Below are 144,179 nucleotides of genomic sequence, written 5' to 3' on the forward strand. Positions count from 1 at the left end.
GAAGCAGGGCTGCGTCACACACATGCACCCGCTGACATCCGCCATTGTTTTCTCTGTGGCTGATATATGAACGGAAATAGTAATGGATAAACACTGCAATTACCCTGGCATGGTGTCTGCCTTCCCTCTTAATGAACGCCAACTTCCGTGGTCTGTGCTCTATCCATCATACCTCCATGGTACATTCACAGCCCCCCCAGCTGCCACCTCGCATTATGTCAGATACCTTACATTAATACACAGGACAAACAACAAATCTATGTGTCTGTGACTGGCTACTCGGCTCACCCTTTAAACTGCCTTTGTTCTTCTTTCCTATTAGATGCTTATCATCTGTGTCTAGAAATCTCATTCTGTTCGTAATAATATGGGAATAGCTTTGTCGGCTCTCTATGACGCATCAGAAACTAACAATATTTTACTAATTCCATAATATTTATTTGAAGCCATGTGAGCTATTGTTTAGACTGGGGTTATGTTTTTTTCTGATGTCATTTCTTTTTCTTACGATAGCATTTGTAAATCAGCATAAATGGAGAGGTGCATATGAATTGTACATATAGAGTGGAATTGCTCAGATAATAATGCTTGCAGAGATTTCTCCTGCTTCCTTCAAGGCTGCTCTGACATACACCATATGCTGTGCATTTACATTTCAAAGTCAATCTTAACATCATGAAAGGTGCCTTGTGTGACATATAGACTGTTTATGTTGTGAGTGCTGTGCCCCATATTACTCACATTTCTCAAAGTGGCTGGCTCTCAAGTGATCTCAACTCACTCTTGCTTTGAAACTATGCTAAACAGCCTGAGGCATGTGAGACAGGGGGTGACTTCAGGAGAAGTGGGTCATGCTAAGGCCATGGGTCTGCTCTCAATTTCACATGCGTTCATTACTGAGACTTTTGACATATTCTTACAGAATCTCCCCCATGCCTCTAGCTCATCTGCCTCTGTAGATTACCGTGAGTTTTATCATGACTGGAAATGCACCAGGGAAATAAAGCGTCATGACTGGTGTTTGACAGCACTGTGAGGGCGCTGTAGAGGAGGCTCTCCTCCCTTTCCCTTATCGTTCCCATCTCATTTCCTGCCAGTGCTCAGATAGGCAGGTGTGATACAGCACGCTGCCTATGTCAAACCTCTGCAGCTGCTTTATTGCACATTCCTGTTGTATTTCCATGCAATTACACCAAGCGTGATGATTTGATGGTCTGATACTAGCATGAGCTTGATGCAATGGAGGAACACTTTTAAGAGAAGCAGTCCCTTTAGAAATACATTTGCAGGTCGTGATGAAAGTTCTGACAGAGAAATCTACCACATGAGAATATGTCTCTATCTGCATCCAAGGTACACAGACATAAATGATCTACTTCTAATTTCTAATGTTTAAATTTAGTAAAAGTGTCTGGTTTGCTGAGTGGTTAAATTTAGCATTGGCTAAGTTTGTGCAGTGTTCATGGGAACTGAAAGAGTGCCAGGCTTTATACATTATGATAATTGAAGAGTTCAGTTATTTACTTAACTGAGAAATTACAGAAAGTTTCCTATGTCACAAATTAGATTGCACCATCCCTTGTTGGTTTGGTAGCTTGCTCCCAGAAGTTTGGCAGAGAATCTTCCATGAATAGCAATAATTAATTAAAGGAGTGCTGATGAAAAGTTTATCCATGATACAACATGGCTTTCTTTGGTGTTTTTTTGTGGTCTTGAAGTAGAGAATTACAGGAACCAAGGTTGAAGCTTGTGCAATTTGGGAAACATATGGAAATCTGAATCAGACCTTTGTTATCTTGAGTTGGTAAAATATCCTCAGACCCCTACCTTTTTATAACTGTTGTAAAATCAGAGATAAGCTTCCAATCAATAGCTATTAAACTGGACAGTTTTCCTCTGCATATGGCAGATGTAAGGTCATGCACGCCTGGACCTTATTAAATGTGATTCTAAATAGAGAGCAGAAACAGAGAGAAAGAGAGAGAGAGGGAGGGAGGGAGAGAGAGAGTGGCTGGCTTCTAGGCCATTGGCACTGGAGGAAAGTGGAACCATATGCACTTCAAGTCAGTCCCAAACAAATACGGCCACTTCCCACTCTGTCATCCAAGCAGACAGAGTCCAACCATTTGGTGTAGACACTCTTTCCAGACAGAGGTCGAACGCCTCAATGCATTTGCTATTGACAATACTTTAAAGAAAAGTGATGGATATGAGTTTTGGAGAGAACAGTGGACTTGGTCGTTCTGTTTACACTGGAATTCTATTTTGACTTCTTTAAAAGACAATTCTGGCTTTACTACACACAGATCTAGACAATTTTGCATCTGCTAAGCATGTGTTTTGTCCAGTGTTGCAGTAACTCTGAGGATGTGAGAAACAAACAGTTTACTTTCCCAGCCAAGATCCCAGTTCAGCATTTGAGTGGGGCCGTTAAGTCTGTAAATCCAAAAGCAGGCGATTGTTTAGAAAGTTAATCCACCAGCGCCTGACAATCAAAAAGAAGGAAATGATCAAATTACCAGCAGCCACTCAGCACAGCTCCCTTGGAGGAGGAATTGAAAACAATTAAACGTTAGGGAAATAAAGAAAGAGCAATAAAACCCCTCTTTTAATATCCTCCATGCACATTTATTTGTTTTCAAAACTAAGAAAAGAGCAGGGATGGGAAGTAGTGTATGAATTACTCAAATAAGTGAGCCTACATACTCTTTCTTCTGGTCAGTCTGCTGGTGTTGTCCCTGTGGCCTCTTTCTGCAGACCCTTTAATGATCATTCTACTGGTAAAGTAGGATTCAGCTCAATAGTTTTAATTAAAATAATCAAAGATTTTTCCTGATAACTCAGTTATCAGATTAGCAGGGATACTGTTGGATCTCTGTGTTGAGCTGCTAGCGAACAATGAGGGGTGAAAGCAAAGGGGTGAGAACACTCTGCTGTGAAAACCGTTCACATTTCTACACAAAGACAGCTGTGTTGAGATATAAAGGATGCTGCAGCTGCAGCTTTCTTGATAAAAAATGAAATAAAATTTAAGCATTTAAGCAAGAACACTTTTATAAATATTGACTTGCTTCTCACGTTAAGACAAAAATCTAGTTTTGTTGCAGTTTTGATTTACAAAACTTCAAGAAAAATCTGTTTCAACATCCACTGAAATACATTCCATGAATGTTACTGAAGAAGAAAAAATGTGTAGTTTAACTGAGGGACTTCGAAAACTTCCATCTTTTTGCATTTTATGGCTGCTGTTAAAAGAGGTTAAACTAAAAACCCTCTAGAGCTGTTTGACCACAACAAACACCCTAAAGCTACCTCCCTTTAGATTCCAACTGCTTTCTTATTAGCCAATATAGGAATTTTTGTGAGAATTTGATTATGCAGCTCTATCTACATTGCTCAGCAAAGCATTTGGGTGGAAAATAGCTGCATTCCACATCCCAAACCCCATCAACAGAAATCAAAATTGGAGAAAGGTGAGCTCTGGTGCTGACTGGAGTGAACATTTTGGGTAGAGCAATAACTACATGAGAAGCATCACCATTAGTGAGCCTCAGCACACGATGATAACTAGCACTCTATTTGATTGATTGCGTGCTATCACTTATGACACTTAGTCTGCCTCCCATTCCAGCTGCCATCAACTCATCGTGTTCTGTGCTTGAAATCTGAGGTGAGTTGACATCAGCCAATAGTGGGCCTCCGGAAACAGCATTTAATAGAACGTGACGGATTTGGAGAGGCTTGTCAGAGGATTTACGTTGTGCCCTCTCTCTTCCCCTCTGAAATAAATATTTCACATTGGCTGCTGAAGTGAGCCCTGCTCCTGTTTGCTCACCACTCTGCCCTGTCACCGTGGCTGGCTGCTATGAGGAATTTATCCAAATGTGTTCTTTTAACTTATACTGTAGTACTCCTCACCTCATGTTCTTTTTCTGAAAGTCTTTGCTGAAGATTAAATGTCAAAGTACAAAGAAAACCCATCTGTGGGTGACTTGATTAGGTGACAAAGTGAGAGCACAATAAAACAAATGCTGTCAGCAATGCTGAAACTGTAATCAATTTTTCCCTAACCTAAGAAGTGTGTTGGGCTCTAATTAGAAATGCAGGATGTGGTACAAGGACTGGAAAACACTATTAGCTTAAGGTGATGCTGTTTGGATCGTAGTGGTGTTCTTAATGCATATTGCAATAAAGAGGTGACGGATGATATTGTCACGTCTTTCTGGGAAGGCAATAGAGGTGGAAATGAGGAGGGGAGTTTTCTATGAGGATCACTCACAGGTGACCCCCAGTTGGAGGAGAAGATTCAAAACACTTGCAGGATGAAAAGAGCATTTAACAGAGATTAATTAGACTGGCTTTGTATTGCCCACCCTCCCCCGTATAATGCACTGTAGTGTCTGTTTTGCTTCTTGTAGAAAATCCCTAAGCTCCTGTGGCTTCCTGTGTCAGATTCAGACTCTCTTGCCTGATTAAGTGCAGCAGATAAACAGATGAGAGGTCATTTTTCCCTTCACCTGCAGTTTTTGGTTTTCACCTTGTAATCAGTTCAGGTGGGCACATAGCTGAGAGGACAGATGAATGCTAAACGTTAGCCCAGCACTCCCCAACCAACACTATCATTCTTATGTTAGCTATCAGCTTTATATTGTTCCAGAATAAGTAATAATAAGCCAAATAAACCAGAGTGGGTGGGGAGCTAGTGATATGCTGCTTGTGAATGGGGGGGGGGACACTTTGAGCAGGCTCTTTTAGGTGAACACTGGGAACTGACACATGTTGAAGAATTTTTTTATGGCAAATCAAATAGATCCTATGACATTGTTGCTTAAAGTAAGAGTTAGCAGACTACATTGCTGCTTGTTATGATGACATCATGTAGTGTTTTGGGAATGCAGTGCTACATGATGTACAATAAACAGTCATAGCCTTGAAAATGTAGACTATTTGAGGGGATACCAAATAATAAACACCAGCTTTCCTTTACTAAGTATGCAGCTAAGTATGCGTATATATGGTGTATATATGGTGAAAAGAGATTTCCTAGACATTTTAGCTTCTGTAACAAACAGCATGTAGGCTAATATTATGTTATTTTGTTATTCAGGAGGTAGGAGTAATTGTTTAACAATTTAAATTATAAATAGACAAAAATGAACAAAATCAAAGGTAATAATATTGATATCTTTGGTTGAGTTTAAAAAAACTGGCAGTGCTAGTGAATGAAGAGTCGTTTGGGAGCCTAAAGAGTTGGCTCTTATTGGTGAACTAAGGCAATTAATATGCCTCACTAAAAGAGATGGAATGCCTGTCACTAGTATTCAAGTAATTGGTAGTTGGCAGCTGGTAATTTCAAATTATTTCCAAAATGAAACAACATGAAAAATGAAGAAACAAGATTTTGTCCCAACAGCAATGATATAATTCCTAAGTTGCTATAAGGGAATGCAATTCAGCATTGCATCATGTGCATCATTCACTGTCTGTGTGAGTGTGCTTTGGTTAGAGTTACCATTTAGCTAACCAGTAGCACTGTGGAGAAGATTGAATTGAATGAGAGTGTCAGGTAAGCTAACATTCACTGATGCTGTAAAGTCTCAGTGAAGATGTCAATCAGTGTTTTGATCAGTGATTTGCTGTGTGGAAAGGTTAGGCATATTTTATCTGCAAAAATCTGCAAAAATAATAGCAAACCAGTTGAATTGTGTCCACTCGCCAAAACACAATCCAACCAAAATCGCCTCATTTGGTGAAAATCCACCGAATCTGGCAACAGTGAGATTTGTGGACTAGGGAGTTACTAGTATGTTTGGAAAGTTTAACATTGTTCACATGCTACATTTATTAAAACAAACAAGAGGCAAATTTGGTGTTGGAATTTAATGTTCTAGGACCACAGTTCTCCAGGAGTAGGTTTGGACAGCCCTGAAGCAGACATAGCACACAGTATAGCACACCAACCAAACGTTTTTTGTTTGTTGGCATTTTTTGAAGAATGGTGGGTCAGTCTGCTCTTGGCTTAATACAAGGCAGCAGAGCCTCTTTTTGCAAGAAAGGATTTTGCTGTTGGCATTGTCATCTCTTATTATTATCCTCTCCATACATGTGGAAAATGCAGTAATTTATATGCTTTCCTACTCTGAGCTTTTGACACTGAATCAGTTATCTTGCCACTGTGCTGCCATCTCTTGTCATAATGATGGATCTTTTTGCTTATTTTTTCTCGTTTCATCTTCCCTAGACCGCCGTAAATGATATCTGAAATGATGTTCTAGATGCTAATTATTCATAATGTAACGGGCCTTAGCATAGTGACACTAAAGAGCTGTAACTTAAACTTAACTTTAAACACTCCATGTGGGGTGGAGAGCATGTTTTACTGTCTCTGACCTATTCCTATTCTTGTCTGAAATGAGCTAAGCTGAATGAGAGCGGCAGTGACATGCAGTCCCTATGGTAACCAGGTATAAATGACTTCATTATGCAAATGTATTTATTTCAAACAGGCTCCACTTTTGTGGTTGTCTAGATGACAAGAGACTGTTTTGAAATGATATATGAGGCAATGGTAGAGAGAGAGAGAGAAAGAGAGATGCTGAGATACACATTTATCCTTCATTAGGTCAGGTCAGGTCACATACGTTTCAGACTCTGGGGCCCCTTTTGGCATCACAAACTTTTTTGTTTTATTTGACAGCTTATAACTAAATACTCTGTCTCTCTTTGACTGGAGGTATGAATGTCTGTCAGACTCCATTATATTTTTCTTCTTCCTTCTCGCTTGTAATTCTCCTCTGTAATCACCCCCCTACAACCCCCACTATGTGGTCCAGCAGTACTATTTTAAGACTGAGGTGGAGGACAGTGCACTTTTCTTAATACTGAAATGGGCCCAGACACCAGTTTTATCTCATCACTGTTGCTTTGACAGCTAGCAGACAGAACTACAATTCCCAGGGCTCTCTGCTAAGCATCAGTGTGAGATAAACACTACTGACTATGCACACACAGACATACTCCCTTTCTTTCTCACAGATAAACACACCCATACATACAGTACTATGCAAAAGTCAGAGACCATCCATACTTCTGATAAGATTAGATAGAAGATAAACCACTTGCAAAAGGAAAGGAAAGTCAAGGGAAAGTAAGTGAAAAACTGGAGTTCAAAAAATGATTTAAATATATAGATAAAATTGGGCTCCTAGTAACCATGTAAGACCTGGTAGACCACCAAAACTGTCACTATCAGATAAACAGTACCTATAACTTTAATCTTTCAGAGAGAGGAGAAAATTGATCTCCCCACTTGCTTCAGATCTGAAAAATCTACAGGGGTTGCTGTCCATCTTTCCACTGTGAGAAGACAACACTATGAGTCTGAAAGGATGTGTAGCTGTCAAAAAGAACATTTGTAAATCAAACAAAGAAGCTGCTGGTCTTCTCAAAACAATGGATTGTCCCATTTTCGGGATCGCCCCAAAGTCTTGACCTTAACATCACTGAAGGTGTTTTGAATTACTTGGATTGTGAGAAGCAGAAAATGCAGCCAGTTGGGGGTGGGAATCTCTAGGCACCTCACGATTCGATTCGATTACGATTCAGAGGGCTGCGATGCGATTCTAAAACGATTATCGATGCATCTCGATTTCTATCTTCCTACTGTCTGAGGACTTGGTCGTTTTAAAGCAAAGTATTTGTAATGATCCATAATGGAAATGCATTGTGGATCATTACAAATACCTAATATCTAAAATATCTTTTATTAATAAATCAAATGGAAGTGATGTGGCAAGTGAACTAGAAGGCTCTCATTCAGAGATGCTGCTGCCACTCATCTGCGATAAAATGCGCTGTTACCCTGAAATAAGATCCAGTGGTAATGGGTGGGTGAGGGGGGCAGCATAGCGCGAAAGCCCTGGTTCTCAACGACTGAGAACAGACAGCAGACAGCAGGTCACATAGCACCGAAGTCTGGCCTCGCCAGTAGCGAACGAAGAAACAGAGATTAAGACGAACATTTGGAGGACTTATTCGCATTTATAAGCAGCGTGGTTGGTTAAATCTGCAACGAGAGACTGTCTTTCTCTAAAAAGTTGCGAAAATGAACTCGCTTTTCTTTCGTCTTTTCCTGTTCCACCTTAAATGGTGCCTCAGTTACATTCGGCACCTAAGGCAGAATTTAAGGTGGAACGGGAAAATTAGAACGAGAAGCTGGAGAATAAAAAGCGACTTCAGCCTCGTAAAACAGCCGGACGCTGAGACATTTTACAAGAAACTCTTCTAGTTTTGAAGAAAAGTTTTCTGGCGGAGATGGGAGGAAAGTGGCTACAGTTAAAGCTTAAAGCAGAGCGAAGTAAATCTGCGCTCTCGTTTATATTGTTTAGCCTATACTAGGACATTATCACATACTGAGACATACTGGACATTAAATGTTGTGGCTCCCAAGGTGGTTTGATTTTTGTTAAAAAGACAAAATGGCTCTTCTGAACATTTGTGTTCATTGACTCCTGATCTAACCTGGCTTTAAAGCAGAGGGAGCCGGTCGGATTTCTCGATCATCCATGTGTGTTTTTGTTATGTGCCGCCACAGACTGTCCGGGCGCTGCACTTACCCACTTCCAGTTCCACCTTAAGCGTTCCGTCAACATTACATTATTAATTAAATATTTAGAAAATCGATTTTTGACATTTATGAATCGATTCAGAATCGTTCACGTCCGCATCGCGATGCATCTAAGAATCGAGTTTTTCCCGCACCCCTAGCAGCCAGCTTATAACACTGAATTTTGGAGGTGTGGAAAAATATCCCTGCATAGTTTCTTTGAAAAACTGAAAGCAAGTCTCCTGAAAGGAATAGAAGATGTAACAAAGAAAAATGGTGGAAACACTAAATACTGAACAGTTTGGTATTATATTGTATTGAGACTTCTGTGTATTTCTGGTTAAATTTATGTCTACTGCTATTTGACTGTTGCTGAAGAAAATAATAACGTATGCTGAAAAAAGAATAACTGTCACTCAATGCCCATTTTGACTGGAAATTAAATAGCTGACTAAATAAAATGACTTTTGAACAGTACTGCACATACTCATTTTCTCTCACACTCATTCACTATGCAGCCATGCATCGAAACTCTAATCAAATAAACCAAATGTCCTTCTATTGTAAGGTTTAAATGTTCGGTGCTAAGCTTCTAAGACAAACTGCAAAAAAGTGCAAAATCTTAGGGAGTCCTTCTTATTTGAATAGAGGATGTGGGGATTTTCCAGATGCAAATTCAACTCTGCTCCTCTTAAACTCATGCTGTAGCCTGGGAGCAGGCTTAATCTGTGTTTAGAAAACCAGACCAATAATATTTGAACAGCACAACAAAAGACTTTATGAGCTGAAGTAGTTGGAAGGCTTGCAACATTTCTCTGTTGATTCTCAAAGGAATCAGAGAGCATTAGCCACCTGTTAGTGATCCACTCTCACTCCCCTATGGGCCAAAGCATCCTTCTCTCTCTTTCTCTCTCTCTCTCTCTCTCTCTCATCCTCCTCTCTCTCTCTCTCTCTCTCTCTCTCTCTCTCTCTCTCTCTCTCTCTCTCTGTCTTGCTCTGTCTTTCTCAGCTCCAGCTCTGGAAATGAGCTCATGTTTGGCCTTTAGCGCAGCACTGGGCGCTACTCTCTTCTCTGACAGCCATGCACATCTGGCAAGAAATAAAACCTCCTCTATCTCTCTCACAGGAAAACCAACGGGGTTTTATACAGTACTGTATCAGTTTAAATGAGATACCGTGTAAAGCCTTTTCACTCCTCACTCTTTTTGCTCTTTATGACCTGCTGTGGTGCTTTATGACTCATTCAGCATTTCTGCAGCCGCTCTACTTTAACGTTCGGCTGCTCTGTCTCCATGTCCCTTGTTCTTTCCAAGCCCTTCTATCCTCAGTTCCCCTAGCCTGCCTGTCCTCATGCTCATAGTCCTATTATCTTAACTCTCAGCCAGGCCTGGTTACAAAGCATGCATTGCACCCTCACTGCGATGTTTGCACCCTCAGTTTAGCTTTGGGGAACACACATTTGAGCAGCTTATGTAACTTGTGCAGATTAGTGCAGAGAATATTGAGAGATGCAGGATGGCTCTGATAGGGTAGTATGAGGACTGCAATTAGCCTGTGCAGCACATGCCAAGTTATGCCTCTATTACTGCGAACAGAATATATTGTGCTGCAGTCTGGTGATGAGTTCTAATGTAGAATGTTTGGATATTCAAATAATTATAAAAGTTATGAATTTTGATATGCAAAAAAGCTTCTCTCTGACATCATACGTTCTCATTTTGAAAAATGAAATCTATGCTCCACCAGAAGGCAGTATAGAACCTGTGTGTTATATTTTGGTTAAAAATTCTCATCTATATATTTCAAAGAAGGAAACATAGATATAGTACTGCAACTGGCTAAAGATTCTCAGGCACCAAGTAACAAATAGTACAAAGCGTAGTTATAGCACATAGGAAGTATCCCAGAAAAGCACTGATGAACAAGAATCTCATGTTGATTTTCCACTGTACTCATATTGATTGAATGGAATAAAACTTTCAACTTCATTTAGTGAATTGATCACAGAATCTCATGGTATCAGCTAACTCTTCACAAATGTGCAGTTTTCAAGCTAAAAGGCACAAGGTGAAATAAGTTATCTGACTTGGCTTGTAATGTTAGCTGAAACGAAAACTGACAATTCACATCTTCTGAGACTTTAGACTGAAGACTTTCTCTGTGTAAATCTCATGCCATGTCACCTATGATGGATTTGTGGTCTGTGTTTACTATAGTACTGTAGTATAGTGAGATGCTGAGTGCTGTCACTGTCTCCGGTGTCATACGCTTAATGCGTTCAGTGTGTGGTAGCCTGTGGTCTTAATAGTCCTGTAATATTTTTTTGCTTTGTGGGAGGCTATTATGCAATCGTTTTGTGAATACTGTCTTATAAAAATTCAAATACCAAATTTGACTGAGCCCTACTTCAGTTAGCATTGTCTAAAATAGGCTAAACTATCATGCAGTAGATGTTATCCCCCCATTTGTTTCTAATGCACCCTCAACCTCAGATGCTCTGTCCTCCCTCTCTACAGCACCACAGGTGTTTCCATCTAGAACAGAAAAGATCTTCACGTGTTATGGCTTTGTGCAGTTAATGTTGAGCTGCTAAATTGAGGAGAAAATGTCAACAGAGAGCTCCAACTCTATCTGCTTGCCTGTTGTCTTTGAGATGTCTACCAGCTTTATTTTGCCCATCAATCCATCTGCCATTGGGCACTGCTAGATTGAACAGACAATGGTGGGGGGGTAAGTGCATGTCTCCACTTAGGGGTTTGTTCCACTACATTACGCCGCTCCTTAAGAGATGCATGTGTGAGAGCGGGGCATTTATCAAAAGAGGAAGAAGTGAAATGAAATGCACAATGGTGTGTACTATGCCTCATGCTGCGCCCCATCCATTGCTGTCTCCCTCTCAGCACTCTTACGCACTCTGTTCAACTGTGGAACACAACAGTGAGTTCATGGAGATGGACAAGTGCGTACACTGAGGACGTTTGCATTGTGCTACATGGTGCATAATATAGTACCTTGATTATAAGAACATGTCATTGACATGTGAGGCTAATATCAAAATGCTGTACCTCTCCTGAGCTTTAATGACTCAGTGAGTAATTACTGACTCTCTGACACACACCAGATTGCCTTTTAATTAAACAGATGACTCAGCGAGCGCGCTCTGTCATTTGCGCATCACAAAAACACGTATGTTTGTCACATGTAGTGACTCAAGACAAGACGCCCACATGACCCTCGCTACCATCTCATTACAATGCATCACCAGCCGGATCAAATGAAAGTGTTTCTCTATCTCTTATGTTTAAGTGTTAGTGGCGATCCGCTGCTTGGGTTTCACCCTGAAGGTCAGCAGATATGAGATGAATAATTCCCAGCTGTTGAGCAGCCCTGATTCTTCCCTTCCTCTACGCTTGGTAATGCAAACAGATGGACAGACAGAGACATGAGCGGCCCTTCTGCGTTCCAGGGGTCTGCTTCATCATGTGGGCGGGCAGTGGGCAGCAGGCGGGTGAGAGCGCACTTCAGGGCCCAATGGCCTATGAAATGTGTGGCAGCTGGCGTTTGTGCTACGGAATCGCAGACGCGCCGTGCAACGTGCCCACAACCAAAACCAATTCTTCTGGAACCATGTCGACATAATAGGATACATCTGGTCCTGTTTTCTCACTGTCTTCGGCTCTGGCTCTTCTGACAAGATGGAGCTCGTCCAAACCAGATGGGCCAGTCAGGAAAGGTGAAGAAGGGAAAAAAAAACATAAATGGAAGACTGACTGATACCACTGACACAAAATAGAACACTGAGAAATATGATGGAGTGAAGAGAGAGAAAATATGAAAGTACCCTTAAAGTCATAAATGAAAACACACACAACAAAAATCTATGTTGAATAATAAATTCTTAAATATTTTTATGTATTATTGTTATGCCCAAGAGACTAAGCTGAATACAGTCATGTGAAGAAGTAAGTACACCTCATCAAAAGTTTAGACTTTTTCAGTATATTTGGACACACAGATATCTGGTCTTCATTTGAACAAGATTGATAGATAAAGGTGATATAATTTAACAACTGACTACAAATGAACTAAAAACATTTTTGTCATCCTTTATATAATTGAAATAAACAGAAATGCAGTTTTCTCATGTGGAAAAACTAAGTATACCCTGGTGCACCCGATCAGGGGCTAATAGTTAAAGAACACTGTTAAAGACTATCTTCAAGGAAAATGTCTTACTTAAAGATTCAGTATACAATTTCAATCCAATACATTTTTTGTTAAATTCAGCAAATATCTCCTCACGGTCTGTTAGCTAGCCGTTCTGTGTGTGCACCGGAAAAAATCCAGTGTTCACACACAGCCCTGACTCTGTAATTGGGAAATAATGTTGGGCCGAGACACACAACACTGTTCCAACAAATCAGCAACAGTGGGAGTTTGTGCTGGTGTACAGGACAGAGGGAAGGGGAGGGACTATGTGGTGAACTCCACGCATTGTCATGAAGGAGAGATGGCCGAGAAACAGCCAAAGAGGAGAACATCTGAAGAACCAAGAAAGAAGTTTATAGACCAGGCAAAGGTGTTTCAGCAGTGGAGAGATCTCCAAGAATTGACGGTGAGGTATTTCAATGGTGGAGACACCTCCAAAAGTTGACAAGGCTGAAGTTAGCTTCCTGTTTGCAATTTCCTCTATAGTTTTCTCAGTGCAGCATCAGTGAGCTGGAATTGGTGGTGGATTAGACTTCTCGCTAAATGAATGTTAGCTTCTGGTGCTAACAAGGATATAAATTAAAGGTATCTTAAGCTAACATCTTCACACACACAACAATACAGTTTTACTTGTTCTGAGTTTAGTCTTTATTCTCTACTTTTTGCATCAGTGAGGTTTCAGTGAGCCAGAATGAGCCTGTGTGGTTGAGTGTGCACCTGGAGCAGTGGGGTGCAAGTGCCTTGCCTACGAGCACAATGAGGAATACCCAGCCAGTCCTGATATTTGAAACTTCCAGTTGCTGTGGAATGTGAGGGCTGAGGCATAAGAGGGAGAAGCAACAAGTTCTCCTACGCCCTCTCAGCTCGAATACTTGTGCTACTCTTAACCTAACGCTGGTTCTCATTGGCAGTGCAGGCTCATGCCGCTTCCCACGGCTCTCTGAGGTGCCTGGCACATCTTTCTATTAGCCTGTTTTAGTATATTGGATGGTGATAGGCTCTAGCTCATTCATGACATACAAAACTAAGCTTCTACGTAGTGCCCTAATGTGTCTAATTCAGCAACATTCACCAATTTTTTTTATAAAACCCACTCAAGAACCTTCTGACATTTAGCAGTGTTTTCTTATTTGGGATTTGTTCCTAGATAAAAATAGAATCTATACATGCTCAAGAACACAAAGGTGTGAAAATTCTGTGGTTTAAGAACATCATGAATTTGACGTAGACTTTTTCTTAGGACCTTTCTCAAGGATATCAAAGATATTGGTGAGCGAGGCCCTGTGTTTTCAGTGGGAAAATTGTAAACTCTGCAAGTAACACATTTGACACAAATATCAGTCTCTGTAACCATAATAAGCCTTCCAAGAGAAGTAAACCATTAAAAACACATTTCTGAGTGAAGGGGGTCCTTCAAATAACCATCTAATTTAGTGAGGAAATCGTCACGCTTGCCAGACATGAACACACAGCTGTGTCGTGGATTGTATCAAGTGCTGACCACGAATCTTAAGGTCACATGAATCTGTCACTTTCCTCACAAAAGTCATCCTACATGCATCAGCTTTGGTCATTTTAATATTTAGCTGTGACTGAGTTATTCAGGCGATGAATAACTTTATTCCCGGGAGGCGTACATTCTTTGCCCTCTCAACGGTCTGATCTGTTAATCTCTGCATCCCTTCAGCACCTTCTCATATGAAACCATTACAGTCATAATGGAGTCCATTCATGGGGAAATCAGGACATAACTCAGGCTTGTTCAAACTCTGCCTGCTGAGTTCTCTCTCTCCCCCACATCAATCACCCCTACAGTGATGAAACACACCCCCCACCCTTTTGCCTTACAACTCCCTTTAAGAAAGCCAGCAGAAAAGATAAACCAGCTCCAGAGACATCTTTGTTACATGTCTGAATGATTTATTTGTTGCTAAAACATCTGAAAGCATCCACTATGAAAGTTATCGTACTGTGGATGTTGCAGATAGCATTTAAACTTTACCCCCTGCTGTTGTGCTTTGATTACCAGTGCGTTGCCTTATATTTTGCTTGTGTTGTTGCTATGGCAATCAGTCAAACATAACTTCACTAATACAGTCCCATGCAAAACCTGCGAGGCATGATTGCAGTATGGCGTTCTGTAGTGGTTCTATTATTGTCATTCAAATTTAATGCAGAAAATGCACTGCTGTAATGTTTTTGGTTCACAGTGTGTGCCTCTTTGAAACTGTAGAACAGTTTGATATTGTTTTAAATTTCACAAAATGCAATTTTCTCTAATACAAATTGTATTTTGTCTCAACTTTGGGATGTATTTCATTGTTGTTAATTGCTCTGAATTTTGGAACTTAATTGAACTAATTTTTAAATGTGTATAGAAGCAGTCATATTTACAAATAGCACTCTTGAGGTTGTTAATCATTTTGATAGTAATTTTGTATTTCTAGCCTACTGACTGCACTGTCAGAGACACCTCATTTGTGTGCTGAGTCACTGCACAAACTTGTTTATTCAGTTTTCATTTTGGTTTGTTTTGAGCTTGTTCCACTGTGATATTGTAATGTAGTCATTGTATACTTCGTTCAGATGGAGGTGTATACAGTCATTTTCTAATTCCACTGTGTGATTTTCTTTTCCTTCTCAGGCTGTACATTTGTCTGCTCAGGATTCTCCAGGCTAGCATTAATGTCCATTACGCCAATTTCCCCAGCCTGACTCATCTTTCCCAGATGGTCCTAGGTTCCGACCTTCTCTCTCTGCCTTTTTCTCTCTCTCTCTCTATTGTCACCCTCCGAACCAGGGTGACCTTCAAAGCTGGCAGCAACAATGCACGCCCTCCCATTCCGTTAGCTCAGCAAAACGCTGAGGGACCACAAAAAGAAAAACAGAATCATCTCCTTTGGAAAATATTATTGGTCCTGTGCTGAAGTGTACACATGGTCTGCCCCTGTTGCCGTGCACACAAACACAGATGAGTTTTTGCTGTCTCGCTGGCCCGCCAGCCGCACTCACTGGAGACTGGCCTCTCCTGTGACCGGCTGCTGAATTATAACATCTTTCCCTGCACGCCTGGGTGAGACGGGAGCGGCAGGGAGTGGCACAGGGCTTGGCTCAGGAGCTCTGACATCGGGTGACTGCATAAACAGTATAAAGGGCCGTGCGGGGGAGTTCTGAAGTGATGCTGCCGAAGGACTGGAGCTGTGTGGAAAGCGAGCATATGGAAGAGGGGAGCACTGGGGAAGTTACTCATGAAGTTGATTGAGTTTGAGTCATTAAAGAATTATAATCGTAGAGCTCAGGGGGAAAATTGATGCTGACGTGGCTGGCCTGCAGAGATGAACGCAAATGCAATCACCGTCTGTCTTCCTCCCATTTGTCATCATTGTGTATTTAACACTCCCCATTCCTGTCAGTGCTTTTGTCAGGTTCATAAGGTTTTATTGACCTATTGATAATGTGCTGCACCATCATTCTTTCATGGTCAGAGTGCTAGTACACATCAAATATTCGACATGGTTTGCTGTGAGATTTGAGATTAGTTACAACAGTTACAACACAAAGATGTATTTGTTATCTTGGCAAAGAATTAAAACTAGCAGCAACTGTTTTGGCCATAGACAGTTTATCAACAGAAAAGTATAGCTTCCTAATGTTAAATGAATGAGTTATCTAGGTACATATTGTAGCTGTTGGAACACAATGTTTGTCTATTTTTGTCCTTGAACTGGAGTACTCTTGCTCTTGCACATTTTAATGCTTTCTCAGCTCTAGCACACCCACTTCCACTCAGGAGCAGCTTGTTCATTAGCTTTAAGTTAAAAAATTACTTCATTTTTTTGGTATCAAGCAATCTGACTAGTTTTATTTAGCTCCAATAAATACTCTGAAAAGCAAAATTGTTTTAGACCATAGTTTAGACAAACAATATTTTACATCAGTTCAAACCTCAAGACCATTTTTATAGTGTAGTAAAAACGGGCTTGTCGAGAGCAGGAAAACACTAAAGTGTGCAGTGTGGTGGTTACTACATTAATGGTTGGCCACTATTTGTGTTTCTTCACCATAAATTCCACAGGATTCCACACAAAGTTCCTTTGGGAATATGTACTGATGAAAAGTGTGTGGGGGGGGGCTGCAAACTCACCACATTCCATGTTCCTACCACGTTGGTAGGAAACAGTCTGTCGTCAGAAGCTCAGTGTGTGTCCCATGAAAGTCCAGCACATGGACGGTATGTGTGTGTCTGTGGCATTTCTGTGTCCAGACACTATGAGGACGTCCCAGAGCATGAACCAAACACTGAGTCAGTGCATTAATGTCATCACAAATTTATCTACTAATGGCCTGGGGCATCCATGGAGATGTATTCATGCACAGAGTATGGCACGTTGTGTGATGAGCCAGGGCTATGTGCCCATGTCCTGATGGAATGGCTGCTTCAGAAGGAAGTGTCTTGAGGATCTCTCTCTATGGCTAACTGCTTCATTCCTCTATAATATGCTCTTTCATCACAGGTCATCCCCAGCACTAGTCAGAGCTCTCATTATCATGACAAATGTACAGTAGGAGGTGAAAAACATTCTCCAGCCTGTTGATAACTCTCCATCTGTTTGTGGATGAGTGTGTACTAGTGGGTGTTCACAGCCTGCCCCTTCTACTGAGTACCTGTTTAAAAAAATAAATCCTGTCCCATTTGCAATTTAAATTCCCATCGCTGGGACTTAAAGCTAATTACCTTGCAGCACACTGACGAGGAAAAACCAGCGAGCCAAGATCAGAACGGGAAGAGTGATTTCCTCTATTTGCATCAGCGTCTCAGGGGAAGCAATTTATGCTTTCTATACTAGCAACAAGTGTCAATTAAAATGAGTGAGCATAATTGTCATACAGTAACTGTAGATTCTGAGACAAGTGCTAGCTTTAAACTCTGCACTGAGAGAAGCTTGATATTTTCAACAGAGCTCAGTGGGCCAAAGAAATGAGGACAACAATGTAGGTTTCATCATCTTACTCTGTAAAGTTTCTTTGAAGATGTACAAGAAAATTTGTTTAAAGATGTACCAGAAAAAAAGTCTCAATTTCAACATGTCAAATGTATTGTTATACTATAACTTATTAAATCTCTTATGTTCTTTTAAACTTATATATTGTTTTGTCTTTTTGGCCCTGAGCCCAATTTTAGGCACCCCTGCTCTAGTGCAAAATTGTCAGCAAAATGGAGAACATTATTTATTTGAGGCCTGGCTAATGTTATAGGCAGATTATTATAAGATCAAGCTAAAAGGTTCACAAGGATATTTAAACAGATAATAATATCTTTAATCTATCTAATATCTTTCACCTTCATACATGTGTATTCTTTCAGGTGTGAGTTGTAGAAAACTTGTATAATTCTTTTTAAAAGAGAAAAGAGCAACTTAAGGGACAGATTTAACAGATATCAAAGAGCAACTAGCCAACTAGTTAGACAAGATAGCTAGTAAACAATGATGATGACTGTCAGAATGCCCTGTAAGTTTGTCTGTTTCTTATTAATGTAATTGAATGTTTTGCTACATATTATACTATATCCTAGTATAATATTGTTAACTATATACTTTAGTAAACAATAACAAAGAAAGTCTTTATTGGTTAACGAGACTTAGTGGTTAACTAAGCCACATACCTTGACACAGACATACGTCTTCCCCACTGTTTAATCCAGATGCTACACCACCTCCTCTTGTGTCTTCGGTTTAAGGAAAGGAGTAAAATTTCACTGCCCCCTCCAAACTTTGAGATCAGGGATCTAATTTACAAAATAAACAAAATATTGCAACATGAAAGCTCTCAAAGCTTGTCAGAGGTGCCTGGGCCCAGAGTCAGTTGCTAAGCTCTGACTGGACAATCAGCATTCATGGATGAGATTATGCAAAGGCTTAGTTCTGTCAAAAATGTTGAGGCTGAGAGATAAATGATGTGCTACAGAATCCTGCATAACATGACAAACATGACAAAAGAACTTGCTTTATGCTGGAATGTTCCTTTAAACATTCTCACAATGTCACAGTGGAGTGCTTTCAAAGATTACTTGAGTGCTTCAGAATGGAAAGACACAAACATCCTTGTTATTTTGTCAAGTACAATAACCTTTAAGGGGATTTTTGACAGATCTAGTCCCAACTAGACCCAGTTCACCAAATGAAGTTTAGCATTTTTAAAAACCTAAATCAGTAATTCTAAAATCAAACGCTGCACTGAACAAAGACCTGCTAAACAGACAACTTTCTAATTTATTCCATCAATTAATCATGAGATGCTGAGTGATTCCTGACGTATCAGAAGCTCAGACAAGCTGACAAATCTCATCACTCCTACACGAACATGAGCACAAATGTGTTAGTTCTTTCTGCAGTCAACAGAGCCAGGATGGTGCTTCTGAGGAGTATTACAGTATACAAAAAGGAAATACTTGTTCGTTCACCATCATTAATGGTTAGGGTTTATCGTTGTGAATGTGAATCTTTATCTTGAGTAAGGTGGTTGATAAAAATGCCCTGTGAATGTGGCGAGAATGTTAAGGTGCCAGAGGAGAGGGAGCTGCTGACACTCTTCTGATTCATCATCTCGCTTCCTGGAATTTGCAATTAGTGAGTTTCCGATTAACGAGCCGACTAGGAATCATTTCTGCATAAAGTTCGGCTGATGAACAAGCCTGCAGAGACCTAAGCCAATCAGAGTATAACTCATTGGTGGCCTATAAACGTTAAGTCCCGGCCCGTGTGGCTTGATTATGTTATTCCTGATTTCCGTGAGGACATAGATTGTGTCTGTCACATCTAATGAAGGATTCCTGCTAACTACTTCATTTGCAGATCATTTAGAATGCAAGAAGAAAACAAAATGAAAGATGAGTTTCTGAGAGTAGTCATGCAGGAATAATCATCTCACAGCTGACTGAATTATGTAAAATCACCCCCTCCCCCACTCACATCTCACATACACATCCTCAGTTGTCCTCTTTTGACTTAAGTCTCCAAATCACCCCCACACCATAACCTCATTTACCCTTTTTTGCTTATCCCTACTGATCCCCTTGCTTTTGAAGTACAGAGTGAAGACTACCGCCGTAAGAGCTGAGCTGAAATGACTTTCCTCTGTCCATGATTTGTCATGCTTGAGAGTCATAGGGTAATTTATCTTAAGAGGCAAAAGACTTGATCATTTTATAAGCAAAATAACACTGTGTCATTTCTCTTAATACACATTACTGTGTAGTTTGGGTCAACCTTGGGATGTTTTTCATTGTTGATAATTGCTCCAAATTTAGTGGAGCCTAATTAGACCTTTTCTTCCCTAAAGGAAGATATTTATATGCATATTAATTCATTTATTTGGTTATATTCCATTAACTTATAAATTCACCTCTTAATCCTGACTGCCACTACTGTAAGAGACTTTGATGACATTCCCTTTTAAGCAGTTCTTTAGCCCTGTTAAAAAATGTGGCCACTGCACTTATCAAGTCATTTAAAAATACTTTACAGTTACAGCATTTCAACCATTTTTTTCTTTTTCTGTAATATTTGAAGAATTTTTTTTTCTAAATTGCTTCATAATTAAATCATTAATATGATAACAAAGTCATTCAGAATGATTTGATGTGAATGTGCCATTTAAGAGACACTTACAGAGTCAGATTTGTTTATAACGGTGGTGATTTTGCATTTTTAGGTATACTAATTTAGTATTATCACCATTACAAATAAAAACACAATATACATGTGTACATTAAGTAGTGGCTTTGGATAGCAAATAAAATGTCATTATTAGTGTTGTAGACATGGCGACCCCTGGTTCCACCACCACTGTAAAGAAAATTGAGACTGTAAGTTTCTCTACAATGTACTATTTCTCATCAAACCACTCTGAATAACGAAGTTAAGAATGTTACCATACAAACCACAGTGTTTGGTTTATGCATATTTAGTCTCCTCTCACACTTCACCCCACACCTCCTTCTTTACTCTCCTACTGCAGTCTTTTCAGGGGAGCTGGGGCATGACACAGTTCGTGCTTAACCTTCCCTCACTCAAGCAGTGCTCATTTACTTCCCATTAACAGCCTCAGCACCATCATCCACTCGCAAATGTTATGATTACAGTATGATCATCATCTCCAGCCAAAACCAGTAATGGCTGAGATTTAGTCCTTATTTCTTCTGGTGTGAACAAATCAGAAATGATTTAACCTACTGAGCCTGAATGTCAGCCCAGTCTGACTGGAAATACGAACAGCATGTATCAGGTCTGCAGGACGTTTTTGCATTTCACTGACCAGGCACTGTATCAATTAGCCGGATAATGATCTATTCAAATTTCTAATTACTTTCCCCCACTAATAGCACAGTAGTTGAACGTAGCCTCTACTCTGCTGGAAACACAATTGAATGAGCCAATAATTTCTTGTGCTTGGGTGGTAGGGTAATCTATCTCAAGAGGTAAAATGTGCCATGTACCAAAAAACACCAAGTGTATTATGTCTGTACCTTAATATTTAATCAACAGTACATGCATTGAATATGAGTCCATGTGACTTCTTGGGGCTTGAATTTTATAAAGTCGTGCTATGGCCCATGCACCTTTTAAACCTGAATAAACCTGTATGAGGCCTAAAACTCTGTTAAGAGACTTTGGTGACTTCTCATTTAATCAGGTTTCTTAACATCCTTGCTGATGCCCACTAAACTTGTCATGTCAAATATTTAAGGGCCCAAATCATGGCGAACAGAATTTTCCTCACTTTTTGGGATACAAGAGCTACATGTAGTTATTAACATTAAAACATACCACTCGTGCCACAGTCCTTACGGTCCATATAGAAATTAAGCTGCAAAAACCCATTTTAAATTCATAGTTTTTGTGATGTAACAGAAATCAGTGCATTTTTATTTGTCTGCCTGTTCTGCCTGCAGCAGTTTAACCTGCCTTTCAAGGAGTGTTTCAGCCTGGACAGTGTTTTAAAAGAAACACAAAGCTGTACAAGACAGCTGTACAGGACAGGCCATACAAGACATGTACATATATCATTCTTAAAGATACAGTAACAAAAACAGCCAGTTTTGTTCAAAGGGATACAAATAGGCTGGAAAACAGTCATGTAAAAATTCATTTTGACTGCTTTTTTGTGCTTAAAACCACAAAAATGTTATAAGCAGAGCTCGTGGAAAAGAGTAAACAAAAGCATGTAAGGTATGGGCCCTTTAAACATAAAATAACCACTTTACTACAGAAATATGGTACTTAATATGGTAATTAATACTTTTTTGCAGCTTGTCCTCACCATACAGTGAATTTTTTATTCTTCTTTCTCAATTGATTTAGTCTAATTCTATTTTTTTTGCATTTAGTCTAATACTTAACATGTACCTTAACATATCTTTTCAATACAAGAAGGCTGACACACTGTTTATCTCAGTTTATGTATCGTATAGCAGGAATCTCTCTCTCTCTTTCTCTCTCCATATCACCATAGCTCTCCATGACTCTCCATCCATTTGTTCCCTTTCCCTCAAAATTCTTTTTCTCCACTATTTTAATTACAATTTTGACATTCAGATTCTCCCAAGGCCACATTTCTGAGTCCGCCTGCTCAACTCTAATTGTAAGAATAATTGTAGCTCCAGATAATCTTGGTTTCTGCTTTAACCCTGACTGCTCTTGGTGGATTTCACATACTGCAATAATTGCTAGTTAAGTAAGTGCAGTTTTTTCAACATAATTTTTTTGTGCAAACTGCCTTTCCCACTTCAGTTGAAATTGAGATTATTGTTGACCCTATAGTCTAAGGGCAGAACGCTTACAGAAGCTGGTGTGTTGTGCTGAGGTATATAGTGCACAGAACTGTGCATTGTTAAGTACTGAGTATTTATTTATTACATATTTGATTTTAATTTTGTTTGAATGTAAATAGATGGCACCTGAGTGTGCGTCTCGTTATATTATATCATATTATATTATATTATATTAGTGTGAAGTAAGAAGTAATGTAATGAGTAATGAGTGACTTGGCACACAGTAAATGAGCTGGGTAGAAATACAGCTCTAACTCATTTCAATGACTTATGAAGTATGTTGCTAGTAATTGGAATGGCTGTTTTATAACAGCTTTGCATCTATAAGAAGCATCTCACAAGTTGCCTTTTTCTGTGTAAGGGACATTTACCGCTTCTGCTATCCACAGCCTTGGACTACATAGTAAAACCTGAATGAGCTGAACGAGCTCTCCAGCTGCGACGGGCAGACTGAACCCTAGAAAACGCTCTGAACTCTGGATGAACTCTCGCTGTTGCCCGGAGCCAGACTGTGGCGAATTCCTGCCTTACAGTCGTGAATCGTCCCATTTAAACTTCCTGTCTACCGTACCATAATGAAGCTGGGCCTAATGGGCAAGAACTTCACTGAGTGGAATATAGTATGACAATCACAGTTCACAACATTAGACACTCTCATGCAGCCTACAGCACCTGCAGCACTCGAGGCTGTGTGTTAGGTCTTCTGACCAATCAGAAAGCTGTCCATGAAAGCTGACCATCACCTGATTGATGTTCAGTCTTAAAGAAAACAGAAACGTAAGGCAGAAATCAGCTGAAATCTGCCTCAGGCAATTCTCAGTCTCAGCTGGAGATGAGGGTGTTCAGCCTGTATAATATACATACACATCAGTACGTTTTCACTGCTTCTGAATAGGGCTGAACAATTCGGAGAAGATATATTTAAATTTTTATGACCAACATTGTGATTGTGATTAAATGCAGTTATTTTCTATATATCAAGCTGCAGGCTTTTTTTCTGCCAAGAAGACCAGTGGACCCATTTTTTTTAGACCTGATGTTTGAACACTGAATGCAGTGTGACAGACTGCCAGTTCTGCATTATTAGGTTAAATTTCCCTACTTAAAACCTTTAAGACAATGTTGAATATTGCAAGATAACCTTAAAATTGCAGCTTTTGCCATTTAGAAATTGCACTCTTTCAAATTGCAGTTCAGATATAAAACCGAATAATCGTTCATCCCTACTTCTGAGGTCCATCTAGCGATTGGATAAAAAATACTCAGCAGAATTTGTGTTAGGGGTGTTTTTCCAGCTGTCACAACAAATTGCAGTAAATAGGCCATTGTAAACAAACAAAGTTGGATTTTCAAAGCCCAAAATGAGTCATAGGCATTATTTACGCTGTCAACACTACTTTTTGAAAGTGCACTCTTTTTAAAAGCTAATGTATACGGCATGAAATGGCTAGTGTAAGCAGCACAGCATAGAAATAGATCTGAAATAGATTTGAATGTATTTCTCCAAAAATTGACTAAGAATTTCACAGGATAATTTGACTACTTTGCAGTTAAAAAATCCATAGTGCCAGCCTTAAAAGCTTGTCAGCTGTAGCAATAGTAACCAAGGTAGGTGGGGTTTAGCAACAAGCCCTTTGAGCATGGTTTATTTAGCTAAGCAATAAGAACACAATGTTTTAGACTCTGAGAAAAATAGAGAAAAAATATACAACCTAAATCCAAAGAAACAATGCCAGAGAGCAATTTTAAAAGGCAATATAACAATTCTGCTGGTAAATGCCACTTCACGCACTGGCCCTCATCCTTGTCCACAGCACTTTTTTTAAAACAAAGTAATACCCAGGACAAGTTTATGTAAACTAAGAACAAAGTAAGAAAAATTTGTTCCTGAGAAAGGTTCTAAGAAGTCAGATCCATGCTGTGTTCTTAAACCACAGAATTGTTCTCACTTTCTGCTCTTGTGTGTGTGGATTCTGTTCTTACCTTAGAACAAACCCCATATAAGAAAAAAAAATTGTTAGATGTCAGAATCTTGGATTTTAAGAAGATTTTTCCTCTAAGAACGATTGATGAATGAGGCCCAAAGTTGTTTGTTTTGAAAATGTTTGGAGTGTGATCATTGTGCTATCAGGGTGTAGCTCGTTTATTAGGTACATCCCGCACCTTTACACAAATTGTACATTCCAACCAGTGATGTATTACATACTACCTAGACTACAGTGCCTGGTATAAAGCAGGCAGACCAGTATTTCTGACATAAGTCAGCGCTTAGTTCAGCACTAGAACACTGGAATGGGCAAAACCAGTGACTTTACTGACTTTGAACATGCATGATAGTTGGCACTTGGTGTGTTGTAGCATCTCCCAAACTACAGTTGTCCTGGGCTTTTAACGCACAACTGTTTTAAGCGTTTACTGAGAATGATGTAGAAGGGCGAAGAGGAGAAAATCCTGTGAATGAAAACAGCTTGCATATCAGAGGGGTCAAAGGGGAATGGTGAGAATGGTGCAAGCGAACAAATGGGCCATAACCAGGAAAATAACATCTGAGTTCAACACTAATGTGTAGAATGTCAACTAAAAATACCATGTATTAGATTTTGTCTCAAATTGGCTAAAGTAGCTGAAGACTATGTCAGGTGGCGGTTTTGCTCTCAAAGAACAAGAAAGCACGACTCGAACGGTCACATGAGCATTAAAACTGGACTGTTGAGGAGTGGAAAGAAGTCGCCTGGTCTGACGTATCCATGTGTCCACAGTCATTAGTGCCCCTGATACCTAGAACTTCGTTGACCCCTCATCCCTTCATGGCTCCACTTGTCCCTGAATATTTCCAGCAACATCACAGTGAGTTTTTATTACTTCAGCAGCCTGCACATTCCCCAGATCTCAACTCTGTGGAGCATCTTTGGGATGAGGTGGAAAGAAAGCAACTATGCAACACAGGGTTATCTGCATGGTACAACATTCCTGCACAATGCATTGATGATCTTAAAAATCCATTCCCAATTCCAATTGTTCTGAAAGCCTCCTAGACAGGTTTACCTATTAAATTAACAACTCAGTGTAGGTCAGATCATGTTGATGAAGGCAGTGTGCCAAAATGCACCTGTACATTTTTCTGTGCTCTTATTAAATTCTCAGTAAATTATACATGTGCTGTCCAACTTTCTGGAGGATGAATATACCAGTTGTATTGGTCATAGCTTGATAATCCATGGAGTAGCTGCAGCTCTGGGCTTCGATGAGATGATGGCGAGATGGAGAAGGAAATGATAGCAGAGTTAGAGAGATGAGTGCTCTCAGTATAAAATTGTCATATGCTCTGGGTCAGTGCCTGAATCTGGTAGCACACAATTTCAAGGAGTAGCAAAATGAGTGGGTTTCTTTTGGAGGATAGAATAATGAAAGAAAGGAAAACATGTTTAGAAGAATGTAATCTATATGGAATATAGCCAAGAGCTTGGGGTCAACACATCAATCTTTCTCTGAAGTTTGTTGGTTGTAGCTCAAAACCTCAATTAATAGTGAATCCAGTGGGTTTACATGGGATGATGGAGAGATGTGCTTTGGGTCAGCTGTAAAATCTTTTCTACCAGGTTTGGCTGTAGCTTGACAGTTCAATTTGACATCAATTGGTTTCTGTGAGAGGATGAAAGGATGAAAAAGACACGATAAAAAACTAATGGGTGTATATTCCTTACTGCATTGATGGTTTTAACCTGTAAACTATAGGAGCAATGTGGCACTGGAAAATGATTAAAGACTATGGAATGCAAAGAGAAGAGAAAAGATAGAATGAATGGATAAAGGTATGTAAAGAAGACGAATACTTCATATCAGTACTGAGAACCTCCAGAGCTAGTTTGGTTGAGCTATCTTGAAAGATGTCAAAATACAGTGCTGTGATTAAGTATTTGCCCCCTTCCAGATTTTCTCTGTTATTGCATATTTGTCACAGTGAATGCTTTTAGATCTTGCAATAAAATTTTATATTAGAGAAAGAGGACTTAATCAAATGAAAAACACGTTTAAAATTATTTTTTCATTTGTTTAGAATTCTTATGAAGACTGTATGTTCATCGTCCATGAAGCTGAAGCTGAAACATAATTATGTTTTACAGGAAGGCAATGATCCAAAACAGGAAAGCAAATCTGCCTCTGAATGACTGCAAAGAAACAAAATGAATGTTTTGAGTAACCTGGTCAAAGTCCTGACTTGAACCCAAAAGATATGTTGTGGCAGGATCTCAAACACACAGTTTATGCTTAAAAACCTACAGTGTATCTGAATTAAAGCAGTTCTGCAAAGGAGAGTGGGCTCAAATAGGAAATGTTGGTTAATATTTATTTTAAGGAGGAAGTTACTTTTTCCTTAAGGTGGTTCACATGTTGGATAACTTTTCTCCTTAAATAAATGAAAAAAATAACTGAAAGAAATATGTTTTGCCTTTGATAAGGTTCTCTTTGTCTGATCTAAAATCATTTACTGAGGCAAATATGCAATAAAAGGGAAAATCAGGAAGGGGCAAATAATTTGTCACAGCACTGTAGTTTGAATGCTCCATGTAAATCTCTGTACAGATAAAAGGGTGAAAAATGTGAATCAGCTTTCTTTCAAAAAAGAACAAGCAACATGAAAGGACTCAGGACAACGGCTGTTGGAAAGAGTTGGCTTTGGCAAGCTAGCTTAATAACAGGAAACTTCTACAATTGAACATTTAGGGCAAGACGCACTGCAGCTTTAATGTTTCAAGACTGTCATTTGTAAATTGCACTCTTTAACTGTGTGTTTTGGCTTAGGAAATATCATTTTGTTTTAATAGCTCTCTCCAAATGGCCCTCCAATGCTAAATTAGAACACGTTGAGCAGGCTGATCCCACTCACTCATAAACAAAAAGAAATGCTGATTTGACTGTTTTTAGTTGTTTTCTATTCATTGTGCCAAGAGATTGTAGCCCTTTGTCAAAATGCACTGTTGAAACAGCTTTATTATCTGACACTCACAAAGGAAAATACGTTTTATTTGTGCCTTGGAATCAGCTCAGGGAAGATCCAGTATGTTGGTGTGAAAGATGTATTTGCCATGCAGTGTGTCATTTGAAGCTAAAACATTGACCTTTTATTTGCTTATCATTAGAAGTTTAGGTCAGATGTAAAAACTTACTGTCCTGTAGCTTTTTACATATAGGCTCATATTCTTAACCCTGGTTCATAGTCCTACAAGACATGACTGATGTGGCAGTTGCATTCTCACAGAGGAGATGAGTATGTGTAGGTCAGAGCTATAATTAAGGCCACAGTCTCTAAGAGACAAACGCACTGTAATGTGATCCCCAAATTCTACATTTAGGACTTTTGTTTTTCTTTCTACGGGAAGCGCTGAAGATGCAGCAGTCGATCTCCAGTGCTGTTCTTATTAGTCTCGTTTTCCTCATTCCCTTCTAAGTGCTGCGCCTGTGTCCTCAGCTCCTCTTCCTTCGTGGCGGGTTTAATTAAGCAGAAATTATTTAATTACCCAGGGGAACAGGCAGGATGGAATGTGATGTGTAAAACAGAAGGTTGAGGAAAAATTCCATTAAGTGGATCACAAGCTGTGTTCTCCAGCAATGACTTACCTAAGACCAGAAGAATACTCTGAAACCTTCAGTCGTCCTCGCTGTTGTGAAATATTCAAAGTGACTTTACCTTGTTTCTCTCCTTCTGTTCACTCTTAGACATAAAGGCTCCTAAATGGTTACTGGTTTGGAAGTACACTACCATTCACAAGTTTGGAATCACTTATTTTATGCAATGATAACAAACTTCAGAAGGTATTATGAGATATTTTGTACAGTATGTCAAGTTTTCTTGGGAACAGCAAGACATGACATTATTGAATTATAAATAATATACTGTAATTATCTATTTACAGTAATTCCTTGATAAGTCATCTGCCTCGAGATTTGATCACTACTTTTCAATTATGAGCCATTCTGGGTGTTAATTTTATTATCTTTATCTCAATGTTATACAACTTTCTCAGTCATTTTAGAATAATATACAGTTCTGTTCATAATTCTGGACACATCTAAAATGTTTTTTACAGCTTTTTACATATTAGTTGAAACCTATGAAGTAAAGTAGTATCATCATAATAGAATCATTTTATACATGCAGAGTGAATAAAAGAGGTTTTATATTCTTGAAAAATGTGATTCCAGTCTTTTTAATGGTGACTCCAAACTTTAGAACCATAGTGTACAGTTCTAGGAAAAACTTTTAATTGGCATGCATACATCTTTTATATCATATGGAGGTTCTTTAAAAAGGTTCTTAACACAACACAAATTGAACTTCTGGTTCTTCTTTAAAGAACGATCTTTTGAAAGGTCGTTCAGGAATCAAAGACAATTCTTCTGTAGCATCACTTTCAAGAACTCTTGTAGGCATCTTTATTTTTAAGACTGTAATATTGTGGTCCTGACTCTGGGCTAATTTTGAGTCAGCAGATGGCAAAGTGAAGTACACCTCTTTGTCACTTTCACTATACATCTGAAGGGCTCTGTCCGCTTTTGGTTGATAACCAAAGTGAAAAAAGGCCAAAAGCAGAAAAAAATAAAAATGATTCTAAATATATTCTCATGTAAAGGTACAAATGTAACATAAATCATGATCATAGGTAATTTCATTTCATGTTTGGACTAATTGAAGGGTCTCAAAACACATTTCCAACCACTTTTAAGAATCATATATGTTGCTGGGAGTGGGCTTTACACATAAAGGAATATTAATGCTATATTTTGATTAATACCATATTTATAAGAGAAATAAAATAATGTGTTTTCCATTGTAATTCTGCAGTTTTTCTTTTCAAAGTCTCGTCATATCCAAAAAAGTAACAAATGGATATGCAACATTTTAGAATTAATGATGTTGGGTATGTTTCATAGTGATTGTGGAGCTGTATCATTGGTTGCTTTATACTAGAAGGCCAGAGCCTTGAAGGATATAGAGAAGGGTGTGGATGCTGGGAAGAATAAGGTCGATATGGGGTCAGGGTGTGGTGCAAAAATATCTGCTATAGCAGTAAAACAGGAGGAAAACATGGAAATTAACAGAAAGTTAGGTAGGACTCTCAGGTGTGGGTTTTCTTCCAAGTTTTGGTTATTTGTCTGACTGAAAGACTGCTTAAAACGTTAGATTGACAGCATTCCCTGGACTGCTGTATTTTATTTTCCGCTGCTGAACTTAAGGCCATATTGTCAAGACTGCTTGTAACTGATCACTGATAATAGTTTTACCATTACCTCCAGTTATTTACTGTTAGCATGAGCAGAGCATTACACACAACCACAGTTGAATCTGGAAGTGGTGCATAACTGTGAACGTAATTTCTCCAAGTCAACACAATGGCATGTTACATTTCTGCATGTACTGAGCCTTCACAAATAGGACCTGTAGACATATATTGTGATGAGTGAGACTGTTGAGTGGATGTAAGCTCAGCCATGAGGACAGTAAGTAAGGCACAGTGGGGTGTGTGACAAGAGTGAGCTCCACTGTGGAATCAATACAGTGATTAATGGAGCTAATTTCCCCCTGCAGTTAGAATCATTCCGCCAAGCCTCTGCTGCTTCACTTCCTTTCGCTTCTTTATGGACGCAATCTGCTGTGTAGTACTGAGCCGTACCTGCACTAAACATATTTAAGCATAAACATATGGGACAGTGTGCTTGACCAAAGGGAACAGGGAAAACTGAGTGCAGAATTCATTACTGGGCGTTGAGATGTATATTTATGTGCAATGCACTGTGAGGCAGCAACACTGGCTGGAAAGCTGGAAAGCCCCCTCTCCTGAGTGACTTGTCCATAAAATTAAACCCACAAGAGAAAAAATATGGGGAAAACAGATGATACGAAGAAATTAACAAAAGAAGAATGATGGTACATGCATGTGAACACGATTCAAGGATTCATGAAAAATATGTTGAAATGTGTTTATTGATCAACAAAATGGATCCTGAAAAGATACAGCACAAAGAAAGTGATGCCAAGGACAGAATGAAAAATGGTAAAAAAAGATTTTCCCCTTCATTTTCATAACAGTCGTGTATGTAAAAATTAAGATGTATGCATATTAAAACAACTATAGATAATGAACATGAGAATGAACATGAAGAACATCATGACAAATGAGCTGGAGAAAAGGGCTGGTTTTGAAAAAAAAAATGACATTGATGATGTGGATGATATTTTAACACAGAGTAACAGGTATCTCCAGTAAGATAGCCTGATCATTTCTGCCTCCATTAACATGAATCATTGTCCTGCTCAAAACATAGAGCTTGTTGAAGATAAATGACCCTTTAAATCTTTAACAAATAAAGATATCTGCTAGCTGTGAGCCATTAGACATTGGACCAATGCACAGTAAGGATTAGTGCTAAATGAAAGCGCATTATTCCTGCTCAGGCCACAATCACTCAAGTGTACATCCATACTGGATTAAAGAAGAGAACAGCACCATAGGATTACTTTGCCAGTGTAGGTGAAGTTAGCACCAATTCTTCTTTCCTCTCATGGACCAGAAACAAGCCTGCCCCACCTCTTAAAGCTTATTAACCTTGCTGGTCACATGAAAGGCAAAACAGTAATATGTCAAAGGCCTAAGACTGAGACCTTGATAGGCCTCAAATTGAGAAACCAATAGGTCATTTACCAATACTGTATTGCCACAGCCACTGTAGCCAGTGTAAATATAGACTGAAATCAGTGCCACTGTAAAATCACTTGGCCTTGGTTTTTTTGGGATTAAGCTGAAATAGCCTTTTTGTCCATAGTGGTCAGTGGCAGTCAGAGCAAGCATGTCTGTCTCTGTTTACATTTTTAATGCTCTGATTCTTATCAAATTTTAAATATAACTTCATGACATACAATACCATTAAGAGACTGAGCTTCTGGTCTTGGCATTTCCCACATAAACATGACGGCAGCTTTCTCTGAATCTGATGTTGATTTTTTTGTCTACCAAGATTCTGGGAAATACTGAGCTGTACTCATGCATATGCGTGCGCACACACAAAGAGAGACAGAGTGAGAGAGAAAAGAAAATAGAAAGAACCAACCAAAGGCAGAAATAATCTGAGCAAGAATGAAACAGCAAGAGCAAAAAGCAAAGCAAGGCTTAAGAAAGACACATTGCATTTTGCTCTATGTGAAAAAAGTGTATAAATATTCAGCAAAAAGTATAAAGACATTTATGCCATACTAATCATTTTTTTATTTCTGTCAGGACTGATCCATCGTCCCATTCGGAGTCTTACATGTACTTGGAGATGTCTCGTTTGCTCTCAAAAGAATAAAAAAATAATAATAATATAATAATAATAAAATAACATGACAGACACGCATTCAAACAATGCTTGCCAAACAGCAATGACATATCTTCACTGGTTTCTGTCAACTAAAATGAACTGAAAATGAAAATATCTCTTGATCAGTATTGGCCAAGAAAAGAATGCTAAATGACAGCTCAGCTCACTTGAGTACCACTTGTACCTTGAGGTTGAGATCATTTATTTTTTGTTCTGTTTTGTACCAGAAAAAAAGAAAACATAAAAAATGCAAGCAAGGTACTGTATGTTCAAGAAATTGAGAAGAAGTCCCTCTAATGCAATAGGCTGAGCCCCCAGTTCAAGTTGCATGCCGCAAGGCGCTGTAAAGAGTTCTGCTTCCATTCAGAAAATCTTACTTCAAATCCTAACATCACAACCTAGGCATTTGTTTTCGTTTGTTCCTTTTCTTTGTCCCCTGCTGTCACAGTTAGAGGACACATGAATGCTTGTACACCCTTGCACATAAGCACTGTCCTGAGATGTTGCTCTCATGGATCCTGGGTTGAAGCCCCTGTGCAGCGTGTGCCAAGGCTCTGGGAATTTTAACCCTCCCCTCCCCCCAAGACAAAAACAAAAAACAAGGCAGTCCAGAAGAGATGACACACTGTGCTGACCACGAGCCAGCAGAGTTCCTTTCGGACAGGAGCACCAAAGCTCCCAGCTGGGTTGCAGGGCAGGTAAACATGAACAAACAAGTGAACGATGTTCTAAAGCACTATAGCACTTCCTTTAACATTGCATTCCTACACTGATAGACCGATAAAGCGCATCGGATAGCCGCAGTAACGCATTAGCTCATGTAGTGGCTTGAACCTTTTCTCTCTCTCCTACTGATATATTTCTCTGTAAGTGCAGACTGACCACTTGCCCCTGCTCCAGCAGCTTGGCAGACCTGTGCAGAGGCCTCTGGCCAACTTGGTTAACCATGGCCTTTCAATCACAGGTAGGACAAAACAAGCAAAGCAACGGATGCCAACCACTGGCTTGCTGACAAACAAATAAAGCAAAACTAAAAAAACAAAACAAAACAAACAAAAAAAACAATAAGAATAACACAATCTATAATTAAGGCTGTTAAAAATATTGCAGAATATTTTGGCCCCTGTTTCTGAGACAGACTGCCACAACAGTCAAGAGTTCCCCACTTCTTATCACTACAGCAGATTAAGAGCAGGGAGTAAAAGAAAAGAAAGGAAAGCGATAACAACAAAAAAATTACATTTAAAAAAAACAAAAAAATCCTCTTTGGAGAGAAAGAAGTCTTTATTTGGTTTGGGCTGTCTTCTTCAGGACTGCTTAAAGGGAATTGTAAATACCTCGGTTCAAGAAAATAAGTGGACCGAAGTCGAACAGAAAGGCTAAAAGATTAGGTAAACTCTGAAGATGTTAACTCGTTGAATTCCAGCAACTTTAAGATGGGCTTGTTTCTTTTTTGTTTTCTCTCGTTTGAGCGTGCAGTTGGGAGTAAAACCTAAAGATATAGCAATCAGCTTTTTTCCACTTAGAACAGTTAAGACCTGATTTGACGCAGAATGACGCAGCGCACCGTAGAAGGTGTCTGGTCTAGAACCCTCTCTAGTCTTAGAGCGGGCGCACTGAGCCAATTGGAGAGGAGCTAGGAGTAAGAAATAATGCACCCTTCCTCTCCTGGAGGGGGAGATCTAGGCAAAGGCCCTCTCTGCTCCCCACAGAGCCGGAGTGAGACAGAGTGAGGTCAGGGCCGCAAGTCCGCAGGTTTTAAGGTGGGCTGTACCACCGCGGCGTCTGCCGGGAGGTGAGAGTTAAAGGGGCAGGGCTCTGATTCACACCCACTCCTGCATGGAGCGTTTGCAGTACAGTATGTGGCGTGGCGTGCCCTTCCTCTTGAACTGAAAGACGGTGTAGACCAGCACCAGCAGACACAGCGCCAGGATGCAGGGGATGACGATGGCGATGGCTTTGACCGTGCTGGCCTCGTTGTCCAGCTTGATGACAATGTCCACGTCCTCCGTGGGGAGGCGGTCGGGGTCGATGGGCATCAGGTCACAGCCCATGAAGTCCTTCAGAATAGAGCGAGGGTAGCCCGGCTCCACCCGCAGTCTCTGGTTGTTGAACTTCCAGTATTCTTTATCTTTGTAGAAGTATGTGAAACCTGCAAAACATGCAGACGCATTATTTTTAGGTCATGCCATCTCCAAGTGCATCCTTGATGGATGATTTGGTAACCACAAACAATTCAGTTCAAGACATATCTGCAAACAGTGCGACAATGTTTTGGTTTCTCTTTTGCTGTCTGGATAGCTTTACCCCACTGGCCTACATTCCCTGCATTGTTGTGTGTAGAGAAACGAGAGCACTTCTCCAGCTCCCTTGTGGATAAGACTAATGTAAACTGGTGACATCCTCAGCAGGACAATCTGGCTGAACTCTTCCTTTTTCTACACCTGCATTATTCATGCATGTTCTCCAGGAAAAAGTGAGGCAAACCAGAGGAAGGCACTCGCATGGCCAAGAAGCCGGAGCCGCCAGAGTCCTTCAACTTTGAGGTGGCAGTGGAGTGTGTGAGAGGGGTTCTAAATCACTGGAGCAGTGGAGTAGCTTACGGTGAGAGAGTCCTGAAAGATTCATCCTGGGAAAGTGTGCTTTGGCTCTCAGTTCAACTGTGAATGAGATTCAGGTGGAGAATGAGTAACTGTGGAAGAGTTTGTGCCTGTGCGACATAACGCAGTTGGCAGAGATGGGCACTGCATTTGATCTAAAATGACAGCAAGGGCTGGACGGCAACAGATTATGCAGCAGGGCTGAACAATATGGTTAAAAAAAGTTATATCTCAATATTTTTCAGTGTTTTGACAGTGAACAATATATAGTTTGTTGCATTTTTGAAATGGCTTAATCGCTTTTATAAAATGCATTGAGATATGCAAAACTGGATGTCATCAAACTGTTGCCAAGTAGATTCAAAAGATTTACTGCAATAAGAACAAAATAAAATAACTACTAACTCACTAACTCCACCCTCTCTCTCAGTATGTTAGCATTTTTAGAAGTCAGTCTTCGTCAAAGTGGTTGGCAAATACAGGATGAGGACTCCTTCCTATAGGTGTGGCACTCCTGCCTGGACAGGGAAATCAAACCCCACTCTCAGGTGTTATTCAGTATGCTATCCAACTTCTTGACATGTACTGTAATTGCTTGAATTTTGCATTTTTCATAATGAGGCTTAACACGCTCATGCTTGTGTGACAAAGATATGAAATATTACAACCTGTAAAATGTGCATAAAGATTACAGAAACAAGCACAATGTTACCTAATCTTGTATCTGCAAACAGGACATCATGAATACATTTTAAATATGCAATGCATGCAACCCTAGTACCCAACACTTCATCCATGCCACACTGACTCTCTAACTCCCACATTACTTGTATGGCTGATGAGAAAAGCTCCTATCACTATCATTCCTTTATTGGGTAGCAATAATGACTGATAACTGGGGTCAATTTTCTGTGCACCGTAGCATCCGGGAGATGCGCAGGGGCAGCGGCTGAATAAAAGCTGGCTATTGCTTTCCAAATGATTTCCCTGGAATATCGATCCACCCTTCACGCTTTGATGAGTGCTGGAGCCCATGTGCAGATCTGGCAGGCAGAGATGGGGACAGATGGCACACATGTGGCATTCCAACTGCACACCTCAAGTGATAAGCTATGCCAAAGTGAATGAACTGCCTTTGCCAATGAAATGTGCTCTACCCACTCTTGACAGCCAATGAGGATAGATCTCAAAGCTGACTGACAAGCCTCTCCTGTGGCTCCTTTAAGCTGTCCAGTTGGACAGCATGAAAATAGGATGCTGTGATGCAGGCTCTACACCGTGCTGAGCACCATCTGAAGGCTAAGCAGAAGCTATGGAGGACTTTTGGCTACACTATAGGGAAATATATTTAGCAGTAATTAGTTAAGGGAACAGACTGTACCATTGGCTTTGTCTACGAAAGGCACCCTGAGGAGAAGGTGGGACACCCTTCCACACTGTGATGGACTTTGGGTAGCCGGGATCCATGGTCCTCATATCCTCATTGTATCTCCAATACCTGCATGGAAACAATTAATGTACAGAAACTCAACTTTATTGGCATTCCAACCATATACAAGTATATCATTGCTGTCAAATCAAAACCTGAATATTTTATGTTTGTGAACATTTCATAAAAAATCGTATGTCAGAAATGGTCCAAAATGACCTGGAATAAAATCTCAATTCATTACCATAGATTAAAATTATGAGCATTTTTCCTTTCTATTGTAAAGTTAAGATTTATGACGTTTTGTTACATATTTATAAGGGGTAAAGGTTTCTTCTTCCAGAGATAATAAACAAACAATGCACTTTACACAAATTCTGCATATATTACAAAATACAAAAAAAGTAACTAATAAGACCATTTACTGACAACTTTGAAAATATGGCCATAATATCATTGCAGTGATCTTACAGAAACACCAGATAAAAACAAACACATACTGACCTGTCCCCTTTGAAAAAGTAGGTCTTGGCTACATCCTCCCACCAGACGGCGGTCTCGATACTCTGTGCTGGCATGCCGTTGCCAAACATGGAAATGTCCTTTGGGTAGCCAGGCTGGAGCATGGTGTCCTTGAACACCCAGAACTGCTTCCCTGCAGAAGTCAAAGGCACAGCCTCAGGGGAACTTTCATCCAACTGCTAGCACTGTATGCAATCCCGCAAGCACATTTGCTTGGGCAAATAAAAGTGCTTGCAATTCAGCACAACTTACTGCAATGAGCTCCCATTAAACATTTGCTATCAATTGTCTGCTGCTTCTTTTGATTTAAAGTTCCGTGGCTCCTTGAGCTGATCCACCCTTGCACACATATATTGTTTTCGAATCAATGTTCACTGTAATGGCATATTTTGTCATGCCATTATAGGAAAATCCATGATTTTCTTTTATGGTCAGAGGAAGCAGTGAAGCACAGCTTTCCTCAAACTGCGGACACCCTGGCTGGCACTGTCATTATTGATATAAAATCTCTAATATTTACATTATATTGTGATAAACGTCTGTTTCGATAGAACAAACATTCAATTTCACACCTCAGACTGCCCTGTTTGCTTTTAATTATGCCGAATGGGGCCTCAGTTGGCTCATTTGACAGAGCCCTGTGGTTCCAACCCATTAAAATGTTCACTTTTAAATGTCAGCATATCTGAAAGCCCTGCCAGAGAGGTGGTCCCTTAGCAGAGACCTCTATTACTGTAAAAGAATTAAAGTTACTGATGCAGATTTCTTTACAAAAAGGAACGTTTTTTCTTGCCCCACTGGTAAGATACAGGCCACAGTGGTGACCCGCAGGCATGAGGAGGGAGCAGTACTGCTGTACAAGTGTATTTTGCGAGTGCTGCAGATTGGTTAGAGGAGTGAGCGGAGGGCAGAGGAGGACAGGGTCTACCCATCATTTCCCTTGAGACAGGAAATGCCTGTCATTTCACCTGGGTCTTTCTCATGCCCCTCTCAGCAGGGTCAGCTCCACTCTGCCAAGAAGCCCTGGCAACCAGACAGAGGCCAATCAGGTCAGTGGAGCTGGGGGCCCCTTAAGCAGCATGTGTGGGTATGTGTTTGTGCCTACAGTATTCAGGGATATTAAAGGATATGACAGCGCAATTATACTTTAGGAATTATACTTTAGGTCAGGAATTATCCGCTGTCCCAAATCCACTGTGTTTTTAGCTTTCTTAGAATTCTTTGAAAAGACACCCACTGTGAGCTGATAATCTCTTGTTAGCTGCTAGTTTCCAACAATGTATTTTACAAAAAATTCAATGGTCTTTATTTAATCTGGGCAAAGTGCCTAAATCAACCTCTTTCCTCCACTTCCACATGGACCACACATACAGCAATGTATACATTCAGTGAAAAAACTGCACAAAATTAGTGTATACACACAGATTAGATTGTTAGGACGTATTAGGATGTGGGGTCAAACGTATGTCACATATGTATATATGTAACTAACAATACACTCTCAGAAAAAAGGTATTAAACTATCACAGGAGCAATACCCCTATTGTCACTTAAGTATACTTTAGTCAAGGAACATAATTATACTATAATCCATTACAATTGCACTTTTTAAGTTGTATTGACTCCAAACACCCTGTTTTAACTCCAGGCCTTTTAATTTATTGTTCTGTTTTGAAACATTAGGCTATAAAAAGATATTAATATATACCTTTACCCTTGGAAAAAAACTTATTTAAGGTGCACAAGTGGACCTTAAAGCCACTGTTTTATCATTGAGGGTACATTTACCTCATTTACATCTTGGCAAAAGAAAAATGTGCCAGCACAGTACCATTTTTTTCAGATACTGTAAATAAGACTTTTTGAGCCTGACTGTAAAGTTAACCACTGTAATGCCACCAGTTACGGTAACGGTAACAGTGACTGAAGTGTTTTGAGTTTGTAATGCTCTAAAAATGTTAACAGTAAACTGTAAATGAAATTGTAGGTATCTCAACTTCATATGAAAATATTTATATTGGCAGTGTTATTGATCACATTCTGGTGATCACACCAGAATCATTTGCTACACCTGTGAAAGATGATGTCTGCATTGGAGTTCTACAAGAGGAAGTAAAATATGTTATAGTATAATATGGCCACGGCTACCATGTTTGGTACATATAATCTTTAAAGAGTCTATTATTAATATTTTAATAAGATTGTACTGTCACATTTGTATCATCCTCACAGGAGATGTAAACATGTGGGTGGAATAACATAGTGGCTCACATTTATTGTTGATAATCTTATCAATTATTTTCTTTTACTATATCAGTATGCTGCCTCATTTTTTCCGTGTACTGTTGATGGATTCAATTATTTACATTTCTTATGTAGTTGGATCTAATTGATTAATTAAATAAAAATATTTTTCCAAACCTTTTCCAAAAACAGTTTCTGAAAAGGCTTTTCAGTTTAGCAAGTTAAACATTAGTTTAATCAGGACCATTCTAACATTACCCCTGTTTTTCTCTGGATTGTCTGCAGTGTCAGGACTTTTTTGTATTGAAAATATACAAAGCCAAGCATGCGCACACACACTTTCTTCAGCACAACTGTATGGTCTAAACAGTGGTCAAATTTGAAAATTTAATGAATGAGCATACAAATGACACCACAAAAATTACTGAAGTAAAGCAAACTAAATATGCAGTACAGATCACCCTGAACTCTCAGCCTTAGCAAAAATCACTCAAACAGGTTCAGCTAGCTTGTTATTAAGAAGAGACTGACAGAGCTGCTGAATAAAGCTGAGAATATTGTGTTGAGACGACAGAAGAGAGATGAGCCTGCCTCTAACTTTTGGTGCATCATTTGCACTCATCCAGAAGCTGAGATCAAAACGGTGCAGCTACACATGCAATGTAGGAGCTATGCATATTTGCACATTCAAATGAGGGGACTCATTATTTGTCAGTTTGGGCATGTGGGCATGTGCGTATGTGTGTGTGTAGAACGCAGCTGTAAAAACACACAGCGAGTAGATGACAGGATGTCTGAGACTCCTGCTCTTGAGATGAAAGGAGCTCATTAAGAGAAACTCATCAGCAGTAATGGCAAATCGCAAACCAAATGAGATCATTCTGCCTGGCTCTGCTCCTCTACCCCCTCCACACACCCCCCACTGACTGATACAGGAGCTGCTTGCAGTCTGCCACTGGCAGGGGACTGCAATAAATTGGAGTATGTGGGCAGGAAAGAAATAAATAAAAATATTACGATGGAAGACAGAAAAAGAAAAAGGATTCTCTAAGCTCTTGGAACACTAGGGACCATTAGTCTGTTTTTCGAGGAACTGAACCGTGAAGTGAAAAAAAAAATATAATAAAAACAACCGTGTGTGTATGTGCTATTTGTAATCATTATCTCAACAGACCCTGTTTCCTAGTGCCTTAGTTTCTCTTTCGTCCTCCCCCATCACTTTTTTCCTCTGTCTCTCTATGCTTCTCTTCATTGTTCCCTCTCTCTCTCTCTCTCTCTCTCTCTCTCTTTCTCTCTCTCTCTCTCTGTGGACTGCATGAATAAGAGAAGAGCCCTATATATTCATGTCTGATAGTCTGTACAACAGATGAATAATGTAAGGTGTTTATTTGCTGTTTCTTTTTGCGACTACATAGCAAACGGTTACACCTGCGTAATGTTTTTAAAGTACACATCAAGGATGGTGCACAGATAACATAAAGATTTGAAGACCTGTGCACTCTTCAGAGAAAATAAGACACACTGAAAGCTATGCAGAGTAGTTTGAGCCATGCATTTCATTAAGTCTATGTATGCACATAGATAATAAAAAGGATGTACAGTATACTGCACAATATCAGAAAAGGGAGGTAAGGAAGCCAGTGATTAACTTGCCATGCTTTTTATTCACTATGGCAGAGAAATAAAGTAAGGTGTTTTATATGCTGCTTCCTTTGGCATGTAAAAATAATGACTGGATTCACCTGCTTACTGTTTTTAAAGCTGAGATCAAGGACAAACGCACGGTAAACATAAAGATTAAAGACCTGTACGCTCTGCAGGGAAAACAAGACACAGTAAAAGATAGGCAGAGTATTTTTGTGCCATGAAATTGCATACACACACACACACACACACACACACACACACACGAGCACATACATACACACACCAAATGAGAGCTTTTACTGTCACAGATTTGGAGCCAAATTGCTTCAGTTACAGTCATTCAAATACTCTATAGATAAGCCCCTTTGCTTTAATTCTGCTCCTGTAAGGCACTGCAGTTTCAGCAGCACTTGTTTCAGTGGGAATAAGGTTACAGCTCATCATAATGCAAGTCTCTTCCCACTACTGCTAGGCTGATTACTGCTTTTAACCCACACATCAACACAATACAATGATTTACTCCTTTAAACTTGTCTGAGTGGTTGCTATTCTTACCTTTAAAGAAGACAAACTTGCCCTCGCTGTTCTCATAGACAGCATCTATCTTGGGCGGCAGACCCCTCCAGAACACACTGATAAGCATGGGATAGCCTGGCATCACTGCATTGTCTCTAACCCTCCAAAACCAGTGGTCCTGAAAGAGAGAAACAGGAGTACACGTTAAGTGGGACATTATATCATGTAGGACATTTCACTATCAACATGTTTCAGCAGTTTCAATGAATTTACTTCAATGGTTTTGATGGACTGTTCTGATGTTTGCTAAAAAGTGTCCCACTTAGGCCTGGGTGATGAAACAATAACAATAATGGTCTAAATCAAACATTTTTCAATATCAGTTATGCATATCTGAGTTATTTTGATAAAGTGATCACATTATTCTGTTACTCAAACTGGTATTAGCAGAAAAGGTGTAAATTTTGAAACTGACCTAAAATTGAGCAGTGTGACATGCACACATATAATTATGGATAAAGTAGCCAGAAAGTAGCTTGAAAATCAAGATCATGCTTTTTTTATTTTCTTAAGAGTTTAAAATACTATCCAGACTTAAAATTGAGCATGAAAACATGCATACAGACAACTGCTGATAATTATCAACATTATCAACAACATTATCAACAAAAACGGACTGCTATCAGATTTTTTGTCATATTGCCTAGCCATAGTACCACTTTAGTGGAATTCAGCCTACATATCACAATAGAGGCACAGAAACTGTCAGGAGAAACATTTCTAGTGTTTCTGACGTTCATTAAACGGATGCTGCAGAACTACAACTCCCATGAGGCTGTGCAGCTCAGTGCTCCTCTGCAAGGCCCCAGACCATCTCATTAACACTCTGGACCGCCGTGTAGAGCCAGGGCGATGTAAACTCTCCCAGTGGCTGCTGGGTTCCCTCCCCCTGGAGTTTCATCCAGTCTGACCTCATTAGAGCTGAGCTGCTCTCTCTCAGATGAGTGGGCAGCACACGTGACGTTTTATTATCTCTTCCATTACAGGATGGGAGGAAGAAACCTAACACACGTCACTCCACATGAAGACGCCTGGATGAAGTGAAACCTGGATGATATGTGATGATGGGCTGTTTTCAAAATAGGGACATCTATGGCCTCCTGTTTGTGAAGATTATCAAATGTGACAATTTTGAGACCATACTGTCAATATTCATTGGTATGCTATGTCTGGCAAGTTGGTATCCTAGCAACCAGTGCCACGTGGTTGCCAAATACAAAGCATATGGTGTCACGCTGTATAGTTTACATTACATTAAATGTTAATGGTGTTGAATGAGGCCTGGGTTGGCACTATTACTGAACTGCGGGTCGGTTTCGCAGCTGTGAAGCTTACAGGTAATTGACAAAGGGCTATCAGGTTGGCGCTTAACAGTAGCGCAAACTGTTCTCTCTGTCACATACACTCATGTACTCAATTTCACTTGAAATTTACTGAACAATTTGCTTGAAGGGCTTCAGCAGGCAGCCAAATGCCTTTCATTAAGTCCAGTGAATTTATGTCTGTGGGGAAAAATGCTTAAACATCATGTATACTGCACAAGACCAGAAAAAAGGGATGTAAAGAAATGATTAACTTGCCATGTTTTTTCTGTTGGTTTTTATGATATTCAGTTGGTTCAACACTTAATTGTAATTATCCAACAAAAAAAAAAACTATAAAACAACGAGGCTCAAATGAACATGTACACTGTGGCATGGTTTAATTACACCCCGCAGCAGTGAACGGTCAAAAAGTTTCTTTAAGTTGTGCTGTGTCATCATGGCTTTCGGTAATATAAAGATAATAGATTTGAGCCGAGAGGACGGGCACTGAGCTGGAGAAGCCATTATAGCTCATATACACACCGCACCCTTGAAACAGAGTGACACACCACAGCCAAGGCCCAGAAATCCAGAGCATACTGCAGTAAAGCTCACTTTAGAGTCCAAAAATCAGAGCTGATCTGAATACCACTGAAGTAGAGAGAGAGAGAGCCAGACAGAGATAACGAGAGACATAGAAAGAAAAAGAAAGAGGACAAGGGAGGTAAGGGAAAAAAAAGACAATGATACAGAGCAAAACAAAAAAAAAGAAAAAAGAGAGGGAGAGACAAACAAAGAGAGAATGAGTGAGCGACAGAGACAGAGGGATATAAAAAGAAAGAAGAAAAGAAAAAAATCAAGAGAGAGTGAAAGAGGGTTAGAGATAGAGTGAGAACAGAAAACAGAGGCAGAGAGAGACAGACAAAAGAGAAGGAGTGAAAAAGAGACTGAGACAGGAAGAGAGACAGCGTGAAAGACAGAAAGAGAATGAGAGTGAGAAAGGGGGATATAGAGAGAAATAAGGAGAGAGAGATAAAAAAGTTTTAACAATACAGAGTTGTTAGAGAGAGAGAGAGCACTTCTATGTAGTAACAGTAATCCCACACCCATCGGCACACTCACTGAACTCTGTTAACTATTCTGCTTGCACGCATGTACACAAAAAACTCTCGGCGAGCTGTGTCCTCTGGAGCAGCTGTGTGAGCATGAGCCCCTCGCGGCCCCCACCGACTCCCACAAGCACTGATTGATTTCAATTGTTCAGCATTTTCTCTCATATGACAAGGCACTGTAATTGAAAACAGATCAAACTGTGAAATCAGAGCCATTTTATTCCTTTCCCCTCTGTAAAAAGAAAATGCAGTGCCTCATTCCCCTCCCTGTGAGCACTGAGCCAGACTGTGATGAGGACAAATTCAACTGGCACTCAGTAATCAGGCACCCACTGTAACAACACTAACCTTTTCACAAAGGGAAAATGGCCTTTTCTGGAGACACAACACATTACAAAACATTTCATTATGCCTTTGTTTAGAGCTCCGTGGCTGTACTTCCCCAACCTGCGCCTCTGAGACGTGGCCTACAGTCTCGGAGCCAAGGAGGAGCTGAGATCCAGCGTGTGTTTACTGAATGAGGTGTAATGGAAGGCCAGATACGATACTTATGAGTGTTTCTCACAGCGTTTTACACCTCAGAGACAGAGAGAGAGAGAACGAGAGATACACTGCTCGCAAATAGTTTATGGACACCTAACTTTTCAACTTAGACTTTTTATTTAATAACTGCAAACTGATAAAAACGTATGCTTGTTTATTTATATCAAAACTAAAGCAACAACTGACAAAAGCACTATACTGGAAATCAGACTCATGCACAGACTTTTTGGGGGGCAGGGGCTCAAGGGGGGAAAATGGGCAGCAAATTGCAACCACTCTCATGCAAGTACAGTTAAGTCAGTTAAGTCAGTGTTAAGTCTTAAGTTTTTCCAATGCAGACTAAAATGCAGCTATAAAGCTATATTGCCCAAGCAGAGCTTTGAACCTCAAAGTATCTCCAACATACGAAGCGTTATCCACTACGCTATTTAGGTTGCTGCCCTATTAAGAGCTCTACAGAACGTCACAAAAATTCCTGTTTTTTATGGTAAGTAGGTTATTAGCACCCCTTACTGTCATTTGTTTGGTTGTTGTTCAAAATAAACACTTTGTTCAATAAATTAAATGTCAGATTAAAAGTGCTTTATTGACAGAATTTCCTGCGCTGTTTATGATAGACGCATCCGTGATAGGTCAGTTACTGAGGTGAAACCTCAATGGATGCCAATACTGCACCAGTGGAATCACTGAAACCCGATGCAGCTTGTGGAACCCAAGCTGACCTACTAGCTCAAGGCTGAGCTGAGCCTTGCTAAAACAGATCTTGAAGACTGACCATACAAAACAGTTATTCTATGCAGACATTACATACAGACAGGTTACTTGTACAGTCTGAAGACAAGGCGGCAGGGGTTAAAGACCCGCTGGGGTCTATCTGTGCACGTTTCTGTTGGGAATAATGCTGTACTCCATCCGCAGTCATGAGCACTCAAATCTTTTAGGTGTCTGAAACACTTTTTTAAGGAGAAATTGTCAATTGTGATGTTAACCTGCTCTTCATACCAGGGAAGATACTTTGAAGCTGAATGTTACAAATAAACCTACGGCTATCTTAATGTTAGTACTACTTCACTGAAAGGAAACAGTGAGAATCAAACATTACCCTGAGGATTTCAAAAGAAGACAAGGTGTCTACAAAATGATGGGCACTGGATTGTACATACAGAGAGAAACAGACAGAAAGAGCCTGAGGCAGGGCTGGAGGTGTGCTCCAGCTTCATTTATTCCTGTTCATACTGGCATGTCACTCATAAAACATGTTCACCTCTGACCTTTGGCGTGAAGCTCATGGCAGATTGCTTCAACCTGACTGCAGATTAATGTTCAGGCAGCAGAAGCAGTGGGAAGCACAGAGTCTCAATCTGAGGCCAGGTTAAAGTCAGAGCAGCTGAAGCCAAGGCCAGGTTACTGTGTGTGCCCAGCTCAGTCTGGGCTAATCTCGGCCTGCGATTAGCCTCAGCTGAGCGGAGGAGTGCGGCCGGAGAGACACAAGGATGAAGAGGAGAGATGAAAGGAGCCAGGCGACGTGTGGTGCCGGCTAGGCCGGGGAGATCCCTGTGGGGAGATAAGCCTCGCTTTCCAGCTCTCTATTTCACAGTCTAAAGAGCAGGTGGACTGTGCGCTGCAGAGTGGGCGCATGAAGATCCGTCAGTAGCTCAGAACACAACCACATCAAACACCACATTGCAGTACAGTGACACACACTCGCTTCTGCACTTCAAACACACGCTTGCGAGGAGAGTGCAGGACTAGGAGAGAAGAAACTGTCGACTTCTCAAGCAAGTTAGAGGAAAAGTGGAAGACTTTCTGGTGGAAGCAGTGGCCAAATCAAACTCAGTGGATTTTAGGTTATTTTAAATGGATAGTTTGACAAAATGTACAGTTTTTTTCAGATGTAGATAATCAGTGAAGACATGTTTGGTACTTAAAGTTTGCTACTTTATTTATGTACTGGAGATCTGAGGCTAATGTAGCTAACAAGTTTTAGAGCTTGAAATATGTCTGAAACCACCGGGACCAGACTGCTCACAACGTGCTTCCCACAACAGATTTTACTCTGCATTTTCCTTGCTTTAATTTTTCCTTCCACTTTATTTTTCCTCTCTACTTTCACTGCCTTTAAACAGATTTTAATCTGGCACAACAGAGTTGTTGACAATTTAGCACCAAGGTCCACATAAGGCCCATGGGTGAGAAATAAAACAGCAAACTGATTCAGGAGAATACAGTTGAGTTATATATATATATATATATATATATATATATATATATATATATATATATATATATATATATGCACACACACAATATATTGTGTGCTATATAAAGAAACAGAGTTTTAGCATTAAACACGTTAACAGGCTAACATCTTGCTATATTAGTATTGCACGGTGTAAGAAGCTTATCCAGAATAAAAAAAAGTATTGGGATGCTCTTTGAAACTGTTGCCCTATTTTTGTCTGGAACAACATACCTCAAGAAAAAAGCTTGCTAGCGTTTGCTCATTTGGTGCTTATGTCATAACTGCTGTGAATAATGGATCATAAAATTGTTTGAGGGAATAGAATTCGGAGATTTCAAGCTTTCTAACACTATTTTGCATCGCTGTATTGTATTTACTGTATCACATAATATTATTTGTATTATTTTTTATTTTTTTTATCCAGCTATTACTGTCACTACTACACAGTAATCTACCCAGGGCAAGATTGAAAAAGAGAAAACAAACAGACTCTTCAAATGAAACACTAGAATTATCAGGTTTTATTTAGCACTTAGGGTGTTGATGGACCAGTTCAGACAGTTTTGGAAAATTTTTTCTTTAGCTTTGGTCAGTTTTGGAGGTTTCCAGTTTCCAGGCTCCAGTTTGAGGTCAGGTTTGGACAGGGTCGGGTCAGACTGGGCTTGAGCAGTAAGTTCTCAAGCTGTATTAGAGTCTGACCAAAATTTCTGGCCTCATTAAAACTCTAACAAGTGATGGAAGCTTATATCCCATCAATTAGCATCATGCACGCATAAATGATCACATCCTTGCCTCAAACCACATTAAGTTGTGTCACACTGTTATCAACGAGATTGGACAAATGTAGGTTGCATAGCTAAAAAATGGTCTTTGTGAAGCCTGATTTTTTTTTTCACTCTTGTGTCCATTTCTATTTGGGGTAATGAATAACTGCACATTTTGGATGAATGGACAAAAATACAGTTAAAAAGTTTGGCCTACATATATAGGGGCTGAACACTGTATGAGAGTAGCATGTAAATCAGTTGCCACAGATTTTCCTTTACAAGCCAGCTGGAGGAAAATAGCCCTCCACTCAAAAGCTGTCTACCACATTCAGGAAGGAAACAGCTTTCTATGGCCATCTGAATCAGGCACTGAGGAGACGCTGTCTCCGTGCCCCAGAGCAAGGGACTTGTGTGTGGGTGTGTGTTCACGAAGCAGCAACTCTGTGCATGGTAATCATGTAAGCCAGATGAATGCTGCTCCTCTCTGAAGCCTGTAGGATCTCTACCTCTTGGCTGGCGATCATGAGGATCATAAATCTGTAGCTCGCTGGCCTGCTGCACTGCTCCTTTTGAGCGCTCCCAGAGCCGCTGCACTGCTTAATCCGCTGTGCGGCCCGCTGGCTCCCAGAAGAAACCCACAGCATGCCTGAGTGACCTAAACTCACCCCTACGCCTCTACTGCTGCTGCGTGACCACAGCATCAGGTGTACAGGAGCCAGACAAAGAACTTAACCCTTACATGTATGAGCGTCCTGCCAACCAGAACAATCATAGGGTTGCTAGTGACCCAGAACTTATATCTAACACAACTAGACAAAACTGACAATAACAAAACAACAATTATATGGTCATACTTTATTTTGAGAGTCCCTTATAAGGTTATTTACAGATGCTTAAATTGTTAATTGATGTTGATTATTGACAGAGTTAGGTTTAGGATTAGGTTAGGTCTTGGGTAGTTAAAGTATGGTTTAGATTAGGGGTTAGATTTAATAGAATCCATTACATTCAACTTAATATTCGAATGCATTTAATGGTTCTTTAGTTGAATGTTAGATGCGTCATCTACAAAGCATCTACACTGAACTCTCAAAATAAAGTGTTACTGATTATGGTTAAACATTTTTATTTCATATTATTTTTTATACAAAAATATTTTGGCACTGAAAAAACTGGACAAGGAGGTGGTGGGGGTGGGTGGGTTGAGGGCATGGTCCACTAGTGACCCAAGGTATACATTAAACGCAGGGGTTGTTCTTTACATTGTGTGAACATTTCATGATGATTAGACCAATAGAAATGCTCCAAAATATTAAAAAATAACAAAATGCATTTTTAAATTGTTATTTTGTTATTGCCAGTAAAATGCTTTCACAGTTTTATCTGTCGATCAATAGGGGTCTAAGTTCCAGGTCACTCTGAGGTGATATATAAACGGTTGGTGAAACATTTGTGGATTTAATGATTAGTCATGTATTGTCTGTTTTGAAGCACATTTTCTATAAGCCATTAAGAATGCTTTTAATTAAAGAGCTCCATTTGTGTTCCCATACATCTGAGTAGTCATGTCTCAGCAGTAATGTATGAAGGGTGAGTGTAGAGAAGATTCTTTAGCTTGTGATGTTTGTAGACTTGGATGTTCAGAAAGGCCACAGCTACAACCGCCTCACCCTCTAGTGCTGGGGAACAGAGGGAGATGACAGAGAGCTACAAGTCTTTCAACAATTCTCCATCACTCATCCATCACACGCTAGGCATCTCTGAAGAAAGCCTCAAGAGGAAGAGCGCACATCTTTAATTAACGTTCCAGAACTTTATTCCACAGCAAACCAATTAATTTTTCTTCTGTAGGAGAAGGAGAAGAGATGCAGCACTTTTTCAGCTTACAGTATGGCACACAAACTGGGTTTGTGTAACACTGAATAAAGTCCCCTTTATCTCTCTCTTTTTCTCTTTCTCTCTCTCCCTCCCTCTCTTGGCAATTTTGGCCCCACTTGCCTCTGTAGCTGGGTTTCTACTGTTTGTTAGTGTGTGTGATTGATACTTTAGCATGGGGTGGGATTGATTCTTAGGTGTGATGAAATAGCAAGAGGCAGTCTGTTCTGTCCTGCTGCTCTCGTAATGTAATCCTCCACACTTCAGCTCGCTGAGTTTGTACTGCTGAAGTCCAGCTTAATGAGCTGAGTCAATTACCACCACTGCTGGATCTTAATATGCACAACATAACGCGCAGCCAAAGGAGACTAAAATCAAACAGAGGGCCTGTTAGCTCACACATATAAATGAGCATGGAGGATGCTTAAATGCATACAATTTGACCAAAATGTGGGACAAGTATTTAAGCACTTGATGATGATCAGTTTACATCATTTGCTTCCAGGTGAAGGAAGTAAGGAATGCACTGCAACTCTAAATATCAAAAATGTCCTTTGTTTGATCTCTTAACTCAGGGGTCAGCAACCCAAATGTTAAGAGCCATCTTCTCCTTACAACAAAAATCAAACCACCTTGGGAGCCACAACATTTATGTCCATTTTAACATCTTGGCTGTAAATATGCCTCAGTATGTACTAATGTCCTAGTATAGGATAAAAAATATAAGTAAAAACACAGACTTACTTTGCTCTGATTTAATCTTTAACTCAGCTATAGCCACTTTTCTCACATCTCTGGCAGGAAACTTTTCCATTTTCCATCCAAATGTAGAACAGTTTCTTGTAAAATGTCTCTCAATGTTCGACTTTTTATGAGGCTGAAGTCAGCTTCTCATTCGCCAGCTTTTTGTTCGAATTTTCCCGTTTCACCTTAAATGGTGCGTGGGCACCAGAATGTAACTGCAGGACCATTAAAGGTGGAATTCAAACAATTTGAACGAGAAACTGACTTAATCTTCGTGACATTTTAGTTTGTTTGACAGTTTCTCGTTGCAGATTAAACGTATCAGGAAACCAGCTGGAGTGCTTATAAATGCAAACAAGTCCATTTGCCTCTAAATTGTCCATGTTTGTCTGAAATCTTTCTTTTTGCCCTTTCGTTAGCTACTAGCTAGCTAGGCGAGACTGTTGCTATGTGACCATCAGTCTGCACGCCAACCTTCAGGGTGAATTAGCAGTTATACATTAACTCCAGCATTTACAACCATTTAGTTCGGATGATCAACAGGGCTTTATGTTACTACAAAGGAGGATTATTTTATTTGTATCTGAAAATCAATTTCTGCTGTGGAGCCGCAACAGGGCAGTAAAAGAGCTGCATGCAGCTCTTGCCGAGCCCTGTCCTAAGTGGATTAGCTTGAGCCACAGGCCTAAGTGTAAAGACAAGAACTGAGATCAAACCTCCCCTATCACATGTCCTAGCAGCTGAATAAACATAAAAATGAAGGAACGGACCAAAGCAGCAAGGAGACACCATGAAATCTACAAGCAGCTATGAAAGATGACCTCTAGTCCAACTCTCATGGACCATGCATCACACGTTTTTGAACTGAAGACTTAGCTGGAGTGGACTCAGCAGGGCCTGTCAGGCTGTGGAGCCGAGAAAGGGAAAGCCCATCCATCTCTTAGCCCCACAGGCTCCCACAAGCACGTACATTTCCTGGCTTTCTCTTTCAGGCTGTCTTGAAATCTCATGATCTGTAGCAGCCCAGAGCTGCCGGTGGGGGGAAAACACATATCTGCATAGATATACAGGCCAGCTTCACTGTCCGAAGTTTTGCTTTTCTTGTGCTTTTAGCCCACAGTACTAAAGAGAGAGGGGGCAAGACACCACCAATCATGATCAATTCCTTGACTGGAGTTCCCTGCTTCTGGATCCAGGAGCACAGACTGAGTTTTTAACAAGAAAAACACTCTTCAAATGAAACAAATCAATGCGCCAATGTTTAGCTGCTCACAAAAAAGTACTTTCTTTTTTCTCCTGCCCCAAATTAACAAGTGAATTCAGACTTTGTATAACCCTTATGATTTTAAGAGAACACAGGATATCTTTGTGTGGCTTGAAAGATTTTTATAGGTGGCCAGGGCACTGTGCTCTGACATGGCAGCTTCACAGGAAGCTTCACAGGAAGCTTGAGAATGGCTCTAGGACTGCTCTCTATTCAGAGATTCACTGGAGGGAATGCATGCCATGGTTTATGCCAAAAGCACTAGTTGTCTCATCCGAACATAAGATGATGCTGATTCAAGGCTAATTGAAATAAATCATAGCCAGAGGCTAAACAGATCATTAGTTTGTTAGTTGGGGTTTAAAGAAACTTCACTGGATCAAGAAGAAGCCCCTCCCTTTACAGGTCACTGGCCTTCAACTCAACAGGAGGAAATACAGCACATGGAACACATGCAAAGCACACTGCTCTCACACACAGAGCTATAACATTACCTGAACTGTGCTGTTTCCTATAAGGAAATGTCTGTGTATACTGTGTGCCATTCTGTTACAGCTAGAGGGGTTTGTAATGTAGGGCACAGCGAGGCCCTGAAAAAGGGGAAAACCTTAGTGGAACTGTGGCTCCATACAGTAATGGGGACGCTGACTGGATTAACGGTCACTAGTTATTTAAAGCATCTATATCATGTAAAACTGAGTATTCCCAGCTTTATTAAAATAAAAGAGTTCAATGAAGTTTCAAAACACACTGTTCACCTCCCAGTACACATGGTCCTTATATGGAAATTAAGATGCAAAAGCAACTCTTTTTTTAATGATTTTTTTTTTTTTTTTGTGATGTCACGAAAACCAACACAGTTGCAAATTTTCTTCTATTCAGCCTGTAACAGTTCAGCCCAGGCTACTTTTTGAATGAGGCACAATAGACAGCATCTAATCAGAGCAAAGGTATTTTACATACAGTCGTACGCAAAAGTATGGGCACCCCTGATCAAATTACATTTTATTGATTTTCTAAGCAAAAAATTGTCCTTATAGAGAACACACTTCTGCACATTTGTAATGCACATGCAGTTACTGGAAAAAATAAAACATTGAATGTACTCTGTGCTAAGGTTATCGCCCGTTTTATATTTACATTTTTCTAATATGTTAAACTCAGCAAAGACACAGCAGTTGTGTACTATAATTTGCCAAACGTTGTTCAAACATTTGAATATGACTGTATCAGTCTTAAAGACAGAGTAACAAAACCAGCGTTTTTGATTCTAAGGAATAAAGAAATTCCAAAATAGTTAAGTCAAAAATTAAATATGACTGGTTTTAGTACATAAACCCACATAAACGTTATAAATGAACCAAGACAAATATAGGATATAGGACAGTTTCTAGTACACTGTGTGGTAGACCAGCATTCGCCTCAGATAAAATATTTATTGTTCTTACCTTGAACACAAACATCTCTCGTCGTAGGATGGCAAGTGTGTTGAAGTCTCCATCGCAGATGTTGGGTTTGGCGTTTGGATGTGTGGGCTTGTCCCCTGTGGGTATGCGTGGGGGCCGTGTCTGACGATCATGTTTGCGGGGGTCTGAAGGGGGGTGTGAGCGTGGAGGGGGCGCTGTCGGTAAAGGCTTTGTAGGCTGAGGAAGCTTGTCTGGTGGCCCTGAAACCAAGAGAGATACAAATATTGTCAAACAAAGGAACATTTCCAAATACCTTTCGTCCTTTTCCTCAAACCTAAACAGGAAACTGAATTTTAGATGCCAGGGCTCTGGCCATGCTCATAATCAAAACAGCTTGTTTTAGAATAAACCAAGACCAGAGATTTAACAAAACATACTATTATCATTACAGCATGAATTACAGAGTCCAGTGTACACAGCCCCAGTGTACTTGTCTGTGCAGTTACTACACAATAGCATTGCTTTTAGCTGGGCCAGTCAAACTAAAAGGAGATTTAATGAGAGTTTTGTAATTATGAACTAGCCTAATACTTGACTGTGTGTTTAAAGGCCCGATGGACGAATACTTTAACTTCAAATAGGGGGGGTTTGGGGTTGCATCATGTTTCCAGTTTTACTTAAAATTAATGACTTTTTGGAGAATCGAATGAGTGTGACAGTCCAAAAGGCCATTAGAGGTAATGCTTTTGTAAGGGGAGAGATGGGTAAGTGAATGAAAGCGTGACCCCAGCAGTGGTGCCCTGGAGGCAGGCTCAGACGATTAGAGGGATAGTTACTCCTCTAGTTATCCCAGCCCGGTCCTTTGGCCTGATCAGCCATGGGGAAGAGGGAGATTTCGTTCATTGACTGAATTAAATCTCCTGAAATAGAGCGTGGATTAGAGGGGAGAGAGCTCAGTCTGCCATTATGTAATGGCAAAGAGGGGGCAGAGAAAAAGAGAGAGAGAGAAACAGAGAAGACACCATTAGAGAGCACTGGTATAGTTGGTGGGTGGGAGACACACACATTGGATTTGGCTGCAGGCCGCAACACTTTGGTATGATCACACTTCCATGCCATGCTGCCATAGACACACACATGACATTACAACAAACAGAGTTTAGCAGACAGTTTAGAATGATAGTCACTGCTGCACCCTCCTGTATATTCTCTTACAGCTGAGGGATCAGGTATTATCCCGCTTTGATACTGCTGGGCAATATCGATCAAATTCAGTGTTACAGTATTTTCCAAATGCAACACCGTATCATGGTATTAGATCATATTTAAGTTTACAATAACAAGCTAATCAACTCATGTTTCCTCTGTGCTGGTACTTTATGTTAAAAGAATGTCTTACGAACCATTGCAGGGGACCATAAACAGTATTGTAAACATTAACCAGACAGAAATCGTATTTCTAGAAGGATAACATGCTGTTTATTTAGTTTTAAAAGTATTTTTAAGTTGTTTTAAATGTTCTACAGCGACAATCAAATGACACAGGCCTTTATGATACCTTTATGATAACTGATGCTTGTTGGAATAAGTTTTATACATGTTCAGATAGGCTCATGTCAGTTGTCTTAAAAGGCTTATGTAGGTATCGAAAGGCTCACATAGCCTTACGAATGCTACCCTACAGTAAAGTGTTACCAACTTCTGTTATCCATTAATACCATATCTGTTTTGTTGTTTAATAACAGTACCGGTATTTTGTTGTAGGGTGAAACATCGGCCAGCACTACTTTTCTGTCAACATGGTTTGAAATGTTTGTGTGTGCGTGTGAGTGTGTTTATGTGTGTCTCTGTTGGGCTCAGGGTTTGTGGGCATTCTCTCACACCCTGCTCTCCTGTGTCAGACCTCATCCTGTCTGAATGAGTTGTGACGCTCTCCACAGAAGAAAAACAGGGAAGGAAGTGGGAGAGGAGGAACAGAGAGAGAGGAGTGAGGGGCAGGTCTGAGGATGTGAACATCTGCCCAAGGAGCCCTGCCCTGACCTGGCCTCAGAGTGAGAGAGAGGATGGGTGGAGGGGTAGAGGAGAAAGAAAAGCAGGGGATGAGGGCAGGGGAGGGGAGGAAACATTGATGCTTTGCTCTGATAAAGTTTTATAAATGAAAGAACAGAGTGTCTTTTGGATGTGCTGACCATTACTTTCTTTGTCATTTATAAGTATGTGAGTTATGGCCAGAAAAACAACTACTGGACATAATTTACATAAGACAAAGTCTGCTACTCATTCCAGCTTTAAAAATAAACATATTAGTACAAAACTGTCCCAGTGCGTGTAGTAAGGCCTATCTATCATTCTATTTTCATTTTAACCCTCCTATGTTCCCATTACAAAGGCTTTACAGCATATCTTTCATGACAATGAAGGCTTATTCTAATATGCATTATCTGTCATAAAGGCTGTTTTTGTCAACTCTGATGTTAAGTTAACAGGTGACGTTAGGTGAGAAAATGCTGCCTTTTGTTCAACTCGCCTGATGGGGCAAGATGTGTCATATATATCTATTTGTCATGATATTAATGCTATATTATGACAAATGACCCCTTTTAAAATTTTATGTTCGTTATCATGAAAAGCTTATGTAGGTGTCATGTAGCCTTATGAACACTGACCAACAGTAATGTTACCAACCATCCTTTACATGTCTGCCATGTTGACATAGAAACACAGCACAAACTCAAACCCACTGATACAAACCCATCAAAGCAAACTCAATGTAAAGTACAATTAATTATGTATGTAATTAATTCTGTAATTGTGTAATCACATAAATAATTACGTCTTACGTTAATTGAATATGTGGCAAAACAACAATAATAACTCTAGTTTCTTAGGGTTAAGAATACATTTTTTGTATTTACTGGTAATAGGATATTTTCTGATCTCAGTATCAACTCCACAAGTCCCCTTTCAGTTAGCTTGTATTTTGCATTAGTACTTCTTAAGCTAATGAGGTTAGCAGATAGGCCACGTTGTCAAACGTGCAGCTCAGGTCTGCTGCAGCTGTTCTTACCGTAAATCTTCTGGATACCCTGCAAGTCGTCGTGAGGCAGTTTGAAGTTCTCTGTGTCCATGTACTGGTAGAAGGGGGCCATTATGGCTGTGGGGTCATTGGAGTGCTCCAGGCCTAACGCATGGCCCAGCTCATGCACGGCCACCAAGAACAGGTCATTCCCTGCAGAGATAAATACACACACATAAATATCAGCCCCCTGACCTAGCCAAAGAGCATGGGAATGGTACACTACATGAAATCTCAGTAGCATAAGGATACAATGTGAGTGTGTGTTTGTGTGTGCATATAATTGTAATCCACCTCTGATTCTGCCCCAGAAAAGGAAACCCAGCGAAACCACAGCTACTGATGGGAACCATTACAGTATTGAGCACTGTCCCTAAACACACCCACACATCAAAAACGCTGCCGAGTGTCTTCACTCTCTCTAAGCGCATGGAAAACCCTGCCCTTCCAGCACTGTAATGATCCTGCTAAGACTGTGATTTTACGCTGGGGTAAACATCAAGCCTAAAAAAGCCTTGCTGGCTGCGAGCCAGGCCCCAGTCTCCAACTAGCACTGTGTGACACTAACCAAGGACCGCAGAGAGCAGGCACAGATGCATACAGCCACATCACCAGCTCCACAGCACTGATCAACCCTCTAATCTTCTTCTTCTTTCTCTTTCATTTCCTCTGTCTCCCTCTCACTTTACAATGACCCTCAACTCTTTTTATCTGCTTCACTCTTTCTATCACTCTGTCACTACCTATTGATTAAGGATGCCTGTTAATTATAGCAGTGAATATATACTGTGCAAAAGTCAGAGACCACCTTTCATTTATTTATGGATCCATTCAAAACAGCCATTAAGAAAGTGTTCATTTTTCAGTGTCAGGAAAAAGGCAGACAACATATATTTAAGAGAATGCTACATATGATCTAAACCACATATAATAAATTTTTCAGCATTTAGTGTGTCCACACTTTGCCTTTATTACAGCTTTCATTCTTTTCAGTGGACTGGCCTTTAGTTTTTCAATAAAATCCTCCAAAGTTCAGTCTTAGAAGTTGGTTGCATTTTCTGCTTCTCATGATTCAAATATTCCCAAACACATTCAGGGATGTTTAGGTCTGGACTCTGGGGTCACCAGTACATTGTTCTGAGAACACCAACAGCTTCACTGTTTAAGTACAGTTTATCTGTGACAGTTTTGGTGGTCTACCAGGTCTTACATGGTTGCTAGTCCCATTTTTTATATCTTTTAATTATTCAATTGTTTATACAAATGTAATTATTTTTCCCCTATTTTCCTTTGACTTTGCCATTCCATATGCAAGTGAATTATCTTATCTCCTCCAAAATATCTCAAGAAAAATGAATAACTTCTTCTAAATTATTTAGAAGTAAGAAAGTATTTATTGCAAACGTCTGTCTTTGCATATAAACACTAAGTGGCAAACAATGCAGGTAAGTGGGTCATGACAGCCCTACTACCAGTGCATGTTTTGCCTTAACCTCTATCTCTCTACATCTTTATCCTTTTCCCTTCCCCATCTCCTGCTCCCAGCTTCTGTCTCTCTCTTCTTGCCAGCGTCTTTGACAGGGTAAGACAGGAATAAAGGCAACCCAGCTTATTCCTTCAGCCCTAATTTGATTTAAACAGCCTTCCTCGGCCCAGCAGACTTTTTAGGGAGGTTGGTCAGGTGATGTGCCAAGCATTCCACACCAATTTGTTCTATTTCAACACACACAGAACGTGAAGCTGGAGAGTGGCAGGCAGCGTACGCCTGCATCGGCGCTAAAGGCTGCTATAACTCATATGCAAAAGGAACACGCCCTTTGGTTTTGTACTAAATGACTCCACTGGGCTATTACATCTAAAAGCATTATATTTTAAAAGACACACTAAAGGTGCTATTACCATATGTTCTGCAAATGTTAAAAATTAGTGTTTGGTCTTCAGGGGAGAACACATGGAAACATCTTGGGTGAAATAGGACAGCATGAGAGAGAGAGAGGCTTTAATGATATAAGAATCACTTGTGGCTTGGGAGAAATTGGGGCATATTGCTATGCAAACTAAGTGTTTGAGATGTCTGCTTGAGTCTACTCCCCTGACATGGCTTGAGAGGAAACAGAAATACAGAGAGAGAGAAAGAGGATGTCATAAACACTGTGTCCTTTCTTGCTTCACATCTCTCTCTCTTTCTCTCTCTCTATCTCCTGCGGCTCCTCCGATGAAGGGTGTCATATTGAGTTGAGATGAGGGAGCCTGCAGTAGGCTTCTCCTCAGACGGCCCTGTGGAGGGCAGCTGCCCGGCATCCAGCCCTAGTGTGGGCTGGCCTTATGTAAGGGCCATGTGGCGGTGCGGCCTTTTACATCATAACAACAAAATGGCCATTTCCAGGCGATGTTTAATTAGCAAGCAGTTAAGAGGCTAATCCTCACCAAATAAAAGATAAAAGGCCAACAAGAAGGAGGGAAATATTCAAGCGCCTGACCACAGCAAAAAAAAAACAACTCTAAAACACAAAGAGAGAAGGAGCTGAAGACTCTAACCTTCTCCATCTACCTTTTCCCTTTAGGAAAGTCAGTTTATAGGGAGAATAAATAAAAAATAATACTAAATAAATAAATAAATAAATAAATAAATAAATAAAATGAGGAAAATATAACAATATGAGCATGGAAATAAAAATAAATAGTAAAAAAAAAAACAGTACAATACAATACAGTACAATAAAAGAAGGCATTTAAAGGCAATAAAATAAGAGACTTGAGTGTGATGGGAGACCAGTATTCCTAACACAGTCCTAAACATAAGCAGAGCGATCCACTACTGCTCTGGGCTCAGCAGTAAAGAACAACTTCCAACAGATGACCTTTAACTACTAAGACTCTGTAGAAAAACACTGTGCTTCCCTCACATGACAAGGCACTGGCTTTCAGAGGAGCCATATGCTTCTCCATACAGGAGCTGAAAGACACCACACAGCAGCCAGGTACATGTGGAGCAGCTCTTCAGAGAGAAAATATGGGTAGTGGATATGAAATATGGGTATGATGGGTTGTTAATAAGACAACATACCACCATCAGTCAGTATTTCTAGGACACCAAGCAAGTGTATCCTTCATAAAAATAGAGATTTGGGAGTGCTTGTAAACAAGCAGTGGTGACACACTGTCAAACTGGAAAAATGCCTGGTGACAAGGCTCTAACTGGATGTTTGCTCATTATTAGGAATGCACGAAAATTTCCAAAAACCAAACATTAAACAGACCTACAATAAAGTGTAAAAATACAACATGTTACAAATAATTTGGATTTGGATTACTTCTTTTAATCATTTCTTTTATTTTTATTTTATTAATTATTCATTTTAATTTTAAAAAGAAAATGAGTAAGAGTGATTAAAAACTTAAGTGTCAGGAAGGATACAACGCCCAAGACCTTCTCCACTACAGGTTTTATATCATTTGAAAACATGACATCCCACTTGATACATGGAATACAGAAAAACAGAAGCAGAAAGGAAAGTCTCTGCAGGCACACCAACATCATCTATAACCTCAGTTTCTGAAATGATGGAAAAAATTTACAAACAACAGTGCAAACGTGCACACTAAAGGAATGGAATTAATTGCCTTGGAAGACCAACTGTTCTCTATAGGATGTTGTGGCACACCCTGTAGCCTACATAATTGAATAATTTTGTAGGTTAGTAATTATAGTATGTTTATGTAAACAGTTTTTATTTTTTTTGGTTTTAGTTTCTGTTTTTAGTTCTCCCTCTCTCTCTCCCTCTCTCTCTCTCTCTCTCTCTCTCTCTGCAATATGAATGCTGAGATGCCCTATAAAGATTGTCTCTAATGCACTCCATACTTGGACCAAAACAGACAATGGAAAATTCAAATATCCGCCTGACACTGAAAAAAAAGACAAAAGTTCTGCATATACACTATTTGGCCAAACGTTTATGGACACCTCTCCTGATTAATGAGTTCAGGTGTCTCTGTCACACCCATTGCTAACAGGTATATAAAATCAAGCACATTGCCATGTCATCTCCATAGACAAACACTGGCAGGAGAATGTGTCATACTGAAGAGCCCAGTGCCTTTAAACTTGGCACTGTCACCTTTGCCACAAGAAATTTCTAGAAATTTCATTAAATGTCTGCTCTGCGAGATCTGCCCCAATCAACTATATGTGCTATTATTGTGAACTGTAAGTGTCTAGGAGCAACAGCAGCTCAGCCACGAAGCTGCAGACCATGCAAATTCACACAGCAGGGCCACCCAGTGCTGAAGCATGTATGAGCATATCCTCTGTTACATCACTCAACAACAGAAGTTAAAAGTGCTTCTGGCAACAACATCAGCACATGAACTGTGCATCAGGAGCTTCATGAAATGGGTTTCCATGGCTGAGCAGCTGCAGACAAGCCTGATATCACTATGCACAATGCCAAGCATCGGCTGGAGAGGTGTAAAGCACGTTTTCACTGGACTCTGAAGCAGTGGAAAGATGTTCTTTGGAGTGATAAATCACACTTCACTATCTGAAAGTGTGATGGATGAATCTGGGTTAGGCAGATGGCAGGAAAACGTGACCTAGCTGGATAGTGCAAGCAGTAAAATTTGGTTGAGGAGGGATACTGGTCTGGGGCTGTTTTTCAGTGTATAGGCTCCAGTTGTAGTGAAGGGTAATGTTAATGTTACAGCATACGAAGAGATTTTACACAACTACATGCACCCAATGTTCTCCTGTTCCAGGATGACTGTGCCCCTGCACACAAAGTGACCCCAATGAACATCTTTGGGATGAACTGTAACGTTGATTGTGAGCCAGGTCGTCTCGTCCAACAACAGTGCCTGACCTCATAAATGCTCTTTTAACTGAATGGGCAAAAATTCCCACAGACACACTCCAAAATCTTGTGGAAAGTCTTACCAGAGGAGTGAAGGCTGTTATAGCTGCAAAGAGGTGGTCAACTCCATGCTAATGTCCATGGTTTTGAAATGGCCTATCCAACAAGCTCAAATAGGTGTGACGGTCAGATGTCCACATATGTCTGCGTTCTATGTTCTAAGTTCTACCATGTTTTTACTGCTACAAAGTCTGCAAGTTGCACAAAAAAGCTCATACTGTATCTCTTCTTCCCAAAATGCAGGATCCTGCACTGTTTCTTACTCAGTCACTGGACACTAGACTCATTAGAAATGAGTGGACACACTCTCCTGCATTTTTTCTCTCTTTCTCTTCTTCTTAATCTCTCTCCTACACACATACATGTCAGCATGCTCCAGGGTGGAGTTTGGATCATAAATCTCCTATGACCCCCCTCTGCACATGGGACAAATTCAGTGCAACAAAACACATGAGAGCCTGCAAGGAGATAGCAGGCCCTGCAAGTTCATGCAGCCCCACTGTCCTTAAAGTGAAAGTTTTACTAAAAATCAAATTTACGCAATTTTAACCTCTTTTTAAATGTAGTCAATCAGCTAATACACGTTTGCTGTCTAATGCTTGCTTTTCCACTTCACAAAAAAGTTGAGTAATCTTGAATTTCATTTTCAAATTGCTAAATAATCTCAAATAGTTTGTTAGCTGAATTAGCCTTATTGTTCAAGCACAAACCTAAAGAAACTAACGTTGGACACCAAACATGTCTTGTCCGGTCAACCACATTTGATGTAAGGGGAAAAATCTGTATAAATTTGAATTTTGGCCAATGCATTGCTTTAAACAATACCCAAACCTTGGGGACAGGCCTCTGCTGACCCTCAGCTTTAGGATGCTGCCTCTGTTCCTGTAATGGATACAAGACCCTCCACAGGGATCCTCTATTGCAGCAGTAGCTCTTGGTAGCAATGGTGGCCTGTGACTGCAGGGCACTCAGTAAATTAGCAGTCTTCCAGAGGAACAGTATTTCAAGAACAATGCCCCTAGCCTTACAAGCTCTCCCTGCAGAACCTCAAAGCAATCAGCCTTTGTCTCTTCTGAGGAGAACATTGTTTTATTTGTTCTCTCCACCTCTCTAGTGGACAGTGGAGGTGAGGGGACCGAACGAGAGTGAAAGAGATAGAGAGACAGAGACAGAGGAAGCACATTTAACATTCTGTGCAACAGAACTAAGAAAAATGTAACAGTCATCATCCCGATGTTGGCCTGTGCAGTAGTGATGCTGCATGGGGCTGCAATATGTAAATGTTCCCTCTAAACAAAAACATATGTTTATTGTATGCTTCCTGACCAGTGACAGACCGCCCTCATGATATGTGTTCTGTAAGTATTTTTATGAGGTTATCTATTGCAATATGTATCAATAGAATCATAATATGATACTTTATCTATAGTGTTCAGCCTAAACTGTGATGCACTGATCCAATATACTGCATTGATATTGACCTGCACAATATGGGCTTAATGCAATGTTCGATAAAGCTGTTGAATATCAGGATGACAATATGAGAAGTGCTTAATTATTATTAAAATAGCGTGCCTCCTCTGATGTGCCACAAGTACAGACTTTTCTTTGCTGCGTAAACAGAAATCGAACTAACCTCTCCTTCACACAAATAGCAAGACTACATGTAGTCAATTACTGCTATATACAGAAAAGTGAGACATTACAGCTTCAACACTGAGAATGTGAACAGTCATTACATTTGAAGTATTTTTATAGGCAAGTAGTTTTTGAGTGGTGTATATGTGTGTTTTATTATTGGACGTTTATCTAAATGTTTATGTTACCTGCTCACGTGTGCTAGAGCAGGGTTTCATGACAATGCAGGGAAGAAATTGTTGGGCTTCTAACACTGTGACTGACAATATCTCTGTCAATACGAGGTGTTTTTATCCACGGGCTAATTTTCGGTGTGGTGCCCCAGAGTGGGCAGTTAACCAGTATAGTGCATGTAGGAGCTGGACAACACATATATATGTAGAGAAATCCCACAAATTAATGAATAGCCCAAACAATACAAGAACAATTACTTAATAATTAGTATATATAAATAAAATAAAAAAATCTAATTGCAAAATAACTAAAATGGATTAACTCATTCTAAGTAATAGTGCAGCAACCAATCATGTGGACAACACGCAAATTGCATTCTTGTAAGCTACAGAAACAGTGGAGCCTTCAGACAGTCAGGCAGCCACAGCTGTGTAAAGTGCTCTTAATAAAAGCCAATACCCAATAAACAATAAAGTTAACTAAAAGGCAAGTCTGACATGTGGCAGTCATTTTAATTTGTGTCTAATGCAGATGAAAACCAGCTATTTGGGTCTGTGTGCAGGAGTAGGACATGTTTAGGGGGAGTGGGAGGAAACTTTTCAGGTGTGGGTGGTAGCGGGCCTAAAACATCTGTCCTGCACAGACCTCTAGATTGCACATCATTAATACAAGACAATTAATTCACATTTGACATTGTTTTTTTTATCATGGTTGTTGTAAGATTAGGCTCTATTACATTTATTATTATTAATTTATTATTATTATAATTAACTTTATTTATTTATTTAACCCAATTTCCCCCTACTCTACATCATGGCCAATCCCACTCACTAGCTAGGTCTCCCCTCATCACATGATGCAACCAAGCTGGGAGGGTGACGGTTAACAAGTGCTTCCTCGGTCATGTCAAGCCAGCCAATACATCTTTTCAAACAGCCACAACAACACCAGACAGCTCAACATGCTTGGAGGAGAATACTAACTACCAATTCTGTTGCACCAGCTAACAGGTTTACACATTGGATAGATGAATCATGTTGATTTCATCTATCCAGTTACACTCAAACTCATAATCTCCCAATTATTCAAGTTAATACACTAGGGAGCCTCCTTACTGTGACTAATGCATATTAAATATGCATATGATCATATGCATATATGCATTTATAGTTCTGATATCAGAATCAGCATCATGAAAGAAACAGTTCAGTCAGTGAAGCCATAGCCTTAAAACACTCATATAAACATGCACACGCCCACAGAGAAACAGCAACCTTGGTTTACCCTGTCCTAGTGTGCTATGACTATGCCTGTGAGTGGTGTGTGTCTGTAATTCTGTGATGTGTGTGTGTGTGTGTGTATGTGTGCCCGTTTTTTGTTTACAAGCTGCACTCTCAGGGGTAATGTCTGCTCCCAGAAGAGTTAAATGTGCCCACTGTTCTCTGGTTTGAATCCCCTGGCTCCTGACGTGGCACCACATAGTCACATGTCCTCATAGGCCTCCACATGCCCTACAAACTGCTGCTAATTGTAGTCTCAAGAATCTTATGATGCTGTTTGCTCTCCACCACAGCAAGCACAGCCCTGTGTTAGGAACTCTCCTATAAAAGAAAGCTGCACTGTGCAACTCAAATGGAACACTTGATCTCAAGTACAGAGCAGGGCAGAGCCCTTTCACACGGCAGATTATGAAACACTTTGCAAACCTGGCAAATGATTATTCTTTGTTTCAGCAGGCATGGTCATGAAAATATTGAGGCTAGGAGAGTCGGGAACAAGTGGGGTTTTGTTTTTCCATGGCTAAGGCTGTCTCAGTAATTGAGTCTGAGATGGAAGGAGGGAGAGAGAGAGAGAGAGAGAGAGAGAGAGAGAGAGAGAGAGAGAGAGCTGAGTGCTTAGATTCCTGGCGTTCTTTCGTTACCCATTGCTAATGCCAGAATAGATCAGGTTCTCAGGACCGTTCTTGGGTGTGAAGAAACGAGCCAGTGCCTATGGACAGACTGGCTATTGTGGAGAGGCCAGCTGCCTCTCCATCCCTCCATCTCTCTCCATCTCTCCATTTCCCCACCAATCCCTCTCTTCATCTCTAGTCCAGAACCTGGATTAAAAAAAAATCTCCAAAGAAAAATCTTTCTAAGGATATTAAGGTCATGAAAATTTTGTTAAATGCAGTTCTTGAAAAAAAAAATCTTGAATATTCACTTAAGGAACTGATGTAGCCATGCATAAAGTTGGGGAGGAATTTGGCTAAAAAAGAATTTAGCTTCTTAAAATGCTTTGTAAACTCATTCTTATGCTCTTGACTTTGGCTCCGCAGTTCCTCTCCTGTTATACTGAGCGAGCAGAACACATCTGCAAACCTCCCTCAGCGCTAGACTCAGACTCACGCACCTCTCATTTTCTGAACAATCCAAACACAGCATCACCCCCAACACCCGCCCCATACTATCTAGCCCTGAAATACCCACTGGCGATCCTGCACTGTTAAAAGACCAAAGCGAGGCTTAAATGTTTCTGCTGGCTGTGTTTTCCTGCAGTATGCGCTTCACTTTGATGTAAGGTGGAAATGCTGAAGGTCAGTGGAGATTAAGGCTGCCGTTTGACCATATACACGCAGGTCAAGCTGGCCTGGCCTCCAGTGAGCTTGGTGAGGACTGGCTGCGCAGGCGGAAAAGGCTGCTGCTCCCCACATGGAGTGCTAACGTACCAGCCAGTGGGTAAGCAGCTATTTTGAGGGTCTGCCTGGTGGGTGACAGCGGGACGCTTTCTCCTTACACAGCAAAGGATACGCAGCAAATACTACACTGGCTCCAAACACCTTTTTCCACAACCGCTACTGACACAGCATTCACACTCCTCATACAGAAAGATGCATAAACACACACACAATATGTGCACACATTTATAATAATTCAGCATTCACACCTGTCACCCTTTTTACATAATCGCCTGATCACAATTATTTGAACTGATCGTAATTATTTTTCACAGTTGCCAGCTTTCTCAATCATGTGTTTATATCACAACAAACAAAATGTGAATTTTATGTTTTCATCAGTTGGACAGACAAATGCATTAGTCATTAGTAAATAAGGTGTGGACAATTTGACGATATTTATTGTCATCATGATCAATTATAGCACATTATGTCGCAATATACTTTTCTGAGCATATCTTTGATTGGATTGTCAGTCCACCAAACAACTGCATGTTTAAAAAAAGAGCATAGCTAGCCAATTTAATTGGATTTAGTACATGTTGAATAAAAACATTTTTCAAAATATTTCATATTTTCATAGTATTTGGTAGTATTTTTAAATATGGCTCTAATTTCAAGGCCTACTACCATGTATAAACACATGTAGGCAAATGTACACACTGAAACAGTCGTTGTGTTCATGCACCTCACACACAAAAGGGCAAAACACATGCACGCATGTTCTCATAAACAGAGGTGGAAAATGCAGTAGAAGGAGTAAAAAAAGGAGCAATAGCATCCAAGGACAAGCTGGTAATGCATTCATATCTATGTCACTGCTTGTTAATCTTTTTATCATTACTGAAAGGCTAAATCTTACTCTACGTAAGCATGCCATATACTTGCCAAACTAATATAATCTAATATTAGTCAATGTAACACCTCCACATAACACAGTATTCTTTTGAATTATGGCTTCCTGCATTTATCAAAACACTTTTGTCACCTGCTGTCAACATAGCTCTATCGCCCACTCCCCACTGCCTTCATCACAGGGTTTTAATAGAAACCAGCTTCAGGCTCTCGCTCTCTTTCTCTCTCTTTCTCTTGCTTTCTCTTGCTCTCGTGCAGACAGCACGCTGATAGCTATCGGGCCCATGCAGCCAGTGAATAAATAAGACTTTCTGCTCCTGCAGTTAAAGGAGAGTTGCGTCTTATCAGGCACACACATCCCGCCAATCACCCTACTCCAAGGGGACTGGGTTCACACCACAAGGACACCATATGCTCCTTCAAGCAGCCGGACCCACTCCACACATCCTGTCTGCGGTCCAGGAGCAAGGCTGAGCTAACACAACGCTGGACTGGACAAAGAAAGAGAGGCCAAATGACTAAAATCTCCAGGCCTGCACAGTGTAAATTTAAGCCATCTGTGATGGAGACGACGGTTTAAAATGAAACTCTGGTTAATGTTTCCATTTATTAAAAAATTGCCAAACAAATCGCAACTGTGACACTAGGCCTTAATGTGTTACCATTTGAGCTAATTCAAAACAGCAGAGTTGGTTACTTTGAACTCCTATTTCCATCAGGTTTCAGTGGGCCATAGTGCATGGACACATTCTTTACATTTTTGCTACTTGTGCATTGTTATCCTAAACCCCATGTCTGTTTGGGTGAGAAAGAGAACACATCACCCCAGAATTTTCATTTCCTGCATGAGTGTAGGTTCACATACTTTTTTTTTTTCTCCATAGAGTGCAGACCTATCACTAACATCTTTAAGAGCAGGAAAACTTGCTAAATTCAGGGCCTTATATGTCAGTCTAGGGGCATTTTGTCTGAAAACAGAACTATTCCTCCTTATCTGGATTTGGAGTGTAATCTGGTAGCATGGTGCCATGCTGCCGCCATATCAGCAGTGCTATAAACAGCAAGCATACTTCACAGGTCTGCTGCATTACATGCATGTTTGTTCAAGATGCAGTGGCATTCTTTCTGTGTTTCTCAGTTCATTCACTACAACCATTATTAAGACTAGGCATCAGCCAATGTTAGAAGTAGTTCTAACTGCTAAAATGTTAGACATCAGCCCATGTTAGACACACTTGTATACTACTGATAAATTAGTATAAATATACATTATAATTCTATACTATTTAGTGTAAATATATTATTGCTAAACCCTTCAGAGTATTCATGGGCTGGGCTGTCCCTGGGTAGGCTGACTGCTCCACTGAAGTCACTCTGCTTCTCTCTCTCTCTGTCTGTCTCTAGCTTTGTCTCTCTCTTTTAGCTGTAGAAGCATCAGTGATTCAGCTTTGGGAGGGGAAGATGGATCTCTCTGCTGTAGCCCAGGGCCCAAACACACACACAGACACACACATAGCCCTGCGAGCTAGCACTGTTCTTTCTGTCTGCTCCTATCCTCCTAAGGGAGGTTTTGACAGAGCAGACATTATAGTGCACAGACACTGGGGGAACCGAAAGAGTGTGAAAAGAGGGATAGAGTGATAAAGAGGGATGGGAAGGGAGGAGAGAGAGAGTGAGAGAGAGAGAGAGAAAGAGAAGGAGACTGGAATAAAAGCGCTGTGTGAGCTATGTGTGCTATGTTCTCATGGCCCAGACAAATGATCTTATTAGCTGTGACCCACTCTTCCTCATCCTCACAGGATAACTGCCATTTAGTGTTTTATACATCACTGTCCTGACCTATTTTCAGCACAGCCCAGCTCCAGCACTTCTGTTTCACATGCCTTCTGGCAGAGTATGTATAGTAAGTGTGTATGTATATGTCTGCTATGCATGCTTTGTATGAAGTATATACAAATGGAGTAGAATAGAGGGTGAGATAGAGAAAAGCATGCGGGACTGAAGAAATAAGAGAATAATGAGAGGGCTAATGAGTGGCCCAGTGGCAAGGAGGAGATGGAAGGATGGATGGATGGATGGGCAGATGGATCCAGATGGATGGATAGGCAGATGGAGGGGGCAGAGGAAGACAGAGGGGACAGAGAGACAGAGTGGACACAAAGAGAAGGCAGAGGGGACAGAGAGAGACAGAGGGGACAGAGACAGAGGCAGAGTGGACAGAGAGAGGTAGAGGGGACAAAGAGGGAGGCAGAGTGTACAAAGAGAGAGAGGCAGAGGGGACAAAGAGAGAGGCAGACTAGACAGAGAGAGACAGAGGGAATAGAGAGGCACAGATGGGGACAGAGAGAGAAACAGAGAGGCGGAGAGGACAGAGAACTGCAGGCTGGACAGTAGTGAGACAGAGTGGACTGATAGAGAGGGCAAGCAGAAACGGCACTGCTAGCCCATGTACTAGAGGAGGAGACTGTAATCCCTCCCTCTCAACTAAACAACCAAAACAAGCTCACCAACAGCCTTCCCTAGCAACAGACCAGCTGGGAATTTGATTTGACAGAGAAAGAGTGTGTGTGTGTGTGTGTGTGTGTGTGTGTGTGTGTAAAAAATAACATGGCACAAAGAAGGTAAATGATCGGATGTAACAGCAAGGGAGCAGAGAGACAGAGAGAGAGAGAGAGAGAGAGAGAGAGAGAGAGAGAGAGAGAGAGAGAGAGAGAGGGATCACCAGCTGTTCTCTCTCTTCCCGATTCCTCTTGCTCTCCACATAGAGAGAGAGAGAGAGATTATGAGTCAGAGATGGACAGTGGGAGTTAGAGGGAGAGTAACAGTGCTGCCTGCCGCACTGACGTACTGATGTACTGTGACTAAAGGCTGAAAGGCTATAGCTGGAGGACAGGGAGTGACGGATACGTAAAGAGTGGAACACAGGAAGAGAGTGATGCCCTCACAAATGGTGGGAATGTTTGGAGAGGAGTGAAGGATAGAACAAAGGAAAGATGGCTAGAAGAGGTGAAAGGTGGAGATATTTATTGGAATTGAGTGGCAGAAATTGAACAAGAGTGGAGTGATGTGTCAGATCTTTTTTTGAAATATAGAAAGTCTGAGAATACAAACATGCACAACACTAGCATTCTTTAAAATAAAGGTGACAAAGAGAGTTTTTTTTGTGTAATATAATCGAAGAACCACTTTCACTGAATCATATGCCAAGGCCAAGAAGTGCTTAATATCCTTTATTTTAGGAGCGCTAGTTAGCAGCATTCATACTTACAAAAATGCGCCACTAAGCATTATTTGAGGGGTGCCATAGAATAATAAGTTTTGGTTCCCTAAAGAACAATGTTTGAAAAAGAGATATGTAGGTGTGAAGCAATTTTAAAGGGTTGTAAAACTTTCATGTAGAGGCTTTACATTACGTGGAGATTCTTTAAACTTAAAAAAGGTTCTTCACACTCTCATATCTCATTTCCAAACATTGTTCTTTAAAGAACCATTCAGTGAAAGGTTCTTTAGGGAACCAAAAATGGTTCTTCAATGGTGCTGTGTAAAGAACCCTTTTTGACACCTTTATTTATGAGTGCACTGTCGGTTTTCATCTGGTCATACAAGCACAGAGTGAGCACAAAAAGAGAAGCAAAGAAAAGCCCTGCTGGATGAAGTAATCCTCCATGGAGTATTGATACCATACCCAGGTAATGGGCAGACAAATGACAGCTGTAAGCTACGCTAACACAAATATGAAAGGAAATTCAAAGGGACTGCTTGAGCTCATCCAGTGTTATTGATTCAGACTGGTCATGTGAGAGCTCAGATAGAGAAGAAACTTGATAGTGCACAATCCTGCAGGTCACAGACAGTGATATACACACAATCTCTCTCCTGCTGCATTTCTCTCTCTCTTTCAGTTAAACATACACATACATAGTGAAAAAGAAATACGCAAAAAACTATAGTAGCCAAACTATCAAGCTGGAGTAACACTTTATGTACGCTATTATATATGTATTACTTTTGCCAATATATGGTAACACTGTCTGTATAAGAAACTATGAAAATATTCACGTAACACATTATTATGCATTCATAAGGCCTTATAAATATAACTATAAATAACCTTTATAATGTTATACTGCTTTCATAAGGCACTACTAACATAGCAATAACTATTTATAAACTTTATTACACATTATATCCATTTAATATGCATTACAAATTGTTAATATGATGCATTATATGTAGTGTTCATAACATGTTATCAGAAACAAATAAACGTGTTTCAGCTTACATAGTGCATTATGACTAACAAACCTGTCTACTCATATTCACACGCTGAGCCATGCCACAAATTCTTTCAACAACTTATGAATTATACTTCACTGGAATTCAATACTAGCTTACAGTCTAACTAAAAGGTTTTGGGATTAGTACTAGTTTGGGAATGATGTGGCTTTAGTCAAAAAAATTCTCTCTTTACTTGGAGCTCACAAACACAACTTATAAGTTCTTATGATATGGTAATAATATAGTATGTCTATCATAGGCAAAAACAAGTTATAATATATTAAAATGGCTGTTAATGACATTTACAAAACTATTAGCTACTATTCCGTTTCAGAAAAGTACAATTCATGAATTGGTAAATAAAATCATGGCATGCCATGTTTTTGAGTAGACAGATGTGTTAGTTATAATGCACTATGAAAGCTGAGACTAAGTTTCTTGGATCTGGCAATATAATGTGTTAGCGATTTTCTACACTAGACCTGGAGAAACTCATCCACACCTTTATTTCTAGCAGGATTGATTACTGTAGCGGTCTCCTAACTGGACTCCCAAAAAAGACAGTCAAACAGCTTCAGATGATTCAAACTGCCAGAGTCTCACTAAGAGTAAAAGAAAGGAACACACCAGCCCCATTCTTAAAACCTTACACTGGCTACTAGTATGTTACAGCATAGACTATAAGGCACTATTACTGGTCTATAAATCGCTTAATGGTGTAGGACCAACGACTTTATCTGATATGCTGCAGCGATATGAGGCGAGCAGAACTCTCAGATCATTAGTAGTCAGTTAGTCCTGCCGAAGGTGAAGACTAGACATGGAAAAGCAGCGTTTAGCTACTATACTGCTTTTAAATGGAACCAGTTAATAGAGAGCAATAAGAGCCCTGACACCTGTGGGAAGTAGGCGTGTGCTGGAGCGGAATAAGCTGGAGCGGAATAAGAAAGATGTGGACATTACCATCATATTCGCATCTAGGCTTTTACATCTAGGCTGAAAACGTTCGTATTCGAGCAGCTCAGTTTAAAACACTATTAGCTTTAATGCACTTCTACCCTGTAGCGGTGCCTTATTATTAGAATTTCATTTTTAACTGGATTCTTAATTTATCGTTTATTTGTTCTTTTTGTAAATATTTACAGCCTTATGAATGCATTATAACATGTAAAGAATGTATGAATAGTTTCTCATAAAGAAAGTACTACCATATGCTGCCAAAAGTAACTCAAAGACAAAACTATGTTTAGTTTTGTTTATTATTAGAAATAATGTACACATGTGAAAATGACCATTTTTTTCAGTGCATGCTCCCAAATGCACATATACACAATTCTGGGCAGCATTTTTGTTACTTGCAGAGTGCAAGCATGAAGATCTGTGTGTGAGTGTGTGTGTGTTTGTAGTCTTATAGCTGCAAGCCATAGTGAGTCAGAACACCAAGCCTTCGAGATTCCGCTCCTCTGCTCCTTCCCTCTTGTCCTTTAGACATCTCCATATGCCATGCAGAGAAAAAAAACACCCCAGCACACACATTCCGACACACACACACACTTGTGTGTCCCCCTGTCACAGCCACACACCCTCGGTCACTGTCTCAGATGAAATATGTATGCATGTACCCCTACTCGACAGCATGCTCTTTTCTTCTTTCCATTGGATGTATAATTCAACCTAATGCATAATTCCATGTCTTCAGCATGCAGTGAGCTGGATCTCCAAAATCAGCCCCATCAATATTGGATAGAAAGAGAAAGCGCGGATGAATCACCTGCACTCTGACGGACGCCTCTCCAGCTCATTATCACTGATGGCTCGCAATAGAGCGCTTCCTGCAACCCACAGGGAAAATCTTTACTGCCACATCAAGGCCTACAATAGGACTGAATCTGCTTCCCCTTACCCATAGTGATAAGAACCTGAATGTGCCTCCAGCCAGCACTGCTGCTGCCTTTAACAGAGCTTTAAATTACTTTATTGGACGGCAGATTTACTTACTGTAGGTTAGTAACAGTGGTTCATTGCAATCATTATTTATTCAAAGCACTTGTTAACATATTCTAATGTGTGCTGCAATACAGCCCAGGCTGTGCCACAGTCAGATTCAATTGCTACTATATCTGGATGGAGATGTAGCTGCAGAAGCACTTCGCTCCAGTAGGCTTTAGTATGTCTGTCTGAAATAGGTCATCCTTACCTACCACTGCTGACAAGATGAAGCCTAATACAGCTTGCCTCCAGGGCAGCTTTTTCAATTGGGTAAAATCTGAGATGTTAGATAATCACTTTTATGAGCATTCTGCACAGTGTATGAACTCACAGCTTTCACCTGGGGTGCTTTCACACTAGGCCAATAGGAGCATCTGAAACACTGTCTTTAGCATCAGCCACATTTATATAAAGCTTGTTGTGAGATAGTATTTTACAGTGTAGAGCACAGACAGGAGCTGTCCAATGTACCAGCTAGACTCACCATCATGATTGGGGTTCCCCAGAGTCCAGGGCTCGTCTGAGTCGAAGTGCGTGTCTCCCCCGATGCCTGGCCCAGGGAAGTAGGCGTGTGCCAGAAAGCCCCCCTCTCCATCGAAGGGTGAGCTGTCTCCATGGAATCCGGAGGCGAATATGATGGTAATGTCCACATCTTTCTTATTCCGCTCCAGCTCGCTGTAGGGAACAGCCTCGAAACGCAGTGGCGTCACATTCTGCCACACCTCGAACGCCCGGCGGATGGCATCATGGGTCTCCTCTGCGCCCACCTTGGGTGTGACGTTCTTTATGCTGGAAAAGACAGAGGAGATGAGATGGATATGGAAGACACTGGATGGACAAAAAGCATCTCATATTATTCCCCAACACATTTATTCGCTAAGACCGGGACTGTCACGATTAAACTCATATACTCATATACTCAATCAAAAAAAAAAAATGCAACCAATTAAAATGTACCATCTTAAAAAATCAGCAATGGTTAGTTGGCAAGTTGCATGATGGCAGTGCATGTTTTAAATTCTCCTACTGGGCTCTCTTACAGTAAGAAACAAAGCCTGATGGATAGACCTATATTAATGCATTTTATATATATATATATATATATATATATATATATATATATATATATATATATACACATTTTTTTTCCAAAGGTTCTGAAAGGCTACACTTGGCTTGTTACTGTTAAGTCATTTTTATTTTTGACCTTTTTTTTACCCCAAAACTCTGATTATTCAAATAATTGTCAAAATAATTGAACAACTACTTGGTTACTCAAATTACTGATGACAGCCCCAGATAAAGCAATAGCACTTCTACAGAATATCACAGTTAGACCATGTTTGGTCACACCATGGTGCCTCCAGTATATCTCAGCTCACCATGTTTAATCCCACCATGTAGCAGATGTATTGTATTCAATGAAAATTGAATAATATTACAAAGACTAATAAAATGTTCCAAGACAACATTCAATATAACAAACATATTGCACATGCTCTGAGTAGTTTATGGGATTCCTATGATTCCTAGAAAGACAGAAAGAGCGAGAAAGAGACATAGCAAAAAAGAAATAGAGCGAGAAAGAGAGAAAGCGAGAAAGAGAGAGAGAGAGAGACTCTGAAGAAAAAGGCTGCTGTAGTCTAAGGCTGCTGCTGCTGAAGGTGCTGCAGGTGTTGAGAGAACTACAGAACTTCCTGCGGCTGGAATTTATTTTCTAATTAAGGATTATCAACAGCTCACTGCTCAGCCAGCGCTGCCGGCCTGGGCAATTTTCAAACCTCTTCCATTTTTTAAAAAAAGACAGAAATAAGGCGAATATCTTCAATTCATTTTTTTTTTAAGAATTTTACTCCAGAAAACTGCTTAATCTGTTGGCTTTTTAAGTGAATGTTGTTAAAGGAATATTTCAACATTTTGCCTTAATTTTTTTCTATTGCAGTTTTTTTTGGTGCTTCCAAGTTACATGCAGTGAAAAAATAACTCTTATAGGCTTTTTGGGGCATAGAATGAGAGAACAAAATTGCTTTTAGAGACTCAAATATGCTGCTAATGCAGCAATGCAATGTTCTTCAACAGCTGTGCTATTATTTCCATCTTAGAACTGATAAAAAACAGAATAGCTGTAATCTTATAACTCACCTGAGACTATTTTACTGTGCTTGTTTTAATGTAGGTAGTGAGGTGTTAATTTATAATCATTTTCCACTGCAGTTGAGCTTGTGAAACCTCCATCCTCTCAGGTGTAGGAACACAGGTAACTGAAGATAATACTGCCAGAACACTAGCTATCAAACTAAAAAGTAATAATATTAGGCCACATTTGTTTGAGAATTTAATAAAATAAGATTTCACACATAATGATCTGTTGTATGCCTTGGAGAAGTCTGTAGGAGCTCATTTTGCAAAGCATATTACGTTAGAAGCATCTTACATTAGAAAACATTGTAATATCCCTTTAGGTTTACAAATACAGCTGAATACACTGCGTGTCTTAGGAAGCTGGTAGAGCTCCCCTGGGTCTGGACACAGGACAGCTTACCAGGACAGTTGTCAGTGTCTGCAGTACTACTACAGAGCTTTTTCATTCACATGGATCAAACCACAGTCATCTCTCACCTACTAAAGAATTCAGCTATTTTAAAACCACCTACTGGTCAACTCTGCTCTACAATATTGACTTGAATCAATATTTCATATCACCATCTACACTTACTATATAAATCTCTCCTCCCTCTCTCCCACTCATCTTCTTTCTGTCTCTCTGAGATGCGTGGTAGTTTTATGTGCTCCAGGACCTATGGTAGTCATCATAAACAAAGGACAGACCACAAGCGCTTTGACCAGGACACCAAGCAAGAGCTCAAGAACCAGGAATGGGTGAATATGGCAGAGACTTACTGTAATATAATTATCGGAAACACTGTTTTTTGGATGAATCACCATAGACGCTGTGTAGCTTGTCTGTAACTGACATTCAACTAAATATTTATTTAATTCAACCTAACTTTACCCTAACCCAAAACTTCACTCTAACCTTAACCATGAAACCTAAAACATGAACCTTTCCGTAACACTTTACTGTAGGGTACTGTTCATAAGGCTACATAACACCTACGTAAGCTTGTCATGACAACATAACCCTATGTAAATGTTTATAAATGCTTTTTCCAATTGACGTTATTCACTATAAAGGTTACACTTCCAATTTTTATCAGTTAGCTGAAGTAGCCCTTATGACAGATGATGCCTATTGGAATAAGCCTTTATAAATGTTTTTGTAGGGTTACGTCAATGCAAAAAACACACATGTCAATGGAGTTTTATTTTGCACCGTAACTTTTTTTTCTTGGTATCATGAAAATCTTTAACAATGTAAGCTTAAAAAGCATTAATAATGTAGGCACCTGACAGTGCTATATTGTTATATGTCTATAAACTACTTGTAGGTAAAATGTAAGCAAATAGGCTACTTATGGTAGATCATTACAAACCTTCAAAATGTGACCAATAGATTACTGTAAGTTATTAAAGACAACATTAATTAATCATATAAAGCTTTGCCTGGCAGACAAGCCACTGCTGGTAAGGACCCTGCTACTAAGCCTAACCTTAAACCCTAATTTTGTTGATAGCCAACTGAGTCAGATAGATTTTTAATAAATTGAGCATTTGAGCATTCACTCGAAAGAGGCCCCAAATATTCTGTAATAACTCTCGCCAGGACGAAGCAATCTGAACGAATGTGCAATGTGCTCCTCAGTGTGCTCCTCAGTATATGGAGCTTCGAACAAGCCGGGATGCACCTGTGTCGTTGCGATGAGGTAGGCGCCGGACAGCCATTGCCATGTTTAACCTCCGTTTGCAACTTCCGGGTGCATACCCCCGTACCCCTTCATGTGTCTGGCAGAAAACGGAGATCACTTCCAGAATCACATGTAATGCAATCGATTACACATACGTCAAGGTATGAAGCATATTTTTTTTGGTTCAGATTGCTTCATCCTAACGGGAGTAACAACAGAATATTCGGGGCCTCTTTCGAGTGAATATCCCTGTACAATTACACTCTACATAGAGCATAACATGGACTGTATGGGGTGTAGGTGACCAACAAAATTAAGTGCAATCATATTTTGGTTTCTTCTTCATAAGCGTATGTGTTCCCAACCTTGGGCCTGGAGGCCCCCTGCTCTGCACATTTTAGTGCTTTCCCTGATTTAACACACCCACTTTAACAAAGTAAGAGGCTGTTAATGAGCTGATTAGTTGGACCAGGTGTGCTGGGAGCACGAAAAATACTAAAATGTGCAGGCAGTAGGTCTCCATGACCAAGGTTAAGAAACACTGAATTAAGTGATCTTTCTTACTGTTGTTTCAGCCCACAGTCACTTTTTCCAGTCTGTACTCTTCAGCCAGGTTCCCTGTCTACCTCCTAGACATGACAGTAGCTGAGACTCTGTGGCTGTCATAATATATCAACTGCTGGATCAACATCTGGCCTTGACTGCCTCTCGGATGCAGCACTCAAAAATCATAATCCTGTCTTGGAGCCGTGTCTGCGATCAGATCTCCTCTATGCCGGCCAGAGCTTTCCACGGAGAAGCCTGGAGGAAGAGGAGTGCAGAAAGACTGCTTGATAGAGTTCTATTGTCAGTGCGAGGTGCCACTGAAACAGGTTGAGTAGGAAGATCCCCTGCTGAAGATGTGTCCCCTTCTGCCTCCAGCACGGCACTGCAAGACTGTCACACACACAAATACACAGCTGACAGTGCCCCACTCTTATCTTAGCGTTCCACTGTAACAGCATGTGCACCAGCTTTGCTCCATTACACAGGCACTTGCCGTGGTGCCTCTGTATTTAGCTCTGCTGGAAGCAGAACTATCTGATACAGAAAGGTAAGGATGTTGTGTTCTGAATTTCATCTTGTGAATGAAAAAGAGAAGGGAGTTAATCTGCCTCCTTCTTGATGTGACATTCAAGTTGTAAGGAGTGAGCACTTGGGATTTCATCTAAAAAAAAGAAAAGAAAAAACTGAAGCCCAGACTGGCTGACAAATAAACGAAGAGCTTCAAACTCTTTCAAATATTTCTCCTGGTCTCAAACTGCCCAAACATTCCTTTGACGCCACCTCAGTTGGACTAAATGTGTGTCAATAAGAATAAAATAGTTCTCTTTAAACTCTTCTCATGTAACCTGTGCATGCTGTTCACTTGAAAACGGAACAGAGAAGTTTAAGTGATCATCTTCAATGCTGCTACAGTGAATGGATGAAAAGTGAGTGTTCATATTCCATAATAGTGTGCCAGAGATAGATAATTAGGAAGAGATCTGGTGGTGCTGAGACTACATACTGCGAGAAGACTGGGCTAATTACCAGCACCCAGCAGCATTGTCCAGCTTAACAAACACATACACATTTATTTATGGTCTGTAAAGGTCACACACATGTGCAGACACTCACACACGTATAAGCATCCACAAAACAAGCATACAAACACACACAGGCATACATGTAGGGGTGAGCGGGGCATAGACTATTACAGGGGTTAAACGTAACATGCATATTTTATAACATAATTTCTTTAGTTTATGTAGTTATATTATTTTACAGTTTTTTGTTTCAATGTCCACTATGAAGATCATAAACGTAACTAAGTCAAATTTACCCCTATATTATTTTAATCGCCTTCTACTGGCTGGCTGCAAAATAGCACTATTTTGAAGAATATAACCAACTCACAGTGAGAGCCAGACAGGCTAAAGTACAGCCTTCACATGGGGTGGTTAAATTTAATGCAGTGTAAGGTTAGGTATAATGCAGTGTTAACTAAATCTCCTAAAATAAACAATGGGAGACATCCATATCCTCCCATATAAATTTAAAATAGTCATTTTTTGAAATTGTTTATACAATGATTAATCAGAAATGTACTATAGATCATTTCCATTTTCTTGTGCTGTTAAAGCTTAAATTGTCATTTATAAAACAGATGTGGAGGTTGTTTGTGTAAAAATATATATCTTGCTCAACTACTTTTAAAATCATTAAGCAAAAACTATAAATCAAAAACTGTTATTGGTTATGTTTCACTCTCACCTGGTGGATAACATACAATACACATTAACATCTTTTCAGATACAGATCACAAGTGTCTTTAGCCAAACAAAAGGCTGACCTGCATTAAATAGGACTGAAATATTTAAACATTCATAGCATAGCATTAGCTTTATTGTTTTTATTGTTTCTTATTAATATTATATAAATTGTTTTTATTGTTGTGTATTTCTTTAATATCTTAAAACATTTTATTTTATTATTTTATCTTTACTTTGGAATCTTTATTTTAACAATCTTAATTTATGTGTTTTCTTTATTCTTCCTGTGGCTCTCGGCTATACTGTAAATGAGGTCGACCCTCTATGTAAACCAGTGGTTAAATAAAGAATGATGATGATGATGATGATGATGATGATATCCACTGTATGAAAAAGCGCACTGCAGAGAGGCTGATGCTGATTGGATGGTTATAATGGAGCGGGTGAGGAGATGCTCCTCAATGTGTGTTTGTGTTCAGACAGAGGAGCATTTAATATGGCATATTCCATCACAGGGCAGAGAACAGGAAGTAGAGAGAGCAACATCTGCCCGCCCATCTGCTCCACCCGACTACAAGACAGCATAATCACACACACACGCACACACACAAACACAGAGAAACTCCCACAGCATTCAGCCGCCAAGCTCCATCCCATTACATAATCATAATCTCTCTTTCTCTGTGAACCCCTCTCTCTCTCTCTCTCTCTCTCTCTCTATACATATATATATATATATATATATATATATATATATATATATATATATTATGGCATGCCGTTTAGGAAATTTTATTTATATGAATATATGGAGTGGAACCTAAGAATATGGAATGAAACTTGAAAATATGAAATGAAAGTCTATGTTTATGAAAGTCTGAACATGTTTTTAATGTCAGAAAAGCAGGAGGCATATTTAACAGCCTCCAACACTAAGTATAATTTCACATGTATCAGTATGTAATACAAATAAATAAAGTCAAATCATAAAACTAACAAGTTAGAGCTGTGTTTCACAACAGCCGTTCCTAAAGGTGTCACTGACACTAATATTCAAAAAAGAAACAACCCAAACACACCTTAGCTGCCCTGCAGATTTCTTTCTTATGTGCATCTAAAATGGCTAAAGGAGATATTTCTGAGGAGATTAGGTATGCATTAAGAAGAGTAAAGTCTTGAGAAAAAAAAGGGTTTCCAAAACTGGAGTTAACTTTTATAGTTGAAAATTATTACAAAATATAGAGAAAGTTGGACCCCCTAACAACCAATAAACAGTACTTAAATCTATCATCGTTTAGAGAGAGGATAAAGTCAAGCTTCACTCTTGCTTCAGATCTGAAAAAATCCACAGGTGTTTCTGTCCATCCTTCCACTGTGAGAAGACAACTCAACACTATGAGTCTGAAAAGATGTGTAGTTGTCAAGAAGCTGTTATTGAGAAATCGACAAAAGAATTGAAGGAAATCAACAAAAAAGAACATCTGCGCTAGACCACTGGAAATATGAAATGTGGAGTAAGAAATGCAACCAATATTTCAGACTAAAAAAAAACCATCTCCGCAGATTTCTTTGAAAAACTGAAAGCAAATCTCCTAAAAAAGAACAGAAGCTGTAATAAAGAGAAAACAGACTTTCTAAATACTGAAAAGTATTATGTTTAGGTGTTGAGGCTTATGCGTAATTTTAAAAAATTAAATAGTTTTTTCCTAACGATGACAAATGAATAACTTGTACTTAATGGCCATTTTGACTAGAAGACAAAAAAAGAAAAGGCCGTCTCCAATGTCTGCACAGTACTCTATATATAGACGGTAAGAATAGGGTGTATCTCATGAGATGCCGTTCCTCAGTAGAATGTAGAAACTCCATGGGGAATGACTCCTCCACTGTGGGGGTAAACACATTGTCCTCAGCAGCATCGTTGCATATAAAACACTCATCTCTCCTCCTGCCTCTACGCTCAACCACAGGCTTCTAGTTAACCAGCCTGTTTCTCAGTACCAGAGTGTCCATTCCCCAAGGGCTGGCAGATATACTCAGGGCTTTTGTAATGCAGTTATGCCTGAAAAAGTCGCACTATATGTTGAAGCCTTAGCTGTAGGATTATTCATGACATACTAAATTCAAGAGAAGGATCATATTTATATAGAATGTAGGTCAGTGAACGTAATATTGTAACCCCATAATATAGTAAGACCTTACAAATTTCACATTTAACATGGCTGGTAATGTGCAGAATACTGAAGTAGTTTTTTACACTCCTATCATGAGCTGTGATTCAACTGCCTGTACATATGACCGGACCCAATGCAGCCAATTTAAAATGATGTTCACATGGGACATGCCAGTCAGCAGAACTATACTTAAAATAGACAAGTATGTTGGTGTATCAAAGTTAGAGAGAGAGAAAGAGAAAGAACCCAGCTGGGAGAAAAGAGGGATGAGGAACGTTGTAGAAAGAGAGATTAAAGAGGAATGAGAGATGGGCTGGATGGCAGACAGACAGAAAGAACAACAGAGGAATGCGGTTGCCTAATTAGTCCAGTAGTGCCGCTGGTTAGCTCAGAGAGACATGAGGGCATTACATCTGCTGTCTGGGCTTTTGCTTTTGAATATAGCCTTAACAGTGCCAACAGCAGCAGTGTAAAAACAATGCGGTTCTGTGGGCTAGCCTTACATACTTACACTAATACATCACAGACATGCAATCCATCTATCCATGCTCATTCTTAGCAACTGCTGCAAGGTTGGACAAGCTTTATAGAATGTTGGCAAAAATGCCATTCATGCTAATGAGTAACTAAAGAGCACAATTCAGATTTTGTCAGAATGCACAAATTATTCAGATTAGACCAGTACAGTCTTTAGTTTAGAGACACTACATAACACTGAGTTTCCAGTTTAAAACGTTTTACTACCGAGCAGAACTGTGTTGTTGTAGCTAATCGAAACTAGCAGGTGTGAAACAGTAACAACAGAGAATTTGCTACGATGCTAATGTTAGCTCAGTTCCAGGCCAAAGAAACTATCCCCGTTCATAACAGTGTGACCTTTCACATACACAGTAATAAATGTTAAGCTTCCAGTTCAAAATGCTGTGCTATCGAGCTGCACTATGATTTTTGTGGCTAATCAAGAACTATGCAGATTGGAAATGACAATGATTCATTTGCTACCGTGCCAAGATTAACTGGACTACACCATGAAAAAACTATACCCAGTGTATCCCAATGGTGTGACCTTTCACAAACATACAAATAATGTTGAGTTTCCAGCTCAAAATGCTATGCTAACATACAGCCAACCTGCATTATGTTGTTACAGCAAATCAAAAACTAGGCAACAATGACAAATTTGCTACCAAGCTAGCATTAGTTGAATGACACCAAAAAACACCTGATCTATCCTAGCTAGAGATGGCACAATACTACTCTTTTTTTCAGAACCAATATCAGGAGTAAAACCTGAGTATTGGCTGATACTGGCAATTTTTTCTTTTTCTAAGGTACTAAGCTTTAAAATGAGCTATTTTCAATTGAAGTGCTTCAATTCAATCCTCTAAGATGGGCATCTAAAAGTATACTATCACGCTTCAACTTCTCAAACACTCTACTACCCCACAGGAAGAAATACAGAGCTAACATCACATTACACCATGTGAGTGTGTGCTACTTCAGGCTAAATTTGTAAAAGGATTGGATTCATTTTTTTTTCCCTTGTGATCCGATCTAGCATTTTCTGCTGATATTGGCCTGATACCTGGTATCAGATTGGTACCATCTCTAATCCTAAGAGTGTAATCTTTCACATGCACACAAAATGCATATCATTTGAAATAAATGACTCATTCTAAATGCAGGTATTTCAAAAACAGCATGAAAAGGATTGCTGGCGTTCTGTAAAGCTTGTCCAACCTGAACAGTTGCTACGAAAGTATGGGTTGTGTGTGGAGCACGGATAGGTCGACTACAGGCACACACAAAGGTTCAGGCTGCTCATCCTACCTGTATGTGATATGCTTGTGTTGCCACTTCTGTCCCGTGAGGGCGTAGCGTCGTTTCCGTACGCTGAATTTGGAGGCACCGCCAAGCTGGTCTGGTACCCCACACCGGGGCTTTTTCATCCAGCTACAGCAAAGAAAGACGGAGAGAAAAACATGGAGAGACAGGCCTGGATTACTATTACACTCATCTCATCACTCAGCTACACATTGGCAACCACCACACTAAATCAGCTAGATATAATAATAGATGGAGAATCATCTGTATTCCACACACATTACTTTACTATCTGGAAGAGTGTAAGGAATAACAACTACGAAAGCTTCATTCAGAAAAAAGAACTGCAACAATTCTTCAGTGCCTCTGTCGGCATTGAAGTGTTGGGCCACAAATGAAGCAGCACATCTAAGTCCTCCACATCTAAGCCACTCTTCTGACGGGGGGATGAGAGAGAGTGAGCACTCTTTCAGAAGCTTCATTATACATGTCTGAATGTGTGGGTACGTGTCCAAGAATGTGTATGAGAGTGAGAAAGTAATCTGTATCTGAAATGTCTTCAAAAGGCATCTCATCGTAAATGTGTCAGGTAGCTAAGAGCTCAGCAGAATTTATGTGTGAATGTGTGTGCGTGTGTGTGTGTAGGTGTTTGCATATGACTGTGTGTATGTTTGAGTTAAACATCTGTCTATGACCTCCTTCTTCAGAGCATGGCTCCCCACCTAAATCTCTCACATTTACTACAGTAATGTGTTACAGAGAGAGAGAGAGAGAGATAGAGAGCTGCTATAAGCCTGTTCAACACCTGTCACTTGATATACAGTTGTGAGATGTGTAAATTACGAATGAATGGCCCAGTGTACACACACACACACACATACACGCATAGACACACAACTACCCTAACAGCAAAAAACAAATGCACAATAGAAGAATCAGTGCCTCACCTTATAGTGTTAGCGCTACATCATTACACAGAAGCAAAAAAGGAAACAAAAGGACACAACAATTAAGATATTAGAGGGGCAAAAGGCGTTAGCTGTTGAAACATCACATTGTGCAGGGCGTTGATTAGATTTAGCACATCAAGTGTGCACTCCGGGAGCAAAATATGCCATGGCTCAGTGGAGCAATTTAGGCCTCCGGGTATCAAACAGAACTGAACGAGGCAGAGCAGGTACTACACACTCACTGAGAGAGAGAAAAGGAGGGAGAGAAAGAGAAAGAGAGAGAGAGAGAGAGAGAGAGAGAGAGAGAGAAAGAGAGAGAGAGAGAGAAAGAGCAGGTACTACACACTCACTGCTCAATGAGAGAGAGAGAGCACGTACTACACACTCACTGCTCACTGAGAGAGAGAAAGGGAGGGAGAGAGAGAGAGAAATAAAGAGAGAGAGAGAGAGAGAGAGAGAGAGAGAGAGCAGGTACTACACGCTCTGAAAAAGAAAGAGAGAAAGATAGAGAGGGAGACAGAGAGAGGAAGATACATAGACAGGTTGACAGAGAGCATGACAGAGAGACAGTATTACAGAGAGACAGAACAAGTGACAGGTGAGAGAGAGAGAGAGAGAGTAAGAGAGAAACAAAGAGAAAGAGGGGGAAGCAGATAGATAGATAGATAGATAGAGAGTGAGAAAGAGACAAAGATATACATAGAGAAAGAGAGAGAGAGAACAGGAGTAAATGAGAGTAAGAGAAAAGGTAAAAGAGAGAGAATGAGTGAGAGAGAAGGAGGGAGAGATAGATATAAAGATAGAGAGGGGGAAAGACATGTTCCTTTCTCACTTAGGGCTTGCCCAAGTTTTGGGTAATATCCCGCTAACAGCTTTGATCAGTTCAGAGCGCTGCGCCAGTTCTAAAGGCAACTTTGATCAAATGATAACGCGTGACTTAAATCACGTCCCTCGCACTTTCACAATCCTGAATTGTTTCCTGTGAACAAAGGCGCCAATCTATAGCCATCTGTGGCACTGAGTGAGTGGCCAGGAGCCGGGTGATGCCAATGTGTAAGTCTGAATAGTATTTAATTTGTTTTTTGTTTTTGTGTTTGTTTTTTTTATCTGTTTGGCTGTGGTTAATGTAAGACCCGGACTGCTGCTGAAGAAACTGCCTCTCAGGGACAAATTATGTGGTACTGAATTGAATTAAACTAAAAATACTGTAGGCTACTCACTCGATGGTGTTCTTGTCCAGAGCGCCGGTGACGTTGAGGCCGTACAGCCGCTGCATGGCAGCGATAGCAGACTGCATGGTCTGCGCCGAGCGCAGGACAGACATTCTGGGGTCTGTGGGGGGGAGGTAACCATACCGCTGGAGCCATGCCTGCAGGACACAAGAGACAGGAGCCAAAGGTCAACTAGGGGTCAACAGCTACAGTCAGCCCCCGGAGCCAATACCGCATTACTGAGCACAAAACTAACGCTGCTACAGACGATCAATGCTGAGAATGTGTCTTGCTGACGAATGCTTGACTGCTGCAATTACTTTAATCGCTGCTATTACTAGGTCAAACATAGCTTTTGAATTAGTTTTGATTTATAGTTTATGGGAAATGAGCAATCTTTATAATGCTACTTTGTGTCAGGGTAGACTGGTCTTTGAGCACATACACGCACACACATACGCATGTACACACACACACACACACACACACACACACACACACACACACACAACAACAATAAACCCCGGGGGCTACTGTTTTGAATAGATTCGCTCATTTGACCTGCCTGCTGCCCGCTGGCACACATCTCCATAAACTAGGGCTGTACTGCACTCATCCTAGCACTCTGTGTACTTGTGTATATGTATGTAACATCTCAAAAGCTCTTTCTGTATGTGAAGGAGCCTGATCTCTGCTCAGCCTGGGTGGGCTCAGCTCTTTTCACTTCAGTTCTTATCCAACATGTGGGAGTGCACTCAGTCATGCACTAGCCCATGGGTAAAAGAAAGAAACTCATTTCGGTTTCCAAAAACATTCATAAGCTTTATATCAGATGTTTTCTTGCATGCACTGCAAGATGCTATCCCTGGCTCATTTGCACCTGAGAGCATTTAAAGGGCTCATATCATGGGAAAGCAAATTTCCCTCGTTTGTGAAATAAACTTTGAGTTTGATGTAGTATGTAAACACTGTTAACGTTTCAACAGATGCCATTCACTCCCCAGTCTATATCGTCCATATATGGAAACTAAAACAGTCCAGTTTAAAATCATTGCTTTTGTGATGTCACAAAGAACTACTAATTTACAAACACCTATTCTGTCTACAGGAGTTTAGTTCAGCTCATTTAAATGAAAGGAATAAGGGGTGTTTAACCCAGAATGTTGCTCCAATCAAAATACGGCATGTACATATATAAGTCTTATAGGCACGGTTACATATTCAGCCTGTTTTAACTGTAGGGAATAAGGAGATGTAGGAAAACTGTTGTAAAAATGTATGAACTATGACTATTTTTGGTACATAAAACCAAAACAACATTGTAAGTGGACCTAAAGGGAAAAAATAGAGTACAAGAAAAATGCAGGATATGGGCTCTTTAATATAATTCTGTAAAAATGTGCAGTACGTGGTCTTTCTGAAGGCTTAGGCTTACTACTGAGAGCCCCCAAATCCTAACTGTATTTTTACACAGCCAGAGAGAGCAAGAGAGCAAGAGAGCCCTACACACAGCACAATCTCCACCTCAATCAGTACACACACAGAGAGAGAGAGAGAGAGAAAGAGAGAGAGAGAGAGAGAGAGAGAGAGAGAGAGAGAGAGATCGCAGTATTAAAGTAGGAATGTTAGGATAACGCAGTGTTAGGATTGTTTGATGCTGAAATAGCAGCAACAGGCACTTATGGTTGTGGAGATGAGAACTAATTAAACCAAACATTCCACTGTATAATTATTTGATGTTTGCCAGAATAGCACTAGTTTAGTGAGAGAGTAAGTGACACAGAAGGAAATGAAGAAAATATTTCTTCAGTAGGAGGTCAAACATGTTCTATGAACTTTTTCAGAAATGGCATATCCATGCTCTTCCCACAAACACAGTCTTTCATAGAAACTTTTGCCAGGTTGGACAATTCCTTTAAATGTAAAGAGAAATTGTAATACACTTTTTATAGTAACTAAATACTATGCTACTGATCTGGACTAGTAACTGTAGTAACTAATCAAAAATATGCAGGTTGGAAATGAAAATGACAAATATCCATCCATGCTCATCATGTCCACCTGATTACATGACAAACAAAAGCTCAGTTACATTAAGAAGACTATTCACATGTATACAAAATCAATGTTAATCAGTTAGAATTTCTATTAGGATGAATGAGATTTTCGCATATGTTCTGTAAAGCCTGTACAACCTCACAACACTTGTCAAGAAAGAGGGCATGTGTGGACAGAGCAAGGATAGATCAATTGCTAGCATTTTAGCATTTAACCCGATAAAATGCACAAACTTGCAATTTCCACCTTGTTTAAAGGTCACTCAGCTGAACTGTGCATTTTTCCCTTCGAATACATTGATGAAATATATTCAGAAGGAAATGTGTATGATTTACAAAACTGGAAGCAAAATGTATTTTAATTTTTGTAGGTGAATAATAAAGTCAATATTTATAAAAGTGTTTCTACTGTGTTTTTAACATGACTTTTACTATGAAAAAAGCTGCAGCTGTGCTGTCCATTTTATCTCGGCATAGCTGTCTCTGTGGAGAGCTGTATATTGTTTTCACAGCAAGGGGTTCTCACCTCTTCCTTTTCACCCCTCATTGCTCACCTGCAGCTCAACAAAGCACCATAGCTCATCATAGAATTTCACCCAAAGAGTTAACAGCATCTTAGTTATTTTATTATTTATTTATTTTTTATTTTATCTGATAGAGTTAGTTTTTTTGGATTATATTCATTGAAAATATAAATCAATTTTCATTCCGCTGGTGGAATGGCCACTAAGGGGTCTGCAATAAGAGATTAAAGCAACATTTCTTACTGGACTTATCTGAAACAGCATCCAAAAAAGGCCCAATAAATGATACAAAGTCCATCAAGCCTGGTACTCAAGAGGAATATTGCTATATTTGAGAAATTGCTTGAATTGGACATCAAGTGCATTCTGCTGAACACTGTGAAAATATCAATTACAGGTAAATACAAATACAAATAAATACAGAAAGGAAGAAAAACATAAGATAGGTGTGTTGTACCCATCATTACTGTCATCATGATCATCATCATCATCATCATCATCATCACCATAACACCATAATTTACCCTACTTACCCCTTTAATCCTGATTTACCCAAAACTGTATGAAAAACGTGTCCACTAGCAGACGTGCTTGCATGTGCGTGGGATAAGGCAAGAGTAGTTAGAAGGCTGTATCTGCCTTTAACCACTGAAATCTCTCCTATAAACTGATTTATACCCAGAATAGAACAGAATAGAACAGAATAGAATAGAACTTTATTGTGCAACATAATTGGACTTAAGTTTTCTTTCTTCCTCTTGTAACAAAATAGCACAACAGCACAAAAACAATATGAACAACATAATACTAAAACAACATAATCGTCAAAAAACCATACCCACAAATCACCCTCATCTGATAACAGTGAAGGCATCCAGCAGTTCTCTCTCTCTTTCTCTCTTTCTGTACTCACTCCCTACTGTGCTTGACTATTTGATTAATAAAGCTTCTCCACTGACAGATCCACAAGCTGAGATATCAAACATAAATCACTCCATCTGGTTTGTGTATCTCTTTTCTTTACTGTGACACAAAGATACCCAGATATAAACCCAACAGAATTGGCCACCTGGCTAATTTGATCCACAAAACATGACTCAATACACCGTGTGTGCCAGCGTAGCAGATAATTGGTAGCAGTGTGCTACCAGTGTGTAGATTAAAGACTTCCGTCCCAGGAAAAGTTTGCATATGTGACAAAAACAAATTCATTTCACCCCAAATACTAAGAACAATTATATTCAAATTGGGTCCTGAGTGTCAAAGTGTGTGAATGTCATTCAACATTCTCACCCTCCTGCTATGCTTTCTCTTTACTCACTCTTTTATTTGAAAAAGTATGCTTGCTGTTCTTTCACCACTCGAAGCTGATGACAGATCTATTACAGAAGATAAGAGATAAGATGCTCACCTGCAGTCTGCTGAGGTTAGAATAGAATAATAGCAATTACAGTTTTTGCTTTTATGTAAACAGAAAAATCCTGTTATCAATCCTGGCTGTTTTCACTCAGCACCCTCCTTGCTTTGAAACAAGAATAAGCGCATCTGGGGTTGAAAAATCCATATTCATCAAAAGGAAGCAAAGACATAGCACAGTATCAGACACATTTCACCTTCAGTGGCTGAGCATGTGGCAGCATTTGTTGTGATGGAAGTCAGGTATAACGTAGAGCTCAAGCAGTGTGTACAGACAGAATGAAGAGAAGCCACAAACAACTGTTTTGGGTTTGGTCAAAAGGCACTGTGTGGAGGCATCTCTGCCTCATTACACAATCATTCTCTTGCATACACTGATGTAAGCTACCAGCATCTAGACATTGGGCTGGTTAATTACTTAGCTTTGGGCTTACATACATATTTGTTTTGGGTGTTCACACCCAAAGGTCACACTTTCTTTTGGTGGTCCTCTTAGCTACAAATGTTCGAATGGGTCTCCTAACAACGATGGAAGACCTGGTAGATCACAAAACTCACCATCAGATAAACACTTTCGCTCCTTTAAACTAAGCTTTCATCTTTGAGAGAGATAGGAAAAAAACAAGCTCCACTCTCGCTTCAGATCTGAAAAAATCCACAGGTGTTTCTGTTCATCCTTCCACTTTCACACTATGGGTCTGAAAGGATGTGTAGCTGTCAAATCAAACAGAGAAGCTATCCACGCTCTCAAAACAATGGACATTGAATGTGTTTGGGATTACTTGGTTTGTGAGAAGCAGAAAATCCAACCAACTTCTAAGACTGAACTTTGGAGGTTTGGAAAAATATTCCTGCAGATTTCCAAGAAAAACTGAAAGCCAATCCAATCTTCCAAAAACAGTGGAAGCTGTAGTAAAGGCAAAGGGTGGACACATTAAATACTGAACTCAATATTATCTTTAGTTGTTGAGACTTCTGAGTAATGTTTTGTTAAATATATCGTCACTGTCCAATGAAAAACATGTATCTCCAAAATAGTAACTTTACAGGAGAGGGCAAAAATATTCTTTACTTTCAATGTAAGTTAATGGAAAAAAAAATATTCTAAGCAATTTTGGAGCATTTCTATTGGTCCATTCATCATGAAATTTTCACACAATGTAAAGGACAGCTGCTGAGCTCAAATGATGCAGAAAAGTAAAAATCGCAAAAAATGGAGATACATGTTTTTCACTGGACAGCGATGATATGTTTGCTGCTTATACTCCTGACACTGAAAAATGACTTGTACTTGTACTGGAAATTAAATAAATGAAGGGTTTTTGCACAGTTCAGTGTGTTAAAAACAAGATGAGAATCTACAAAGTATCTAGAGTGGACCACCGAAATAAAGTGTTACCAAAAATAACAATAATAATACCAAACAACATGAAGACGACTCAAATGGTTTGCCCATTTTATTTCACAACCTGCAAGAATCTCAAAGACTGGAAAGTCCACGTCAGTGAAAGCAAGCAGGGGATGCCAGGTTGTTTCTGCCTGCTGCACATTGACCCCGTTATCTAGTACTGTTTGGGGTGTTGTACAGAGTTTGAGATTTTTACTCCAAAAATGTAGCAAACACTGCCTGCGGCATGGGAGATGCAGGCTGCTCAAGAGCTTTTGCCAGCCGTTAATCCTCTCCAGTGGGTCCAGGCCGAACAGTACGAGGGAGTGCAATTTACAGGGAGAGGAAGGAAGTGAATAATATTCCCCTCGGGACAGTCAGGTTGACAATCACATACTCTTTTACTTTGTTGTGTCCTAAAAGACACCTCTCACCTCAAAATCTCTGACTTACACCAGGCCATCCATCAATCTATCAAGCTACCTGTCTTCTTTCCTTCAAACACTACACATGTAATTAAAGGAATATTTCAGTGTGTGCACAGAATTGTAATGGGGAGTCGGAAGTATAATGCAACCACACGAAATCCAGAACTGACAACCCAATAACCACTCGACTGTCAGCTCCAGGGGTGGGGGGTGTGTGAAGTGTGGGTCTATGGGGGTCAAACAAATTGCTGTAGGGAAATGCCACTCTTCCCTTGGGCTTCCATGGGGATGTCTTGGCAACACTGTCTTGGCAACATCACATGCTGAGCTAAATGAGTGAATTATGAGTGACTATTTTAAACACTAACCAGTATAACCAGTATTTTAGTATGTATTTGTTATTCACTGATTAGCTTAATAGCTAATATTCCAGCCATAGGCCTACCAGTCTAGGTTATCTGTGATCCTCTGTCTAACAGGGAGAAAAATGGAAAATGGGGTATAGAGATGTCGCACTACTCAAACAAGTGCAAAACAGTAAAACAATCCCAGGCAAGTCATAAAATTACATGGGTTTTACAACTGTTGTGTTGCTGCAATAGCGATCCATTAAAGTTTCTAAAAGCAATACTGCTGTCTTTTCTGTGCCCCTCGAAATATACCATTAAGAAGTGTAAAGAGGGTAAGAGAATGAGAGTAGAGGGGTAGTATATGAGAGAGTGTGAGAAAAAGAAAGAGAAAAAGAGAGAGAAAGGGAGAGGGGGACCAGCAGATGATTTGGCTCTTTGACAGAGACCAGGGCCAAGTCCTATCCACTAAAGTCCTAACTCCTTTATTCATTCATTCACAACATGATGTATGGCTTCCTTTGATCTGCTGGTGTAAAACTGCTGAGCTCCACACAGCAGGTCAATGCTGTTTCATGCCCAGCTGTCATCATTCAGTGTCACTGTAATTCAATAGGATTCTCTGTTTAGCTGTACACTAATGTGTAGCTGTACTTTCTTTTTCAAAATCCACTTTAAAAGAGATTTCAGTCTTATATATGATAGAGGAGAGCACAAAAAATATTTGGAACCCAAAGTAAATAAAACTCATGTTAAAAAGCACAATTTGTTAAGGTCAAGGGATGGCACATACATTTCATAACACAAGCAGATGTGGATTTGGCAGCTGAAGGCAGCGGTGAGTTTGCCTGCTCAGCGAACTGGAGTGAACTTGCAGAGACGATCCAGCTTGTTCGTGACTTAGATCAGTTCGCTAACAGGTCAAAAGAGAACTAATTAGCCCAGCGGAAACATCAAAGCAGAACCTTTAAAGCTGTGAGAATTCTTCATTAGGTATGAGTCGCCCTTAAAGGGGTGATGTGGCCGTGGCAACGTGCACAGACAACTGTTGTCAATGACAACAGAAAACACAATGCTGTTCGCCATTACTTCCCATTCTCCTTGGTTAATTTAGGTCTTTCAAAAAGAGATTAAAGACACAATATGAAACGTCATATAATATGACCTCTTAATGTAGTAATGTTGGAACAAAAGAAAAAAGAATATTCAATTAAAGACGATCATGAAAGGCACCCATGTGCTCTGATCTCCAAAGGCCAGAATGCTGGAGCCTTGTTTGCATCAGCTCAAGCTTGTGAATGCTCTAATGCTCACTTCTTTAAGCTTTAATTCAGATTGAGCGCTATGTCTGGCAGTGTGATGTTATGGAATGACTAAGCATGTATACATTGGAGTGACTGACTCAGTGGATGGCTGTGAGTGCATCTCAGGCCACACAGGACCAAAACCCACACATTTTTTAAAGCCTGACATATAGCAGACCCTATTTGTAACAGACTGTAATATGGCACACTGAAACTATTGCTTGATCACCTGAGCTCAGAGCATGTATGTGTGAGCGTGTGCATATTAGCGAGGCTGATCCCGCTCCTCTCCGTCCTCACACACACTAAATTATTCAGCAGGACATGCAACACCACATAGAGCTTGACGTCTCCATGACAACCGCCCTCCCACATGCTCAGCCGCTGTTGCCACTTTTGGGCAAATGTCAAGAAATGCCACGGCCCTTGTAATGAATTTAATGTTAGACTCACATTACATACCTTTTTCAAAAGGTGAAATCTGAATTCCAGTCATTTCTGTGCCCAACTCCCTCATTAGATGAATCTTTTAACTCTTGAAAAGTTTCTGGTTGCCATAGCATAAGAGTTCAAATCGTTTGTCAACTTCTTTTCTTCCATTGTCTGCAAAGTGCAGAGCAGAGTTCCGTGCAGCATAAACTCAATCAACTGAGGCACGGGAGTGACATTTCCCCATGCTCTCACAGTGTCATGCCACGAAAACTTGTCATGAGTGCTGAGAGTACCTCCTGTCTCCATGTGCTTCTGTTCATCACCACTGGAGTTGTCAACAACATTAAAGATTGAATAGCAGCAAATGCTTTTCACAGCCTTTTCCAGCAGCTCTCCACAGAGCTAAGGACAACTGGGGGGGTGGGGGTGGGGGTTGGGGCACAGAGAGAAAGATGAAAACAGTAGTAGTGAGAGACAGTGAGACAGAAAGATGGAAAGAAGGAAGGAGGAAAAGGGAGAAAGAGAAAGAGCAACGTTAAGCGATATAGTGATAATAGTGATATAGTGATAATAGTGAAAGACAGCAGGACAGAGGGGGGAGAGAAAGAAAGAGAGAGGGACTTACAGTGGATAGAAAGCAATAGAGTGAAAAGAGAGAGAGAAAGAGAGATTACACAAAAAGCAACAGATAGTGCAAAGAGAGAGAAAAAGAGAGCAAAGGAGGAATGAGAGAGGGAAATATGAAGAGACAAAGACTTACAGTGGAAACAAAGTAATAGAGAGTGCAAAAAACAACTAAGGTGAGCTAGACAGAGTGAGAGAGAAGACAAAATGCAATAGAGTGCTGAAAGAGAAACACAGAGAGAGAGAACTAGATAGAGAAAGAAAAAGAGAGAAAGACTAAGAAAAAAGAGGAGGAAAATATGCCTGGATCAGGGCTGAAAGACAAAGAGAGGAAGGGGAGAGAGAAAGAGAAAGAGAGAGAGAGAGAGAGAGAGAGAAAGAGGAGAAAAAGTGAAAGAGACTGGCTTACAAAGAACAGAAAGTACAGAGCTCAGAGCTCCACAGAAATCTGCTATGGGGCAAAAAGTTGAAAATACGTGAGAACAAAAAACTCCTCTTTCATTATAAATGTGTTCTGCTGTGTGCTGGTGCTCTCTCTGGTGTCCGGCAGGACTGTGGGATAGGTAAACAGACTGACATATCGTATCCACCCCAGGGGCCCGCACAAATCTGTTCACCCAGCAAAGCCAAGCTGACGTCAGAAAGGCCATGTGTGAGCACAACATGCTGTACCAAGCACAGAGCATCTCTCTCTTTCTCCCTCTCTCTCTCTATCTCTCTCTCATGATGACACACTGTAGAAACAGAATGTACACACAGCGCTTGCAGAGCAGCACCAGGTTTCAGCACATATTGTCACTTTTTATTGCTCAAGAAGCAAGACTAAACACTAGGGAGTGAGTATAAAAAGCACAAGCTTTGATTTCATCATCAAATTGAAATGGTCCACCCTAATGGAGCACTGGTAACTTCTGATATGACCGTTCAGTAGTAGGTCAGTAGGCAGGAAGCTCACATCAAAGAGAACAATTCCGATGGTGATTTTTGCTGGGTCCCTGGTTGGGAACGACTCTAGAGGGAGTTTATTTCCCAGCCATAAACACTGAGACACTAGCCCCCACCGCATCGTATAAACAGACAGAAGGGGTGGCGGAGCAAGACTAATAAACACTGTGACTTTTCTGTTCATTCATGACCCTTTAAAGGAGAGCTTGATGTTGGTCAGCATGACACAGCTGCGGCCACGTCAGCGTCGGACATCACACCAGCTCCTTTCAATAATTCAGAGAGATCTCTAGCAGCCCGGGTCGTCAAGAACAGTAACACAGAGAGTGCAGTGGCCGAGCTTTTGTAGTGCTATCGTACCGGCACCCAGCAGGACTCTCTACATCAATGGCTTTCTGAAAAGGGGGAAAGTGAAATAGCCAGGATCATGCTCAGCTCAGATGATTGTGTATTCTCTTTGAGGCTGTGGGTTTGTTTTTACTTTTTTTTTTGGTTTCCTTTCTGTTTTTTTCATGCTAGCTAAACCTGAGGCGAGGTGGTCCAGTAGAGTACATGTGTGTGGACGTGTTGGGTTCAAAATCTTTGTGACTCACACCATGCTTTTGCACCTGACACTGAGCGGAGAAGGAATACACTTTGACTCATTCATGCAAAAACACTACACCGCCTCAGCCGCACAAAGAGGCCTGCCATTTTTAGGCTTTGATAAAGGTGCGAAGGAAGGAAGTTGCCTACATTGCAAGTATTAACAACAAAAAAAGCGCTCCATCCCAGCCAGCGCCTCTTCCAAGTTCTTTTGTCTGTTTTATCATGACATCAACAAAAATTGAAAGATAACGAAAGAAAGCCGGAAAGGCGCTTTGTTCGTCTCCATTCATGCACACCTACGCAGCTGCACATTATCTCCTACAAAATGACAAACACTTCAAATTTACGTCAAGCACGTCATTACAGAGACAACAGACTTCTGCTAAAAGACTGATGGAGTTTTGCTCATGAGATGCTGTTGGACGAGACTGACAGCCCTATTACTTATTTAATATCGCATTATTATTGATTTTGCAGCAATACACAGTGACTTCATCTGGAGGAAAAAAGGAAACAAAGGCCTCCATGAACCGAATGATTGTGAATAACAATTTTTTTCCACTTTCATGAGTTCAATCAACCATGTTGTGAAGTAATGACTTTGCTGTTGTTTCTAGTCGTATTTGGCAATTTTCTAATGACAAAAAAAATGGCTGCAGAAGGTCCCTGAGAGATAAGCGGAATGAAAAGATTATGCATGCATTGTCTCCTCTTAATAATTTAGACTTTTATAATATCAAATACTTTTGCCTGTGCATTCTTGCATAACACTCCTTCTCGCCTTTTTGCTGCACTTGTTAATACCTCCTTTGTCCGTCACACGCAATTAATAATGACACACACACAGAAGAATGTTCAGCTCTACTGGGAAGAGAGGCCATTTGAAAAAGAAATGGGACCATTACAAAACAAATGAAATTAAATGTGTCAGTGCCATTGTGGCAGAACTGTACTAATCTGAGGAAATGCCTTCTTAGCTGCGAGTGAGAGGAACAAAGGCGTGAAGGCAGAGAGCAGAGAAGAACTCTGAGAGAGGAGGAGAGGGAGCTGGGAGAGTGCAGGGGTCAAGTTGTGTCCATACTCTGGGGTGGATGGGTGGAGTCGAAGGTGCTGATGTATGACCACTGGCCTTCGTCCTTCAGGCCGGCTCAAAAAGCAGCTCCACCAACAAGAGCAGGCCAGGATACAGCTAAAGCCTTATTACAGGCCAGAGCTGTTATTTGAGGAAAAAAAAGCGACTCTGGCTCATGCTGTACCTCTATAACTCTTAAGACTCCCTCTGTCTGTCTGTGTCCACAGAATACAGCAACAAAGATGAACCACTGCCAGACTGAGGCAGGACAAAGGCCAAACCACAGCAATAACCCATTATGATCTTAACCACCTTCCATTTTTACCACCACAGGGGTGGAAAGTGCATATGAACATGTCTCGCTCTTTCTGTCTGCTGATTGAACATTGATGTATGAGCATTTGTTAAAGTCAGCAAACATCTATACTCATTGATTTGCTTTGGGTGATGAATAGAAAACTAACCAGAAACCAAAGTGAGACCTTCTCTCCTTCCACACACTCATACAGAGACTTACTCCTTTTATATCTCCCTATTGAAAAGTTCAAACCAATGAAAAAGTTTGTGGCAACTTTTGTCTTAAAAATAGCTTAACCTCTATTTTGGTCCCACTGAGTTCTCAGAATCCCAATCTCTCAGTCAGTTTGCCTAAAAGCAAAATACTGAGTCCGTTTTGCAATTTCCAGAACTGATTTGCCTATTGATGGGCTTCGGATCAGAAAGATTAAGTCTGAGTTTAATTTGTGACCGCACAGCAGCGGCTTACATACTCAAACTCTGTCTGTTTCAAACAGACATCTGAGTTTTCTTCAACATTTAAGTACTTTTTAAAAACACAAAACAGGATTTTATTGCTTCCACAATGTTTATATGTTCCTTGTTTGCCCTCTCGCATGAACAGTTAAGGAAACCAATCCCAAGCCCTGAGGCTTTGTTTCTGAATTAAACAAGGTAAGGAGAAATGGTGATACACTCACCGTGTTACATTAAAATATTTGTAAAGACTAGCCGACTCCTCTCTGGTTACTGCTCAGAGTTTGTTGGCTGAATATCAACTTGTATCAAGCTGATTTATTCCGCCCTCATGCCAACATAAAAGCACAAGTGACCAGCTTTAACAGGCATCCTATCCAGAAGAAAATTACAGACAAACATCATGATGAATAACACTGGATGTGTTTTGGACAACAGCCCTGTCGCTGGGCTAAGTAATGTATGCAGTTTTTAGAAAGGGAGAAGATGCATTAACCCATGTGCACTGCAACCTATAGATATCTAAGTGTTCTGCACTGTAAGTGTGCTGCTTTGTGTACACATGAGGCAATGAGAACCAGCTGGGCAAGTGACACTCAAATGTGCTCAATTGCTGATACAGCATATGGTACAGTGCTAGACAACAGACTACAGTGTTGTCAAACCATTAATCTGTGATAGTGCCTATCAAACATTCAGCTCCAGACAGCCTCTGAATTTCTTCTGGAAACAGAAGAATGTGATGGATGTAAGAGCCTTTATTTGAGGCGTTTTATTAAACTGTGTCATGTAAGGTGGGTTATGCTATTAACACCAGGATGTTCATGGGTCTTGTTGAAGTTGCAGCAAAACAAGGTACACTGTAGCGCTTCTGATTAGCCATTCATAAGTTGCCCTGCACTACTGCTGGACAAAATGGCAATATTAGCAATATTACTCCAGTCTGCCACTGCTTTGCATCTTGACAGTCCGCAAAACAGAGAATTCTCTGAGATCTAAAGGAAATGGTACTGAACAAAGCAATGTTTTGGCTCGACTGAGAGCATGTGTGTATGTGTAAGGCCAGTCTTACCTCCACACTGAACGGCTGCTCCTCTCCGCAAACGGCACATACAATCCAGAGCATGAAGTGCAAGCACAACGCCCCCGGACAAAAGCTAGTCAAACGCCTCCTAGTATGGAATGGTAACAAAAACATAGTGACCCGTGTTCAGGTTTTGGCTATTGTTTTTTTTTATTAATAGTCAGGAAAACAGCTGGAAGAGGTAAAATCCCCGCGCTTCAGTTGGATGGTAACATTGGGGAGGATGTGTCGACCGCTGCCGAGCCGGAGGAGGAGGAGGAGGAATGGAGGAGCCGTCGAGCTGGAGAGAAATCCGGAGAAGCCCTCGCGCTCGCGCTCTGTCCACACAAACTTCTCCTCGCCGTGTGTGTGAGCTGCCCGGTGGCCTCCAGCGCGTGCGGATCGGATGCTCTGATCAGTACCATTGAATTAGGCTCGTCTGCTGAGCGGCATAACTGCTAGTTTTCAACCATTGCCTGCGTTTCTGCGCATGCGCTCCACTGCCCACCCCCTCCCCTCCCACTCCACACCACAATCCTCCCCTCCTGCTCAGGACGGAGGGGGATCAGCGTCACCGAGTCTTAGATCAAAAACCACACAGAGGCAGCAGTGGAGCTGTACAGTCTTAGCACTGAAGAAAATATCAACAAACAGGATACTAATGAAAAGGAATTAATAATAATAATAATGATGATGATGATGGTGATGACAACAATTCTACTACTACTAGCTAATCATAATCACCAGCAACACCATCACTAACAGCAACACCTCTATTGTTGCCACCACAACAGTACTACTACTACTAATATAATAATGACGATGATTATGCTAACAACAACCACAATACTACTATTAGTACAACTAAAAATAATAATAAGAAGAAGAAAAAGTAGAAGAGAAATGATGATAATGATGATAGCACCCCCACCACCACCACCACCACCACCACCACCACAACAACAACAACAACAACAACAACAACAACAACAATAATAATAATAATAATAATTATTATTATTATTATTATTATTACTATTAAAATAATAGTAATAATAATAATGATACTTTCTTATTATGAACAATTTTCCATTTTTATTAGCTTTCTCCATTCTTCCTGTGCCTCCCAACACATTCATGCAGCTAAGAAGGCTATAAGCTAAGGAAGCAGTAAGTAAGAAACGATAGTGTCCACTAGAGGGATCCAGCAAAAGTTTCCAGTGTGCTTACAATGAATAACACCTTTCTTTAAGGAAGATTTAATACAGAAATACTTCAATAATATAAATGTTTTCTCTTGGTATAAAGTGTAGCAGGTCAGTGTGTGGATGTTCAGAGCAAGCTCTGTTTCTGCCTTTCTCAGTACGTTCACTCCTGCATCAAAACAATACTAAAATCCTGTTTGTCTCTCCCCACCTTCTTTTCAATCCAATGGGCTTAAATATCATTTAATTACATCCCCAAGGATTCACTGTGGCATCCATATTCATGTCCAAGGCAGAATATAATGAGACAAACAATAAAAAAGTAATCTTAGCACAAACACATGCAGGCATCACAGCTGATGATAAAAAAAGAAAGAAATCAAATGAAGCAGATCAATGATTTTCCACTTAGAGGCAATTGTGAAAGAAACGGCAGGAGCAGCAGGGTATTAGCCGACACCATTAGCCTTGTTGATGAGGTCTCAATTTGCATGGGACCCAAGGGGAACTATTGTACGCACTAAATGGGTATGCTCTATGAGACTCCTCACAAACATCTGCAGAACATCACAGTATACATATGAACCATTACTGACCTCAGAGGGACAGAAAGAGGCTCTCAAGCCACTGATAGTCATCCTGGGCCAGAGACGTGTGACAGCGTATGTGTGTGGGTGTCTTGTTGCGGGATACTGTAAATCATCCTGATTCCATAAAAGTTTTTTTAAAGATCAAAACAAACAAACAAACAAACAAATAAATAAAATAAAAAAGTAATGCAAATGCTGATACTTTATTTTGAGTGGTCCTGTTACATGAAACTAACACTCAACGGACTCTCAGTAGCATGTCGAACACATGTGAGGATTAAGATCAACAGTACATCTAGAAGATATTTACTTCAGTCTATTTACATGCGTTACTGCTGCAGCTTCACTGATATGTTGTTGATGTGTTAGTGATAATCTGTTAAGAGTTTATTAATCATCTACAGAGGACCACTCCAAATAAAGTGTTACCATACAAATTAAGAAGACTAGTGATGTAATCTATGTGCTGAGTGACTATGAAAGGGTTGGTTGGGGTGATGTCTTAGAAGAATATAGAAGAACCTTTGAATAGATGTTAGATTCACAGCAAAACACACTGAATGACTTCAAACACATTCAGTCACTTACATCTCAAAGACTGAAATGTCACTTAATTTATAAAATAAAAAAAATACATAATGCAAAGGTTCTGTACCAATTAAAGGTTTGTCTTAAAGCCACACATCGAAGCCTAGAACCATTTAAGAACCTGTATTTTTAATACTGTGACCAAATGTGAACATAATAAGACATAAGACATAATGTTAAAGATTAAAACGCTTGAATCAACAAATGGTGAAAATTCCATTCTGATTTCCTTTTGACAGAGCACAGGTAACAGGATTCTGACCATGTCCACCATGAAGTTAAATATGAGTCATTTATGCAACTAAGCCAAATGAACTTTAATGTAAAAAGGGAACGGTTCATTGTTAGAAATGTGTTGGCAGTAGAGCAGGGTCAGTCTTTCTAAAGCCTAAAGCAGAGAACGGAAAAATAAGCAGAGCAGGTGCTATAATCTCAGCGCTGGCATTTTGTTGCAGACATGTGAAGATGATGGCATCCTAAACTAGAGCACTCACACTCATTTCAGCAGCCATCTGTGTCACCATGGGCACTTTTCCTCCTTTTTCCTCCATCCTCTCTCTCTCTCTCTCTCTCTCTCACTCTCTCAATTTTCTTCTAAGCAGTGTAATCCCATGCCTCTGGCCAATGTCCTACAAACTTCTCAATGGCAGTGTGGCTCAGAACCCCCCACCCCCTGCTCTTTTTAACAGATCAGTCAAAAAGCTTACAGGTTAAAGCTGGTATGTCTCTTTCTGTCTCTGTAACAGCATTGTTTGTGATGCAGATGTTCTGTGATAGAAAGAGCTTCATAGAGTCTGAAAAGAATGCTGCGCGATGTTGGGACATTTTACCCGGAGAGGAATGCAGCGGGCAGGCTCCAGTGTACCAGCATGTAATTTTGATGGAGTCTGAAGCTGGGCCAGCGCTGGCGCTCAGATGCCACTGCCAGTGGTGAAAGCCAGACGGACCACAGGTCAAGCTGAGGTCACAGCTCATGGGCCTTTGTAGAAACCAAGACTGCCTCACTCCTCCAGTCAGCCTGCACTCATCCAGGACTTCCAGTTAAAGGAAATGAGTATTTCTGACACTCCCCCTGACTTTCAGATGAACCAGCACTACCCACAGCCCTACAGAAAGAAGTTCTGCTTTCATGTCCTGCTGAAGAGAAGACAATGTCAGAAATGACTCTTACTACACCAACTTCTACAGTCAAATTATTTCACCTGTTATGGCTGAAGATGATATCAAGATGGTATTTTACTGTCAAAGTGGCTTGGTGCAGCTAACAAAGCAACAGGGCATATTGCAAGGCATAAAAATAAACGTGATTCAAACCCACATTGCAGCTAACAGTCTGTATTTACATAATAAGCTTAAAGATGCTGTCAGATTTATATGAAGAATCCAGCAGGAGTTTGAGGAAGCAGTAAGCCATCTGTGGTCAAAGCATGTGTGAACAAAAGTGTTTTGGTACGTTTATGTGTGCGTGTGGTTAAATTTCTACACCTGTGAGGAGTAGATGTCCTTAAAAATAGAGTAAAACATAAGAAAAAAAGGATGAAAGAGGCCCACTTGTGTTTGGGTATAGCTTAGATTTGTGCTCTTGGTTATATGTGTATACAGTGCCTAAGAGTTCACCTGCTTGGAAGTTTTCATGTTTTATTATAATTTATTTTCATGCAATTTTTCTACTCACACTCTGCCAGGTTGCTGGTAGATTGTGAGAAAAAACATTTTCAAAGCCCAGCCAGTAGAGACCTAGACTCTGACTCAGCCACTCCAAGGCATTCACACTGATGTTTTTAAGCCATTCCTCTGTAACTTAGGCTGTATTTTTGGGGTCATTGTCATGCTCACAGATCATCTCCCAATGCTCAGACAGCATAAGGATTTCCTCCAGAATTTCCCTGGGAATTTTACTGCATTCCCTCTACGCTCTGCCCTCACAAGCCTTCCACGGCCTGCTGCAGAGAAGCATCCCTGCACCATGATGCTACCATCACCAAGCTGCATGGTGGGGATGGTGTGCTTATGATGCTGTGCAGTGGCATAGTCTTATGGCCTGAAATTTGGTCTCCTCAAACCATAGAACCTTCTTCCAGCTGACTTCCATGTGCCTTCTAGGAAACTGTGACCAAGTAGTCATGTGAGTTTTATTCAACAGTGGCTTTCTTTTTTCCACTCTGCCATAAAGCTGTGAGTGGTGAAGCACCTGGGCAACAGTTGTATGCACAGTCTTGCTAATCTCAGCAACTGAGACTTTTTGTCATTGGTCTCTTGCTGGCCTCCCTCACTAGTCTCCTTCTTGCTCGATTGCACAGTTTTTGTGGACGGCCTGTTCTTGGCAGATTTACAGCTGTGCCATACTCTTTCCATTTCATAATGACTGATTTGTACTGTACTCCAAGGCATATTCACAGGCTTGAAAATGTTCTTGTACCCATTGACTGGTGATGCTTTTCAATCACCTTGTCATAGAGTTGATTGGAATGTTCTTTTCTCTTTATGGTGTTAGTTATGCCATGATAGTGACCCACCAAAGGTTGGACCTTTCAGATACAGGTGCATTTGTACAACAATCACCTGCAATCCCTTGACTGCACAGATTTAACTAGTGGACCAATTCAGAATGTTTGTAAACATAATGATGGACTATATGTGTGGGTGGACAACATGCATCGAGTCAGCATGAAACATAACAGACAAGGCTTTGGCAATAGCTGTAAAATGTTGTTGTGTTTGAGGCTGTATTGTCAAATGTACCCGAGTATGGATTCTACTAACATTTTTCCTGTTTTTCAGCTTTCTAAAACTTGGAATGCTCACTGCTAGTACCCCAGTGAAGGATCCTCTGTCCTTGGTAACACTTGCAGCTGAAGCTAATGGCAATTGAGTAAATCCTTTGCACTTCCAGATGAAGGTGAAGCTACTATAGCACTATTACATGACTAATAGGTTCACCAGAAGGTAAACATGGTATTTTGATGTGTTGATTTTTTACAAGCTAATGCTATTAGCATTTATGCTAGTGGCCACAGGACAAAAGTGTTTGCTCATGTTTATTATGAGTCTGTTGTTTTAACTCTGTCCAGTTTTATACACAAAGGACCAGTGTGGCTGCATGTGTTAACAAAGCAGGAGTGCATGTGATCGTTTGAAGGCTGAATAATTGTTTAACCCATTAAAATCCCAGGCTTATTACATACTAAGTCTTATTAGTCAGCAACTACAGGGACTTCAGTGCAAACTGGCTAAGCTATTCTTAGGTAACAGAAGTGTATAATGAAACTTTCCCATTGGTGGGTCCCATTTAAGGTATTAACCAAGTGGAATCATGTGTGCTCCTGCTCGTTTGGAATGACAACCTGCGGCCACACTGGCCGTTTGCGGCCCTCACGTTAACTATTTCAGTGTTATCACTGTTGTAACAAGTCATTGTCTCTCTAAAATGGTACCTTTACAGGAAAGGTGTTAAATGTTCTTAACCTTTATGTACGTTAACGCAATAAGAATTTTTATAAGTAATTTTGGACAGATCCATTCATCATGAAATATTCACACAATGTAAAGGACTGCTTGCATTTTTAATTGGTGTAAAAAATGAATGAAATGAATGAAAAGCCAAACAAAGCAGCCTTAACCTGTAACTGTAAATTATAATAGCATACTTCACTACGTTTTAAACTATTTTAATCAATATGTGAGTTGCAAATTTCTAGCAATAATTTCTTTTAGCTTTTGATCCTGAACCTCTGAAATGATATACTACTTTCCTTAAGAATTAGCAGTTTACTTATCTTAAAATAAATTTGTAGTTTTAACTAGAATTTAATTTGCTAACGTAAAGCACTCTGTTTTTTTACTTTTTACTAAACTCACTGTAAAAACGCGCCTAAAAAATTAATAATAAACTCAGACAGAAGTATTGAGTAACTTTTAGAACTGCAGTGGAAATTCAGTACACTGGAAAAAAGAGCACTGTCTGTACTTCAAATGTGTACATCAGTTCCACATGAATAAAATATGTCACAGTAAGCTTTTTTCAGTGTAGTACATCCAGCATCTATCAGCATAGAAACTGAAGTCTGTTAGTAACTGTTCTTTTCTTTTTGATGGGAAAAAAGCACTTGACTGATTATAGCTAATTACTATACTTAAGTAGTATTTTGGAAGATTCATTCTTTATTTGAGTATTACTGAAACTAGACTGAAATCTTACTCTTCCTTAATTACATTTCCAAATGAAAGAAAACAGTTTTTACTCCTTTTATATTCACTTAGGACTTCAAGGTAGAAATCTCAAAGGTCAAGAGATTTTTTTCGTTTTCTCCCCAGTCAGCTGAGTGACTGAGCAACTGAATTCATTTAAAAGTATTTTTTATTTAAAACATCAAATCAAAGTTCATAATATTGTAACATGATACTGCCCACAACTATGCTAATTTGTCATTACATCATACACCACCAAACAAACAAAAGTTATTTAAATCTTTAATGTTATTACTTTTTCACTTTCGCTTGAGTATATCTTTTGCTTCATACTTCAACTTCTAATTGAACAAGACTTTGATAAAATACCTGTACTTTCACAGAAACATAGTTTCCCTGTACCTTTTCCTCTGTGTGAAGCACTTTTGGGCCAAAATAAATGATAAACCTTGAAAGTCAGGGATGTGGCCAATAAAGAAAATAAACACAAGAAAGAAATGAGTAACTAAGCGTTAATGACTAACATGTTACTGAGTAAAAAGACTTTTTATCTAAATATTGTAGCATTGGGGTAGAGTTGGGGTAGAGGAAGCCATGATTTCCACCATGAGAAGTGCTCTTTACTAAAAACCCCAGGGCAGAAATGCACATACAGAAGCATGAACCCCGGGGGGAGGTAACCACTAGGCACCCTGCTTCTACCTTACAGTGACCACCAACCCACACTAACTAAGCCCACTCCCCGTGTACCTTTAACTGATGAACAACAAGATAAATAAGATTTAAGCCCCTTTTCCAGAGGGTGCACGCCTCCCGTGAGCCTCCTGGCAACATCTCTTGAGCATCTAGGAGCCAGCGCCAGCTGGTAGCGGGTCGCTTTGATATGTTCAAATCCATCTAAATTAAGTATATGTAATTGAAAAAATGTAACTAGTTACTGTACACTTCTGTTGACAATTTACTAGTCATTTGCATTCAGGTCAGTGCTCGCCACTCCTGATTACAGTACATGGGTGTGAGTGCAGTTTGTGTGTCACTTTGCATATGTCAGTGGGAGAGAGCTGTTAGTGTCAAGATCAAAGACGTCAAAAAGTTGAGTAAATAGGAGGTTCTAAAGTTGCAGAAGCTCACACTGTGTCACACTGATATGTGGATGTGTTCCTCATGCAGACAAAGCTCCCAGCCTGTCTGCTAGTGCGTCTGAGAGCGCTACACCCCTGCTGGGCATGAGTGGGGAGGTGAGACCCCCAGGCCCGCAGGAGCTGCCATTCGTCGACAGGAAGCGCTATTGATGGGGAGGAGAGAAATGTCAAGTCCTCTTGTGAAATGACAAACTGTGCCATCACTCTGCATGTCAAGCGCCCCTGCTGCACAGCGGAAGCACAGCCACACACTCAAACTGTCCTGGCACATGCCACAGACTGTCTGAATGTGGCCAAGAGGCTCAACATCATGCACGAAAATATGGAGGGCTTTCCACATCCGTTTATGGCATTCTGATCTAGCAGATTTTGTGGGGAATAGTTCTCTCCTAAAAGCAGATTTAGAACAAATTTCACAAACTTTTTCCTTTTCTTATTATTTTCTAGCAAAAAGAGGTAAATTAATCCTTAGATGTTGCAGTCATTGCAAGCAATAACAAAAGCATATAGTAATTTCATATTAATTGTTTCTCGCTGATAGCTCCCCGAAACAAGCAGAGCAATTTTGCAACTCTGTCCAAAATGCAGATTCTAAAGTTTTAATTGATAACATTTATTATGCTTGTAAACAGAAAAAGACATATTTTATTATGATTTACACAACACTTAGTTCTGATGACTCAATTGGATTGGTTGAGAAGCGTTCTAACCATGCTGTTTCTACTTTAGCGCATATAAAAAACAGAAATTGGATGCATTAAATAACTTCTATAAGATAATATTTGACATGCAGCTTCCTCGGTCATATTGCTCCTATGCAAGCTTTTCTGTTGGTGGCTGTGACGGTGGAACAACTAAACAAACTGAAATTAGCCAGAAAATAAAGAATACAATTCGACAAACAAGATGGATTGTGAAATGCTTCACAGACTGGCTGGAACAAAATGACATTCAGGTTAATCTCACAGATATTGAAAAAGCTGAGCTGGCAGCAACAGCAACAGTTTTGTGGCTCTATCCTTAATGAAAAAGGGTACTACTTTGGCAGTGGAAGGAATTACAAACATTAAAGCACATTTGATACAATGTTTGGGGTTTCTTTGCTTTATTTTTTTTTCTCTTTTTTTTGGCAGAAACATTATATAAAAGCAATAGAATGTTCAAGGGCATGCCATGTCTTTTCATGAATAACATCACAGCTGTGATGACTTCCTGAGACCAAATCACAGCCGAGATGTCATTGGCGAAAACACACTCTCTCTCTCGTGGTTGACTGCTTAGGTGAACTTGATATTGTGGTGCGAACAGGTTTTGCTATGTTTTTGTCATTTTTTTTACTTTGAAACAAATGGAAAAAAGTCAGACTTGTTGATGCAGAATGTTGATAGAATGTAATTGTAATTATTCAATTGTGGAATAAATAGTATAACAAAACAACAATCATATAATAACTTTAGATGTGTACAAGTTAAACTATTGCAGATTTAACAAAAGTCTACAGGAGTGTTGAGCGCTTAGTGCTTTGAAGATATATCTCTACTCTCCCTCCAACTTACTCCATCTCTCTCTCTCTCTCTATCTCTCTCTCTGACATGTCTCATGCATACACATATGATGTCTGCTTAACGTCAACAAGTGTAATTAAGGAATACGGTCACATTTTCATGAACCTTCATGAAAACAGAACTCAGAGAGGAGAAATGGTGGACTTGGCAAATGTGGCAGTGAAACAGCTGACCCACATGTTTGCAGAATCCATTCTCACTGATCAATAATTCACCAGCCAGGGTTTCATGTTGGCAATTCAGAAATCAGCAGCACTCATCTCACACGTCTGGCACATTAAGCAAGGAAATATGCCCCATGCAGAGTGTCAGATGGGGGGATATTAACAGAGCAAATGAAATTTCGCCCTTCTACCGTACCAATCAAGAAAATTGTGTCCGTCTGATCCAGTTTTCTCCACCTTGTCTGATGAGCCTGCCCATTCACACCTAATGGGAAACTGACACTGAACTCATAAACTACATGCAGGGCCAGTTACACACAGCATCACATCCCACATTTTTCTTGTTTTATTTCTTCTCCTCGTGGTCCATGACATTTTCTAAACCTCTCATTATCCTTTAGTAATAAACATGATTTTTCTTGTACTCTGCCTTGAAGACTGACATATGCAAATGATCTCTCTCCTGATTGGCTGCGCTGTCAGCCATGACATGGACCTTTCAAGAAAAGTCGGTGCTGGGCTGAGAATCACAAGTCTTGATAATTTTACTCGAGTCATATTAAAAATGTATTGACGGTCTCTTCTACATTTATCAGTTCTTGTTTCTAACATCATTCACAGCAGTCTGCAGCTGCTGAAGCTCTTTGTATAATGGATAGTGATAGTGATGAATGCCCATGATTACATGAGTCAAACAAACAATTACATTAACACAGGTAAGCAGTCTGTTTATCCTCTGTGAAGTGCTTAAATAGTGCTCAGGCTGCTAGTCTATGCGGTCTCATGTTCCAAAGAGCTGGATGATGTCATGATGACTGATATGTGGTGTAATAGGCTGTTTGGGACGCATGACATCCACCCAGGCTCTGAGCACGTGTCTCGTTCAAGTGCCACAGCATCACAGGAAATGCCACCCGTCTCTGCTGAACTGGACTGAGTCACTCGTGGTCCATCAGCACATCACAGTGTTTCAGTGCACCAGTTACACCTGGTTCTGTGTGTTTGTGAGAGCGTGTACATGTGTGTTTCACAGAACGTGGTCTAGATGCACATTTGTGACTGTGATCATGTGCTGGGGTATCAGCTGGATACAGATTTGTGCTGCTCATGGCCTTGCTTGAGGGTCTGGCAACTTAATGCTTGAGCAATTCCATATCAAGCCAAATGGATCATTTTCCTGGAAAGTCACTCATACTGTCAATACAGATTTGCTACTTACGGGCAGTGTGTACAGAAGTTGCCAAGCAGTTTTGTAGTGTTTCTTCAATGATTAGAGGTTAGGCAAGGGAAGCAGGTCTCGGATCGACTAGAAAGTGAAATGTTGTTGGTGGTTGATAGACTAAGTGGTCAGAGGCTACAGTGAATTAATATTAGAGTGAGCTTTCATCAAATAAAGAACAAATTTGGCAGTTTTCTTGTAAAATTAACTCAGTGAAGTGTGTCTGCAGCATCCAGTATCTCCAGTGATATGTGGTATAATAAATTATGTACAGCAAGCAGTATCTATTTATCTATCTAGCTCTCTCTCTCTCTCTCTCTCTCTCTCTCTCTCTCTCTCTCTATATATATATATATATATATATATATATATATATATGTTGTATGCAGTTGTATGCAAAATACAGTCGTATGCAAAATACATTTACGGCTCATTTGGTGAATTTCCTAAAAAAAAAAAAATAAAGGGTTCCTTACATTTTAAATTTTATGTTTTTTTCCCCAATGTGTTAAATGTACAATTTCTGTGATTAAAAAGAAATTGTATGCTAAACTTTACAGGGGAAAAAACATTTGTTTCCTGTAGAGGATGCTATTCTTAAGTTATAGAAGTGTGTAACAAAACTTTGGGCCTACAGGTGGGCCCAAGCTAAGTAACGGGTTAAAGTTAATCTCTCCAGAAGTAAATACAAATCACAGTGCACAAAATGGTATTTCATAATAACTGAATAACTAGCAACATTAACCCCTTGACATTCCAGGTTTATTTCATACAAACACTTAATATTCAGTAACTACAGGGACTCCAATGCAAACTAATAGAGCTGTTCTTAGGTTATAGAAGTGTGCTATATTGGGCCTGCTGGTGGGCCCATGGCTTGTTAAGGTGTTAAAAATATCCATACATGTGCATATTCATATACACAGTAATGTGGGGTCTGTCACAGGAAGTTTTTCCTCAGAACCATTCATTCTGCCACATTATTACTTTTAGAATATAAATGAATGACAATACAGTGAATCAGAGAACATTCTGCTTTTCAGCAGGTCCACTACACGCACGTGTGAGCTGGAGCCAAATACAAAGTCCAGGAGGGATGTCAGAAATAGACCCCGTGTTTGCACAAGCAGGCAAGGGTGGGGGGGATTTGGGGAGATATTTCAGCAAATGTGCATTCTTACATAAACATGGCCAGGTTGCAGGATTACGTAGGATTTGATGGTGGGAGGGAGGGAAAAAAAACCTGTCACTGGTGTAGATTTCGTCTTCATTATCCAAAGCACAGGTTCATGCATTGTTTAAAGCCAAATCAGTTTGCTGATGATTACAGCAGCAATGATATAATCGCAAGTGCTAGCACAAAATGCAATGTAAATCTCTTATCTACAGGATTAACCTCAAAGTCAAACAAAGACCAATCCTTTTAAACGCGCTGAGTAGACCATGTACATACTAGACCAGAAAATTCTGAATTAGAAATCCATATGTTCATTAATGGTTAAACAAAAGTAGAGATGGCACAATAGCATTTCTTTTTTCCAATAATGATACTGAAACTTTAAAAATCAGCCAATACCAATGCCAAAGCAGAATTTCTTCTTTAACCCTTAGAACCCTATGTGGATGCCAGTGACCCCACAGTACACGTTTTATTAAAATGATTGCCAAAAGTCATTATTTGTCAAAGAGGGATTTGGAAAAATGCGTCAGATTCTTGAGACTCCAGTGGAGAAGACTTGCTAGATAATTTCTCTGCAACTTGTGGCTAACTTTCAGTTGTCCAAGCAAAACTAAGCTACATAGGCTCATTAATATTTATTGATTTTTAGTTTGTTCAGCGCTTACTAACACAAGCTAATGACATCTTGTGTTTTACTTCGTTAATGTCATAGCTTACATTTCAGCAGCCAATGGGAATGACAACAGCTGTATATCCTTGTTTTTAAACGGCCTAATTCTGCAGAATATCCTGCAGCAGACTCCAGAAGGAATCTGCTTCTAGTGCCCCCCATAAGCCCCTGAAAAAGTGCCTATGGAGCCAAATGCAGGTCACCTGACCTGTTGGCACTTACACATGTTGTGTTTCACAAGATTGTACTCTTTGTTGTGTTCATTTTTAAAGAAAAGTATTTTTTAAATGTTTTTAATGTGAAGTATTTTTTTCATGTTTTTTGTGTTGTTTATATTTATGTCATTAAAAAGTGTGTTTTTCTGCATCCCAGAGATACATAAATATCTATGTCTGGTTTAGATTCTATAGATATGCCACACTTACATACTACAGAAATGGATAGACCGTGAGCATAATCTATAAAGGTGGCAAAATACATCCAGGAATGGACTAAGCTTTAAATTTAGCTATTTTAATAACTTTACTTATCATCTAAAAGCAGGCAATACTTAAAACACTACTAGCTCACAGGAAGAACTACATGGCTAACAACATCACATTACACAATGTGTATGTGCCCTATTTCAGACAAAATTTGGTAGAAGATCGGACCAGATTCCTTCTTTTTTCCCCTTTGATATTCATCCTGGCAAATATATCTCTAAGCCATCTCCAATTGTAGGCAAACCATGCATGTACAATGCTGCCACAATTGCAGTAAGAAGAATAAGTAGACCTGCAATGATGATCACAATATTTACTGTTGGCTTACACAGACTGTCTAGGGACTAGTGGAAGTCTTTTTTTCCCATAAAGATGGCAATGCTATAGATGTTGCCATCTATATGAAAGTTGCTGTAAGGAATTCATGAAGACCCAATCTATGAAATCTAATGATCTGAACATTAGCATGCTCAGGCTTCAGTCTTGATGTCTCCAGGGCTATTGGGAGAGATTGTGGTGTAAGAGAATATTAAGCCATTGTTATTCTGGTGATTGGATCTAAAATGGGACTAGCTCACAACCGATTATTTCATTATTTACTTTATAGCTGGTAACATGAGTGAACGATGGAGTGATATACATCACCATGACGCTTCACCCTAATCTTGTTATGTGTTGTAGGATACTGGTAGAAACTGGATTGAACATTTTGCAGAGGAAATACAATATAAGGGTGCACTTCACTGATAATGTCAATCCACGTCATGTTCTTCCGAGCGCTTCCATGAGTTTCACCTTTGACACCTGGCCTCACCATCCGTGGACTGGTCTTTGATTTTACTTAATCTGCCGAGCTCTGGTGTTCTTCACATGCAGAAGTTATGATCATGCTAATGGTATCAATTTAAAAAATGTAAAACAGCAGACAGATGTGCACGAAAAGCCCACTCCAAAATTTGATTTCTATCTTGTGCTCCTGTCGTTATGCGCTCTGAAGATCATGCTTTAATAAATCAATACAGATGCAGGTCTAATGAAATAATTTGGCCTTCACATTTACATCAAGCTCAAATTGATATTGGCATGGAAAACAACAGATGATGGACATATGCATGCTCTTATGCACACATTCGGATGCACACACTATTTATAATATTTATCTATGAATTGTTTCAGACACAAAAATTTTGAGCTCATTTTAAGCCATTTCATATGACTTGACTTTGGGATGCTGCTTAGAAACACTGTGAAAACATACAAACTCTGCATAATACTGTCCATTTGTTATTTGTCTGTTTTTTCGCCCTACTTTTCAAAATATTGCCATTAGTGTTCTGTTATTGTGATGCTGATTTTGGTACCATGTTTATTCCATGCGACTGAGTGCTGGTCCAGCCTGTCAGCTGCTCTCTGTATTACTCACTTTCAGAACTGGGATGCTTCACACCCACCACAATCTGTTCCTGAGGGACTGACTTTTCAGAAGGCCTGGCTGTGTCCAACTCCAGTCATTTCACACCCCACCCCAGTGCTCCCCATCCCACTCTGTGCCTCTACATCCAGATGAACTCCTACACACTGGCCACCAGCCACATAAGACCCAAACTCTCAAATGCATGAATGACACAGCAAGGCCTCAATGAAGCTTAAGGCAAGCAAAACATGTGAAGTGTTGAGCCTGTGAAAAGAAACTGGAGCTCATGTTACGTGCATGTCATTTGCGACTGAATGATGTTTACAGTAAAAAGTTTGTTACAAATGCCCCATTTAAAATATATAACTATTCTCTTTATTGTTTAGTTAAATTTTTGCTCATCATAGTATGCACTGAATTACTCTTATTTATAAAACTCTTCTGGTCAATTTGACCTCTTACTTATATCACCAGGTCCTCCTTTTGCATTCAATAAAAGGTCTTTAAAAAAATTCAACCTAAAAATTACAAACAATTTAACTGCCCAATGTCTGCCCATTGCTACTATTTACAGTGCATTTCCCTCTGTCTTTCGTTATTTGAGTTTGCTGCTACTAAGGACTGGAACATGCTATAAAAAACATTAGAACTGGGTACATTTATTCCCATTTCTGCTTAACTGGGTCTAATAAGTGACATTTTTGTGATACCACTACTGCTTTAGTCCTAATTAATGATTTTTTTACATATTTCTCCATTTTGCTTGTTCATTTCTTGTGTTGTTGCTATATCTTTATTGCTATTTTTAGCCAATTGTGTTTTCTCCTGGCACTTCTTAATAGGGGTGTAATGATACACTCATCCCACAATTTGATTTGTGATCATAAAATTTTGAACAAAATATGAATGAATAAAAAGGATGACTTGCATTGTGTTATTGCACAATATACTAATGACACTAAGGCTGAGATGCAGGAGGAGTGCTGTTGATTGGTGCTGATTGTTTGTAAACTTTCAATAGCATAATTATTGTCAATTGTCTACGATGCGTTGTCACAGTTTTTTTATTGCCATATCACAAGGTGATCATGCATTTGACTTGCCTAGTTCTTACTGGTTGGTTAAATTAAAGATTAAATAATAAATTAATAAAAAGTAAGCAGGGTATTAGAGCATTTCTCTCTCTTACACCATCCAAAGCTCTGCAAAGCACATACGCATGCATGCACCCACACACACGCGCTTATATGATAGAATCCTCTCTCTACACATCTGCACAAGCTCACATGCACTCAACCCTTGCACTTGTACCTACTCTACATAATAAACTGTATAGCAGTAAAGTGTTCCCCCCTGGAGGAGAGGTATAACAATCATACTTGAGCTTTATGAGCTCATTCAGAATGGCTACTTCCCAATCCCTATATCTATATCTTTACAGTTCTAAAGATTCCTGAGATGGTGGCAATCAATGGCCTATGTGCCACAGTGCCTGTATTAGAGATGGGGTCAAATAGAGGCTAAGAGGAAATCAGTAATGAATAATCTTACCATGACTAAAAGAGGACTGTGTAGGCAGGTTGAGGTCCTGCACGATTAGCTTGCTGGCTTGCTAGGAGGCCACTGTGTCTGTGGCAGCCTCTACAGCTGGTCCTCTGCCTAGTGGAGCTGGCAGAGCCATTAGAGAGAGAGAGCAGGGTGGTTAAGAGCTCACAGCAGGGGGGCTGGTATCCACCCGATTCAGACTCTGACAGGCAGCCTTATTCAGCCCTCCCACACACCTGAGCTGTGCACAGCATGTCAACAAAAACATACTCACCTGGATCCACGAAACCTCTTTGTTATCTTAACTTATTCATTTGGCTTATCGTAGATGGCAAGGATGGCTAGGATAAAAGAATTAGAGAATGAATTAAGCAGCAAGACTGCTTCGCTTATTCACTAGATTGGTCAAGGACAAACTACTGAGCTAACAGCTATTTCAGTTTCTAAGCACAATAGAATATTTTAAGTTAAGTTAAATTCACTACCACATCTATGCATTTATTTGATTTTTAACATAAATGCATCCAAGGCCGAATGAGACTGAAGGCAAAAAGGAAAAATAAACCTTTGGCAGTTTCTTTTTCAAATGCAGGCCTTCATTTAAAAAATTCCTTTCCAGAACAGATTGGCAGCTTGTAGGGCTGTAAGACTTTCTATATAGTAGGCATTAAAAAACCTTCTACTTACTCCTCTATTCAGAATGTCATTTGCAGTCAGCCTTGAGAGAGAGAGCGAGGGAGAGAGAGAGAGCCTTCTTGGAAACGGAAAAGGTCCCTTGGACAACAGTTCTTCTGAAGACATTTTCACTTGTTGGCAGTACTGTGAAGAACACTTTGAAAAGGGTTCCCTTGCAGAGTCGAACGATTCTTTGAAGAACCTCTTCTCGCAAAACTGCGTGAGTGTATTAAGTGAACAAACCTCATTGCTCTAAATAAGTCTGGAGAAAGTGGAGAGAAAAATAAAGAGAGAAAATGAACAGACATAGCCCGGAGTGCTCCAGCTTTGGCTGCAGCACACATTTCAGTGCAGATTATTCGCTGAGAATCCTAACAAACTGCTTCAATGAGCCAGATGTACCTACCTTGATTTTCTCGTCATGACGGCGGGGTCTTTTGGGGTCATGTAGTATAAAAGCCTCACAGGCCTGTTTTAAAATCAATGCCGACACACTACATTAAATTATTCTTTACAGTGTCTTAACTGAGTCAGCCTTGTATTATCCCTACACTGCGTGAGGACAGGGGTGGACCAGAAAGGGATTTAAAAACAAGGTTTATCCTGCAACAGTTCTAAATGTGATGTATTGAAATAGGTGACTGTGCACATAGAGGTTTTGTCAAACTGCTTTGTGAGATAAATATGAGACAGGATATGAATCAGCCTTCCACTATTTGTGCTTAGTCTACTCACCACCTCCAATTTCTTTTTCTTTGTGCCTGAGTTATATGGAGACTTATTTCAACAGGCTTGAAAGTATCTATCGTCATGTTTTTATAACTCAGGTAGTCTATTATGAACAAAGGACAATAATAGCTTAATTGCAGTGCTGAGAGGTATTACAAAAACATGGCCAATAAAGACAATGGTTGCCGTCTCATGCCGATAGCAATTTGCAGTGCGGTGCCTGCTGGAGACACTTTACTATCTTTCTCCATCAATAAAGGGGAAGGGTGCTCATTCTGTTCTGGTGATATTTGCTATTAGAGCACATGAAGAGTTTATGGATGCTGACTCAATTTTGTAATAAAGGCCACCTAAAGTTACAGCCTGGAGTGTTTTTTTGATGTGGGAAAAAAAATTGTGGTACATTTTTGAAAGCTTGCTGCAGCATGGTGAAGTGGCAGATACTATTCACCTCAGTCAGCCTCCGATAACATGCAATTTTCTCATAATTTACTAGACTCTTTGCTAAGACCACACATGGATGCACATTTGCAACCACTGATGTTTTGAATTGCAAAAAACTACTCTATGAATACAGTGCACAGAACACAGTCATTGTTTGTTCATGTAAGAAGCATGTCAGCTAAATGGATGTTTGACTCAAGGCTACATGCTCTCTGCAGGGCTTTAAGGCAACTCACAGTGACCCAAGGTTAGTTCTGAATCTCCACCTCCCTGAAAAAAGGGCTTCTTTTGTTCTGTCCACAAATACTACAAATACTACTCTTCTCCACTCAAGGCTGTATCAAGGGCATTCATGTCTCAAATCAACGGCCAACTTTGGTATGACAGCAGAAGGGCCTGAGTCCAGGAACAGCCTCTGATTTATAACTGTCAGAGCCACTATGAGCTTATGACAGACCTACATGTAATGCTCTCCCATTGTCAAGACTTGTGGCACTTTCATTGCCCCTGGTAATCAAACATTGTCTCAAAGGAGATGCTATGTGCTCTATGTTGTCCTTCAGCAGAGGCATAAAGGACCTGCAGAACATTTCCTTCCCATTTTCCTCATGCCTTTGTCTGCTGTGGGTCTTACCCAATGAGTAATTGATTAATTATCTAGTTATGTTCTCAATCACTCCAAATTGTGTATTTAGCCATTGGCATAGATGCATGCTAGGTGCATTGTGCACTATGCTCAAGGTTAGCCATATGCTTGCATTCAAAACAAATGATGTATAAACAGAGTAAGAAGTATCTATTCCAGGCTTCTCTCTAAGCCTCAATAGAGGTGACTGACAGGCCACTCATGAACCACAGATGCTTAAAAAGTATGTTGGCCATCTTTGTAATAGTAGTATTTATCAGAATGTTCAACCGTGCTGCAATCATGTTCTCCGTAACACAGCAGCACCAGCATTGCCATTATCATTCAGTGCAAGGAAAATGCAGTGGCTTCTCATATGTCAGTGTGAGCTATATTACTCTACACATTTAGCTCCCATTAAAAAACACTCATTGTCTTAGACAGAATAAGGACACATGGACTGCTGGCAATCAGTCATCAAAGCTCACTGTTGAGGTGCATAAAGGGAAGGCAGCTTGGCCCAGAACAAGGCCATTTGGGAGGAGCTCATCACTAACAGTGAAAACACAATATCCATTTCTAAACACTGCATTCCTGAGATGGAATTGATTACCCTTTCCCCTACAGAGCAAGAGGCACACATTTACTGAGAAAGCCTTCCATAAGGAGAAACATAAAGAAGCCAAGCTCAAAACAGATCATCTGAATCATTATCCTTGATTCAGCAGGCAATGACCTGGTCAAGCCTGCTCATATGAATTAAGGAATGCTGCGGACTGTTAGCGTTGGTCATTGCAGTCACCCCAATGCTTAAGTTTAATTGAATTCCATATTTCTCATCTACAGCTCTAAAGGCAACTGACCTCTAAGATTGCAATGGAGGAACCTAATCCTACTGAAGTCATTTGTCACACTCTTTCATGGTAGACAGATTTTTTTGGAAACTTGGCAACCAGAAATGTCTGGGCCTTTAGTCCTGATCAAGTCATCTCATTCTACAGCACTTTCATCAGCTGCTGATCCCAGTGTCTGAGTGAGGAGCTCCAAGCTGCCAGCAATGCCTCGCCTGCCCCCAAGATGCTCTCCACCACCCTGCGCTTCTCTCTGATGGGCCATCTGTTGCTGCTGGCACAGCACAAGCACAAAATAAACAGAATTAAGGCACTTTCTGTGCTACAGGATACGAAATGTATATTCTTACTTCAGAAGAAAGTAAAGTAGGCCTGTGGAGAGGAATGTTGAAGTTTTGAGTGATGTGGTTGAGTTGTGTGAGAAAGCATTGCGTGTACTTCATTTGAAGAACATGGGGTATTTTGTCATGTGTGTTTTATTATGGCTGGGTGTGTGAATGTGTATCTGAATGGACAGGAAGGTGATGTATAAACAGTGATGCATCCAGCAGTGATGAAGGCGTAGGAAAAAAAAAAAAACGAAGCTTCCTACCGAGCCTTTTTAATTTTCACCAGCAAGAAACATAAAATAAGTGTTAGGGGGAAAGATCCATTCGGCATACACTTGACATTATGTAAAGCAAGAGTGCATTAAGTTGGATGCTTCTATCAATCATTTTGATTGATGTTATACTATTATTATGTTATATTACATGCTTATTACATTCTAAGGTTTATTATTCAGTAATTTCTGAATTATGTTTAAGTTAAGCATAAAAAATTGAATTCTAGACCCACCAGTGGGTTTTGGGCATTTAAGAGGTTCAATGTTTCCATAGCAGCTGGTTGAGAGTATACTGGTTTTGGGAAGCTCCTACACCAAAATCCATCCATACTTTGTCTGCTATTGTGTGTCAGTAAAAGAAAAATACTGGTTGTTCATGCTGAATGCTGATCTCCAGCTCGGGATAAGGCCATTTTTCCAAGTGGAAGCAGTTTTTTTGTGTTTATTTGAGAGAAAAAGATTACAGAGAAAAAGAGAGTAACCCAAAACCGGAGAGTTCGAAGGGCCCCTCTGACAGGTGGTTCAGTTTAAGCCTGTTCAAACAGGACAATGGAATATAATGCTTTACACAGACAAAAGGATATAGCTTGAGGAATGGGATTTCCTTAACTTTTCCTACTTACTAACAATTTCACTGTGAACATGTTCAAGCCCCTACTCCCCTCCCAAAAGCACCATAGCTCCTTCTCTGCAGACTCATAGGAAATCCCAGACAGCGCATTTCCTCCCTGCTCCAGGAGACCCCCCTGACCCTCAGACTGGGGAGTGGGCCTGGGCCAGCATTGTGAGGTTGTGAGTTCAGCTGTGGACTGAGGTTCTGATTTCTTCTTGATGGCTTTCCAACCAGTGGATGTTTGCTAGCATGGAGAAGCAGAATGGGTGGGGACCTCTGGATCAGACCTGAAAGGTTCAGAAGGTAAGGCATGTTTTAGACCAGCAGAGCTTAATATGCTGGGAGAGTACCAATGTGCACCATTACGAACGACTTACAGCATTTTCTTGATTAAAAACGAATGAACCTAATGAACTTAGACATGGTTGAAAAGGAAAGCCTGGCTTGCTGGTGTTTCATCAGTTATGATGACATCAAGTGAAATCATTGGTTGAGAAAAGATAAATGGGGAGTCGAATAAAAAAAGAATGATTTGACCACTGGGGTTGTGATATATTGAAAGACGTTATGCATGGCACGGAATAAATGGTAAGACACAGAAGGAGGAGAACATTTCTATTATGGTGATGATGAAGATGCAAGATTGGTTGCTCTTTGACTCATGTGCAGACCTTTGAGTGAACTCTTACTACTCTACCCTAACGGCATCCAAACGTACAGGTGGTTTGACTCCTTTAAATGCTTGAAAACATATGCATGTGTTTGTGTATGTAACAGAGACAGAAAGAGAGAGAGAGAGAGAGAGAGAGAGAGAGAGAGAGAGAGAGAGAGAGAGAGAGAAGTCATATGTGCGTAACATAAGTTGGTCATGCTCTTTTTGTTTTTGCATTATTCTGCCATAATGAAAGTGCTGCTCTGCTTTGCATGCATGAGTCTGTCTGGGCCGCATGGCTTTAGATTGCTTTCTTTATCAGGCGTCAGGGCTCACTGCATCAAGAGGGCGCACATAACTGCATATTTCATAAGTACATTTATTCAATTGATTGCCGCTGCATGCTGGCCAGCTGCCTAATGTAGCCCAATTACCACAAGAAGCTCTTTGGACCTGTGCACCGCTCCTATCCTGCATGCATGCTGAAACTGAATACAGGCCTGGCAAGAGGAGAGGGATATCTCCCTTCTACTCCCCTCCTCTCACTCTCCCTCTTTGGTCTGAGTGCCTCATCTTATTCAACACTCTCTCTCCTCTCACCATTTTGGTTTGCCTCTTGTCAGACTCTCTTTTTGCACCTATTTTTCCATCCTTCAGCTCTATTAAAGTTTCTGCTCTAACATCTAAGGCTCTATTTTTCTCAAAAACATATACATCTTCTAATTATACTATTTATCAGCCCTCTGTCTCCATCTGTTTCTTATCACCCCTTCTTTCCATCCTTATTTTCCTGATTCCTCTGTCTCTTCTCCAGAGGTCCTACCAGAGCCCAGAGCCAGTGGCACTTTCATTCAGGCCTACAAAACTTCCTCTCTTGAACTTGGGCTGCACTGTTTTGTGCCACATTCAAAAAAGTCCAACATGAAATGCTTCAGCACGAATGGGTGGACTAACTTGCTGTAAGCTGAACAAGACTGTAAGCTGAAAATGCAGTATGTACAGCACTATGCAAAAGCTATCATGCATTTATGTAACTTTCAGTCAATACAGCCATTCAGCACAACAATCAACAACTAAATATTATGTCAAATTTTGTCAGTGTTTAGTGTGTCCACACAGTTTTGCAAAGAAATGTACTGGCATATTTTTCTACCCCTCAGTTCAGTCTTAGAGGTTAGTTGCATTTTCTGCTTTTTACAATCAAAGTAATCCTAAACACATTCAGTGATGTTGAGGTTTCTACCCTGGGGTGGTCAGTTCATTGTTCTGAGGACACCAATTTACCTTTCTTTGATGGATTTGCTTCTTTTTTTTTCTCTCTGTAACAGCTTCTTGACAGCTACACATCCTTTCAGACTCATAATGTTGAGCCGTCTTCTCACAAGGGTCCATCAATGATGGACAGAAACTACTTATGGAATTTTCAAATCTGAAGCAAGAGTGGAGCTTGATTTTCTCTCAAAAATGAAAGCTTAAAGTACTGTTTATCAGATAATGATAGTCTTGGTGGTCAAGCTAGTCTCACACAGTTGTTAGGTGTCTGATTTTGAGCACTAGTTTTAGATACTACTGTTTTTTTCACTTAGTTTTCTTTGACTGTCCAGTTCCTTATGTAAATGGATTATCTAATCTCATCAGAAAAATCTTCTGAAAAATTAACAACTCATACTTATTTGAAATTCAGTAAATGAAGGATGGTCTCTGACTTTCACATAGTACACATAGGTAGAGGTACATCTTAAGAAAGTGAAATTGAAATGAAATTAAAATATTTTAACTGTTTTACTCTTCCAACCAAAAGTCTAGCATATTTGATCCCCACAAACAGCTTAACACACACACACACACACACACACACACACACACACAGACACACACACACACACATAGCCACCACTTATGTAAATAAGTAACTCACTGAGTATCCTTGGCACACTGTAGCTGGAGCCATAGCCCCTTTCACCCACTGTCCACTGTGATGCCTTTCAGTGTGCCCTGAAAAGCTGATATTCCTAATGCACGCGCTGCCGCAGAGCTCATAAATCAGACAGCGATACGAAGCTAGGAAACCGTGCCAACTTCATTTGCAAAGTGCGGGTGATAAAGGCGAGAGTGTGCTTCTGCTGCCCACAACCTTGCACGAGGGCGCAAGACATAGAGCACCAGCAGGCTCACATTGCCCAGACACACTCTCCTGTCTCCTCTCACCCTGTCCTAAGCCCCTCTAGCTCACTAATCACACTCTGGAGAATGACTCTGCAGAATGTACTGCCATAAAATCACATTTTGTGTCTGAGTTACGCTAAATGCAAAACCTTATCATGAGATTTTCAAGTTCCAGACCAATGTATAAAAGTGAAAATCCCAGAGACTTTATCTTGAGATGATGCTGAGCAGACAGAAAAAGTTCCAGTTTATTCCCATTAAAGCCAATTAATCTGTCTGGGTCGCTGACATGATTCACTCAAGTCTCTGTTTCAGGATGAATCACAATGTTACTTCAAACAAAAGAAAAATGAATACGAACATTAAATCAAAGATAAAGAATTCAATTTATACGGACAAAATGTCTTGTGGGAAGTTAGCTCTGAATCTCTTTAAAATAAAGACATTAGAAGAAGGATGAAGACTCAAATCAATAATTTCATTTTGGTGACCTCTGCTATACAACTTAAAAAGATTCCCCTTTGGTTCTCTGCAAAAATAGGATTTCAGCTAGAAAAAATAGTCCCCATCTTTCTTTTCTTTACATGACGTCTTGGCTTCTCACTGTAAGATGTGAATTTCCCCTCAAATTACTGCAGGAAAAATGTCTTGTATTGCTAGTTTATTCTGCCTTGTCAAAGATGTCTGCTGAGTGATTCATGGTGGAATGATTCATCATTGACATGAAGAACCCAGCCCCTCCATCCATCAAACCTCCAAAACCCTGCAGTGAGCCTCACTCATCACGGCTCTCCATGAAAACTAAAAGCCCTGGCTAACAGTGTCAGATATCAATTAGCACGGGATCAAACACAGATAGTCATGTAGAACATGCTTATTGTGTTGCTTAATCAACCTGGCAGATCCTGTGAGTTAGCTAACTACGCCTAAACACAGGTGAAAGGTAACAAATTACATTTACTCTCATTACTGTACTTGAGCACATTTCTCCCTGTAACTATACTTTTAAGAGTAGAATTTAATCACAGTACTTTTCCTTTTACTTGAGTTTATTTTAATATAGTGCTTTTACTTTCCCACTTTAATTTTTAATAATGTTACAGTTTAAAAATAAATATGAGCTATCAGCTCATTAACCAATCAGAATAAAGCCTGGTTACATTTAAAAGGTTCAGTTCTAAACTATGGGCACATCAATCCGCAAATGTGGGTCTACTCCAGCCAATCAGAATGTATGTGACAGCAATGCCTACATTACCCCGACCAATCACAGCAAGTATATATTCAAACAACCAGTTCAAATCTTACAGAGCAGCAGGAACATAATTTATGCAGCTCCTGCACGGCTTGGATAATGTGAAAACCACACACTACCTAAGCTCAGCCAAGAAGAATAGAGAATTTCTTAAAGGGTTAATGAGGAGCGAGCACAGAAGAGCTTTCTTAATTTCCTGTATAGCTAGCTAGTTAGCTAGCTCCATGTTGACTAAGCTCCTTATTTTTATGATATTTTTCATGTGATCTTTATATTTCACTTATTTATCACTTATTTATTTATATATTTATATACGTTAGATCATTTACCCGTGTATAGCTGACAACCATTCTGCCGCAGTCCCACACATCTTCTGTGCAGCAGGAAGAAAATTTGGGTTTCCTTCAAGGTAATGTTACAAAATTCACAAACATCATGTAAAGACCCAAAGCAACAATTCTTAATCCTGCTCCTGGCGACCCACAGGACTGCACAGTGTCAACACGCCTGAAGCTCCTGAAGTGCTTCATAATCAGTTGGAGAGCTGGATCAGGTGTATTGAGTCAAGCAATACTTATAAATAACTTATATATACTTATATATAAACTGCCTTTATTATGAGCAAGGATAGGCAGCTCTGGTAGAGGACCTTTGTCCAGCACAGTTTTGTGATGGCCCTGTTCATACACCCTAGTACAACTTAATTGATTAGCAAGTTCAGTAGTGTTTGGGCAGAGAAATCACCAAACTATGCTGGACTGCAGCACTCCAGGGACAGAGCTGTCCTGAAAGACACCATCAATTGCTGGAGTGCAACTGCTTTTATGGCCTATTTTACTTAGCGTGCGTGTGCATAGGTCTGTGACTTCAGATTAGGTAGAAGCACATATATTGATGTAGAAGCAAAAGCAATGCCCATTTGCCCAAATGACCATACCATGCTATGCCCATTTGTCAATTTTTGTGTTTCTTTGTTTATTGTTTGAACCACCACAAATGCTTTTGTGTCTCTTATACAGGTCAGTGCAACAGCAGAATATATTGAGTACTTTTTGGCCCTGAAGAAAGTTGCCTAGTAGCTTATTCCAACTATTACATGATTTTAGCAAGATTTTTACTTTGAACAATGCTATCATTAAAAGTAGTGTAAATCTAGTATGTTTATACAGAAGTAACTTTACATCCAAACTGGGTACGAATATATTTGACACAACATATAGGACAAAAGACCATTGAACACTACCAGTGAGCTGTCTGTTTTTTGGCAGGCTTGCGTGCCTGTGTATATGACCAAGGTGTACTATGCCATCTTGCATCACCTGGGGGACTACAGACTCAGCGCAACTTCATGAAACTTTCCAAAGATGTTTTATTTTTGGAAACAGATTTGACATGTTATGACTGCAGTGCACATTTCCTTATAGGAAACATAAGCTGTTTGGAAGCACTTGACTACTCTGTATATATGTGTAATAAAGGGGAGATTAAAAAAGAGTAGAGTGAACAATCAGGATGGTAACGCATGAACAAATGCACTACTTCTCTATTAGATGTGTACAGGTGCAATAACATGTTGCTTTACTACTAAAGGGATATATACCTATATATCTCAAATTGAGTCTTATGAATCCAAAACGTCCCTAAAACAGGAAATGTGCAACTGAATTCATCAACTTAAAATGGAAAAAAGGGTTTTTAACCCAAATTAAGTCCAGATATAGAAGGTGAAAAAGTCTTGTAGCAAGCCTTTAATTCTCTTCCACAACTTAACCTGCAACTAAGAGTACAAATAACCTAGCTTCAGCCAAAATTTCAAAAATTCAGTATACTTTAACTGTTTACATGTAAATAAAGTTATTCAGAGTGGTTTGATATGAAATGCTCAATTCTAGAGAGACTTAATGACTCAGAGTGATAGGAACCATCCAAAGTGTTTGATGCCTATAAAAGCTAACTCACAGAAAACTATTTCAAGAGATGGTTGCAAATACCTTGTCTGATGCCTAATTCACAGGTTTATGATAGTTTTGGTATAAGCTTTTGGACTAATATGTATTTTAAACAGTTCAGGGATTTAACAAGAGACAGAGAGAGGATAATGTTACCAGTACACACAAGGAATGTACCTTATCCAAACTAAAGAAAGCTGCATTATCATAAACACACCTTGCAAAACCTGACAAAATCTCTGCTTTTCACAACTCAAATTCAGCTGAAAATTTGCAGAAAATTTTGTCTAACGTAGATACACCATAAACTGTATACAATAATTCTGTTGTACTGGGCTAAACAGTGATCTGACCAGACTGCAGGTGGACGGTCTTTTGTCGCATGCATGCTGCACACAGACAAAACTAAAATCATCTCACATGAATAAACAGCACTCAGAAAAAAAAACAGAGTTTAAAAAGTGCAAAAAAATGTACTCCTCACTCTCACCTTACAGTTAATACGACAGCATCAGAGAGTTTTGGTTTGTGAGTTAATCACAGAATGCAGCCTCTCTCTCTCTCTCTCTCTCTCTCTCTCTCTCTGTATGTGTCTGTAAGGCTGTTTAGCTGTTTAACTGTCAATTAAAGTAAAAATTATTTTCTGATGTGTATGAAGTAATTAATATGGCTACCAGAAGAATATAAATTAGTAAAATCTAAACTGGATAAACTGGTGTTGCTGCTAATGATTTTAATGGTAGACTATACAAATTTAGTATAAAAGTATCAGAGAATGTATACAGTTTGCAGGCTGTGAACGTAATGTTTACTGCCTGTAGATATTGACACCTACAAGTTAATGTAAGCTAATATTTTTTACATCTGTGTTGTTTTTAAAGGTTAAACCAAAAATAGTGTCAATTTAACAGTGACAAACTCTTCACAGCCTTTCGGGGGTTCTAAACTACTTTATTGGAAATGGGTAAACTAGGAAGCCTCATTCAATCATCTAACCATGAAATGCAGTTCAACTTTGTTCCATACACAGTTCACAGAGGAATGTGTAAATGTGTACTAGTGGAGCATACTGTAATCAGTCAGCACTTAACTTTTTTTCATGTAATATCAAGTTTTGCTTTGTTTTGTTCAGACGATTTCCAGCGACGTAGCTCAGTCAACTCAAAAGTATTCTTTGAGAATAAAAATATACAAAACAGCTTGATTACTCAAGTAGTTTGCCAATAAACTGCTTATTTACTCTTACTTGAGTAATTTCTTTTATTAATACTTTTCCTTGTACTTAAGTAAATTGTCATTACAGCAACAGTATCTTTTACTTAAGTAGGAATTGTCAGTACTCTTTCTACCCGTGCTCCTAAGCTGTTGATCATTTTAAAGAAGCTGTAATAAAACAAAACAAAAACAACAAAAAGACAGGAAGGGTAGATCTTCATGCAGAACTGCTTCTGAGAGCCAGCCATTCATTATAGATTTCAGCTGTATTTTCTAGACCTTTAATGCTTGCTCATTTGCCTTTAAGAGTAGGTCATTGATAAAACACATGCTTGCAGTGTAATCTTGTGATTTTAAACTGGATCTGGATCTACGTCTAGTTTTATTTATTTGTTATGTATTTTATTTACTTATTTTAAAGTTTAGTTTTGAATTTAATATGTACATTTGGGGCCCTGTGATAGACTGGTGACCTGTCCAGGGTGTTTTCTGCCTTCCGCCTAATAACTACTGGGACAGGCTTCAGCTCCCCCCGCGACCCAGGAGGATAAGCAGCTTAGAAAATGTATGTGTAAATTTGGGTTCTACAAGTTTAATATTTAAGTTGTTTCTTGTGTAAAAAACACCTGAGGGGCAGTTCTAGTGATTTCTTTAAAACATAACTTTTTTTGTTGAGGATATCAAGACTCAATACTTGTATTCTTCACCCCTACAGACATTAGGACAGAGATCACTATGTCCTTCAGTTCAACAGAGACACAGATGAGGCAATCCAAGAAAACACTCCTGTTTCTTAGGTTTTCATCTTAATAAGGAACTCCTAGCCCATGCCAACAGCAAGAGTGCAGTGTGAAAAAGAATTGTAGGGTATTAGCAAGAGAGCTCCAGGGACCTCCTGAACTTGCCAAAGTCTCTGTTCACGTGTTCACTGTAAGAAAATCATTGAACAACAGATGGATGAGATAAAAAGGTGAACTCTGGCAAAATCATGCAACACCATGGTTGTAGAAAGAAAAGCATGGCACATCAACACTAAAACCTAACCAACTGTGAAGCATGGTGGAGGGAGCATCGTGGTTTGGGCCTGCTTTGCTGGCTCAGGGCCTAGACAGCTTGCTAGGACCAAGGGACTAATGAATTTAAATTTGTTTAAGAAGCTTAACAGAACTTAAGTAATGCAAAAAGACAACTACCTAAAAACAGAGGAATAGATCAAAAACATGTTGGCTTAAATGGAGAAATATTCTTGTTCTGGAATGGCCACATCCAGACCTAAACCTAATTCAGAACATCTGACATGATCTAAAGAGAACCGTTCAACTAAGGAATACCTGACATATCCAAAAAATAAAATAAGGAGCAATGGTCTAAAAGTCCATATTACTTTTGTGTAAATCTGATCAGATTTATGATCTATGGTTAATGTGTAGTGGAGCTTATTGCTTCTAAGGGAGGTTCTACCAATAACTAAATAGAAGGGCTCAAATATTTTTTTCCAGCATAGGTTGGAAATGTTTCAATGATATGTTGACAAGAAGTACACTGGTGTATGCGCTACTACCTTAAGAAGATAGTATTTTTATGACTTGGTTGAAGACCTGACCTCATTTCTGAGTAAATAGTGCAGAAATTCGAGTGATTCAATTAGTTTCTTTTAAGTGCTCTACAGAAGTCCTCTACAAAATACATGCTATTACAAACAAATGAAAATATAACAGTTGCATGTTGTTTTTGTTCCAAACACTTACAGGACAAATAATAACTCAAAATGTTTAATTTTCCTGGGACTCAGGAGGATATATGAATGTCACTAAGTGTTGTGCTGCACTTTATTATCCTTTACTGTGTACAATATTTGTTAGCCCTAGTTTAATGTTATGTGTAAACTTTGACCCTTTCACCCCAAGGACAACTTTAGTGTTTGATTTACATATGTTTGCTATCCTTAAGAACAGCTGTTTGAGAGAACTGTATAACAGCTTTTTCCAGATGTTCCTGTGTTTTTATCCTATGAATAATGATATTGTCGGTCACTAGCCGGTCTTTAAAGCTTTTCATCTACAATGCTCTTTTTTCTACTTTAGATTATTTTTATGTAAGAGTCCAAAAATAGTATGATCTCATGCTAAATATCCTTCTGAAACAATTGGGTCAGGGAAGTTTTAAGGCCAGGCAATAATACTTGAGCTTGGTGACATGGGATTTGGGTAGTGTATGTTTAGCAGCCTTTTTCTGCCTGAAGATAGATGAGGAATGAACTCCTGGTGGATGAGAGCGCAGCTAGTGGGTAGACCAGGTCGGGACCAAGTGTTGTGAGTGGGAATTCTAGTTTGCTAGTTTAGTAAGGCTTCCTATGATCTTCTGCCTCAAAGAGCTTCAGACGGTTTCCAGCTCTAGTGCTGGAGTTTCAATGCTGCCTCAGCTTTAGACACCAAGGGCCTTATTATCATTCTTTCTCTAGCCTGCTGTACAGTATAACCCGTCTGACCCTTTGTTTCCCCAAAGTACTATTGCATGAAGTTCATATTGTTTCAAAATGAAAGCCACTCAGTCAGTCAGTCATACAGTCAGTCTCATTTGGGATATATTCTTGGGAAATTTTATGTAATTGCAAAGACTATAATTTGTGGCTTATACAAAGCAGATATTATATAGATTGTAGATTATAATCTACTATGTACAGGTCTGTGCTTGCTAGTGTGAGAGTACAGAGAGTGCTGATATAGCAGAGACAGTGGTGGCTCAGCTCAGCCCCAAGTGCTCATCTCCAATGGGCAAGAACCAGCAGGGCCAGATGGAGCCGCCACGTGGGCATTTGGCCTTTCACACTGAGCCCACTGTACTGTGTCCTCTCTCTCTATTCTTTTCCTGTCCTTCTCTCCCTTGGCTACACTCTCTCCGTTCATCTCACTGTCTGCTGATCTTACTCACAACGAAATCAGGTCAACATTGTTCTGGCTGGTTTTGGCCGAGCGCTTTACAGGCTAGTTGTGAAGACCCATTTGTATAATTCCCCCAGTAACTGCTTGACTAAATAAACTCTGAAACACGATCTGCCCCCATCGCTTCCACCTAATTGAAATGAATGATGCACCTTTAGCGTATTTGGCCGAAGCGAGGAGTCAGAGTGTGTGTCCAACTCAAATGTCTCAGTGTGTCAGGGGAGGGAGTAATGTGAAATTCAAGAAAAACAAGGCAGCCTGAAATAACGGCGTACACTGGAGCAGCTGAGCTCTAATTTAATCAGCATGACTGAGATAGAAATGCTTAGTCCTCTAGCTCTCAGCCTGAAAGAGCAGTAAATATTGATTATAGGTTAAAGGCAATTAAAATAATGGAGAAAAAAAAAGCTGAAGCTGAAAACACTGCCAAAGTGGTCTTGGCATGGTGGGCCGTTAGCACAAAGCCAGAGGGCCAGGGCCCTGATTTAAAGAGCCGGAGTGTCTTACAGGAAGAAGCTTTTAATACGGCAACTCTGGATCAGGTGCATTATACCAGCACAAGGGCCTGAGCAAAGGGAAACGCGTGCCAATGCTCAAGAGCTTTAGAGGAGAGACTATCTCAGAAAGCCAAGTAAGTTCTTAAGAAAATAGCCTCCCTAAGAATTTAAGCTCCAACTGATAAACAAACTTGGCACTTAATTTCCAGAAAGCTTATTTTTAAAAACATACTTGGCTTGCACAGGGCATAGTTTAGGGTTGTATTTTCAAAAAAACAGTCTAATGCAAATACATTTTTTTGGTCAAAATGTTTTACAGTACTGTGCAAAAGTCAAAGATGCAGTTTTTATTTATTTAATTTAAAGTTCATTAATTCATTTTTTAGCATCTGGAAAAATCAATGAAAAAAGAAAACATATATTTAACTGGAAATTACACAGAAATCTCAACAATTATATTTAATATCAAAGTTTTCAGTATTTAGTGTGTCCACACTGCCTTTGTTACAGCTTCCGTTGTTTTTAGGAGACTTACTTTCTGTTTTTATGTAGTAACAAAGTTCAGCCTTGGTTGTATTGTTTGATTTGTTGATGTTGATTTACACTATTTTCAGTTACCCAGTTTCTGTGTTTTAGAGCAAATGTTCCTCAGTTTTTATCTATTTCCTTTTCTCAATAACAGCTTCAGCTTCTTGACAGCTACACACCCTTTTCAGATGGAAGAGTTGTCTTCTTTGATAGTGGCAGTTTTGGTGGTCTACTAGGTCTTGTATGGTTGTTAGGGGGTCCCATTTTCTCTATATGTTTTAATAACTTTTAACTCCAGTTTTGGCAACTCCTGTTTTTTTGTTCTTCCTTATGTAAGTGGATTATTTTATATCTAATCTCATCTGAAATACCTCCTTTAGCCATTTTAGACACACATAAGAAAGAAATCTGCAGGGCAGCTAAGGTGTGTTTGGGTAGTTGTTTGTGCGACTGTACATGTCTCTTTGAAGGGAACATAATGTCAGTGACACCTTTAGGTACAGCTTTTGTTGGAAGGACACAGCTGTAACTTGGTTTTTAGATTAGAAGGATGGAAGAGTTAAAGTGGCATGAAAGTAAAGAGTAGACAAATAAAATACTGGTAGGTTTGATATTATACTTATTGTGGGAGCTTTCTGTAATTTTCTGTTAAATATATTTCTGCTGTTTTACAACACTGAAAAATGAATAATTTGTACTTGACTGCTGTTTTGACAGGAACTTTTATAAACAAAAGGGTGGTCTCTGACTTTTGCACAGTACTGCACATCAGGATGGGACCTATAGTTTTAGTCATGTTAAAAATAAGCATTAGCAGCATAATGACATTAAGCAGCACTACAGTCCAGAGTGAGGAATGACTAAACCCTATAACAAAATGGTGTGTGTTATGTTTCTTTTGATGATTAATGACCTGCTTTTCATTTGGCTTGTGAAGTCCAGGTTGTTGCCTGATAAGTTGTATGCTGTCCAGTCCCAGATGGCCGATGCCCCAGGGTGGGTCCAGCCTCTCCAAATGCTGCTTTCAACACCTCCTCATGCCATCTCTCAGAATATGCCATATATCCTGAAGCAAAGCAATGACTTTCTCACACACACTCTCACACACACACATACACACACACACACACACACACACGCACACACACACACACACACACAGCCCATTCCCTCAGTTAAATGGCATATGAATATTTACAGTCTTATCAGGGGGCAGCCAGAGCTTCAGCAGAAAAGACCTTGAGGGTCATATACATACACTCCTATTTTCTGGCTGGGTGCCAAAACATTCCTCCAAGCTCCGCATCAGATGAGCCACTTTCAGACCGCCTGGGCGCCCTTCCCACCTCTCATCAATCCTGACCATTAAATCAGCAGTGCAGTCAGAATACTTTATTAAAGCAAATCAGCCTCCCCATTTCAACCACAGAAAGCATTGCATTTTACTTCTCCAAACAGGGGATGGCAATTAAACTCCTGAAGGCCTGGGCCCACTGTGGAGCTGATCAAACAGAATGCCAAATGCTTTATATGGAGTCATGTCTCAATACTCTGGTCATTATAGTTCTTTGATATCTATGAAGCATAAATTGTCTCTGTGTTTCCAAATGTTTCCTCTGAGGTGGCAAAGAGGAGTTTGGTGTATTTGATGATGATTTAAAGTAAGTGCCTGTATGCATCACACTAGAGGAAGAACAGATCTGTTATCACCGTGGAGAGGGGGGTGGTAACTAGATACATCCTCAATTAAACAAAAAACAAACAGATAAATAAAATACAAATCTCAATTAACTTAAAAAAGTGGAGACAGTATGAGAAATGCTAATAAAAACAGAAAACATTAGTAAATTAGTAAATTCTGTTTGACCTGTATTAATTGGAGAACAGTACAAAAACATATTTGATATTTTACTTTATTATTTATTTATTTCTTTAGTTATTTATTTATTTATTGTAAATGTATGCACATTCCAAACATGATGCCTGCAATGTTTGAAAATAATTGTAACAAGAGTATGTTTACCACTGTGTTACATCACCTTTCCTTTAAACAACACTTAATAATCATGTGAGGACTGAAGACACCAAATGATCTAGTTTTGAAAGTGGAATTTATTGGCATTCTCAGTTATATCAGTCTTCAACTGCACAACTTTTAAATTATTAAAATTTTGATGTATTTTATCATATTTTATGCTTGGTGATGCGCCACATGTTTTCAGTAGAGGCACCACCTGATTAGGCTACCATCCTCTTTTAATGTGCATACAACACAAATTATTTCCATAAACATCTGAAAATTTCATTTATCAGACCACAATACACATTTCTACTGTACATCAGTCCAGTTCAGATGAGCTTGAGCCCAGAAAACTCAGAAGTGTTTGGATGTTGTTAACATATGGATTCCGCTGTGCATAGTACAGTCTTAACTTGCATTTGTGGATGAAACAACAAACGGGGTTTCTTGACAATGGATTGTCAAAGTATTCCTGATCCCATGTGATGATACCCTTCATAGACGCATGGTGGTTTTTAATGCAGAGCTGCCTGAGAGATTGAAGGTCATGGGCATTCAGTTGTGGTTTTCAGCTTTGCCCTTTAGGCATACAGATTTCTCTGGAATCCCTAAATCTTTTGAATATACTGCCCTGTACAGGGTGAAGTGCTTACAATCCTTGCAATCACTCATTGAGGAATGTTGTTCTTAAATATGGTTTATTTGTTGATGCAAAATGGTGAGCTTCAACCCATTCTTGCTCATAAAAGACTAGACCTTTCCTAGATGCTCATTTCATACCCAGACATTCTCTTCTGATGCGTGACTGCAACTAGATTGCTTTGCTCTTGTTAACTCCTCTCACTTTGGTACTTCAGTATTTTATTTTACCAACAGGAAAACAACAAAAATGTCCCAAAATGTTAAGAATACCACCAGTTACAGTTCCTGTGATGATAGATGCTGAATGTACTAAGCAGCTGTACTGCAGTTCTGTAGAGAAGTCAGTATTCAAGTAGTTTATGACCAGCTGCCTTTTAACTCCTACTTAAGTTTTTTTTTCTGATGTAGCTACTTTTACTTCCATTTGCGTCATTATCTTAAAGTATATTAAAGTAACAAATACTTTTTCATACTGTTTCAAGCAACTATATAGTTGCAGTGATGGACAGTAAAGAAGTACACATTTATTTTCATTTTTTCAGACTTCTTACTTCACTGCATTTCAAAGTATCCTACTCTTTACTTCACTACTTTCTGCACAAATATGTCATTACTCATCACTCTAAAATAGGGAAAAATAGATTTTCTAAAATATCTGAAAGTATGATGCACTTTCAAACTGAAGCAACCAATCATAGTTTAAATACCTTTAAACCTTTAAATACAGATTGTCCAATCAAAGCTATGCAACTGTGAATAGGATTAGACTCATCTAACAAGCTTTCAGAACTTTGAAATTTCTGAAATTTCAGTAGTTTCCTAAACCGAAAATGCAAGAGGAGAGGTGCAGGATGTGGATTAAACAGTATCTACCATTAAATCAGTCAACAATCACAAAGGCATATCTGCTCCAAGGTATGTGGCTAAGTTAGCTGATTGCTATTTGATGAGGGTATTGTAGCGTGTTCAAGAAGTGCTGGTTTTAGATTTTATCTGTTCTTCAGCATTTATTCATGGTGTTATACTGCAAAGGACACTTTTTGTAAAGGTGGAGCTAGTGCCTGTGTGTGAGCAGAAAGAGCTGAGAGTCAGATGTGAGCTAAGTAGCAAATGAGCTGTTAGTAAAGAGAAAACTCTACTTATGTATGGCATAGCTGTGGTCAACAACAGCTGGATAATAAAACAAAGAACCCGACTTGTGCAAAAAACTGTGTCTCTTTGAATAGCGGTGAACACTACTTTATGTTTCCTGCTATTGTCTGTAGGCTTTAGTTGTTTATTAAACACTTTCATACAGCTGAGAGATCAAAGTTTTAAATATAGCCTTCAAATGCATACTGGAGATGTTTTTGTTTACTTCTTGTTTTTGAACTTTGTCCACCATTGCATAGTTGATTGACATGTGTCTCTAATGATATTTATGTTCTACCAAGCAGAGAGGTTAGTTCTTTCGGCTGGGTGATAGCAGGTGGCCTGCTCACTCACAGGCACAGAAAACAAATCAATCCCACTCACTAATGAAACCATTCCACTCCACAAACCAAAAGCATTTCCCCTGTTCCAGCACACATCTGTTCTTCACCAAAACGGTGGGCTCGCTTTACCTTTCCCCTACTCCCTTTAGTCCTGCTCCTCCAGGCCCTCATGCCCAGTCTAAATAAACCTTGACTGAAGCAGCCCTGACTCTCTTCCTGCCATGCCCGTTTCACACCCACTGTAGGGCCAGATGTAGCCTGAGTTGCATTTCATGTCAAATAAACGTGAACTGTCCCCACAGGCTTCTCTCTGGCAGAGATACGTGCAGAGATACAGAAGGGTCCTCCGTGTTCTCTCATGACTTGGCCAGTGTTTACTACATGTGCTTGAGCCCGTCTGAATGGACGGACTGTGATGTAACCAGTGAAGACACAAGGCTTCCGCAGAAAACTGGAAAGGCTGGGGTCTGTGGCCTCTCTGCCATTAAACACAGTGTTGCAACACTGGGGGAAGCAGTGTGAATGGCTCTTCAGTGCTGGTAGAGAGCGTGGATCAACAGCGTGTTTGAGGGGGGAACAGTGCCTGTAATGCAGGCATGCCTGTGGTGTTATCAGTCACTGTCACTGCCAGAACAATGTACTGTGTGCACACTTCACACTTCACACACACTCAAAACACCAACATCTGCATGAGAGGCTTGACACAAAGAACAGATATGGGCTTATATCATATTCTATCATTATATGAAATCCTCAGGCATACTGGGATTTTGACACTATGTGTGTGTGTTTTCAAATTAATTAAAAAGTTTAAAGAGCACATATCATGAAAAAACTTAACTTGCTTTTTTGAAGTAAAAGAGTTTGATGTAGTATGTAAACAGAGTTTAATTTCCAAAATATACTATTCACTCCCCAGTCCATATATGGAATGGTCTATTTTCAATTAGTTTTCACAACATCCTGTAAAGAAATGCACATACATCCCATACAGAATATGCATTTAATTTACAGCAGTTTAGCTCCACTCGTTCACAGTGAAGTTACAGGAAGTGTTTTTGGATGAAGCTGGATTGCTTTTTGAATGAAGCACAATACAGAGCAGTCAATCAGAACAGAGATCATTTGCATATATACTATACTGAAAAGCACAGTAACAAAAGCAGCCTGTTTAATTCTAAGGGACAAAGAAAAGTGGGAAAATGATCCCATAAAAATAATTATAAATATTTTTGAAGATAAACCCTCACAAAAATTATATATTGACTCAAAGGGAAAAAATAAAATGCAAGAAAAATGTAGAGTATGGGCCCTTTAGATTTCCAAAGTATTTCATTCACTTTCCAGTTTATATATTATCTAAGGGGAAACATATATGGAATATATGTTTAATATCACTATTTGCTTGGAATAAAATCTCTTAAAAATTAAAGAACATTTTTTCCTTCTCCTGTAAAGTTACTATCTTGGAGACTTTTAAGTAAAAATGAATGAGGAATATTTTTGGAACATAAACCACATAAATGTCATAAATGGATCTTTTTTATAAAAAAGTGTATGTAAAAGCAGGATATGGTCACTTTATGTCTTAGCATTAGCAGTCAGTTTATCAATCAATCTTATTAAAATGATTCATAACTTAGGAAGGAGTAGGACGCAATTTGAGATTCAGCCTATGTGATCATGATATAAGCCTGGCGTGGTTGGGCACTGACTGGAAGACAGAGCGATGATAGTGTGAACGAGCGGCTGGCTAATCAGTAGTGTTACATGGCCATTTGTCATTGATTGTGTCAGCCTTTCAGTCGTACATCCTTTCTTCAAACCTTTATGCTTTCCATAGTTCCAGTGTTGCTTGGTATTGATTTCCGTTCAGTGAATGCGTGCACTCGAGGGCTTCATTTGTGAAGGGGAATGGGAGTTTTGAGGGGGAAACGAATCGGATGCAACACCAGATCACATTGTAAAAATCGGCTGAGACTACTAATTCAACCAAACAGTCTTACTTCAATTCAACTCAGTTGAACTAAACTTTTCATGACATAACCAATGAGAAAAAAGAGGAGTAAAACTGAACCAGAGAGCGAATGTGGCCTGTGGGACAGATTTGCTTGCACTTGCAATTAAAAATACTGAGCTTGAAGATATTTATTAATTCAGTGGCGTATGTACCATCCTGGAAATTGTTGTCACAGAGGCTTGCTTAACAACCTTGAGAGAGACCTCTAATCACAGTTTGATTAGGTCAGAAGTTTGGTGACTATCTTATTTTAATGTAGAAATATGATGTTGTCTCTATGATAGTTGTGGTATTTGGGCCACTTAGTGCTAATTTTTACATAAGTAGGAAGAATTAAACCTGGTGAGCTTTTTCTCCTCCAGAATAAAGCATAATAAAGGCTAATTTATTTTGTCTATCTAAGCTTATTTAGGGATGTCTGATGTGGTGTTGAACATAAAGATCTGCTCTGCTCTTTCTCCGCTTTGCAAAACTTGTCACAAGTGGAATAGGCTTTGCCATCTGAATGCAAGCTGTTTTCAGACTTAACACATAAAATTCACAGATGCAGTTTCAAATGCATTATTTCCAATGGGATTCGTGGCACAAATGTCTACCACAGCATACTCTGGTTTCCTGAGCTAAACAGAGAATGCTGCAGCAGACACACAGGGTCATACAATGTTCAGATATTTTCAACTTTTGTCTTATGTCTCTTCAGCCAAATAAAACTAGGCTTTCATCCATGTGCATTGTCCATGTATTTTTAACAGTCAGTAGATAATTCTGTCTGCAAACATATTCTCTTTGTATTTATATTTGGAAGCTTTGCTCATGTGCATAGACTTGTCACATGGGGTTTCTAAATCCTTGATTTCACAAAAATTAACATAAAACAACATGCAAAATATTATTCTACATCCTCTATAATTAGAAGTCATCGCATTTGAAACAAAAGATCTTTTTTTTTTTTATCTGTAACATTTTCTGTACTGTTATGTAACTATTGCTGGCGTATGTACTTGTTTATGCATGACTTGATGACTAATGCCTTTGATAAAATTGGAGTCTTTTTATAGTGTAATTTAAATACAAAACAAAAGGTTTAAGTCGGATATCTATTTCTCTGATATGGCCCTGTTATTCAGTGAGAGGCTCTCAATAGCCGTCTCAGGCATGGTCCACATTTTAAAAGCTTTCACAGTAACAACCAGCCTCATTTCCCAGATTGGGCGGTGATGGATTTATGTGAAATAATCCCCCCCAAAGACCCCCACTCCAAGATGTCAAAATAATAGTGCTGCTGACTGCCGGTGAAATTGAGCTGACACTTCCTGAAACACAGAGGGGGAAAACAGAGAGCGTGAGCTGCGGACAGATTACGCCGTCACAAACATTCACTTTAAATTTGGGAATAAGCAGCAACAGCTAGGCAGCAAAGCCCCTGCTGTAATTCCATTTTCATTTGAGCTGTTCATTCTCTCCACACATTTTGCTCCACATAGGCGAGATGTATTGTTCATCCACCCTGCGCAGATGCAAATGGTTCACAAAAGAATTTGGTGTAAATGGTTGACAGGTAGGATAAAACACAATGCACAGGGCTAAAAAGAACATAATGGAAAATGGAGTTTAATAAATGGAGGAGCAGAGAGAGATAGAGAGAAAGAAACATTGTTACATTGATTATATATTCCAAGCAATAGATCTCAATATGCATTACTGACCTGTGACACTGACCTGTTAAGCTCCTAGTACTAACATGTTCGATAGAAGGGCTGAACATTCTCCTCCTCTATTCTAGTCTCAGTGCTCACATTACCAGGGGCCAAAGGAAATATCAGCTTCAGCTTTAGCTTACTGTCAATAGCAGAGATGAAGAGAGAGGACACTGCACAGTCAAATGCTTTTTTATACATGTTTGTAAGTGGTAGGATCTACAAAGCATTTCAAGTTCAAGGCAACAACAAACATCTGGGAAGCTTCTCACCCACTTCAGACATGTGAAGATGGCTTACTAGAAGCAGACTGATCTATGTTCTATTAGATTTAGCCCTGGAAAAGCACAGTCAGTGATCCTGCCTCTATCACAGCCATTGGTTCATCTGACCATATAATGAAGTTAAACACTGTATGTACACTTGAGAGCAAGAGGGGAAAAAACACAGATTTTACATTTTATATACTTAAAAAGCCGGTATCACTGAATACCCAGGAGTGAGTGTCGCTCATAGATTTGTATTGATTTTTGCCAGTTCTTGAAGGCCCCTTTCTTTAAGATACAGTACTGTACAAAAGTCATTTTGCACAGTACCTCATTCATTTTTAAAGTTGTTTAATTTCTAGGCATCTTTTTAGTTTCCAGGCAAAATGGCCATTAAGTACATATTATTTTTAGGTGTTTTTAGGAAAAAAGCAGGAAACATATATTCAACAGAAAAATTACACATAATCCTCAACAACTAAATACATATCAAATGGTTCAGTATTTAGTAGGGCCACCCTTTGCCTTCATTCTTGTCTTCCATTCGTTTTGGGACACTTGCAGTCAGATTTTCAAAAAAATCTGCAGAGATTTTTTTTCCATTTCTCCACAGTTCAGGTTTGGAAGTTGGTTGCATTTTCCGCTCATTCCTAAACCAAGTAAATGATACTGAGGTCTAAGAAGTGTGTGTGGGTTTACTATATTGCTGTAAAATGAATTTCTTTCCAAACAGATATTTTCCAGAGGGTATTCCTTGATGTATTAAGTGTGTTTAAACCTCTCAGCATTCATGATGCTTTTAATCAAAAACAAATCACTAACTCCAGATGTTATTATACATCCATAAACTTGTACTGACCCTCCACCATGTCTAACTGATGGTCATAGACATGGTTTTGTCTTTTATTGCTTTGGTGGCATACATGCTGCCCTCTGTTATTTAGACTTGTTGGTCCATAAAACCTTACTTTACATCCCAATGTCCATGTTTCACTGTTCTAATGCAAATTTCCTTTCTCTGTAACGGCTTGTTGTCAGCTACACATCCTTTCAGACCCACTGCATGGAGTTGTCTTCTCACAGTGGAAGGAAGTGCAGACATATCTGAGGATTTTTTCAGATCTAAAGCAAGAGTGGAGCTTGACATTCTCTTACCTCTTGAAGATGAAAGCTTTAAGTACTGTTTATCTGATGGTGACAGTTTTAGTGGTCTATCAGGTCTTGCAAGTCCCTATTTCTATGTAGCTTTTAATTATTTTTTTCCAGCTTTTTTCACCTACTTTCCTTTGGCATCTTACTAATACAAGTAACGTATCTTGATTTTCAAGTAGATTTTTCTGAAAGATTAATAACTTGAATCTAATGGCTGTTTTGACTGCAAATTAAATAAATTACTCTCTGACTTTAGACAGTATTTTATATTACAGATTGTTTATTACAAAAGATGGTCAGATTTTTCTTAATGCAATGTGTTTTTTTTTCAATCAAAAATTAAGTCTTACCATTTGAGTTCATAATATACTGTGACCTGTACTTTTTTATGAAAATTATCTGTATGAGCTAACAAAAGTCATTACTTGCTTAACATTTGTATCTATGGGAAAACACTTTACTGCCCCTGCTACGCCCATGGAACTAGACCCTTGCGATATCATCGTGACCGTATATTGATGTAATTATCTTTATGTATCATCATCACTCAGCAGCGAGCAGCAGTTTACACAGTGAAACCTGAATACCTGCCCTTATTGAGTGGGGGTTAGAAAACCATCAGATCACTTCCAATAAGCAGATGAGGTCAGACATTTCAGGTCTTCCCTGCACAGAGCGAGGTCACTTCCAGGATCATATAGCATTATTGGACACAAACCTTGAAAGAGAACCTGAGCTAAATAACATCATAGTTGGAATAAATAAGCACCATCTAGAAGGATGAGTAATCATGATCCCAGAGGAAAGGTGGAATGATGTAAGGTGGAATTTTTTGGAATTTTTTAAAAATCTAGCCAGATTCTTGGGACTGAAAAAATGGTAACTGCAGTATGTGATACGAGTGAGAGGGCAGCATAATGCACAGGTAATCTTGAGGTGGTAGGGTGGGAGGTCCAAGAACAAAGACATCAACTTTACCTCAGAGTTGGAAGATTCTGCGCTGCACTGCTACTGACAGACACAAATATGAGGCTTCGTTTAGGCAGCAGGTGGTAATCAGAAGCCCCAAATCATATCCTACTTACCTGATCTAATTCATCTGTTTAGACAAGCCATCAGCATGTAATCAAGACTGTGTTGATATTTGAGAGCAGAATTGAAAAGATTAGCCTCCGTGCAGTTTGTTTGCTGCTGTTACAAAAAAAAAGATAAATCTCATGCATATTGCAAATCATTACTGGAAAAATTAAGGACATTTTGGCACAACTATCAAACAAATACATAAGAAATTAAAACAAGACTCTGCCAACACGACTTCAACAAAAGCCGAGGATTAGCATTACAAATCACCACCACTCCTTTCCTCTTTACCCAAAATAAGCATAAACATGGGCTGATGAGATCTTAAGGGCTAGGCTAATTCCTGCTTTGCATTAAGCAGCGACACAGCCAGTGTGACCTTTTCATCCATCGATCTTTGGAAATATCAGCGTGGTTATTGTAGCCATGGAGATGGGACAGCTCACGGATCATCAAGCAGGCCAGCCCCCTTCCTTCATTAGATCTTAATGAGCCCCGGAAACACAGATGCCTTCACGGTTGCCACTAGAATAAATCACAAATTGCTTCCCCCCTCTCTTGCGTGGCACTAATTCTGTTGTGATACAATAGCTCCTGATGCTACCTGCCAGTCAACCTAACAGACAGATTTGTGGTGGGTGGGTGATCTTACTCCCCCACATCCATGAGAATTGTAGTGACTGTCTACTGAATGCCTTCAGTTTCCTTTGCAAACTTTAGTGATGCTAAGTAGACGCAATATTTTGCATGCGGATAGATCATATGCCCTTTTTTTAAGCACAAGATAGAGAGTTACCAATGTAGACTGATCTCTAGATCTGTAGATTGTTATATCCTGAAAGGAAACGGACACAACTCATCCTACTTTAAGCCATGAGACCCTGACAAATGCTAACCTGTTTGTACATGAATTGAAATAGCCTAGGTCACATATTTTAGACAGCCGGAATAACACCATATGTCCCTTCAAATCATAGTTTGGCTAGTATGCTAAAGTTACTGATGAAGTCCACTGATAAAAAAAAACTACTCTTGGTTTCATAAGCTGATAAATGGGTAACTGACTCATTGATCTGAATCTGTTCCTCAGAGGCAATGTGTTCACTTTTGCAGGGAAATTGTGGGTGTGACTCACAGGGCTGAAAGTCCGCTGCCCAGTGTTTTCTGATAACTGGATATCAAACCTTTCAGCAAATGACACAGAACAAGACATTGACTGTAAATAAAGCGAGCAAATTGTATTGCCAAAAATTGCACTGATGTACCCATTTCAGTCTCCTTGGAATGAACAAAAAGCTGAGAGATACGTTTGTCACAGAAGTAAATTCGTAAAAATGAGATTGAAGGTAAACATTGTCATCATCGTAATTAATTTTGAATGCGTTACTCCCAGTAATCTGTCTTTGGAAAAATACTGACAGTTTGTTGGCAGCAACATAAATAGCCTGATTAAAGCCACTCTGTTGCAACATTAAATCCAAATGGAAACAAAGAGAAAGTTCACAGATTTCTCCCTGTGATGTTCTACTTTTGAAAGAAGTGCTGCGCTTGTTTTCTTTTCCCTGTTTGCTGTAGACGTGGTGCGAGTGATTGGGTTCTGATCAGATCAGAGCAGCCTCATTCAATTTGCTCCAGTCTGATGATGGACAGGTCAAACACACAGATTCTGCAGATTTCTCTGGCAGCACTAATCTACTTTGCTTCTCCCCTAACACTTTTTTCTTATTTATCTACTTTAATGCATTCCTTAGGCTCTGATAGAGTCTGTAAGGGCACTTTGAGGATGTTTGCGAGATGTTACAGTGCAAATATCATCACTCACATCTTCAATAAAAAAAGTCTATGGAATATAACTCAGTGAGGAGCATAGTTTTACTGTTTATGTGATTAAATTTGCATTACATCATCTTGTTTTTTGTTTTTGTTTTTTTTCTGTTATATTATGTAATATTGCTGCTTTTTGTGCCAAATATTGTACATACAGACTCAAAAATAAAGGTGCCAAGGAGAGTTGTCTGGAGCGATATGCTGTAGCAGAATCACTTGTGGCTCCCTGAAGAAGAACCGTTCTTATTGGACCAGATGGGATACCTACAATTACAGCATCTGTTGAGAGAGACCCTGAAAAACTTTCTGAGAGCTTCATCACAGTGAGATTGGCTCAGCAGGGAGTCTAGGTTATGTAAGCTCAGACTGTCCCCTTTGAGATTAAATGCTCACTGACCTTTGCTAATTGCACGACTAGGAGTGGGTGCGGGCAGAGGAGAGGAGCGGGAAGAAGCTATAAAAGTGAATGTTCTTGTAGGCCGAGGCTGGCAGCTCCCACACACTCTCTCTGGGTATCCATCACTTTCGTCTCCGCACTGAGGGGAGGACATAGTCCCTTGGCGGGACAGAGGACACTGAGCAGCGGGAGGCGGATAGTGGGGGAGCTAGCAGCTCCCCTTCCCACACACTAAGCACCAAGTGGAATATGCTTGCCACCTCCCACTCTCTCCTTATTATTGTGGCCTAGAAATACACTACCACGCACCACTTAGATATTCTGAGGTGTTGTTTTTAAAGATAGGAGGTGACAAAGTAAATAGATGGATAAAAAAGGCTATTCTGCCAAAGCTCTCTTCCCTTTGTAGTTCTGTTACACATCTAAGCTAACAGTGTGGAGCATTTTAAGAGTTGGGACAAATCTCTTATTGAAGACCAGCATCCATTACTGGAATACTTGGAGACATTCTGTCTCTAACTAGACACATCAGTGTGTTCAGTTGGAGACAACACATTTTGTGTTACTGCTAACAGAAAATATGTTGAAATATTTCTGTGCCCTGTTATGGATGACACATTTTGGTTTATTTTTAACACAGAGTGTGTTAAATCAGAAAGGAATATGACACAAAAAGTGCTAAAATGAAAAACACAAGGATGGGTGTTATTTCATACATCACTTTTTAGTTTGACATGTTTGCCTGTGGTTAGGAAAAAACAGCCAGCGGGCAGGTGCTGTTAACACAGGACATGAACACTGGCTTCTACTGTAAGCATTTTATGAGATGAAGTGAATTTAAAGGTGAATTTTACTGATTTTACCATTTTTGTGCCTTGTTTGACTGTTGAGTTGCAAACTAAGTCATTTAGAGTTTGATGTGAAATGCTACATAGCAGAGAAATTCACAGATTTCTTTACAGTAGTGACGATAGCAACTAGGTGTCTCAATGTCTACAATGCAAATATAGCCATTTTATTTCACATCCAGATTCACCAGTCAACCTACATGTGTCTTTTGAGTTTTTGTATGTAATTTTGCTAATGGTGAAATAGTGGTAAATCTGCAAAAAAAGTTTTCTTTGGGGAATATTTTGCCTTACAATGACCTGCATGTATCTCTGTACCATGAATACATGGCTCTGTTATTGGATTAACTAAAATACTGTTGGCTCTGTGTGTGTGAAATGCTCTGACTCTGTGTTGAGCTGCTAGCAAGAAATGAGGGTGAAAGGGGAGCTTTTAGATGTATGTGCTCTGTGAGCTCCATCCTCACTCAGGGCAATTTAAAGCCAGTACCACCGCCAATAACACTTCTTCTAACACAGTGAGTTAGAGAGACAGACAGAGCGAGAGAGAGAAGCAGAAATAGAATAAGGGAGAATATGAGTGATGTACTCTGAAATAAAACTGCGTGACTGATAGTAAGTAAGTGGGTCATCATATAAAACAGTCCCAATCTCCCCTCTTCCCTCTCCTCCAGCAGTACATGCTGTTATTCATGGCCTTTCATCAAAAAACATTTGGCTAAGAGCGAAGGAAAAAGATGGAGGGAGGGACGGGTAGAAAATAACTCATTTGGTTGATACAGAGCCAAAATGTGCCCCAGTGGTTTCACCAATCCCAGCTCAAAGTGATACACGCTGAGGTGCAGTCTCTCTGCCATGTTTCTGTGCTACTGCTGAGAGAACCAGCGAGTGAGTGCTGCTGAACTAAGAGGAGAAGCACACACTGAGGTATAAGGATTCATCAGGCTTTAAAAAGATAGCACAGATGGATTTGCAGTGAAGTAGACTGAAAGGGCTTTCTAGCTCAGTGTGAGTGAATAAGAAATGATCTGATGATTGGAAAAGGACAAAATAGGCAAAGAAAAGCCAGGTGCTCTGTATCATGGAGGTTCACATGAAATCTACACAGTGGAAACATGTTTTTGATTAAGTGATCTCATCTCAGAAGGCAAAATTATAAGTATATGTTTTGGGGTCACAGTGATCAGCTTACAAAAACACATTAGAATATACAGTACTCTAAGTGCTTATGCAGAACTAACATCTATGACTTAATGAATGCTAGGTAATAGCTAGCTTGAATAACAACCTGAAACTTAGTGCTTCATATTAAACATTTTTACACTGTGACACAATCAATACAATACACAATTACAAACAATTACAATCAGCACTACACTGATTTTCCTTACTTATTGAAACAAAGGAGTTTGATGTAATATGTAAATATTGTTAAAGTTTCAAAATATTCCATTCACTCCCCAGACCATACATTCCATATACAGAAACTGCTGCAGAAACATCCCATTTTGAATTCACTGTTTTTGTGATGTCATAAAAACCAACACATACATCTGCATATTCGGCCTGGCATGGTTCAGCCCTCCCCATTTATTTTGAAGTTATAAGGAGTGTTTCAGCCTGAATGGCTTCTTAAACAAGGCACAATACAGGACAGCCAGAGATCATTATATCAGTCATAAAGTCACAGTAACAAAAACAGCTTGATACCCATTCCTGTAAGAACCCCGAAAGATTACTGCAGTGAAAGAAACTGTAGGATAGGCAGCTCTCTCTTTTATTAGATGTTCTGTAATTCAGAGTTGTGTGTGGAAATTTCTACTGAAGCTCAAATTTCTCTTTGATTATCTCTCGATCAATTTTCTCCTCTTCACCTTTATGTGCTTTTACTTCTCAGCTCCTGGTGGTCTGTTATAGAATTAATGGATTGTTCTGACCAGGC

The 144,179-nt window shown here is 39.8% G+C and overlaps 1 protein-coding gene across 1 annotated transcript; it reads right to left on the minus strand.

Annotated features, from left to right (window-relative positions):
• Nucleotides 1-33,390: 33,390 nt before the first annotated feature.
• Nucleotides 33,391-97,588, minus strand: LOC118818605 (matrix metalloproteinase-16-like). Its single transcript, XM_036585849.1, is given in 11 exon segments — nucleotides 33,391-34,155; nucleotides 35,985-36,003; nucleotides 36,005-36,101; nucleotides 36,537-36,687; nucleotides 41,001-41,139; nucleotides 52,321-52,538; nucleotides 55,346-55,507; nucleotides 72,399-72,703; nucleotides 82,019-82,141; nucleotides 84,183-84,331; nucleotides 97,123-97,588. Coding segments are annotated over 11 exon segments (1,818 nt in total). The 5' UTR covers nucleotides 97,249-97,588; the 3' UTR covers nucleotides 33,391-33,826.
• Between the last annotated feature and the right edge of the window lie 46,591 nt (nucleotides 97,589-144,179).

This window comes from Colossoma macropomum, unplaced genomic scaffold (assembly GCF_904425465.1).
Source record: "Colossoma macropomum unplaced genomic scaffold, Colossoma_macropomum, whole genome shotgun sequence".
In the NCBI taxonomy this organism is placed as follows: domain Eukaryota; kingdom Metazoa; phylum Chordata; class Actinopteri; order Characiformes; family Serrasalmidae; genus Colossoma; species Colossoma macropomum.